This window comes from Lontra canadensis, unplaced genomic scaffold (genome assembly GCF_010015895.1).
Source record: "Lontra canadensis isolate GAN:19392208 unplaced genomic scaffold, GSC_riverotter_1.0 scaffold132, whole genome shotgun sequence".
Classification (NCBI taxonomy): domain Eukaryota; kingdom Metazoa; phylum Chordata; class Mammalia; order Carnivora; family Mustelidae; genus Lontra; species Lontra canadensis.
In genome coordinates, this window is record NW_022631126.1 from 2,014,471 (window position 1) to 2,156,336 (window position 141,866).

Consider the following 141,866-nt stretch of genomic DNA (forward strand, 5'->3'; position numbering starts at 1 on the left):
TTCTCATGAGACTGCAAAAAGCCCAATGGGGCACAGATTAAATAAACCATGGTACAGGCAAAAATGCAATATTTTGCTGCTATAAAAAAATGAAGAAAATTTCTATGTATTGTAATGGAAAGATTGCTGGGATATACCGTTAAGTGGGGGGAAAAGGCAATGGGAGGAAGTGTGTATTCGGCTTGCCATCTTTTGTGTAAGTCACGGGGAAAATAGGAATTATGACAATATTTCTGTATTTGCTTATATTTGCATAAAAAACACTGGGGAAAACAGTAAAATGTGGTCCCACCAGGGGTCGGGGCATGGGGAAGATAGGGAACAGTTTTTAGGTTTTTTTTATTAAAACTGGTAAATTATCTTTATTTTTATTTATTTTTTAAAATTAATTAATCAATTTATTTATTTAACAGAGAGAGAGAGAGAGAGATAACAAGAGAGGGAACACAAGCAGGGGGAGTGGGAGAGGGAGAATCAGGTTTCCCGCTGAGCGGGGAGCCTGATGCGGGGCTCGATCCCAGGACCCTGAGATCATGACCTGAGCTGAAGGCAGATGCTTAATGACTGAGCCTCCCAGGCGCTTCCATGAATTATCTTTAAAAAGTTAATGGGATGGGGCAGGGGGGACGGGAGAGGGTGGTGGGGATATGGACATTGGGGACGGTATGTGCTATGATGAGTGCTGTGAAATGTGTAAACCTGGTGATTCACAGACCTGTACCCCTGGGGATAAAAATACATTATATGTTTATTAAAAAAATAAATAAATTTAATTAAAAAAAAGTTAATGGGATGGGTCCAGTTGAAAGGGATTGAAAATATAAAAGAGGGAAGTTTTCAAGAAGGTGGGAGAGGGTGGGATTCGAGACCCTGGTATAAAGGTAGGGATTTGCTTCAGTTTCTCCATCTGTAAAATGAAGGTTTTCCAGCTAACCATGAAAGGCATCTAGAATGGATGTCAGATGTCAGATGGAACTCTTGTCTCTTCTCTGAAGCCTAGGGAGGGCTGACCGCAGGGACAGGCCTCGTCCTCAACTTCTTCAAGTGCATCATGGGAGGTCTGTCGGTGGTCAGTGGAGGGCCTGAGCCAGTCCTACCTAGCCTCCTGGCGGGAGAGGGAGGGAGGCCATGAGGGAGGCTGTGGGCTCACAGCCAGCACTGTGTCAGTCTGCCCACACTCTTCTCCAGCTACACCAAGCCCACAATGGGGACAGATTGGCCCTAAATTTAGCTGAAAAGCAGCCCTAGAGGGAGCTTTTGAGAAGCAACATGAACAACAGCCGCCATCGACCTGTTAAGCCCCTTGCTTCACAAGAGAGGAAACTGAGTCGCCACAAGGGCAGGAATGTGACTTACGCAGAGCTGCGTCACGAGGCAGGCCTGGCTCCTGAGAGCAAGTGTGTGTAGGAGCTGAGTGGTGTGGCCCTCCTACAGGGTGTGTGCTGAAGTCCTAACCGAAGCAGCTGCAAATGTGACCATGTTTGGAGATGGGGGCTTTAAAGAGGTGATGAAGGTAAGAATGAAGTCATTCAGGGGGGGCCCCGATCCGGTATGACTGGAAGAAGAGGAGATTGGGACACAGAGACACAAAGGGAAGACCATGTGAAGACAGGGATAAGATGGCTGCCTATGTGCCAAAGAGGGAGGCCTGCTGACACCTTGCTCTTGGGTTTCTAGCCTCCAGAATCGTGAGAAAATATGTTTCTGTTCTTTTAGCCCCTCGGCCTGTGGCACTTTGTTTGATGCAATGCATCTCCCATTCATGTCAAATATGTCCAGAGGCAGGCAGGCCACATCCCAGAGACTCAGGCTCCACTCCCTCCCCCTTCTGTTTTCAAGGTCACCTCTTGGACCAAGATGGCTCCTGGAGTGGCTTATGCCAGGTAGCAACAAGGAAGAAGGGGAAAAGAATGGGTGCCTCCTTTTGTTTGGTTTGTTTATTTGAGAGAGAGAGAATGAGTTGGGGGGGAGGGGCAGAGGAAGAGAGAGAGAAAGAGAATCTTAAGCAGACTCCATGTACAGTGTAGAGCCTGACTTGGGTTCGATCTCATGACCCTGAGACCAGGACCTGAGCCAAAATTAAGAGTCAAATGCTTAACTGACTGAGCCACCCAGGCTCCCAGGTCTCTCTCTCTCTCTCTCTTTTATTTAACAGAGAGAGGGAAAGAGAGATTATAAATAGTTAGAGAGGCAGCCAGAGAGAGAGGGAAGCAGGTTCCTTGCTGAGCAGAGAGCCCATGCGGGGCTCCATCCCAGGACCCTGAGATCACGACCCAAGCCAAAGGCAGAGGCTTAACCCACTGAGCCACCCAGGCTCCCAGGTCCCTCTCTTTGAAGGCAACTTCCTGTAAATCCCACAGGGCAGTTCTGTAATGACTTTTTGGCCACCACGTGGTCACACGATCACACCTGGATGCAAGGGAGTCTGGGAAATGTGTTCAGCTAAAAGTAGGGGTTCATTCCTGGGGGACAAGGGGAGAATGGATGCTGGGGGAGGCTACCAGCCATCTCTGTCATGGACTGTCCCTTCAGTCCTCATATTCAAGGATATGTTTTTCATAATTCACCGCCATTTCTGTTGCAAGCCAAGATGGCACCTGCACCTTTCTGTGTGAATGTGTCTAATTCCTGGGTAGCTTCTGAAATGCCTGGCTATGGTGGGCACTGTCGGTCCTGAAGTCCATGCCGGTGTGCCCAAGACATCCATCCCTGGCCATCAGCTTACACAGGCCACTCAGTTTCTGTCTGCGCAACTGCTTTGGCCTCTCCTGGACTGTCGCCAAGGCTCAGGGATCATTCTGCTGCTCTCATGCCCGCTGGGAACCAAGGTACTCTGGGAAGCATTTTTTCCATCCACTCTTGGACTTCTCAAACCTTTCTTTGGAGTCTTGCTGCCTCCCCCACAAGAAGGAGGGCTCAGGGTCTGGCCTTCAGAGACTTTCCAAACTCTCTCTTTTTTCATTACATCTCCTCTTTCTCTTTTCCCCTATATCCCAGGGAAATATTCCTGATCTGAAGGTGGAAAACCTTATTTTTGGCTTTTATGTTTCTCCGATAAGGACTTAAAGTATCGAGACACAAAAGCCAGACTCATGGCTTTTTTCTGTTTTTCACTTTTTCACATTCTTCTCATGAGGGGACAAGCACAACTTTAAGCTGGATGGTAGGGAAGAAAAAAAAAATCAGGAAATTGAAAAGAACAGAGGTTGATGTCCCCAAAACATTATGCCACCATATTTATAATAAACTTTCCTGTGGTTGACACTGTCTGGTATTCCTCACTCTTTCTACAGTCACTGTAGTCTAGTAAACTAGACTGTCTCCTTTCCTAGCTGCTCTTGCTGCTTAAGGAGGCTGTTTTTCTCTGTTCTGATCAGTAAGATGGGAGCAGAAGGCTGCTCAAGGTTTATAGGAAGGCTTTTCCTTTCTCCAAAAAAGGCAAGGGCCACTGTGGCTGGCACATTCTCTTTTCCTCTTCTTTTTACTTAGAATGTGGACACAATGTCTGGTGCTGCAGCAGCCATCTTGCCACCATGAGGGCAAGGCTAAGAGAATCATAGAGACGCCATAACACCATTGAACAGCTGAGTCTACATAGTGTCATATCGCTTATTTACTATTAGGCAAAAAAAAAAAAAAGTCCTCATTTTTAAGTCTTTGTTGCTTGTTGCTGAAGCGTTCCTGATGTATATACTGTCACTGTATTTAAATGAGCACAAATGGGTTTTTGCTTATTGTCACATATGCTGCCTAAACAGTGGCAGCCTCTTGAATTCTGGGCCACGTGGATGCAAGACCGTTCCTAACCACGCTCCAGCCTGCTCAGCCCAGGCTCAGCCACCAGTTCTGTCCCAGTGGTTCCCATGCCAGGCTCTGTTTGTCGAAGTGAGTCATGCGGATAAGAGAATGCTGCTCAGGGGTTCTGAACAGAACACCTTGCTCCTTCAAGCAGGCTGGAGGATGGGGATGGCTTACCAACTATTGTCAACCTTGGGACCTATCACATCTTTTTGGCTCCCTTTTGTCCATCAGAAGCCTTGATTCACTGAATGTTTAAAGAAAATCCAGACCTGTCTACTAAAGGTTTCTACAACTTGTGTCATGATATGTTGAATAGGTTCCTGTTCCAAGAGGAGGTGCCAGGCTAAGGTCTCCCTTTATGCAGGGAGAAGTCCCTTTGCTAGTCTCTCCCTTCTCCATCCTTCCTCACTGGAGGTTACCAAGATCTGGAAATAAAGGAGTGACAGAGTACAGATAAGTATCATCCAGGACTTCAAATTAAATTCCATCCTGCTCAAAAGTGATGGCTCAACTAAAGCTAATCTAGATTAAGTCGTAGAATCCTTTCCAGAACAATTCAGGAAAAAAGCTGTTCTTTCCTTTAGACTTATTTCTGAGAGGGTAAGTCTGGTACAGCCAAGATCCAACAGTAGGGGAGAGCTTGGCCAAGAGCAAAGAATCAACTAAAAGACAGCAAGATCAAGTTCCAAGGACCTGGTAAGAGTCCCTGGATAAAACTATGCCTGAAGGCCACCTATACCCAGACTTTCAATATATGTGAACCAGAATATATACCTGTTTTGTTAGAGCCAATTTGAATTGCTTTTCTCTCATACAAGCTAAAATAATTTTGAGAATTTTAGCCCATGACAAACAGTGTGGCAGGTGAGCATTTAGGCTGACACCAAAAGTCCAAATTGCTTGCTGTGGAATCCAGTGTGGCATGCTGTTTGACCAGAGTCTGAATCCAAAATGTCCCTGGGAGAATTTGTGTGCACATAGCTTCTCTTGATGTTTGAACTCTGCCTTTTCTTTGAAGATTTCCCAGACCACTGGGTTCAGCCCAGAGTGAATCTCTCTTGGCATGGAAGTATGTGCCATTTTATTCCATTGGTGTCCTGAGATGGTCTTTAAATCTTGGCAAACTTGGCTGTTCTTCAACTTTTCTCTTTTGATGTCAACTCCTCCAGGCCAAAGGCTGGCTCTGATCAATTTCATTTTCCCCACATAGCTCAGGGCTCAGCACACAGTTGGAGCAGAACAACGACTGGGGTGACCTCCAGATAAGGACACCAGCACACCCAGATAAGGGTAGAGAGGTTAAGGAGAGCTTCCCAGAGGAAGTGATATTTGATCTGGGGCTGGAAGTCTGATAGGAATCTATTACATCGGGGTTCCTGGGTTGCTCAGCCATTAAGCATCTACCTTTGGCTCAGGTCATGATATCGGTGTGTCCTGGGATCAAGCCCCACATTGGATTCCCTGCTCAGCAGGGAGCCTGTTTCTCCCTCTCCTTCTGTAGCTCTCTCTCTCTCTTGCTCTCTCTCTCTCTTGCTCATGCTCTCTAAAATAAATAAATAAAATCTTAAAAAGGAAGGAAGAAAGAAAGAAAGAAAGAAAGAGAAATTTACTACGTTAAAGGAGAGGGTGTGGAAAAGGAGTGAGCCTGCATAAAGGCTAGGAGGTACCACAGGAGATGTGAATTTCTCTTTTTATTCTCCTCACGGAACATTCAGGACTTGGAATCAGTGAAAACACCCTCCTTGATTTTCAGTCGTCTCTAAGAAATTGATGAAGGGAGTTTTCCTTCATACAGATTTTTTTAAAGATTTTATTTATTTATTTGACAGAGATCACAGGTAGGCAGAGAGGCAGGGAGAGAGAGAGAAAGGGAAGCAGGCTTCCTGCTGAGCAGAGAACCTGATGCGGGGCTCAACCCCAGGACCCTGGGATCATGACCTGAGGCGAAGGCAGAGGCTTAACCCACTGAGCCACCCAGGCGCCCCCAGAATTTTTTTTTAAGTAGCTCTACACCCAACATGGGGCTCGAACTCATGACCCCAAGATCAAGAGTTGTGTGCTCTACCAACTGAGCCAGACAGGCGCCCTTTAGATGATACAGTTTCATACCTGAAAAACCTAAGTGAATCTGTTGGGAAAATAAGGCAAAACAAAACAATAAAAATACTCAGTTGTCTGGATCCAAAATTTAACGAAGGAAATCAATAGCTTCTCTATTTTTACTAACAACAGCCACTTAGAAGAGATAATGGAAGTGGTGACCTCCCTCCACAATAGCAACACAAAAGGTAAAAGACTCAAAAATAAATTTAGTAAGAAATGCATAAAATCTATATGAAGGAGGGACACCCAGCTGGCTCAGTCGGAAGAGCATGCCACACTGGATCTCGGAGTCATGAGTTCAACCCCCACACTGGGTGTAGAGATTACTTAAAAATTTTTTTTTTGTATGAAGGAAACTTTAAAATGCTTTTGAATGATGCAGAAGAACAATGAATTTATTTATTTTTTTCTAGGCTGGAGAACGGAAGCCGCTACCCAGGTCCTTCTCCTGATCTCCTTGTATCCTCGTGCTGATGGGGACCCTGGGTTTGCTGTCTTCTTGCTGTCACCTTCCTGGAATGTGGTGCTGCCCTGGCTGTCCTGGCCAGTTGTGGACACTTCTTTCGTTTCATGCATCAGGTTCTGACAATAGGTCTGGTGTCTTTCTGGGAACTCAATCACCTTACTCTGTGCCTGGTTTGGGTTTGGCTTCTCCTAGCTCAAACAACAGATTGGATTCATACCTCATGCCATACACCTAAATAAATTCTATGTAGATCGTACTGGAAGAGAGTGTGGGTAAATTCCTTTAAACATTGGCATGGAATCATCCTTATTAAGTATGACTCAAAAATCAGAAGCCATTAAAGATTGATTCACTCAACTATTTAAAAAAATCAGAACTTCTTCATTGAAAAGCAAAACCATAAGCAAAGTCAAAAGACAAAAATCTGGGAAAAATATTTGCAAGTCAATACCACAAAGGGTTAATCTTCCTATTGCATAAAGAATTCCTAGAAATGTGGCCAAAGAACCCAACAACTCAAGAGCAAAGAGGGGCAAAGTACAAAAATGGACAGTTCACAAAAAAAAAATCATGATGTTGGGGCACTTGGGTGGCTCAGTTGCTTAAACATCTGTCTTTGGCTCAGGTCATAATCTCTGGGTCCTGGGATCAAACTCTGTGTTGGGTACCCCCTGCCCCAGTCAGTGGGGAATATGTTTGTCCCTCTCCCTTTTCCTCTGCCTCACCCCCTGCTTTTGCTCTCTCTCAAATAAATAAATAAATAAATAAATAAATAAATGAATGAAATTTTCAAAAAGAAAGAAAGAAAGAATGAAAATTGTGATGTCAATTCTCAGATGGGCAAAAATCCAGAAGATTGACAGTATATCCTATTGGCCAGTCTGTGTGGAAATAGATACAGTCCTTATACCTGGTAAGAGTAGACAACTCCTATAGAGGGCGACTCAGGAAAATCCATCAGATCACAAAGGCATTTACCCTTTGGCTTAGTAATTCTACTTTTGTGAATTTCTCCTATAGATACATCTGCACATTTATGTGTATGTATAAGATTGGCTTTTATGGCATTGGTTTTATTAATAGATGAACAGAAACCACATTATCTTGGGTCACATGCTTACCTCTGACACCAGGGAGTGGGGTCAGCCCCACCCAAAAACTTCGAAAACTGAGTATAAAGGAAAGGTGGTCCTTCGTAGCAAAACTGGAGTTATCAGAAGGGACATGAAAACAAAACCAAACCAGATATCCCCACATCATCTATACCCTTCTTGTTTCACACGATGGAGACAACTTTGTATATCGGAATGCTCCAGAGCAAACACAGTTGATACAGCACTTGGGTGTGGTCAAGTAACCAGCAATGGTGGGTCTACAACCTTCTATTAATGGTGGGTTCTATTAATGAGAGGGCCCTTTGCACTGCCTATGATGAGCGTGAATATACAAAGATGGGGTAGCATCACAAACAATGTTGAGGTGCCTCTCTGCATCATAGGAGAGAAACTTGAGATTTGGAATGAAATTCTGGAGGGAAGAAAGATAAAGGAGACAGCCAGGCATTATGAGGGGTAAGGAGCTAAGGCAAAAATAATCTAGGAGCAGTCTGGCGGATGAACAATTGCATAAAATGAGAATGAAGGGTTTAGATTGTTTGCTACGGAATGTGCGATGTAAGTCTTTTATTCTGCATCCTTATGAAATCTTCAGTAAATATCGGTCCCTATTGCTCTGGTGCAGGGTTTCTCTGTTGAGGGGAATACTGCCTCCAGGAACACTGGAAACATGTGGGCTTGGTTTTACTTGTAATGACTGCTGGGGGTTGGGGGCATGGTCATTACTGACTTGGCGACCAGGATCACGTTACCTGGTCAGATGTCTCTCGCATAAGGCCAGTTGCACCCCACTGGAAACACTGCTTTTCTATGAGTGGATTGTTATGGGAAACTTAAAGATGCTCAGAAGTTTGTATCTGGGTTGAAGTTGGACAAAACCAAAGCACACAGGAGCCAGAGGACAAAGGAACAGCTCACACTTGGGTCACACCTGTATTGAAGACTTTGACGATGCAGTCATCACGTAATGAGTCTTTCTCTATCTTCCTTCATTACAGCCTTGGTTTATTTCCTCATTTGTCATCTGTTTCGTAACAAGCTGTTCTTTTAATTTTCTGCCTTTTACATTTTTTATTCGTTCTAATCTGCATATAAAGTAGACGTATTTTGTACTCAATTTGTATGCATTGGTCCACAGACCAGGGCCCATCTTCTCTTTTGTCAGCACCATATTTTTGGATCCATTTGTGATCTTTTATTATCCTCCCCATTCTTGTGTGCCATTAAAAAAGTAATTATTGTTCCATAACACACTGGATTTCTTAAATTTAGATCTTGTTCGGGAAATAATTTAGATAAAAATAACTATTACACACATTGTTCAGAATTGAGGTTTTGCAACATCCACAGACTTTTCACTTTGTCATTTCTTCTAAAGTTTCCCAAGCCAACAGAAATCCATTTCAGCAACTAGCTCACAGTGAAGGTGATGAGTTGGTCTCAAGCTGGAAGGTCTCTATCCAGAAGGTCACCTCAGGCTCACTGAAGCTGGGAGACCTGGGTGTGTTTGGGGGTTGGAAGAGGGGTGACCTTGCATAATGTGAGCCTCCTGTCCTTTAAGGACCCAGTCAACAGAGATAGGCCAGGTCTTATGTTAGGGGGTTGCTCAGTGGTTTATTGGAGCTATAGGCAACTGATTTTTCACAGGGCTCCAAGAAATGAGCTGTGATGGCTCCTTATGAGTTGTTTTATCCCCCCAATGTAATGACTTAAAATAACCACTCATTGTTATCCCTTCTAGTCCTGCACACTGATGAGGCCTAGCTGGGTGGTTCTCATTTGGGCCTCCTATGTAGTTGTAGTCAGAGAAGTACCAGCAGCTGGAGTCTTCCCAAGTCACGACTGGGCTCAATAGTCCAAGACAGACTCTTCCCTCCCATGGCTGCTGCCTCAGCTGAGCCAACTGTAATGGATGGAGCTGGTCAGGCAATACTCTCTCTTTTCAGATAGTCTTTCCACATATCTGGTTAGAACTTTCTCACAGCTTGGGGTTCTCAGGTAATCAGACTTCTTAAATGCTAGCTGGCTTATCCCAAAGGAAATACCTAAGAAACCCAAGCAAAAACCATGCAGCTTTTTAAGACTTGACTTTGGAAGTCATGTTCAATTCCATTCCATTTTACTGGTCAGAAGTGAATTCACAGGGCCAACCCAGGGTCAAAGTCAAGGGACTGTACAAAGACGGGAATTCTGACAGATATGTTTCAACGGGGGCCCTTCTTTGTAGACTACCCACCACACATAGTCTCGTGTGCTAGTCAAGATAGGTCAGGTTGTGTTCCAGTAACCAAGCACCCCAAAGTCCCAGTCCCTCGAAACACAAAGTTTGTTTCTTGCTCTTTCTGCTGGCCTGGTATAGTTGAGGGCAGCATTCTGCCCCATGTAGTCACTCCATCCATCTCATGGTTCCCCCCCCCCCCAGTCTCAACATGATGCCTCAGAGCTCTCTGTGGCGGGGGAAAGCAGAATCAGAGGGACTTGGACAGGCAAGGAAACGCTCTGGCTCAGAAGTGACATGGTCACTTCCTCCCAGTTGCCATTGTCCTATTCAGCTGCAAGAAGTGGGGAAGTATAAACCTCCCTTGAAGTTGGAAGAGAGCCGAGGCCGATGTTGCTGAGCATTAAAAGTCTCTCTCCCATCATGCCTTGCCCATGGATAATTCCTGTTGGATACTTCTGGTGGATGTCCCAATTAGGTAAGTCTTTAGACAAGATTTCTCCTTTATTTGTACTAATGGATATTTGTAAATTGCTATATATTTATGGGAGGAGGTCACTCAGGAGGAGACATTTGAATTGTGTTTTTGGGGTAAGTAGGAATGTAAGGGGATAGATGAGGAAAAGGACATTCCAAAATGATGGAATGACATAAGCATAGGCTCAGAGACAGGGAAGAGCCTGCTGCTTTCCAGGAGCCATGAGAAGTCTAGCTCGGTGGGCTTGCAGAGGGAAAGGAGATGGGAAGGTGGGTTGCAACTCGGATGGAAACAATAATCAATAATTAATGTCTAAACCTTATGGAACGTCTTTTCCATGTGCCACAGTTCTAAACATCGTGTGCTTTGCCACAGTAACGGTAATGTTCTGCTGGATCTCTTCCATGTGCACCTCTGGAGTCCTCTTCCCCCTTCTCTGTGTCCAGGAAGTTGGCCCCAACAACCACATCACTAGACTCCCTTCCTCTCTGGCTTTTGGATGGATTTGTCCAATGGGGATCCCCAACAGGAGATAGAGGGTGGGAAGAGAGTGAGGTCGGGTTATTTATTCCATTGGCTTCCTCCCTGCAGGAACACCTTGGCTGGCTGCTTCCCCAAGCTCTGCTCACACCATTCTCTCTATAGAGGTTCTGGCAACTGTTCCTCCTCTTACCCCTTCAGGCCTAGTGGTACTCAGAGTCCTGTTGTTACTAGACTGGGGCTACTGTATGATCTTTGGTAGGGTTTCTTACACCTCTTTAAAAATAGTTCCCTTGTCAATTCTTTAAATTCTAACTAGAATTTCCTGATAGAAGCCAAATGATACAGGTATCTAAGGTGCATACTAATACCATTCCCATTTTGTGGATGAGGAAACTGAGGTCCAGAGAGCTTAGGTGACCTGCTCAAGGCCATCCAGATGCATAAGAAGAATAAAAACTCAACCAGAGAGTATGGCGGGAGGTTCAAAGGCCTTGAATGCCATGTTAAACAGAGACTGTTCCTGTCACCTACAGAGGGTGCCAGAAGCTCATTCTTTCTTTATTCATTAACTCCATATTGAGTGATAACACCTCTGCCTCTTGAGAAATCAATTCCTTGCAGGAAAAAGGAGAGAATTCCTCACGCTCTGATGGCTTCATAGAGCTATGGTGGGGCTCAGAGAGATTTTAGCCATAGGAAGAGCTATTCTGGAAATTGGGGTAGAGCATGTGACTGGGGTCCAGCCAATCAGCGCATCACATTCCCCTGGTCACAGTGATTGGCTCAGGAGTGATCCAATCAAAGCCAAGGGGATTATTTCCCTGGAATACTTGCAGGAGAAGCACACTTTCTTCTCTGCCAGGCTTCCGTCTGGGAGAAGATAAAGCCTAGATATGCCAGTGGCGACGGTGTGGATAAAGGACCCCTGGTCAAGGAATCAGAACCAAGAAATGGAGAGAGATGACATTTCAGATTCTGCATGCAGCCATGTCTGAAATCAATGTAAATCTTTGGATGATTCTCTTACATGAGACAATAAAGTCCCCTTTCCCCTCTGATAGGGTTCCAAATTCCAGAGCTACAATCTCATCACTTGCAATGGAAACAGTCTGGATGCCGTGGGAGACCTTGGAGTGGGAAGGGGAATGGGGTCTCTGTAGCAGTCAGGAGAACCTCTGTTCATCCAGCAAGACCCAACGAAAATGTTACCATCTTTGTTCAACCTTCCAATCATTCCTTTGTCCATAGCGAGTTGCTCCTTCCCCTCTTCCTTGCGCACTTAGGTTTGTACACACCTCTATTATAGTGCCTTCTTGTGCTGGAATTTTTTCTGCTATGAGGCACTGAACAATTTGCCTGAATCTTATTCATTTCGGAGTTTTCAGTCTTTAGGAAAAGGCCTGGCAAAACGTAGATACTCACCAGATGTTTGTTGAATGAATAACTGAACGAATGGGACCAAGGCGGGAGAGTAGGAACGGGCCAGAGGAGATGGATGGGAGCCATCTCTGGAGCACCAACAAAAAGTAATAGCAGCCTTAAATCTTTTTTTCCGAGTAGACAGGTTGAGATTAATATTAATAACAAAGTGTTATTTAGTTGACTTGGACAAAATCCCTGGAGAAAAATTAAAAATAGCTGTGATTTCCTGCATGCCTTATGTGCCAGGTGAAGAGTTGAAATCAGCTCCAGGAGAGGGTTCTCAAAGCCAATCATATTAATTCCATCCTCCTCCACAGTAGCTAGCTCAGGGATGGACAGGCATAGGGCCAACCAGGACCAGTAGGATAAAGTTTATTACCATGAGAAAGGATGTGAGATAAGGGGGTCTCTCTTGCTGGATGTGAAATTGGATGCTTGTGGTCTTGGCTGTTCCTAGCAGTCATCTTGAGGACAAGGCTGATCCGTTGAGGAGAGCAGAGCCAAGAAAATCCTAGAGGAATGGACCCAGGGCCTCCATTACTCCCAGCATGAACCTGACTTCTCTTCTCCTCTCTTCTCTGTCCCTACCTTCCTATCTTCCACCTTCCTTCCTGCCTTCCTAGCTCTCTGCCTAATATGGGACTTGAACTCACGAGCATGCATGTTCTATGGACTGAAACAGTCTAGTGGCCTGAAACTGACCTATTTCCAGATGTCCAGTTATGGGAATTATATGAGTCAAAGGCATACCTCTAATTGGGTCTGAATTGAATTTCTGTTATTTCATCCATTTACACAGTGAGGAAGCCAAGACTTTGATAGTCATGTGCTTAACATTTTTCAGCGAGTGCTAAGAGCTGGGATTCCACTCCAAATCCGTCTTATCCTACAGCCTTTGGTCATCCCACTAAGCTGAGCCAAGAAAGGTCAAGTTGCTTGATCTCGGTTCTGATTCATCCATTTATCTTCGGGTATGGATTCTCTAATACATGCCGTTTCTACTGCCTAGAATAGTCTATGCCTCCTCTCTCTGCCTAGCAAACTACAAGGCGTCTTTCAGGCCTCAGCTTAAATAAATGTCATTTCCTGACCTCCTCCCCATTCCTACCCTGGTGATTAACCTAGATCCCTTGGCCATTAATTCTCATGGTGGTTTGTATTTTTCTTTCACATCCTTATCACAATTATAACTTATGACTTATCATATAATACTTTTATAATAACGTGTCTATTTCTTAAGAGCACATGTGTATGTTTTCTCGGCACCGAATCCTCAGAACCGTGGATGTCACTTAGTGGGTTGCTATAAATATTTGATGAAGGAATAAATGAAAGCTGTTGCTCTTTGGGGGGTCTGGAGTTCCCCCGGCAGCTCTCCAAGGGCGCTCCCAGGACCCGCCAGTATTAGCATCATCTGGGAACTTAGAAATGTAAATTAGGCTCCACCCAGACCTACTGAGCGAGAATCTTCGAAACGCAGGGGTGGGATGGGTGATTCTGGTTCTCGCTGGTTTGAAAACCACCGGGTCGTACACATTTGCTCTCGTCTACGCGGTGGGAACACGCGAGGGCTCAACTTCTACGGGTCGGTGTTCTTTACTGCCTCTGTTCCTTAAAATCAGCACTTTCACAAGTAAAGCGTGTTGGAGGATAGGAACAGGAACGCCTCACATTCTACCCCCTCAGCACCTCTGCTGTTGTTGTTCTTTAGCTTTTTCTTTTCTTTTCTTTTCTTTTAAAGTAATCTCTACACCCAAGGCAGGGCTCAAACTCAGAACCCTGAGATCAGCACGCTCCACCGACTGAGCCGGCAACCGCCTCTTACTGCTCCTTCGGCTTTGATCATGCTTTCCATTAATGACTTTATTCTTCGGGTGTCAGTTTACATTTCCATGCCTCCCTTGCATTTTCTATCTCAGCCCGCTGCTAGTTTGTTGCGTTCACAACATTCACTCCTCCTTTCTTACGGTTAATTTATTCATTTGCCCTCGTTGCTTCTGGCCTCCTCGAGTGCAGGGTCTACAGCAGGCTTGCTGACTGCACCAGTCCTAGCGCCTGGGCCATAGCAGGGCTAAAGTATGCGTGAACTGAAGGACTGTAGGCTCCACGAGGGCAGAGGCTGTGGGCTACGGACTTCCCGGCCCGAAGCCTGGCGCGTAGAAGACGCTCCTTAAAGACCGGCGGAATGAATAGGCTACCGAAGCGAAAGGGAAACCGCCCCTTTACTAAGATGGGAGACCCGGGCCCTTTACCAACATGGCCGCCGGCCCGCGTGGATGGGTGGCGGGGCGGGGCGGGGTCGGGGGGGGCGGGGCCAGGAGGGAGCCGTCAGGTGCGGCCCCGCCCCGCACCCCCACCCCCGCTCCCCGCTCGATTCCGGATTGGTCCGGTTCCAGCGCCGCAGCCCGGCGGCCGCGCCGTGGGGCCGCGCCGGGCGCTCGCCACTTCCGGCGCGTTGGGGCTGTTGGTTGGGGGCGGCCGCGCGGCGCGAGCGGGTGGCTTCGGGGCGGGCGCGCGCAGGGATGCTCCGGGGGGGCGGTGGCGGCGGCCGTGTGGGCTGAGGCGGCGAGGACAGCGCGGGCCCCCGGGCCTCTTCCCTGAGCCGGCCGCCCGGGCTGCGCCGCCGAGGCCCCTTTAGCCTCCGCCCCTTCAGCCTCGGGGCCGGGCCCGCAGCCGCTTCTGAACGCGGAGGCCGGGAGCCCCTGCCTGGGCCCGGAGCCTCCCCTCGGGGGTCGGGCCCGGGCGGGGGGCCCCCCCGAGCCGCTGCCCTCTCACCGGCTTCCGAGCCCCATTTCCTCCTTTTTCAGTTTTCTTGGGGAGGGGCGGGTGGTTCTAGATGAATTGTTCAGGGGGTCCCCGATGAGGCGGGCCGGGGGGGCTGCGCTCTTTTTAGAGGGTCCCCGCGGGGCCCGGGTGGGGCAGCGGTTGTCTTTGCATGGGCGGGGGACTTCCCGAGCCTGCCGGGACCATGACCTGAACTGTGCGAGCGGGACGTGTCCGAAGCTCGAGAGCCAGCTCACCTGAGCCGCCCCTCCCCCGACCAGCATGGTAAGTGGGGTCCGAGCCCCTTTCCCTCCCCAGTGCCGGGTCTGAGGGGTGGAAGCGGGCCCCGGGACTGCTGAGCCATCGCTTCTCCGCGGGGCGGGGAGAGGCGCGTGCCGAGCCCAGCAGTGACACATGCGTGCAGGCTTTGCAGCCGGGGCTCGGCGCTCCCATCCCCCCAGGGATGTCTCAGGACTGGGAGGGACCTGGAAGCGCAGCTGGCACTACCCTGGCATCTGGGGTTTGCCTCCCTTACAATGTAGCCTATTTGACTGGAGCTATCCTGTATTTTGAGGGCTTACTATGTGCCTGGGCCTGTGCTGAGTGATTGACATGTGTTACTTAATGAGTTCAAGTAGCTCTCTCCTGAAATGGGGAGACTGAGGCTCTGAGCAACTAGTTACCTAGCTCAAGGTCACTCTTAAGTGACAGTGGTACGATTTGAACTTGGCCCTTTGACTTCAGAGCTTCTGTTAGCTGTAACACACAGGGTTGGATGGGGTCTTGCAGTGGTTTTATATAGAAGGAAACAGGGTTTGTGATTTGCCGAGGTTGCCTATCCGGGTAATAGCAAAGTCAGAATGGGGGTGTTCTTTTGACACCCAGCATGCTGTTGTTTCTGCTTCATGCCCTGGCCTTTTTCCCTGGTAGTGCCTGGAAAGCTCTTCATTCTTCAGATCCAGCTCAGAAGCCACCTCTTCTGAAGATCCTTTCCAGGTTTTTCAGACCCAGAGACACTCTCGGCACTCCCTTCGATTTGTGTACTCACATCTGTTTATTAAGCCTTTGTCTTGTGATAATCATTCCTGAGCCTTATCTCTCCACAGCAGTGGATTCAGTGCCCTCCAAGATGAAATTGTCTGAACCTTTATCTGCCCCAGCTCCTGGTACATAGTAAGCCAGTGGAGGAGCACTTGAGTGCTCAGGCTGTGTTTGAGCACCTCCAGTGAAGGAAGTGTAGTTAGGGCTGTCCATTTTACTCCTGTTAGGGACTTAGTAGAGAAAGGGACATAATGACATCTGTGATGTAGATATTCAGGCCAGTGGGACTTTTTAAAACATTCAAGGGGCCTGTGGGTGTTGTGTTAGGTTCTGGGCATAGAAAGAGGACCTCAGTCATGGCCCTTGTTTTCACGGGGCCTTAACAACCAGTGGGGTAAAATACACCATGAATGCTGAGCAGCCCTTTGTAGTAGATACTGTGTGTAGTGTAGTGGCAGATAGGTTAAGCTCTCTGAGGCCCAGTTTTCTCATCTGTAAAATACGGTTGTAGGAATTCCTTAATGAATAATCCGGAGGTATGAGATAGAACACTGAGTGAGCGATGAAGGTAGTACTCAGTATTCCTTTCTTCATTTATTCTTTCAGTGAATTTTCTGGTTTTTCTTTTTAAGTTGTAAAATACATAGAACATAAAAAGTACCATTTTAACCATTTTTAGGTGTTACAGTTCAGTAGCATTAAGTACAGCTGACCCTTGAACAATGTGGGGGTCATGAGCGCTGCCCCCCATGATGTGGAAAGTCATCTATAATTTTGACTCCCCCAAAACTTTACTGTTAGTCTCCTGTTGCCTTACTGATAATGTTACCTGTCGATTAATATTTATTTTGTATGTTACATGTATTCTCTACTGTATTCTTAACAAAGTAAGCTAGAGAAAATAGTATCACTAAGAAAATCATAAGAGAAAATGCATTTACAGTGCTGTGCTGTTTTTATTGGGGAAAAAAAAATCCTTGTGTAAGTGGCCCGTGTAGTTCAAAGCCATGTTGTTCCAGGGTCACATTGTACTTTTACATTGTGGTGAATGTACATCCCCACATCCCTAGAACTTTTTTCATCTTGTAAAACTGAAACTGTATCCACGGAGCAATAACTTCATTCCCTTCTTCCTCATCCCCTATGACCACGCTCTGTTTTCTGTCTCTGGAAATTTGACGACTCTATAGGTATCTCACAGAAGCGGAATCATACAGGTTTGGGTCTTTTGTGACTGGCTTCACTCAGCGCCATGGCCGGGAGGTTCACGCATGTTGTAGCATGTGTCAGATTTCCTTCATTTTGAACACTAAATAGTGTTCTGTTGTGAGTACATGCCACGTTTATCCATTCATCTGTTGATGGACACCTGGGTTCCTTCCACCTTTTGGCTGTTTTGAGTGATGCTGCCTAGAACAGGGGTGTAGAAATCTTTCCTTGAATTCTAAGTTGCCACTGGACACCAGGCTTTAGGGAATATCTGATGAACGGGGCAGACAAGCTCCTCCCCTCAGGGAGCTTGCCAGGAATGGTGGTTTAGGACCCCTCGGCAGAATCTTACCAGCTCTTGACTAAGCTAGCCAAGCATCCTTGCATTCGGAATTCATTTGGCAATCAGAACATTATGAAAATGGCCACTTCTGAGCAATTGTAAAGTAGTTGACTTCATGATTACAATGTACATTTTTTTCTGGGGCTAAGTTTCGAATCAAGGTTTTTGTAAGCTAGACCTCACATACTTAAGCAGGCAAGGGGTGGCCACAGTGGCTGTGACCAGATTAGGACCTTCTAATCACATCCTTTCTTCATCACTCACACTGGGGGTTCATATCCTGTAGGTATCCAAGGGTCAGGGGTGTGGGTGGGGCAGGCCTTGTCACCAGAATGCGAGGAAATCGTTCCCTGGTGTGTGTCTTAAAGGAGGAGGAGCTTTTCCCCCTGGGATCACATCTCTTGCTTTATTCCAGGAACTTTTTTGCCTTTTTATTTCTTACTCAACATTTTTACTTTTAGGAGTAATAGTTGACACATGTTTGAGCCTCTCCCCTCGCTTTTTTTTTTTTTAAAGATTTTATTTATTTACTTGACAGACAGATCACAAGTAGGCAGAGAGGCAGGCAGAGAGAGTGAGAGAGGACGAAGCAGGCTCCCCGGTGAGCAGAGAGCTCGATGTGGGACTTGATCCCAGGACCCTGGGATCATGACCTGAGCCAAAGGCAGAGGCTTTAACCCAACCCCCAACGAGGCGCCCCAACCCAACCCCCGCTTTTTTTTTTTTTTTTTTTTAAGAGATTTTATTCATTTATTTGAGAGACGATCGTGTAAGAGCGCCTGTACAAGCAGGGTGGAGGGGGTGGTGGGAGAGGGAGAAGCAGACTCCCCACTGAGCAGGGAGCCCGGTACAGGGCTTGATCCCATGACCCCCGAGAACCTGACCTGAGCCAAAGGCAGACGCTTAACCAACTGAGCCAGCCAGGCGCCCCTGTTTGAGCCTTTTTCATGTCTTTGTAAAACTTCAATCCTGATGAGATGAAAATAGTATAATACGATAAGAACACCATTTATTACGTATCTGCTGTAAGCTAGCTATCATTTTTCTTGTAGCCAGTCAGTCTGGTCTGGTTAACGAGACCACCCTGCTAGGTTACATTCTTGCCAGTTTTACCAGAGGGGCTGAGGACAGAGGAGCTGTAGGATACCTGGGTGGAGCCGGCATCTGGACCAAGGCACTCTACTGCAAAGCCTGCGCTTTTTGGCAGGACAGATCTTTCTCCATTTACAGTGGGCTTATGTCCCGATAAACCCCTTGTAAGCTGAAAATACTGTCAGTCGAAAATGCATTTATTACACCCGACTTGCCGAACATCAGAGCTTGGCCTAACCTCCTTTCGATGTGTTTAGAACGTGTAAGCATACAAGGGATTGCTTGTTGGGCAGAACTATCTAACACAAAGCCCGTTTTATATTAGAGTGTTGAATATCTCATGTCACTTACTGAATATTGTACTGAAGGCGAAGGAGAGAATGGTTGTGGCTGCATCGGTTGTTGACCCTGGTGATCGTGGGCTGACTGCGAGCCGCAGCCGGCTGCCACTGCCCAGCATCTCGAGAGAATTTTGTACTGCATGTCGCTGGCCCAGGAATAGATCCAAAGTCAAAATTCCAAGTATGGTTTCTACTGATTGTGAATTGCATTTGCAGCCTCCTAAAGTTGAATCATTTGTAAGTTGGGGCCTGTCGGTCCACACATGCGCGGGTCTCACACGGAAGATCATGGAAGATCATTGGAACACCATCTGGATATATTTTGTTTGGTTTTGAGGTAGATGGTGATGGGGGCTGGTTAAGTGTCTGACTTAGGCTAGAGTCCTGATCTTGGGGTCCTGGGACTGAGCGCTGTGTCTGGCTCCCTCCTCAGTGGGAGTCTGCTTGTCCCTTTCCCTCTGCTCCTCTCCGCTGCTCGTTCTCTCTCTCAACTAAATAAATAAAAATCGTAAGAACAAAAAAATTTGTAGTGTAGTCCAGAATTACTGTAACAACTATACTGTAAGTACATTTGATTAAATCATTGGGTTTTATTGAATTCCCATGAGTTCCTAAGTGATGTAATATCTTAGAGGTTCCCACTACTTCTCTGAAAAGTTGTTACCTAATACCGAGTGAGCTGTTGGTTATTATGGAAATTGTGTGCAAAACCGAGTTCTTGCTTAAATTAGTGTTTCTCTAGTTGCTTAGAAAATTGCTTTGGTTACAAAAACTTAAGTTTTAATGTCCCCTTCTGTGGCGTTCCATAACAAGTGGTGAGTGGTCCCTATAACGGAGGCAAAATCAGACCTTAGATTCGGCCACTGAGGTGGCATGTCATCCACTTGGTCATCAGTGTTGTTCCATGGTCCCCCCCATGCGTGGGAGGTATGAAGAAGCCGTGGTGGTGTGGGGAGATGCTAGGGAAAGGGTCCGTGGTCCTCAGAGGTGCTGTAGGCAGTCGTGTAATTAGAGCTGGGTTGGGAGGCAGGTTCGGTAATCAAGAAATGACTTTAACAGCTTTTGAGAAAATTAGACATGACCTGGTTCAGATGATGGAATTACTTTACTGGTAAAGTAAACGAAAACACAGACTGTAATGTACAGAGCTTTTTAATGCCTCAGTTTATTCATTCGTGAAATAATTGATTTCCTATGTCAAGCTTATAATCTTAGGTACACTGGATACAACATAATAATACAATAGTTAATAGTTACAGTGTTTAGAGTATGCCCTGTATTTTACATACGTTAACTTCTTGACTCTTCCAGACAATGCCAGGAGGTAGAGGCTATTTTTATTTCTCATTAAATGGATGAGAATATCCAGGGCCCTTCCACACTGCAGCCGAGTGATGAAGTTGGGGTTCAAACCCAGGCAGTCTGGCTCAAAAGTCAGAGCACAGTGAGAGCTTTTCATTGTTACACTTTGACCCCACGGGGGTTAGTAGCGCCTGGCCTCCAGGAGTCCTTTTCGTGAGGCAGATGGGACTGTATTCCAGCCATTGCAAGAGGCCGTGGTGACGGTGAGAGTGGAAGAATGCATGGGTGCAAAGGTAGCCCAGCTGAGGGGCACTCGCTGAGGAGAGGTGCCAGGGATGCTCTCCCAGGAGGCACATTTGAGTCTTGAAGGGTTAGGAAAATTTTGCAGGTAGTTGCACAGATCTGGTATGGGCCAGTAAGATAACAAAATTGCAGGTGTCAAGGGAAAGTGAAGGAATTAACGTTTGTGGAGTGCTGAGGACTTTCTCAGGGGCTGGGTACTTGCAGGACACAAACATGGCATGTCTTCTCATGGTAAATACCTTTTTTTACTGCTTCTACCCAGGTTGGCTGTTGCGCATTTCTTTGTTCCCCTTTGCAGTAGAACTCCAGGGAAGAGCGCTCCCTGACCGCTGGCCTTCCATTCTCTCTAGCTCACAGTCAAGGTCCCTCCCTCTGCGGGCTCTACAGCGGTGGTTGGTTCTCAAGTCCTCCCCGGAGCTTCTGCTCCCACTCCTTCACAGCCCGCTTAACTTCTGTTTGTAGCACTGACCTTCTTTCTTATTTATTTATTTCTAGTAAGTTTGATGTTCACCGTGGGGCTTGAACCCATGACCTTGAGATCTAGAATTGCGTGCTCTACTGAATGAGCCAGCCAGGCGCCCTGTGTAGCATTTACCATTTTATTTATTTTTTAAAAATATTTTATTTATTTATTTGACAGAGAGAAATAGTGAGAGAGGGAACACAAGGAGGGGGAGTGGGAGAGAGAGAAGCAGTCTTTCCACAGAGCAGGGAGCCCGATGCAGAGCTCGATCCCAGGACCCTGGGATCATGACCTGAGCTGAAGGCAGACACTTAACGGAGCCACCCAGGCGCCCCATCTATTTTTATTTTTAAAAATTTATTATTAAATTACTTTATTTTATTTTTAAAAAATATTTTGTTTATTAATTTAAGAAAGCACAGGCAGAAGGAGAAGCAGACTCCCCGCTGAGCTGTGAACCCAATGTGGGGCTCCATCCCAGGGATCATGACCTGAGCCATCCAGGCCCCCTCACAACAGACTCTGACTAGGCCAGACTAGGCCATTTGGTTAGAAAGAATTTCTCAAAACGCAATACCCCAGAACCAACTGTGAAACTTTAAAAACCCAGTCACAAATTAGTTACTGCAATTGGGGCCCTACAACCCGATTTTCACGTGATTTGTCTGGTGCTGGCAGTGTCGCTGGGGCTGCCTACGTCTCACTGGAGGAACGCTATGTGGTGTTCCTGCAGGCCTCTGCCGTTCTTCGAAGAGACAGCTTCACCCTACAGGACTTCTTTTTTGAGCACCCAAGTCATCACATCTTCACCCTGCACGCTGCCTTTCAGAACTGGTTGCCAGCCCTACAGGCCCGCAGGCTCCCGCCACCCTCCTAAAATTTATTATTATTTTTTAAAGACTTTTATTATTTATTTTTATTTACTTTTATTATTTATTTATTTGACAGAGAGATAGTGAGAGGGAACTCAAGCAGGGGGAGTGAGAGAGGGAGAAGTAGGCCTCCTGCCGAGCAGGGAGCCCGATGTGGGACTTGATCCCAGGACCCTGGGCTCATGGCTTGAGCCATAGGCAGCTGCCTAACAACTGAGCCACTCAGGTGCCCTGCATTTACCATTTTTAAACGTTTTAAAATCTTTTTTTTTTTAAGATTTTTTATTTATTCATTTGACAGACAGAGATCACAAGTAGGCAGAGAGGCAGGCAGAGAGAGGAGGAAGCAGGCTCCCTGCCGAGCAGAGAGCCCGATGCAGGGCTCGATCCCAGGACCCTGGGATCATGATCTGAGCCGAAGGCAGAGGCCTTAACCCACTGAGCCACCCAGGTGCCCCCATTTTTAAACATTTTATGTACATAACGTTATTTATGAGGTCTTTTTTTGTTACCTCCTCCTGCTAAAATATTGACTCCCTAGAGCTTGGGATCTTCACTTTGTTCATTGATGTGTCCCCAAGAGCCTGAAACGGTTTCTGGCATGGGAGACAGTTATACTGGGGTGGGAATGCCATGGAGGTCTTGGGTGCTTACAGGGTCTTTAGAGCATGGAAGTCAGTGAGGCTCCCTCTGATGAGCAGAACTTGCAGAGAGAGGGTATTTCAGAAGAGAGGACTGTAACTAACTGTAGTGTTCAAACCATTGGATAGACTGGTTTGGCTGTGGTGGTTTTTGTCAAGTAGTAGTTGGAGAGAAGGCCATAGAGGTGGTTTATGGCTAGATCATGGAGGTCTTTTTGATACTACTCTCAGGAGTTTGGCTTTGTGTTTTCCGTGAAGGAGAAGGAATCCATCTGCTGTGCAGGGTTAGATCAGTGTGGGAAACCGGATATGACACCTTGCATGTCTGGATGTGACAAAGGTCGGTTCTTGGGTGTGTAATTAGGGTGAGGAGGACTTGAACAATAGAGTTTTGAACAATAAGAGTTTTCACTGCTTAAAAAACTGATTCTAGAATCAGGGGATAAAGGAAAGGGAAAAGGTCAAGCTGAGTTTGGCAGCCTCTAACCTGGTGACTAGGGATAGTGGGGGTTTTACTTAATGGGTGATTTGGATTTGCTGGGAATGGAGATGACAGGTAAAGAAACTGACAGGAAGATGACAGGAGACTTTGCTCTGTGGGGAGATGGGCAGCTACTGCTGGGTTGAGATGCAGGTGGTTGGCATTGGGCAAGACTAGGGTCTCGACGATGTTACGAAAGTGGATTGTCGGTAAATGTGTCCAAGTCAAGGAAGATGTGACAGTACAGGCTGGGGTGAAGGGGGAGGGGGCTCCTGAGCTTGTAGCTGCTGCTCTCAGCCTGCACTTTTTACAGCCCATTGTATACTGACCTTCTCTCTTCACTTTTCCAGATCACCTCTAACTTCTGCGTGCTGAAGCCAATATAAAGGGCCTCTTTTCAGTCCTTATGCTGACTTTTCCTTTTGGCCCGTGGCAACCACTGGACTTTTCTTGGCTCCTATGATATTATTGCCTTGGTTCAGTCTCCCTTGGTCTTTCTCATGGTTTCAGTTTGGACCTGGTGTGTCCCAGAGAACTCGGCCTTACTCTCCTGCCATTGGTATCCACCTGTGTCCTGAAGACATCAGATTAAACATGTCTAAAACCAAATCCATCATCTTTCCCTCAGGTTAGTGACCCCTTCCCACCCCGTGCCCCGGTTCTGTTCATGACTTTATTCACGGACACTCAAGTGGTAAACCTGAGTCATCTTTAACTTCCTCTTCACTTTTAGTCCCCTTCTTGTAGACCTGTAGATGCTCTCCTGACTTGTGTTCTGGCCCCAGCCTTTCTTTCCATTCTGTCCACTTTGGTCAGGCCACGTCTCTTGCCTTTTCACTCGTAGTGTCTTGACCGCTTCCGGTTTCTCCCCCTAGCAGTTCATCGTCTGTATTCCTACCTCAGCCGCCTTGTAGAGCTCAGAAGGGAGTGTGCACTTTGACCCCAGGTCATTCAGAGCAGAGGGCCCGCTTTGTTAGAGACCAAGTTTGTTTTGTTGTTGTTGTTTTGAGAGAGAATTGAATGAGGGGAGGGAGGGAGGGTATGGAGGAGGGGCAGAGGGAGAAGGAGAGAGAGAATCCTAAACCCAGCAGGAAGATGGGCTTTATCTCCTAACCTGAGCAGAAATCAGGGGTCGGATGCTGATCCTACTGAGCTGCCCGGACTCCCCAAAGACCAAGTTGTTGTCACTGCAGAATGATGGAAAACACTTGGGCCTTGGATTTTTCAGTTTTCCTTTTCGTCCTCTCAGTACGGATTGAAGATGACTTATTAAATGCTTAAGGTGATTGATTTGGAATGTCTTTTAAAGACTTCCCAGGTTGTACCTGTTCTCCAGCCACAACAAACCACCTGTCATTCCCAGAACACGGAGTCCACTTCATACTTTTCTTTGCTCAGTGCTGTTCCCGCTGCCCTGCTGTCCTTTTCTTTCTTGCAGGTGAGACCTTCCCTCCCATTTCAAGGTCACCCTAAATACCACCTCTTTGAGGCCTTCCAGCATGTAGTTTATTTACCATCTTTTATTATAGTTAGGTTTTTTTCTTTTGGCTTTTATTATTTTGATGTATTTGTTATTGCTGTATAGAAATTATAAGACTACATTCTTCTAGTTTGAAGAGCACAGTTTAAGACTCTTCAAATCCTCTGGTCTCCGTTTAGTCCCACTCCAAGCCTGCCAGTGGGGAGGATTAGTTCTTTGTCTTTAGGAGTTCCCGTCACGGTGAGTCTTAGGCCTCTGCATTTCCAGTGTCTCTTAAGCATTCTGCACATAGTGAGACAGTCAGAAGAGGCAGGGTTGAAAAAAAAAAATCCGGGAAGGTCAAGGTGGGCCTTAGACCTTAGTAAATGACAATGGCAGTATTTGGAGAGTGTGGTAAGATTGAAATAGAGTATGAATATAGTAAGCACTGTCTTTTTTCCAAAACCCACGCAGCCAGCAATCTCTGATAAGGGCATTTTTCTTCTGGGCAAGTAGACGGGATGGGGACGGGCAGGGGGAGTGAGGATGGTGGTGGTGGTGGTTTATGGGGCTGGGGGGGCTGGACAGGCGAACAGGGGAAGTTGTTACAAGAAATGCTGTGTAGATGTGTACTTAGGGGGAAGCTCCAGACAGTAATTGCTTCTGGGAGAAGTGCTGGGGCACAATGGGGGTGGGTTGTGGTCAGGGAAGGGGTTGTGGATACTGAGGAAACTCCCAGTGTAGAGAGAAGTGAGGGAGGTGCAGGAGTCTGATGGGAAAGGAAGGAAGCTGGGGGTCAGAGGGAGCAGAAGGTCTGTGTGTTTCATAATTACATTCGGTGCTAGTCATTGTTGAGGGGCCCTCGTGTACACGGCGCATGGTACCTCATTCAGTTTAACGGCAGCCCGGCAAGGTAGGTCTTATCTGTCCCCGTTGTACATTTGGGAAGATGAGGACACTGAGGGTCAGGGAGGGCAAGGTAAGTAACTTGACCAAAATTACACAGCAAGTTGGTAGAGATGGGGTTCAGACTCAAGGTTCTAACTCCACAGCCCATGTTTTTTCTGTATGAGTAGGTTTCTCCTTAAGCCAGTGCACATTTATACAGGCATATTCACTTGAAATGTAGCCCTACTGGGTGTACTATCCTAGGAAAAATAGTACATCTAGTCCTCTAACCGTAAAACCTGTAAAACTGACTTCCTAACAGAAAGGGCAGGATGATAGAAGTTTGCTGATAACAGAGAAGCTAGGTGTCTGCATATCCTCTAATGCGATAGGACTAGGAAAAGCATGATGGTTGAGGGCACGGTGGTAGCTGGACCACATTACAGGACGTCAGTAGTGAGGAGGGTGGCTTGACTTTCTGCAGTTGAGTTTAGCGAAGCCCATTAGGTCTAGCAGGTGCAGTAGCTCAGGTACCTCACAGAGCCTGGGGCTGTTTTATACAAACGTCATCATGAAAAAGATCTCTGGTCTCAGACTCCCTGGAAAGGTAAAGGTATTTTATGAGCTGAATGCAGCTGGGGGGAAAAAAAAATCATTGGTTTCTAAATTGGCTTGTAAGCGGACCTGGGAAGATGTCTTTATTTATTTAGAAAAGAGTAATAACTGGATAATTTTTACAAAAACGACATGTGCTTATTAAAAACAAAGTAGTATTAAAAGGTGCCAAGAACGTTGGCAAAAAAAAGAAGTTACCCCAAATCCTACCAGCCTGAACTACGATTAACCTTACATAAACATCCATATGTTTTTGTATGTATCTATCTATCTGGATAAATGAGATGGAGTCCTAAAATACGTACTTTCATTTAAAAAGTGATCATTCTGATTTTTGGGATCGTGTTCGTTTTTAAGTGAACGAAAAATCAATTTACTATTACTTGTATTTTTTAACAAAGTGTATACTTTTTTTTTTTTTAAGATTTTTATTTATTCATGGACAGAGAGAGATCACAAGTAGGCAGAGCAGCAGGCAGAGAGAGGTGGAGGGGGAAGCAGGCTCCCCGCTGAGCAGAGCCCAACGTGGGACTCGATCCCAGGACCCTGAGATCATGACCTGAGCCGAAGGCAGAGGCCCAACGCTCTGAGCCACCCAGGCGTCCCACAAAGTGTATACTTTTTGAAATACTTAAATACAGAAAGTTGCAAAAGGATTATTATGAGTCCCCAGTGGTGACATCTTTAATAGCTATGTCCAGTGTCAAAACCAGGAAATTGATGTTGGTCCATGTCAGTTATTGACTCTAGACCCCATGTAGTTTTCACCTGTTTTAACCTACAGTCACTTGTATTATGATTCTGTGCAGTTCAGTCCATGTGTTGATTTGTGTAACTACCACCTTAGTTAAGGTACAGAGCGGTCCCATCAGCACAGAACTCCCTCAAGCCTAATGCTCTCTATATTCTAGCCCCGTACCCTCTCTCCTAGTATCCAGTTGTTTCTCTGTGTATAGTTTTGGCGTTTTAAGAATGGTGTATAACTGTAGTCAGTATGTAATCTTTTGAGATGGACTCTTTTCACTAAGCATAGTGCCTTTGAGGTCACTTGAATTTTATAGCAAAAAAAGAAAACAAGTGAAATAGAAAAAGGAATTGTCAAATTTCAAATGAATCTTTGCTTCAGTAATCATTAGCTCTTGATAAATCCCCGTAGGTTAAGGAAAAAGATTATGAAAGTTATTAAGAAGATGGCATCATTTTTATTTTATTTACTTATTTTTAAGTAAGCTTTATGCCCAGTGTGAAGCTTGAACTCATGACCCCAAGATCAAGAGTTGTGTTTTCTACTGACTGAATCAGCCCAGTGCTCCAAGAAGATGGCATCATTTTTAATAAATATATTCCATGTTTTAGTTCTAGGCAGTATCAGTGAACTTAATAATAGCAAAAATAAGAACATTTGGACTCCTTCTATTTCCCTCTTCTCATTCTTGGTTGTTATTTTACTTTGTCAGGGTCTTTAGAGCATTTATAGTATGTTCCATGACTATAACCAGTATTTAGTCTTCGTTTTATAATTTATTTTTTTTTAAGATTTTATTTATTTACTTGACAGATCACAAGTAGGCAGAGAGGTGGACAGAGAGAGAGGGGGAAGCAGGCTCCCTGCTGAGCAGAGAACCCGATGCGGGGCTCGATCCTAGGACCTTGGGATCATGACCTGAATTGAAGGCAGAGGCTATAACCCACTGAGCCACCCAGGTGCCCCTTTGTTTTATATTTTAAAGGATTCAGTGTTCCCCATTGGTTCTTTTAACTGTGGTTTGTATCTGAAGTCTTTAATTCATCTTCCTGCTGGCTAGATTTTATTATTACTTATTTGATGAATCAGGAATGCCTGCTTTTATGCTTGAAGGACATCTTGGCTAGGTATAAAATTCTGGGTTTGCATTCTTTCTTGCAGATCCTTGGACATTGTTCCACCATTTGGGATTGAGCGTTTTGTTGACCCTTTTAATCTATTCAGTGTTGATTAGCTGATAATTTTTTGGAAAGATTTTATTTATTTATTAATTTGTTTGTTTGTTTGTCAGAGAAAGGAGAGAGAGGGAGCACAAGCAGGGTGAATAGCAGTCAGAGGGAGAAATAGTTCTCCTGCTGAGCAAGGAGCCCATTGCAGGGCTTGATCCCAAAGGCAGATACTTAACTGACTGTGCCACCCAGGCATCCCTAATAATTTTTTTCAGAAGAGTTTATGGTTGCTATATTCCTTGAGTTATTTCATGTTTGAGTATGCCTGTCTGTTGTTCTCCATAAATGGGTTCGTGTATTCTTTTCGTAAGCATTTTGTTGATATTTCTCCATTGTTTTCTGCCATTGAATGGTGTTGTGTAGAAAAGCATTGTTGGGGTGCCTGGGTGGCTCAGTGGGTTAAGCGTCTGCCTTTGGCTCAGGTCATGATCTCAGGGTCCTGGGATTGAGCCCCGCATCGGGCTCCACGGGGAGCCTGCTTCCTCCTCTCTCTCTCTCTCTCTGCTTGCCTCTCTGCCTACTTGTGATCTCTGTCAAATAAATAAATAAAATCTTTAAAAAAAAAAAAAAAGAAAAGCATTGTTAGCCTAATTCATATAGCGCTGACCCTTCACCCCAGTTAGAGATAGCTTGCCTTTTATATATGGTTGTTAGAAGAAATCTATGTTGTTGAAGTTCAGTAACTCAGTTAAGATATCTTTTAGTGTGGATTTTTTTTTAAGATTTATTTATATTTTATTTTATTTTAAACTTTTTTTTTTTTAAGATTTTATTTATTTACTTGACAGGGAGAGAGATCACAAGTAGGTAGAAAGGCAGGCAGAGGGAGGGGGAAAGCAGGCTTCCTGCTGAGCAGGGAGACTGATGTGGGGCTCGATCCCAGGACCCTGGGATCCTGACCTGAGCTGAAGGCAGATGCTTTACCATCTGAGCCACCCAGGAGCCCCAAAAGATTTATTTATATTTTAGAGAGTGTGAGCAGGGACAGAGGGAGAGGGAGAGAATCTCAAGCAGACACCACACTGAGTGCGGAGCTTGACTTGGGGCTTAATCCCATGATCACGAGATCATGACCTGAACTGAAATCAAGAGTTGGATGCCTAACCAACTGAGTCACCTGGGCACCCCGAGTGTGGATTCTTTTTTTGTCATTTTGTCCTAGAACTTGGTATGCCTGCCTTAAGGTAGTTAGCTAATTCCCTGATGTTGGCTCTTTTAGATTTCTAGTGTTTGCTGCTAATACTGTAGAAAACATGTTGAATATATCTTTATCTACTTTGTGAAATTGTAGGATAAATTTCTAGAAGAATTGTGGGACGAACAGTAAGTGTATTTAAAAATTCTGATAGATAGTGCTAGTCCTGTGAAAAGATAACCAGTTTCTATTCTCATTGATGCAGTAACTTCCTGTTTCCCTGCCTTCTGGCCGACCATTACAACTTTTTTTAACGTGAAGAGTGAAAATGGCACATCAGGCACATCATATGCAAGCCTTTCTTTACTTGTCAGTGAAGTGGAACATCTTTTGATTTTTTTATTGCCATATGTATTTTTCCCATGTCTGCTGACCATTCCTGGTCTTCTGATCTTTGTATGTTTTTCTTTTGGGTCAGCCAGCAATTTTTTTTTTTTTTAATATAATTTGGCTGAATTTTAGAGTCCATAAAGTTATGTTTGGAATGGCTTGCACATTTGGTTGGTGAATCTTATGCTGCTGATTTTATTCAGAATAAGAATACTAACATTTCCTGTATACTAAAATTTGGACTTGACTAATGTGTTTGTTTTAGTGATGGGACTGTATAACCTTACCATTTTCTAAACTTTTTTTCTGATGATCCATGTGGTTAAGGCTTACATTCTTCCCCACTTGGCTTCGTGTTTGTCATAACATCCCATAAAAACAGGTTTAATTATAGGAAAGCGATTCCATTGCCAGAAAGCTGTGGAGCTCACCTTGGTGAAGTAATTTTTTGGTAATCGTCTGTTAACTGGGCTTATGAACCAGAATGTTATTTTAGAATGCTAAAGGATATATGAAGTAATTTCATAAGGGAGTTTACCAGTCATGCATAGTGTGTCTCTGATTTTATTTTCTCCTGAAACTCCCCTCATGGCAGAGAGCGCCTCCACCTGGTTAAAGGAAGGCACCTGTCCTGGGATATAGGTCAGAGCATCTCTGTAAATCTGACATTCCTTGAAACTCTTGGGTTGTACCTTAAACGTTTATTGTTTAAAAATCATTATACTTTCTTTCTCTCTTCCGTCCTCCCTACCTGCCCTCCCCAATCTTCACAAGTGAATTAAAGACCCAGGCACATATGTTATCTTTGAGGAACACAGGTGACCTTCATCTCATTTTACTGTGGGGGTGACCGGTCCATGTTTCCAGACATTTGTGGACAGACCTACTTGGCTGAGAAGTGCTGAAAAATCCCATCCTGGTGTAATCTTAAAGGAGAGTTCTTTTTTTTTTTTTTTTTTTTTTTTAAGATTTTATTTATTTATCTGACAGATCACAAGTAGGCAGAGAGGCAGGCAGAGAGAAAGGAGAAAGCAGGCTCCCCGCTGGGCAGAGAGCCTGATGTGGGGCTGGATCCCAGGACCCTGGGATCATGACCTGAGCTGAAAGCAGAGGCTTTAACCCACTGAGCCACACAGGTGCCCCATTAAAGGAGAGTTCTTATGAAGAGAAGATACTTGAAGGCTTTCAAAGACCTCAAACAAATATCAGAAAAGATTTTGAGAAAAAAAAATACCCCTTTATACCTTGATAATGAACAGCTCGAAAGTGAAAGGGCTTTGAGTGGACCACTTTTATCCACACATACTCCTTGACATTTACCCCTTGTGGTTTTGATGATTGCCAGTGACCTTCAAAGCCTTTGATAAATCATTTGTTATTTTAAAAAGGTATTTCTTGCAGTGTCTAGAACAAGTCACTTGGCTAGTGAGTGGGTCCAGCTGACCTCCTAGCTCAGTGCAACCTGGGTTGTTGTTTTTTTTTTTTTACCATTCTGGGTTGTGACTTGGGAGTTACAAGAGTCTTCATTACTTTATGGAAGATAATCCCCCAAAGAAATTGGAACTGGTGATACAAATGAAAAGATGAGGAAGTTAAAGTTCTTAGTGAGGAAGTAGAAGTCCTGGATAAATTCAAGAGTAGAATGTTAAGTTTGGTGTCTTGGATTCACCATGCCCTAGGTGTAGAAGGAAAGGAAAGCAGTTCCTAATACTGGAGGAATGCTGGTCTACTGCAAATATTGCTGATGATGGAGGGAAAGTTGAAAAGACTTTATAACTTGTGAGGCTCCTGGGTGGCTCACTCAGTAGAGCGTCGGAGCCTGGTTTTGGCTCAGGTCATGATCTTGTGGTTGTGGGATTAAGCCCTGCATTGGGCTCTGCGCTCATGTGTAGTCTGCTTCAGGTTCTTTTTCCCTCCCTCTGTCCCTTCCCACTCATGTGCACACTCTTTCTCTCAAATGAGTATCTTAAAAAAAAGAAAAAGGAAAGACTTGTGGTAGGAAGTCTGTGCATGGCTCTGTGTGTGTGTGTGTGTGTGTGTGTGTGTGTGTGTGTGTTTTAAGATTTTGTTTATTAGAGAAAGAGCAAGAACAGTAGGGGAGAGGGAAATGTAGGAGAGGGAGAAGCAGACTCCCCACTGAGCAGGCAGCCCAGTGTGGGCCTGGATCCCAGGACTCTGAGATCATGACTTGAGCTGAAGGCAGACACTTATCCCACTGAGCCACCCAGCTGTCCCTATGTGTGTGATTTCTAATTTGGTAATTTTTTTTTTACCAAAATGGAAAGTTAGGAGGTGGAGGAAGCACTGTCGGTGAATTTGAGGGCTTTCTTGTAATAGCATTGCAAATAATTGGGAAGAAATCTGCTTTACAGTTAATGTGAGGATGGAAAGGGTGAAGATAAGTTCTAGAATTTTTTTTTTTTAAGATTTTATTTATTTATTTGACAGACAGAGACCACAAGTGGGCAGAGAGGCAGGCAGAGAGAGAGGGAGAAGCAGGCTCCTTGCTGAGCAGAGAGCCCGATGTGGGGCTCGATCCCAGGACCCTGGGATCATGACCTGAGCTGAAGGCAGAGGCTTTAACCCACTGAGCCATCCAGGTGCCCCAAGTTCTAGAATTTTTTAACTTCTGGAATTTTGTAACTCTGGATGAGAAGGTACATGTCAGCAGATGATTACTGTGCTAGGGGAAAAGTGCAGAGATAGAGCCTTGTAAGGGGTACAAATATATTTAAAAAAAAAAAAAAAAAAGCCTGGCCAAATTAGAGCGCTGTATCAAGGAAGGCTTCCCAAAGGAGTTGACACCTGGATTGGGTTTCAGAGCAGAAATAGGAAGTCACGAGGCAAGAATTTGGGGCTTGAGGAGAAGCAGAAGGGCCACTTTAGGGCAGATGGAGCCACAGATGTGCATGGAAGAATGGTCAGTTCTTGAAGACGAAAGCTTTGAAGTGCTGCAGCGCGAGCTAGCAGGCAGCCCCGATGATTTCTGTGAAGGCATCCATTCCAGAAAAGTCTTTTATTGAATTCATGACAAAAGGAGCCCTGTGCTTTTATCCAGCCCTGGAAATTATTCATCTATATTCCACATTCTGTTTTGAGAGAAAGAGTAGTGATCTTCCAAGGATTGATTTCTTTAACTTAAACATCTTATTTTGAAGTACTTTTAGACCTGCAGAGGAGTTGCACAAATAGCACAGGGGGTTCCTGCATCCTCTTCTCCCATGGGAATTTAGTTTTAAAAAAAAAGTAGTCAAGCCTTCTGAGACTTGTGACTAGTGAGTTAGCTGAGTTTCTGTGGCTACTTCGTTCTCATACCGTTTAGTGACTGAAGTAGGTGCTGACGCTGTCACGGTCTTCTCCACCACCTCTTGATTTTGCATAGTTATTTTTTCCCCTTATGGGAAAAAGTATTTTGAACTCTGTAGGTTATTGTTAAAAGTACAAAACAGGAGCTCACTGTCCTCTGATTCAACTTCTTGCATTTTGTTTCCTTCTAGTCTTTTTTCCTGTTTACTTTTTAAATGTGGCTGAGATCACACTGTAAATGCACTTTTTTCCTTCTGCTTTTTCCATGTAACATTATAGTATAAGTGGTTTTCCAGATCATCAAATACTTCATAAATATTTACAGTGGCTGGGTAATACTGCATTGCATGGATTCTTGGGTAGTTGGGTTGTTCCTTTTTTTTTTGCCATTGTAAATAATAATGTGATTAATGTTTTCGCAAAGAGCTTTTTCTGTATTTCAGAAAATTGCCTTAGGCTAGGTTCCCAGAAGGACCCAAGGGTATGAAGATTTTTTAATAAACTTTTTATTTTAAAATAGTTTTAGATTTAGTATGAACATTTTTAAGGTATGTCATCAGACATTTTCTGGAAAGTTTATACCAGTTTATCCTTGCCACCAGCTGTAGATAATACACCCCTCAGCACCGGGTACTCTTAAGAAAATTGTTGCAAACTTAATAGGTTAAAAAAAAATGGCTTCATTGTTCCATAATATCTTTTTGGGGGTGGGGTAGGAAGAGTTATCACCAACTTAGATTTTATTTTTGTCCTTTTTTTTTGTTTTTTGTTTTTTTTTTTGCTAGCTGCGTCCTCCGTTTTTGTCTCTTTATAGGATTTATAGGTCACACTTGTAGGTTTATTTTATGTTTATTTAACTATTTACTTAAGCATCCTTTATACTTAACTTTAATGTATTAGAAATGGGGCCTTAACATATTTTTTCCCCCACAGTGAAGGGTTTTTTGTGTGTGTGTATGGTAAAATGAACATGAAATTTACCATTTTCAAATGTACAGCTCAGTAACAGTAGAGAGTGTACATTCACAGTGATGCGCCTGTGTCCTCATTGCTGGCTTGGCACACATTCGAGGCGTGGTCATCTGTACCCCGGGTGGGAGCAGTACTGGAGCGTCTTCTTCTGAGTGCTTTCTTCCCCTTCTCGTTCTTTCCTTCCCACAGGAAGGATGTAGCTCCTGATTTATTCATGAGGGTTGCATTGGGAAGAGCCCAAAACCACTGGCCGGTGTCTCCCAGGTGTGAGGTCTCTGTGTCAGAACTTTGCCTGGCTCTGTCCTTGGACTTCTCTCCCCTGCTTATCTTCAAAAGAAGCTGTCACCTGCCGTGTCCTGCCTTTTCTATTGTTGCTAGGCCTGACTGGGCAGTTCAGGATGGGAAGGAGGAGGCATTGCCGCTTGGCCAGTCGTGAAGAGGACATTGGACTTTGATCTGCACTTGGTTGCTTGTGACTATGTAGCAGCTGGCTAGAACCTGGAAGGGAGAAAGGAAGTGATTATCCTCCTTCAAAACCCAACAGTCTGAAACGGCCTGCCGTTTTTTGCCAAAGTGAAAGAAATGTTATTTTAACTGGTATGTAAAATGCCAGTGCTGTCTGGGAATAATTCAGGATGAAGGTGGCATGGGTTTTTACAAACTTGCCCTTAAACAGTTGCAGGTAGTAAGAGCAGCTGATGTGAAACCCTTTATGTATGAGCTGTAGCGTTGATCGGGGCTTTAGATCGGCAGCATGCATTTATCGTGCTCTGTCCGCTTCATACTCATTCATTCCCTGATTTCATGCTTTGCAAGGTAACGCCAGCTCACTCATCATCCTCATAGCCCTAGAACGCTGTGTCCTCCTTTAAGGGGTAGAGGAGCTGCTGCTGGGAGAGAGGGCTCTGGTGGCTGTGCTCGGGGCCTTCACTTCACCAGCAGTAGCTGGTCGACTTTGGGCAGGATACTCTCTCTGAGCTTCGTTTTCCTTCTCTGAAAATGAGGTTGGACTTGCTGTTCTCTGGGGTTTGTGTTTCTCTCTTAAAATTCAGTGGTTCTGTTTTAGGATTTCTTGATAGCATGCCTTGTGTTAACGTGCTCAGTATCTCTTGCGTTTAATTGACTAGGCGTGCAGATATAAATATTCATCCTCCTGGGAGAAGTACCTGGGAAAACGCAGCAGATGGAATTGTGAAGAGAGAGCCTATTTGGGGCTCGATTACTCAGTTATGTTAGACAGTTTCTTGCACAATAACTGTTCTTACCATTTGCTTTTTCGGCTGTGTAATTAAAGCCTTCCACTGTAATCTAAATAAATAAGCATGTAACTTACATGTATTTGAGCTCCTAGTGGGATATGCTTGTTGCACAGCCAGCAGATGCAAAATTTTTAATGCCCAGGCTATGTACTATCCTCTTTAGAAAACAGCGTGTGATAGTAAACCTGGCATCTGAGAGAACCGTCCGTCTCCTCTTGCCTGTTGGATCCTTGTTTCTCACTTTCCCTTTCCTCTTTACCCAGGCAGCTTGGAGCAGTGCGGAGCAAAGTCGGAGGTACCAATCTAACAGAAGTTTTTAAAAACTTTTTATTTTTTATTTTTACCTTTTTATTAACATGTACTGTATTATTTGTTTCAGGGGTACAGGTCTGTGATTCATCAGTCCTAATGCAATTCACGGCACTCACCATAGCACATACCCTCCCCAGTGTCCCACCCTATATCCTTCCTACCCCCCTCCCCTCCAGCAACCCTCAGTTTGTTTCCTGAGATTAAGAGTCTCTTATGATTTGTCTCTCTTCTCTGGTTTGTCTTGTTTCTTTTTTCCCCTCCCTTCCCCTGTGATCCTCTGCCTTGTTTCTCAAATTCCTTACATCAGTGAGATCATATGATTGTCTTTCTCTGATTGAGTTTTTTGCTTAGTGTAATACCCTCTAGTTCTATCCACGTCGTTGCAGATGGCAGGATTTCGTTTTTTTTTTTTGATGGCTACATTTAAAAAACTTTTTATTTGGAAATAATTTCAAGCTCACAGAGATTGCAAGGAATTAGTACCGAGAACACTCTCATGCCTTGACCCAGACTCCACTATATTGCTAACATTTTGCTCTGTTTGCCCTATTACTTATGCCTTTTCTATGTATGTATGTATGCACGTGTAGTGGTTTTTTTCTGAACTGTTGGAGAGGAAGTCACCTCCGTCCTTGCCATTGACCCCATGTAGTGTATTTTCTCACAGGGATGTTCTCTTACAAAGCCACAGTGCAGTTATCAACATCGGTTAATTCAGGACTTTGATCTTATCTACTGTCCATATCCAGTGTTGTCCTTTGGCCCAGTTCTGTCCTTCATAGCATGTTTTCCTCATAAGCACAGCATCTAGCCTTAGAGTGTAGCATTTACTTGTCATGATGCTGTAATCTTCTTTAGATTTGTTCTAAATTTTTGAAACTGGTGCTCCTGTCCAGCGGTAGCTAATTGGTTCTTCTTGTTTTTATGTATTGTCCCATATAGTACATGGATAGGTTTTCCTAGCATCAAACATACTGTCCACCGTGTACAAGATGTTTCCTCTAAATAGTCCCTTGGAGGGGGGCGAAAAAGTTGCTTCAATTTTATCACCACCACAGGGGGACCAGTTGGATCTTCTGGCCCAGATGCCTGGCAGTTATCCTGTTTCTACCTCCTAGTCCCCAGAAGTAGACCCCTTTTGTTCATGGAAGAGTCTGACCCAAACCCAAGAAATACTTGGAGGTTTTTTTTTTTTGCCATTGGTCAGCTTGATGCAGAAAAGTGCCTTTTAATGGTTAGAATTCTGTTCAGATGTGGCTAAAGTCCGTGTTTTAATCAGATACTGATCTGATCATCATGCATCAGTATCTGTGTGACGCTACTGTACAAAGTTATAGCCGTGGTTACTCCCAGAGGGTACATATTTTCAGGGTTACGCTGTAGGCAAGACAGTATGCAGCCCTTGTGAGGCAAATGCATAACTTCAGTAGTTAGTTCCAGCCATCCGTTCACGGACTCATGGTAAGTGCATCACCCCGGACTTGCTTTCCCAGAACATGGAGTGTCTCCCTTTCTTTCCTGCTGTAGAAAACATTTTTTTCCTGTAACTCCTGTACATAATTTTTGGAGTTAATTACTTCCCTGTACATCTGGAGCCCTAGATGACCCCTCTGTTTAGCCTTGCCTCTATTTCTTTATCACAGACTGACTAAGGGACACCTGGACTACGGGCGTGGCTTGACAGAGCCTTGTATAAGCAAGGCACTCTGCTCACCGGGTTTCAGGGCCTGCCCTTCTGAGCGCTGGACTTCCAAGGTCTAATTGGTTTCGACACAGTTTGTTTTTAGAGAGGTTAAATGAGATTTCTACTTAATCACGATGTGTGGTTCGTTTGTTTGTTTGTTTGTTTGTTTCTTTCTTTCTTTCTTTCTTTCTTTCTTTTTTAAAGTTAGTATCTGCCCTTTCAGACACACAGAGCAGAGACAGGAAAGTGGGAAAAGACCGGTGAACGTTGCCCTCCTGGCTGGGGCTTCCTCTTCAGGCTTTCCTGTCTTAGCATTCTGAGCCGGGTGACATCAGAGGGGCCAGATAGATGTCACACTGATTCCCATCATGCCTTCTTTTAAGCTTTGTATTTCATCTCATGTTCGTAGGCAGGCCGGAGGGCCGGAGGGACTTCTTTGCTCATCTGTTTTCTTTGCCGTGAAGAGAGTAGGGGAGAACGAGTGGAGAGTTTGAACACCCACGATAATCCTGTTAGGTTTCCAGAAGTTTATATGAGGTTGAATGTCTCTGCCAATGGCATCTGTCGTGACACATCAGGCATACTTCGCAGCCTTGCTCAGCGGCTAGTACAGAATCGCTTTTCTCAGATACCTTCTTTATACACAGGCAGGTGGAGTAGTAACATTGTTCTGGATATGCCGCGGGAATGTTGAATGGGGATCTGGGATGCTAGTCCTCATTTTTTTAGGTTTGGTGTCAAGGAGGCTGTGAACCTAAATATAGGAGGCTCATCTGATTCGCCTCTAGGATATGTGAGATGTGGCTCCTGGAAAAGGTGCCAAAAAGCTTGATAAAAGCTTCTTTGAAAAAGAGTCTTTTTTTCCCCCAGCATCGATTTTGTAAAAAGGTTATGCTTTATTACTTTTTACTTCTTTAAAGTAGGCTCCATGCCCAGCATAGAGCCCAGCAATGTGAGGCTTAAACACAGGACCCTGAGATCAAGACCTGAGCTGAAATCAAGAGTCAGATGCTTAACTGACTGAGCCCCCCAGGCGCCCCAAAGGTTATGCGTTAGAGGGGGTGTTATAGAGGCAATTAGATAAAACACAACAAATTTAAGCCAGGGTTTGAGAAACCTGTCACATAGGTGCCATAAGGGACCATTTAATCACCTTCAGTCTCAGTGTTTTTTAAGATATATTGTTAGCAGTCTCCTCTTTGTTTGTTTGTTTTTTAATCTTTATTGCGTGCTTGTGAGCAAAGGTCACTGTGTCAGAGGCCCTAAAGGGGGAAATTTTTAAATAGTCACATGTATCTTAAATCTGGAGGGATCACCAGTATTCCTGAGAAACTGAAAGTGATACTGTCTTCTTGTTCCGTTTTCTCTCCTGAATTCGGTCTAAAATGTCTGAGCAGCAGTCCATGCTGAATGTGGTAGAAAGTGCAGATGTGTTAGGCAGAGTCTCTTTCCAGGCACTTCATGTTCTGGTTAAGGAGAGAGGCCCAGTACTGATGATGTGTTAACTTACAGATGGGGCTTTTGGCCCTTTCTTTATTCCTGGCACTGTGTTCACTGTGTGCTTTATACAGTTTACTTAATCCCTAGAATGATCCCATGTGTTGGGTTCTCTTATCCCCACGTGGGCACAAAAGGAAAAAAAAGGAAAAAAAAAACCCTGACAGATTAAATAACTAGGCCGAGGTTGAGGTGCATTTGGAAAACCAAAACTGAGGAGCCCAAGCCCGGAGCCTGTGCTATTCCGTCGCAGCGTGTGGAACTGACCAGAGAGCAGGGCCACGGCAAAGCTGCAGTACCGGTTGCATGACAGAGACTCAGGGTACAGGGAAGGAAGCCGTGCTGTAAACTTCTGTTCTGTGAAAAATTCCATGAGTAGAACTGAATTGCAGACCCAGCAGCAAATGCAGGATGGGAATCAACATTTGCTTAGGAGACCATGAGTGTTCAGACTGGAGTGTTGGCTGCTTGTGGTGAGAGACGGTGAGTCAGGCATGCTTTCCTTCTCCATTCATCCTAGTAAACTTCTCTGCATTGTTTAAAACACAAGATACGTTATCTCCTCTGCCCCTCAGACAGAGTTAATTCCCTTTGGGCTCCTGAACCTAGCCATACCTCTGTCACTGCTAGATGATGTAAACCATTGTATTCTCCTTTTGTGTATAGGCTCTCCCCGTCTCTCCCCAGGCTTCCTCCAGTTCCTTGAAGTCAGTGACGGTCTTACCTTTATATCTCTGGGGCTTAACGCAGAGTCAGTTAGTGAGCATTGAGCTGATTTGTCGAATGAATGGCTGTCCAGATTCAAAGGCTCTTTAAAGGTAGATTTACAATAACTGGGGACAAAGAATCAGCGCTGAGAAGAATTTATCTGGTGTGAAGCACAGATTGGATTGGAATTGGGGAAGCTGACATCAAGGCGACCAAGCTTAGAGAAATTACAGTAACCTTGACAGGAGGGGATTAGGGCCTGGGAGAAGTTGTGGTGAGGGAAAAGGTGCAAATCTAAAAGACAGTGGAAAGCAGGAACCAGCCAGCCAGATGACCTTAGTTGTGGGCATAGATGATATAAGGAAGAGTCAAAAAATTTTTCAGATTACGTGATCCTTCCCCTTTCAAGTTTTCCTTATAATTTATTAGGTGATTAGTGGTGTTGGTTGACTTTGTTGCTCCTTAATAAATGAGTCTGTAGTAGATCCTGTCTCTGAGCTGCTGAACTGTGAGCAGTGGTATAAAAGGAGCAGATGCAGTCAGAGCAGGCCAGCTGAAAGCTCCTCCACTTCCCAGATTTTAACTTTCTGGAACAAAAAACTTTGGTTTATTTTAGATATTCACATAGCTCTCTGAGAGTATCTTCTGACCCAGGTTTATTTTCGATTCCTGCCCCAGGGTTTTAATTTGCTGCTGCGGTAAGCCAGGGAACTCTTGGGGAAGCACACACAGGTTTTCGGGATTGTAATCCTTTGTATTTCGCCCTCAACAGCTCTGAAAACAAATAGGTGAGGCCTCCCACTCACATGTGACCTGCAGGCCCCCAGTTGCTCTCAGTAGTTGTGTAAGTAGAAGAAAAAACACACCTTCTAAATTCGGCATCTGAAAATACCAACCTGAACGCTGAAAATAAGTATGACATTAGTTTTTTATTTTTATTTATTTATTTTTAAAGATTTTTATTTATTTATTTGACAGACAGAGATCACAAGTAGGCAGAGAGGCAGGCAGAGAGAGAGGGAGGAAGGAGGCTCCCCACTGAGCAGAGGGCCTGACGCGGGGCTCGATCCCAGGACCCTGAGATCATGACCTGAGCCAAGGACAGAGGCTTTAACCCACTGAGCCACCCAGGAGCCCCGACATTGATTTTTTAAATGGTGCGTGTGTATTTACAGGGAAGTAATGTAAAGATCATGCTTGTGTGCCTAACCCTGAGATCAAGGAGACAGAATGGTACTAGCATCTCAGAATCCCTTTTCCCCAAAGGTGACCACTATTGTGATTATAACGCACCACAGGTGCATCGTGCTTGCTTTTAAAATTAGCATGCAGTGGATAATGCCCTCAACGTTGTGTTTGTGGGGTTCGTCCATGTTGTAGCACGTAGCAATATTTATCCATTCTTGTTGTCCTAAATGTTCTTCTGGTGAATAAACTACTTATTTATCCATTCCACTGGTGATGGTCATTTGGGTTCTTTTGATTTTTTTGGATATTATGAGTAATGGTGCCGTGGACATTTGTGTACCTTGTTTTTGATGTATTTGTACAGATTTCTGCTGTGAGTTATCAAGGAGTAGAATTGTAGGATCATAAGGTATGCATGTGTTCAGCTGCCATTGGTTTTCTTTTTTAAAATTATTCTAAATTCCAGTGTACTTAGCATATGGTATTATATTGGTTTCAGGTTTACAATATAGTGATTCAACACTTCATACGTTACCCTGTGCTCATGACAGGTGCACTCCTTAATCCCCATCTCCTGTTTTACCCATCCCCTCATCCACCTCCCTTCTGGTAACCATGATTGTTCTCTGTAATTAAAGGTCTGTTTCTTGGTTTGTCTCTTTTTTCCCCTTTGCTCATTTTTGTTTCTTAATTCCACATATGAGTGAAATCATATGGTATTTGTCTTTCTCTCACCAAGTTATGTCACTTAGCATTCTACTCTCTAGCTCTATCCATGTCATTGCAAATGGCAAGATTCCATTCTTTTTTATGGATAAATAATACTCCATTGTGTATATCTACCACATCTTCTTTATTCATTCATCTTTCGATGGATGCTTGGGCTGTTTCCATAATTTGGCTATTGTAAATAATGCTGCTGTAAACATAGGGGTGCATGTATTCCTTTGAATTAGTGTTTTTATATGGGTTAATGCCCAGTAGTGTGATTACTGGAGATAGGGTAGCTCTATTTTTAACTTTTTGAGGAACCTCCATACTGTTTTCCAAAGTGACTGCACCAGTTTGCATTCTGACCCAGCAGTGAACGAGGGTTCCTTTTTCTCTACATCCTCACCAACACGTGTTGTTCTTGTGTTGTTGGTTTTAGCCATTCTGACAGGGGTGAGGTGATATCTCATTGTAGTTTTGATTTGCATTTCTCTGATGATGAGTGATGATGAGCATCTTTTCATGCGTCCTCTGGATGCCTTTGGAGAAATGACTGTTCATGTCTTCTGCCCATTTCTTAATTGCATTGTTTGCTTTTTGGGTGTCGAGTTGTATCAGTTCTTTATATGTTGTGGACACTAACCCTCTATCAGATATGTCATTTGCAAATATCTTCTGTTCAGCCAAATAGTTTTCTGAAGTGGTTATCCCAGTGCACACTCCTACCAGCTGCACTCTATGCATGTGCCCGCTGTTCAACATCCTTACCAACACTTGTTATTGTCCTTTAAGTTTAGCCATTTTGGTGAATGGGTAACACTGTTGTGTTTTTAATTTGCATTTTCCTGACAGCTGATGAGGTTCTGTATAGGCTTTTGAATACCTTCTTATGATGAACTATTTGCCTGTCCAAAAAAAATGAGTCATTTGTTTTTTGTCTAAGTCCTCTGTTAGTTATTTATGTTGGAAATCTCTTTCCCTGCTCTGTGGGTTTCTTTTGAACTCTCTTCATTGTGCCATTTGATGAATGTTCTGATTGATTAATCCTTTCCTTTCCTTTATGTTTAGTGCATTTATGTGTCTTATTTAAGAAGTTTTTCCCTACTCCAACGTCATGAAGATGTTCTATATTATTTTCTAGAAGCTTTATTATTTTATCTCTCACATTTTATACCTGTAATCCAACTGGAATTTTTTTCATGTGAATATATCTTACTTGGTTTTAATTTAATCTTCTCTTTCCTTTGTTCTTCAAGATGTGGATCTCCTATCCCAAGCACAAGCTGTGAAGCATTTGGGTGTATTTGAACCCTGAATGTGCTTCATAAATTAGTGCAGTGCTTGAGTAGTCTTTGGGAATTGGAACCTTCACTTCCTACCACATCATGGCACTTGGTTTTTGTTTTATGTTTTTGTCCCTTTATTGCTAGGAAGGGTAGTCTGCTGGAATATTACCACTTCCTTACTTTTAATTCTTAAACCCACAGCAATCTGGATTTTGGCTTCGCCACCTGTTTGAAACATCTGGCAAAGGTTCCAGTAGCTTTCTTGCCAGTTGGGGTGACTTTTCCAATACCCTGTGGCCATTTGCAGGTTTTGAGCTTATCTTTTATGTTTTATCATCTCTTTCTAATTGTATGACGTTGGCAAGGCTTCTTCGGCCTTCTTTTTGTCTCCTGTAAACTTACATAGTTTAATTTTTAAAATCCAGTTGGAAAAGCCTCACTAGATATGTTTGGACAAAGCCTGTAAAGCCCGAGGACATGAATCTCCAGTTTCAAAGTAGGCCTGACCTCTTCTCTCTCTCTCTTTCTCTTTTTGTTTTGTGTTTTGGTCTGTTTTCATTTGGTATTTAAGACCAAATACAAATGATAGCAGCCATAACTGAATTAGATCTTCAGAGTTTACATAGCAGCTTTACACGGGTTGCCGTGAGGTAGGTATTAGTACTTACTACAGTATAGGGGTGATTGAAAATGTGAGCAGCCTGCTGTTTGTTCTTGTTGGGAAATACCTGGTGATACTACTGGGTTAGGTTTTAGAGTTTCTGTTTTCATGTGACCATCGTTGGGTGGAGGGCATCCAGTCTGATCCTTCTGGATGTTTAAATCTTTCCTGCTTTTCTACTGGAATGCTTCTCGGGTTTGAGCTGGGGAGGGGTGGATGGGACTGGGAATGGAGTTAGAATTGCATTTTTTGGAGAGATTGTCCCGAATTTGCCCCAGTAGCATTTAATACGTGGCTGGGAGTTAGCGAGTTCACAAACCTCTGCCTCAAGAACCAGTACAGAATAGACCCTGATGGTTGAGTTCCTGAATGTGGTGAGCTCAGGTGTTTACTAGGCTTAGCTTTGAAATGTTTCACTACAAGAAAAAGTTGGGGAGCAGGTGGGATCTGAAAAGGTCTTGAGTCTTCAGGGACCCATTTTGGCTCCAGAAGACCAACTGATTTATTTTAACTAAATGACTGACTTAAGTTCAACAGATATCTCTTAATTTATGTTAATTTTAATTTTAATTTTTTGCCAGTAAGTTGCTTGTGAGATTTTCCTTTGATTCTTTCAGATCTTTCCAGAAACATTTTTTTTAAAATAGCAAATCCTTTTTTCAAATGAAATGGGTATCCCAAGTCGATTTATGAAACAGACCAAGGCACTCTTTTACTTACAGCAGTTCATTTTAGGAATTTGAGTTTTCAGCATTTACTGAGGAAAGCAGGGACAGTGAGGATGTTTTGATCAACACAAAAACTTGAAACAGGTGAAAAAGATTTCAGGCTTCTTTTAGCCTGACACTTCAGTTATTTCACCACTTGAAAAAAATGTGTAGGTTTTTTTTTGTATTTTCTTTTTTAAAGCAGGCTCCAAGCCCAACACGGGACTTGAACTCATGACCCCGAGATCAAGAAGTCATGCGCTGTACCGGCTGAACCAGCCAGGTGCCCCAAAATGTGTAATTCAGATTAACCTGTGATCCAAGGATATTATTCAGTTGAGCTGATACATTGGTTTAAAAAAAGAGTAAGATTCAAGGGCTAATCTTTTTTTTTTTTTTTAAAGATTTTATTTATTTATTTATTTATTTATTTTTTAAAAGATTTTTATTTATTCATGGACAGACAGAGATCACAGGTAGGCAGAGAGGCAGGCAGAGAGAGAGGAGGAAGCAGGCTCCCCGCTGAGCAGAGAGCCCGACGTGGGACTTGATCCCAGGACCCTGAGATCATGACCTGAGCCGAAGGCAGAGGCCCAACCCTCTGAGCCACCCAGGCGTCCCTAAGATTTTATTTATTTATTTGATAAAGATCACAAGTAGGCAAAGAGGCAGGAAGAGGGTGGGGGGAAGCAGGCTCCCCACTGAGCAGAAAGCCGGATGCGGGGCTCGATCCCAGGACCCTGAGATCATGACCTGAGCTGAAGGCAGAGGCTTTAACCCACTGAGCCACCCGGGTTCAAGGACTAATCTTGATCATAAATACAAAATTCAGATAACTTGGAAGAGCTAAAACTATTACAGTAATTCATCACTCAGCATGTCATTGCGAGTTGTCATGGCATAGCCGTTTGTATGTGACTGCAGCATGGGAGGGACAGCCATGCCTGGTACTGTTTGAATGTGGTCCCCTTGTGTTCTGTGGTGTGCGTGTTCTGTCCATTGATGTCTGGGCTAGTGCAAGCCTGACCCCACCTCTGTAATTAGTACCAGTCCTAAGAGCCTATTTACCCACAGAGGTGGCCCAGTTCCTCAGTGTCTTCAAAAGTCAGTTACCAGGGGCACCTGGGTGGCTCAGTGGGTTAAAGCCTCTGCCTTCAGCTCAGGTCATGATCTCAGAGTCCTGGGATCGAGCCCCACATCGGGCTCTCCACTCAGCAGGGAGCCTGCTTCCTCCTCTCTCTCTGCCGCCTCTCTGCCTACCTGTAATCTCTGTCTGTCAAATAAATAAATAAAATCTTTAAAAAAAAAAAAAGTCAGTTACCAAGTGGAGGCCTCCGGTAATATTATGGTTTGATACATACAAGTATGTATGTATCAAATGAGTGTGGACACGTTTTAAAATACAGTTTTCATAGTCTGCTCTCACTGCGGGGGTGGGGGGGGAGGGGGTGGGCAATGGAGACGGTGTGGAGAAGGGAGGAGGGGGGAAGGTGGGGAGACTGCAGTTAAGAGATAATTAAGAAATCAGAACCGCCCTTGGCTCTTGGTCATCTCTGGGTAGATAATGCCAGTGAGAATTCAGAAATGGTCTAGGAGCGCTCACCTTTCCTCAGATGGGTGAGTGGAGTGTTGACTCCAACTCTCTGCTTCAGAGGACGTCGCCTATGTGAGTGGGAGAAGAGTAAGTGGGTTGGGGGCTCCACGTGGAGGAGGGAGAGGATGGGCATCGGGGTCGAGAGCCCCTGCTCTCCTCCTCCGCCCGAGCGGCTCTGCTGAGAGCCCATGGTTGGGACACGCTCATTTTGAGTTCCTGCTCAGCTTGCCTCTTAGCTGTCCTACCCTTAGTCTCTGGTGGCTGCTCATTTGAAATTGAGACTTGTCAGAACATGTGACCCCGGAAGTGCCTTCAGACCCCCCACGGATCCATGCAGCAGCTTGACTGCAGTTCTTCTCAGTCCAAATATGGCCAGTTATTTAGACGTGGGGAAAATGCACCATCGACAGGCAGTCTCTAGGGAGCCCTAACCTCCTCCCCTAGTCTCTTCACTCCGCTGTTCAGTCAGGGCTGGGGGCTGTTAATTTGCTTTTAATATATTTCTGGAACGATATTTTGAATTATTTGTTCCCTTTTTCCTTAGCATAAATAATTGAAAATCGATTGTACAGTAGCATGAATTTATAGGGTATACTCAAAATTTGGGTTTTGAGCCAGCTGGGAAATTCCCTTCAGTTTTTCTGAATCCCATGCATTTGAAGAATGTTGAGCCAAGATGTTTGAGGAAGTAAATTTACGAATGTGACTTGGAGGGAAGCAAGGAGAGTAGGAGATACAGTTACTGATCTTTTTCTTTTCTTTTAAATTCCTTTGTTAGGCATCTGAAGAAGCCTCCCTCAGGGCATTGGAAAGTCTGATGACAGAATTTTTCCACGATTGTACAACCAATGAAAGAAAACGTGAGATAGGTAAGTGAAGTGTTGAGTGGATAAGAGTCACTTGGGAGGAAAAGGCCCTAGTGAGGAGGAAGGAGTTTGCGGCCTGCACTGGTCAAGCCTGTTTGTTTCCCCTGGAATTCTTGCTCTTTTTGCTCTCATTTTGCTGTTCGGTGGCATCTGCAAATCTAGCTGTGCAAGGGCTGTGGTCCACAGGGCCCACTGTGATCCACAGTGATGGCTTTTCTTCCCTTTGGCCAAGTGTGGAAAACCCCTCCCACTGCTTTGTTCTTAATATGAGCAATGTTGAACTTCTATAAAAGAAGCCTGTGACTATTAATTTAAGACAAACAAAAAACAACCTCAAGAAAGTTCAAAATGACATGATTTCAGTGTATGGAAGTCTCGTCCAGACCTTACCTAGTGCCCACAGATCCTTTAACTGGTATTTCCTTTGGGGGCTTCTTGCATCTTTTTCCTTATCTCTGCCATTGTCTCTTCCGTTCTGCAGGTTTTGATGAATAAAGGCTTCAAACAGCACAGAGATGTAGGTATAGTTATCTTAGGTCTTCTGGGAACCTTAGTGCTTTGTAGAATTTCCTTTTGAATTTCATATTCATTTACATGAACAATATTCATTAAAGCATATTGTAAACTACAGTGTGTATTCAAGAGTCCGATCTCTGCCTCAGAGACATGTTGCACTGTATTCCTGGAGTAATCTTTTTTTTCCCCTCTGAGTCCACACTTAACCCCTGAACTTCAAAACAAGAAATGTTTCTTCTCTATCCCATCCTAAAGGCTTTTCCCCTCAGATGTCTGACTGCTCTGTATGGACCTCATGTTCATTGCCTCTGGAGAGGGCTTTTTCTGTCTCTAGGACTCTTTGGTCCAGAGTTTGACTGGAGTCTGGGTTTCCAGGTGGCCCTACCTTGTCCTGTAGTCCATTTTCTCTTGCATTCTTCAAACACATCAGCTCCTGGTAGCTGTAAATTTCTTACTCTTTTTTCTTTTTTTTAACTTTTTTTTTAACTTTTAAACTTGGTCATCTCTTTTAGGCCTGCCTATACCTAGGCATGCCTTATGCATGCCTATCTTTTCTGAGGGAGTATACTGTAGAGAACTAGAATATTTGTAAACAGAGGGATGCTGACGGAAGCTGAACCCAGTAGATAATCAGGCATCTCTCAGTACTCAGCTGGGCTGACCCTACTGCCTCCCGAGTGATCTGTCTTCTCGCTAGTTTTATGCTACCAGAGTACCTTATACTTACAGTAAAAATACCACTGGTGATTTTTACCAAAGCGGGTGAAGGATCTGCCCGTTACATCAGTCTGCTATATCCCAACACTAATAGCTTTGAAGTCCTATTTTTAGCTTATTGAGATGCTTTTGGTTTTTCTCTTAATTTTTTGGTTTGTAAAGCAGCTATTGCTCACTTTCAGTGTTCCTGAATTAAAAGTGGAACCTCTGAACTAAAATCGTATTCTAATCTGATTTAAAATAGCATTAAAGGGGCGCTTGGGTGGCTCAGTGGGTTAAAGCCGCTGCCTTCGGCTCAGGTCATGATCTCAGGATTCTGGGATCGAGCCCCACATGGGGCTCTCTGCTCAGCGGGGAGCCTGCTTCCTCCTCTCTCTCTCTCTCTCTCTCTCTGCCTACCTCTCTGCCTACTTGTGATCTGTCAAATAAATAAATAAAATCTTTAAAAAAAATTAAAAAAAAAATAAAATAGCATTAAATAACCAGATAGTACAGATGTCTAATTTGAATGCAGGCTAACGGGGATCCCTGGGTGCTTGGCTCTATATGGTGGGTGTGTCTCAGTTCAGTTCTCTTTGTATCTAGTCTTTGGGGCTTTGTCTGAGTGTGTGGGCTGGAACCACTGGCTTCTTTTTTGATATCTTGGGTAAACTGAAGGCTTTCTCATGGCGAGGTGGGAGAAAGGAAGGAGGCCTTTTATTACAGGGGCTCTACCCACCCTCCACCAAAGGCATGTTGTCAGTGCTCTAGAGATACAGCTGTTTGCAGGGAAACTTGGAGGACAATCAGGTCGTTTTCACAGTGGAGGAAGCCAGAGCCTCAAAGAGGAACAGTGATCACCTGGAATGAGACCCTCAGAGTTCTGGCCAGAGTCATTCTCTCTGGTTCGACTCCTGCTCTGGGAGTCTTACAGACTTTTACTTAGTTGAAAGAGTAGGCCATCAGCTTTCCTCAGTGGGATTTTCAGTGAGGCTGTAGAGTACTAGCCGGGCAGTGATTTTAGGATTAGAATGGGCTGCTGTACTTCCTGCTTTTCCTAGAATCTGTTGGGGTTGTTGACGAGTTGTTGTTGTTGTTGTTGTTTTTTCGTAAGATTTTATTTATTTGACAGACAGAGATCACAAGTAGGCAGAGAAGCAGGCAGAGAGAGAGGAGGAAACAGGCTCCGCTCTGAGCAGAGAGCCCGATGTGGGGCTCGATCCCAGGACCCTGAGATCATGACCTGAGCTGAAGGCAGAGGCTTTAACCCACTGAGCCACCCAGGCACCCCGGGGTTGTTGATGTTTTATCTTTTTACTCTTTTACGAAGTTTTTTTTTTTTTAATTTTTAAATTAATTACTTTTTTATCCTCTTAAATTTATGTTTATTTTGATTTTTAAAATTTTTACCCCTTTTGTGTTGTATTCCATGACCAGAGCAGCAGGTCAAGGTGACTAAGCGGTAGTGTGTCTGGAGACGTGGTGATAGACTCTTAGCGCTTGCTATCTTGGGGTTCTGGCTGATGCTGCCAGCCGTCTAAGGAGGAGGAAATCATTTCTAACTGATTTGATGTGGACTGGGCTGCTCCTGGCAGCTTCCAAGCCCATGATTGCTACTGTGATTTACAGACTGTTTTTGGTGTGGTATTTTAAAATAAAACCAAATGAAGACCAAATAAAGAGAATTACCCATCTTTAATTCTCTTGCATTTTCCCTGCCCTATACTAATAAGGTTATCCTTAATATTTTCTTGTCCTGCTTCCCTAGCTATCATTTTATGTTTGTGTGAACAGTGTGAGTCCTAAAGAAATATATATGGCCGGTACTCCAGAGGAAACAAGTTAATAATTAGCCATCATTCATAAGGTGAAATGATTTTTTTTTTGAAGTGGTATTTTATAACTGACCATACTTAGGTTAAGTGAGAACTTTTTTTTTTTTGAGGAGGTAGGGCAGAGGGCAAGGGAGAGGCAGAACCTTAAACAGGCTCCACTCCGAGCGCAGAGCCTGACATGGAGTTCCATCTCACAACCCTGAGATCATGACCTGAGCCAGAATCAAGAGCTGGATGCTTAACTGCCTGAGCCACCCAGGTGCCCCAGGTTAAGTAAGAACTTTAACAGTGAAAGTTTCTCTGCCTAAACAAGTGCCCATAGGGTATTAGACCGTAGATGGCCAAACACACTATCCACGCTCGTGGTCACGTTAGAGTCAGAAAAATGTACAGTCTTTCCTTTCTACCTCGAATACATGGTTGGATTTTTCTAGTGTTTTGGGGTCAGTCACATGATATGGAGAAATATGTGTTTAAAAACTAATGAGACAGGGGCGCCTGGGTGGCTCAGTGGGTTAAAGCCTCTGCCTTTGGCTCAGGTCATGATCCCAGGGTCCTGGGATTGAGCCCCACATCGGGCTCTCTGCTCAGCAGGGAGCCTGTTTCCTCCTCTCTCTCTTCCTGTCTCTCTGCCTGCTTGTGATCTCTGTCTGTCAAATAAATAAATAAAATCTTAAAAAAAAAAAAAACCCTGATGAGACACCTTAGCCTTGTGTTGATTTCATGTCCCTCATAGCCTTCTTTTGTTGCTATTTAACTTTTCTAGAGGAGCTTCTCGATAACTTTGCCCAGCAAATAGGAGCCTGGAGACTCTGCCTTTATTTCCTCTCCAGCACCAGGAATGACTATGTCATGATGTATAGTTTAACGGTGTTTGAGGTAAGTTGTCAAACGACTTTCTGCTGTTTGGAAAAGTATTTTGTGGTCACAGTGCCAGGTTGTTGACATTGGACTTCAGCTTCAGTGTACAGATGGCTGGGAAAGAATGGTAGCTCAGCTCAGGGGCTTCCTCCCACACACGGTCTCTGTCAGGATATCCTGGGGCACCTTTCCATCTTCCAACCCAGAAAGGTGAGATGGGGCTGGGTTGGTAGGTAGGTTGTTTGTGTTAATATGCAACTTTTCCTTCCATGTTGTCATTTAAAAGAGAAAGATAATGAAAGAAAAACACTTTGGGAGGAGAGATGGTACCCATAATACCATTATCCCAACCACCAACATTTTCATTTATTTCAACTGTCTTCCAGATTTTGTCTTTCTGTGCACATTTTTAAAAACCTAGTTATAATCATATAGCTCATAACACTAAGTGGTTATACCATTATTTACCAAGCCATTCTCCTATTTTGAATATTAGACTTGTTTTTGTCATTTTTGGTGGCCATTAGAGACAATGTATAATAGAAAGTTTTGCATGTGGAGCCCTTTGTTTCTGTGAAATTATTTAGCACATCTTTCCAGGAATGAGAGTATTGTATTACAGGGTTTAAATGTTCCCGGTGCTCTTATTGCCAGTTTGCCCTAAACCTTTGTTTAAAAGCAGGGTTTTTTGTTTGAGATGATGTAGCTAACTATTGGATGAAAACCAGCTACTTTTGTTTAGAGATGGTTAACTTCAAAGATGTGTATTTGTGTTTCAGAATCTGATCAATAAAATGTGGCTTGGGGTCCCATCTCAAGATAAGATGGAAATCCGTAGCTGCCTGCCCAAACTCCTTTTGGCTCACCACAAAACCTTACCTTACTTTATCCGGAACAAGCTCTGCAAAGTTATTGTTGATATTGGCCGTCAAGATTGGCCCATGTTCTACCATGACTTTTTTACGAACATTTTACAGGTAAGGATATACCTAAGGAATACTCATCTCATAAACTGTTTGATTGTAGAAGTGGTTATTTCCTTCTCGTGAAGATGAGTTTTAAGATCAGCATTTTGGAACCATAGTAGAGAGTTCATTGTAGGATACATGAACTCATTCACTTAACTTTGCATTCTTGAGACATGTTGTACCTTTGTGCAGTGGCAAAAGAGGGGGGAGAACCCAATCCCTTTGTTAACTTCTTGTGAGATTTTATTCAGCAAAATTTGAAAACCTGTTAGGTACTGTTCCAGGTGTGGGGGTACAGGGGTGAGCAATAGTTTTAATTTGGTGGGGGGAGCAGCTGTGCAAACAGTAATTATCCAGCACTGTGGCTGATGACGGTGTGGAGGTGCGTGTGGAGTTCAGTGACGGCGGAGCATTCAGCCTTTAGGAACTGACGTGTTCTCAGCGTTGCTGGGTGAGGTGTGAGGCGGTGGGGTGCTGGAGTAAATGGCCAGGTTGATGGGCTGGGGCCCGGCCAGGAAGGGCCTTGATTCTGCAGGGGCCTTCAGTTTGTACTTCATAGTCCTTCCTTGGGAGCTCATGAAAGGTGTGTAGAGGGAAGAACACACAGCCACATTTTTGTGCTGAAAAGACAGCTCTGGAACAGTAGGGGTCTAGATTGCAGAGGGGTAAGGCTAGAGCCCTGAGTGTGAGTGAGATAGGGAGGACCTGGCCCTGAGGCCTTTCTGGAGGGTGGAGATGGGGCACTTAGGAGACCCAGCCAAGAGGCTTTGGTCAGTGCGGGGTGGTAGGGGTGAGGGAAGGGGGGTTTCTGGCTCTGGTAGCCGATTTTCCAGGCCAGGGGTGAAGGGAGAGGAAATGGAGTTGGGTAGAAGACGGGGAGTTCAGTTTGGCAGAAAACGCATTCATGGTTTGTGTGTTCTTTGGATATCTAGTGAGACTTTGAGAACTGTAGATCTGGGGCTCGGGAAAGAGGTCTGGCCACAGGTCAGGATTTGGAAGTCATCAGAGTAAGGGTGGGACCTAAAAGCCAGGCAGAAGATGCTGTTGTTGTTCATTTGAATCCTGACTGAAGTTGGAAACAGTTTCATGTTAATGAGATAGTTGTGGGTATGCAGGAAATGGGTATTATGTACAGTTTATAGGAATAAAATTCTCTGAAAATCAGTGTCTCAGTGACTATAGATAGGTTCAGGACATTTTCTAACATTCTGACTGCTCTCTCTGCAAGGCATCTGAATGATGGGACAGCTAAGAAAAAAAATAGTATCCTTATTCCTTCTCTCAGATTGCCTCAAAGTGGCACAAAAATTCTTAATTCAAAAAAATTTTTTTTTGGTTCTGTATAGTGATCCGTTTATCTGGAGATTTTTTGGGTTGATACTGCAAAGGAGATTCGTTGATTCAGTAAGGTATTTGTTGAATACCAGCCATGTGCTAGATATCTGGTGGGGATAAAGTAATGAAACAAAAACAGTGTCCCTGCCTTTGTGGAACTTACACCCAGTGGGCAGACATCCATAAACAATAAATAAGCTTATAGGTAGTTATAAGTAAGACGAAGAAAATTAAATCCAGAGTAAGGAGAAAGAGAGAATGCTAGGGGGTGTCATGTAGCTGGGATGATGATAGAAAGCTTTTTTGAGGAGCCGCCATTTGAGCAGAAGCCTAGGTGGAATCGATGGAGTGAGCCATGTGGGTATCTAGGGGAACAGCATTTGCGGCAGAGGGAATAGCAGTTGCAAACACCCTGAGGAATGGCAAGGAGGCTAACGAAGCTAGAGTGGTAGGACCTAAAGTGAGGGCTCGCTCTGATACACTTCCCTTCACTCTGGGATGAGGACAGTTGTGGTGACTCTCATCACCCTCCTAGAGTGGGAATGCATTCCTAGGTGGGCTAGTGGCATGTCCCCTGAGAAGAAGCAGTGGAATGTGAGCCTGAGACGAGTGGTCCTAGCAGCAGCAGGTGGGGAGGAGCTGCGTTTCCACCCACCTGGGGTCACTTCCTTTGATGGAGAATAGACATTTCCTGTCTGCCCTTGAAGTATAATTACTGGTAACAAATGACAATTTGGAAGAGCATTTTTAGGTGAAGTGCTCATGGAGTTTAAAAGGGCTAGTTTTCTTCCTCTGTTCACCACTTCCCTCTTTCCACCCTTCATGCTTACCTCATGTAGCCTTTGTGACTTTGAAACACTCCACAATGGAAAGAGCGCTGGAGAGAGCATGTGCGTTTGGGGTCTGTGTCCATTTTTGTCACAAATCATCTTTGATTTTAGCAACTCCTGGCCCTTTGGGAACCTCTGTTTCCTCCTTTGTGAAACAAGAGGATTGGACAAAGTGATCTCTAAAATCCTTTTGGTCATATTTTTTGTCCTATTATTCCCTCCTCATTTATCCATGAGATAAATAGCAACATAAAAAAAATGTCAAGAATAATGGTGTTCAGTTTCTGACATTAAAAAAAGAAAAAAAAGTATTTATTTATTTATGTATTTATTTGAGAGAGAGAGAGAGCGCGCAAGCAGGAGCAGGGGGGAGGGGCAAAGGGACTCCTGACTGAGCAGGAAGCCTGATGCAGGCCCTGTCCCAGGCCCCTGAGATCATGACCGGAGCTGAAGGCAGACACTTAACTGACTCAGCCACCCAGACATCTCCAGTTGATGATGTTTCTGATGATGATGATGATAAAGTAAACTTTACTTTAGTGGCAAACAAAAGCAAACCAGTTCTGGAGTCAATTTCACCATCCTATGTCTTTTTTTTTTTTTTTTTTTTAATTTATTTTTTATTTTTAAAAAATTAAAAAAAATTTTTTTTAAGATTTTATTTATTTATTTGACAGAGAGAGATCACAAGTAGGCAGAGAGGCAGGCAGAGAGAGAGAGGGGGAAGCAGACTCCATGCTGAGCGGAGAACCCGATGCAGGGCTCAATCCCAGGACCCTGAGATCATAACCCGAGCCCAAGACAGAGGCTTAACCCACTGAGCCACCCAGGCACCTTCGCCCTTCCCCCCCCCCCCTTTTTTTAAGTAGGCCCCATGGCCCTGTGAAGCTCATTGTGGGGCTTGAACTCACAGCCCTGAGATGAGCTGAGACCTGACCTGAGCTGAGACCAAGCGTCAGTCACTGAACTAGCTGAGCCTTCCAGGTGCCCCATATGACAGTCCTTTGAATAAACCATCTAGAAAGGTTTTTTCTGACTCAGTTCCATCATGTTCTGCTTGCTGTATGGGATGCAGAGTTGTTTGTTTTTGTTTTTAACTCTGTGTTGGTTGGCTGGGCATCTATGCAATTTATGCCATCATTGTGACCACATACCAGGCCAAGGGGAGTTGATTTTGGGCCCCAGAAGGACACTTGTAGTTCTGTGTATTGGTTATACCCTTTGTAGCCACTGGAGCAGGAAGTAGTTGAAGTCGAAACTGACCTTTGCTTCCCCTTCCCCCCCCAAAACAGAAGACCAAATATCATACCTTCCTAGAGTCTGTTCAGATTCCTGAAATCTGCTGAGCTGGACCTGTGGTCACATTGTGCTTGGGACCAGAAAATGAAAGGGCAAGCAGCATAGAAAGAATTGCCATTTCGTTTCTGATACGGTGGTGTAGTAAAAATCATTGAACCTTTTCAGAAGCTCACACTAAGAACCTGAACTTCAACCTAAAAGTGTTTATTCTCTGTTAAAATAAATTCCCAAGAATGATCTATGTTACGAGCATAAATTATATATGTGAAGATGGTAAAGAGAGACAGTATTTTACTAACAAGTCTTCTGGACACAAAGCTAAAATAAAATATTTGATCCAGTTGTTCTTTCAGGTAAAGAACAAGTTTCATTTTCAGTTGGTTTTTTGCCTGGTCATCTTCCTTTTTTCCAAATGAGAGAAAGGGCTTTCGGCTGCATTTTCCATAACACAGGAATTTTTTACTTCCTACGAGCACAGAACTTTTCCTATCTACAGGGAAATGTATTGTCAAATGGAATATATGGCATTCCCAGCCGAGAGAGTAAGAATGAGGGCTTTTGGGAAAGATAGAGATGAAAGAGGTAGAGGAGAAAAACAGAAGAAGGGGGTGGTGGGGGAGGGAAGTAATGGAACTCTTTTATTTATTTGTTTGTTTTATTATTTTTGTTTTGTTTTGTTTTTTCAGATTTTTATTTAAGTTCAAGTTAGTGAACATACCGTGCAGGATTGGTTTCAGGAATCGAAATCAGTGGTTTATTCCTTCCGTACAATGCCCAGTGCTCATCCCAGCAGGCGCCGTCACCCTAAAGTATGAGTTGGTAACCCACAGGCCTCTGGAAGGAAAGAGATGCATGTGAAGGGCCAGTTCTTTATTTGGTAAAGAAAAGTTGCTACAGGGATTTCTTGTTCTTTCCGTCCTGCATCTTCTCACGTTAGAAGCAGCCCAGACTTGTAGAGGAGGGCAAGAAAGCCTGTGGAGGCTGTGTCTACAGTTGTCGCCTTCAGGAGAGTTGATGCAGTAGACAGCAGTTTCAACACGCCGCCCGTGGCCCCTGTTTTCACGTCATGCTGCTCCTGAGGGCGGTTGAATTTATCCTGAGTTCCCGCCCGTGAAGGCATTTCCTGCTCTTGCGGATGAGCTTTCCCTCCATCCGCAGCAGGGAGAGCTGTGTGCAAAAGAAAGGCAAGTGCCCTGTGCTGCTTCAAGTGGAGGAGAGGTGTTCTGTCCCGCTGCAGTTCCCTGTGCCCTCCGCCTCCCTCATTTTGTAGATTGAATAAACAAAACAATTTATCGTTCTAGTTAAAGAAGTTGGTCAAGTGTTCCTTCAGTCGTGTGCCCTTTTTAAAAGATTTCGTTTATTTATTTGACAGAGATCACAAGCAGGCAGAGAGGCAGGCAGAGAGAGAGAGAGGAGGAAGCAGGCTCCTCTCTGAGCAGAGAGCCCGATGCGGGGATCCCAGACCCTGAGATCATGACCTGAGCCGAAGGCAGAGGCTTTAACCCACTGAGCCACCCAGGTGCCCCCGTGTGCCCTTTTTTAGAGTGTAGCCTGTAAGTCCACAGAATTTTAGTGGCAGCTTGCTTTTACCATTTCTGGAAACTGAAAAATGGTTGGTGAGTAATGCTTTCAATTTTGTGAAGTTGATTAGAAAGATCTAAGTAGTGTTATGCTGTTGAAGGGGTACCTTTTTCTGACTCTTGCTTAAGGCAGCTCTTAGAGCACAGTGGATAGTGCAGGTGATAGAGTAAAATGTGTGACATAGGTATTTGTAAAATCGTAACCGTTGTCGATGACGAAGTCATGGGTGAGTGATGTGTAGGCATGTTTCCGCTCTACCACATGCTTAATCTCAAACTTCCGTGAAGCAGGCAAAGCTTGGAAATGGAGGTATCGCAAATTGGTTTACACATTTCTCTGTCACTATTACATCAGTCTGGGCAGAGTCACCAAGGCTCTGTTGGGAAGGTAGACGTGTAAAAAAATTGTCATGTTAGGTGTAAAAGAGCATCATGTTCATGGTTAGAACCTTAGTCCTTTGAGATGAGAAGACACTTTGAATGGCTACAGAAGGAACTGAAATGGACTGCAGAGTCCTGAGTGATGTGGCCCGTGCCGGCGAGGCTGTACCATGGAGGGACTGCTAGGTTTACTGTTTCCCCTGTCCTCCTGTACCCTTGTCGGCTGGACAGCCTGCTCAGAACTTCCTTTTGCCTGCAGTTGATCCAGTCCCCCGTGACAACCCCCCTCGGGCTGATCATGTTGAAGACGACGTCAGAAGAGCTGGCTTGTCCCCGTGAGGACCTCAGCGTGGCTCGGAAGGAGGAGCTGCGGAAGCTGCTGCTGGACCAGGTGCAGGCTGTGCTCGGGCTGCTGACAGGTGAGCAGTGTGGCGCTAACGCTCTGCCATCTCGAGCAGTCACTCTCGTGACTGTGGCGGAGCCGAAAAACAGAACACGGTGTGGGCTGCCCGTGCCGGGCGCGGTGTCCGGCCTGTGGTAGGACCTCTGAACGTGCTGGTGACCTCCTTCCTTTACTGTCTTCATGGATTGGCCCGCCAGTCACATCAGGGATGTGATTGAAATGCCAAGCGCTGCCTTCTCAGGAAGGTGGGTGGCAAGCACCTTATTAAAAAGGATTTGAATTTAAGATCAGAAGAAGCCAGAGGAGAGGAGGATGGGAAAGTTACAAATTTTGTGCCGCGAAGGAAGACCAGGTGTAGCATCAGCACGAGGTGCGTTAGGCTGTAGTTTTAAGTAGTGTTTTCTTCATCATCTTGTCTGATTTTTTTTTTTAAAGATTTTATTTATTTATTTGACAGACAGAGACCACAAGTATGCAGAGAGGCAGGCAGAGAGAGAGAGGAGGAAGCAGGCTCCCTGCGGAGCAGAGAGCCCGATGCGGGGCTCGATCCCAGGACCCTGAGATCACGATCTGAGCCGAAGGCAGAGGCTTAACCCACTGAGCCACCCAGGCGCCCCTCATCTTGTCTGTTTTTATCAGAGCCTCGTGATGGCGTGTGGGGAGTAGGGTTAAACAGAAAGCAAAAGCAAACCGCAGAAGGGGGCGGAAGGTGGGGTGAGGGTGGAGTGCGGTGGCTCTGCCTGGCCGGGCTGCTCTTGAGGAGGTGCAGGTGCAGCCCAGGACCCGGGGCCCTTGAGTGTGGAAGAGGGCCTAGGCTTGCTGCTTGAAGGGGTGTTGTAGTGGAAAAAGCCTTTTTATCTCCACTTCCTCTGCCTGGCTTTCCTCTTGGATGTCTAGGAACTTTTTTCTTTTTTAGGGGTTACAGAAGCGCATGACATGCAGTGGGCACTTAAAATCGGTGAGGAATGCTTGATCAAAAGTAAACTTGTCATTTGCCCCCTGTCCTTCCCCACATTCCTAGGGGGAGCCCATACCTCAGAGCATTTATTCAGAGCACATTCTCTGATGCCCCAACTAGAGGTCATATTTCTGCACTCGAGGACCATGTCTGATACCTCTATGTCCTACTGTGCAGACATTCAAATGTTTAAAATTGGGATTAGTTCACATCGCACAAAATCCACCTGTTTACAGTGTTCCACTCGGTGGTCTTTAATATATTCATAAGGTTGCACAACAATGATACCATCTCATTCCAGAACATTTTCCTTACCACCTTCCCCCCCACCCAACCCCCAAGCCGTTGGCAGCCACTTATCTTTCTGTCTCTATGGATTTTCCTCTTGGGCCTTTTTATTTAAAAAAAAAAAAAAAATCATACAATATGTGGCCTTTTGTGTCTGGCTTTTTTTTTATAGTGTGATACTTCAAGGTTCACCTATATTATAATACTAAATATTTTGAAAACACATTATTTTCAAAAGCATTTGCGGTCCATCATCTTAGGTGGTAGGTTCTGTAAAAAGATACAGAGAGGAGTAAAACGTAGTCTCTGCCTCTAATATGGGGGACTAGAGGGGACTAGGGTACTGGGATGCTGGGGGGAAAGACAGACAGCTAAAACGGGTGTGTTAGGAGTTACAGTAGAGGGCAGGCAGAACTGAGCGGACAGAACTTTCTGGGAAAGATGACAGCTGGGTGTAACTCTGAGGGACAGATAGCAGCCGTCAGTCTGGGGGGGAAGGTCAGGTTTGGAGGGAAGGAGGAGAGCAGGGCAGAGGTTGGTGTGGAATGAGTAGCGCACAGTTGAGCGTGTGCAGCTTGTGTGGGGGCAAGGCCGGATGGGCCAGCAGAGGCCCGAGGCCGAGGTCCTGTGGGATGGAGCCGTTGGCTGGGTGAGGAGCGTAGCAGGAGTAGCGGCTCGTATTTGGGGCATGATAAATGGGATTTGGACCATCCCAGTGGTGGTGTCCAGGAATGTCCAGTTGGACATACAATGGAGAGAGGGATGTTTAAATACTGATGTTTGATCAGAGATACAAGATCGTTTTTCTCGGTCTGATTTTCATAGGTTAGGCTTCATTTCTGTCTTAAACTCCGTTTCTCCTTTCTTGATAGGTATCTTGGAGACCGTATGGGACAAACACAGCGTCACTGCTGCCACCCCCCCGCCGTCCCCGACCTCAGGAGAAAGTGGTATGGTCTGCCCACCACAGATGGTGTTCCTCTTTTTAAATCAGTTTGGGGTCTCGATGGGGTAGTGATTGCTACCTATGCCAGATACAGATGCTGACTCTTCCTTGATCTGTTTTTGGCCTTTCTGCCCGTGTGTTCTGAGGAGCTAGCTCTGCTTAGTTCTTCGTAAGTACCTGTGCTTTCTAATACACTTTGAACAACTCATGTTGTTTCTTCCTCACCTGTCAGAAAGAGGACACCCCTGATTGTCTTCATCCACCTCCATCCCCTTCAGTTTAGAGCTGGTGGCTGTCCCTTCTGGCTTGTTTTCTTTTTTTCAGATTTCATGGTGTATTGCTCATGCTGGGGTTGGCATGTGCCTGTGGGCTTGACAGGTCTGCTGTGCAGGAGCTGGTTGGCTTCCTGAAGGAGGAGCGGGGACGGGGAGGAAGAGAGGGTGTGGAGAGTCTTCTTCCCTACGGGACTCGGGGAAGATGAGATCAGCGTGCAGTAATCAGCATTGACTTTACATCAGTTCCGAATAATTTGGTCAAGCGTGGGCATATTTGCAGGGTCACTAAGTCGTTTACTGGTGGCTCATTATCCACAATTACAGTGATACCTTTTTCAAAAGTCAAAGTGCATTTTGCCTAAAAATGGCTACTTTCAAGGATAGATAGAAAGAGGAAATTGTGTCTGAGCAGACACTTTTAGTTTCTGAATGCTTGTGTATACACTGAATGATCACAGATGCTTTTCAAGTAGAGTATGTCCTGTGGGTTGCACATACTTCTTCCTCTCCTGTAAAGGTTGGTGGGGCTGATGAGAATGATTTCCCCATCTTCTTTACCCCAGGAAACGGGCTGTTGAAATCAGAAACCTCCAAGCCTGCGCTGTTTCATGTAGCCTGTTGTTGTTAACAAGCGGAAGTTCAGATTCTTGCAGAGCTGCTGTGGAGCTGAAAATACAGCGTGACGTTTTGAGGACAGCTCATAGTATACTAATTTATTCCGGGTTCCACTTATCGTACTTGGATTAAGAGCTGTTAGAGAGTCATTTGTTAGACTTGTTAGAGTCAACACTTTCAGTTTGAGAGTGTACTAAAAGCCGACAGGGATTTGAACTTTATTTGTACTTGGTAACAGACTTTCATTTTCAATGTGGATATTTGCGATGACTTAGCAGTTCTACATTTTGCAATACCTGATGATTAAAGAAAAAAATCACAAATGAGGCAGAGCTTTGATTTTTTTATGAGCTCAGGCTCTGGAATCTCCTGCAGTATGGCTGATCTTAAAATGTGTCATTTTGCTTAGACACTAGTTTGCAAAAGAGTAGTTCTGTTGGATTGGATTTGGTTTTAGGTGAGTGAACACTGGCTTAACGTCCATTGTGGAGTTACCGCAGTTTGAACTTGTTTCCCAGAGATCATTTTCTGGTGCCAAAGGCCGTGTGTTTTAGTTGGCTTCGTTCAGCTGCATGTGCTGAGCAAACTCCGTTTCTGCTTTGATGGAGGCCAGGTTGGGGAAGATCAGATAATACAAATCCAGAATAGGTGCCTGCCTCTCTTCTGCGCCGCTTAGGTTTTGTTGGTGAGGTGAGGTGAAACGCAGTGTGAACGGACTTGACATTTCCATACAAACAAAACCTGGAAGTGTGGTTCGTACTTCTTGAAAATTGCCTCTTAGGCACCATTAAAGCATTTTTCAAGTCTTGAGTTTTAGTATTTGAGAAAGGCAAAATAAATGGAGACTGTTGGGGGCCTGGGAAGTGAAGTAGGCTTTTAAGCTGGCGCACTTCTCCTTAAAAAACAATAGGCTTACATGTTCACGTGATACGCCTTTTCTCTCTTTCTGACAGTTGCAAGCAAAGCTGTCAGGTCCTGTTCCATTATTTGGACAGTGCTGATGATTTAATTAACATTTATTTTCATGGTTTTGCTCAACTGCCTCTGCGCACTGAAGTCGCAAAGTGAAGCAGGAGAGCTTGTAGGAGGTTGTTTAACTCTAGTGACCGTGAGCTCACTGTTGTGGACGAAGATCTTAGTGGGGACAGGAAACCCAGTGAGTAAACCAGATACTCGGTCCGCCCCGCTGCCCCGGCACTCTGCCCACCTCTCTCTGCCCTGCCCGAGACCCCATGCAGCTCTCTGGCAGCCCCGTGGCTTATGGCGTTTTTTTCCTCATATGCTTTCTGGTAACATCGTTTTTGGTCTGAGCTCTTTCAAAGAACAAAGCCCAGGAACTAGTCCCTGCAACGGCCACTCTAACATTCTGGATGTAGAAAAAGCTTTGAAGTGCGCTTGTGGTCTGCTTCTCAGAATACTTCCTCAAATTGTTGCTTTATCTTTTAAACTTGCCTCACTAGACCAGAATCCTGTGAAATAGATGATGGTTTTATCTTTTGTTTACAAACTAGGAAACTGGGGCTCATGGGGGGGCGGAGTCCCAGTGCTGGTGTCAGAGCAGGGACGGAAACCCTTCTGAGCCTAGGTGCCTGGCCTTCGCCCCAAGTTTGCTTTCTCCACCACTCTCCCGGCATCTGCCCGCTGCCTCCTGCCCCTGGTTTAGAGCCCTGTCTCTGCCACGTGTTCTCTGTGCCTTCCCTGACCGCTGGCCTCCTGGGCTGTGAAAGGAGAGGAGGGGTCCTCCGAGGACTGAATGGGGGAAGCCGTGGCCATGCCCTCTGCATGTTGGGGCTGTGGCTTCCTGCTGTACGGGGGCAGCTTCGGCTCTCTTCCTTCCTTAACCTCCTCTTGTCCTCACTTCTTTTTGCTTGGACAAGTGCGGGGGCAGGGAGGAATCAGTGAACAAAACGAAATGGTGTAAATAACTGAGATTCTGAGTTTGCTCTTGTTCTGTGATAGAACTCGAGAACTCCTGACTCCGTGGCACATTCTGTCGAGTTTGGGTCTGTACGAATCCTGGCACTGGCAGGTTTCCGGGGAGCTAATTGACGGAGAGTAGTTTATACCTTTCTGTTTTCTCCCGGACTTGGCGGATTGCAGATCTTTATGCTCTTGACAAATCTTTTCACATTTCCCCTTAGAAGCCATGTGTAGGAAAATGGGGCTGGGGAGGGCCACTCTGCTCCCGTGAGCTCATTGTTTCCCTCAGACTCCTTGAATGGAGTTTCTCCCCATTCTGCTGGACTGAGGCTACAGTGAGATCCCTGGTTGTCACTTGGGGCAATTTTTGCCCTGTAGGGGCTATTTGGCAACACGGAGAAATAATTTGGATAACGTAATGACAGAAGAGGGTACTACTGGCATCTCGTAAGTGGAAGCCATGGGTGCTGCTAAGTGTCCCTCGACACGCAGGACAACGAAGAAGTCATTATCCTGGCCAAATGTCAGTTTGTAAATGTAGAACTGAATAGAAAACATGAAATTTTAATACTTGAAAAAGTCAAAAGGCCAAAGGGATCTTTGCACAAATGCTTAACCCGTCTGGGTGGCTTCCAGTTGAGTAAATGCACCGGAGTTGTCCGCGACCTCTTGGCAGGGCTTGCGTACACCGCCGGAGCCTGGCCCAGTTCAGAGCAGCTGAAGTTGTCCTCGGGCTTTCTAATCCGGGGGGTGGCCTCCTGCAGAGGTAGCTTGTTCCAGCTTGCTCAGGTTTGCGCTGGAAAGCTGAAGCGTGGAGCAGAGTGGCTCTGTTCTGTGGGAATTCCTTCCCACTTTGATTAAAATAAAATTTGTGAAAAACTCTTTGTAACCTGCTAAAAGACTGGAACATTTAAAGTTGAGTAAAATCATTTTCTTCGAGAACAGTCTTCAGAGATTCTTGTTTTGAGGGGAGAAAAATAATAGGTCATCTTATCCACCTCAATAGTTTGTACGTTTGCGTCACCCTGGTCAGTATTTGTCCTTGTGCCCGTCTGTATCTTTGTGAAGTTGTGGTCATGGCCTACATGGCTGTTTTACTCAGGACTTCGGACCATGCATATTTTTCTGCATTTAAATATTAGCTCTCTTCCAGATCACTTTTCCTGGCTGCATGGTCTTTCTAGCTAACCTGCTTTCTGGAAAGAAGCATAGGCTTAGGGGACAGACCTCGGTTTCTGTTTCAGCTCTATTTACTAGCTGAGGAACATGGGGGAAATGCTTAATGTGTCTGTATCTTAGTTACTCTAACAATTTTTAAATGCGGGTAATAATACCTACCTTAGAGCGGTGAGCATGAAGTGAGAATATGTAAAGTGCTTAATGCAGCACGGAGCTGTTCGCCACATAATTATTATTGTTGTTTTGCTTCCCCCCTCCAGCCCCCTCTTAGCAATCCTACTCTGGAAAAATTCTTCTGAGCTAAAGAGTAGGAACACCTTTTTTGTTTTGTTTTCATTTTTAAAGCCACAATTTATTTCTACTTAAAAATGTTGAAGAGACTTTATAAATAGGTTTCGGGGCCCAGAAATGTCCAGGTTTAATAGAAGATCATACTGAGACGGTGTCTGGTCGTTTCTCCTTTGCTGAAGCCTCCATTTAATCCTGGTTAATTCTCTACCCCGATAATTCTTCTAGTTGGGTAGTGGTGAATTGTCTGACTCCGTCATCTTCTGTAAGTGGTCCCTGGTTCATGAATGATGAGAAGAGCAGTACCAGAAACCGTCACTTGTCGTTGAATGAGAGAAAGTTGCATATGACTCCATATGACTCAGGTGGACAGCCACCATAGCCATTTAAAGATAACCTTATTGGGGCGCCTGGGTGGCTCAGTGGGTTAAAGCCTCTGCCTTTGGCTCAGGTCATGATCCCAGGGTCCTGGGATTGAGCTCCGCATCGGCCTCTCTGCTCAGCGGGGAGCCTGCTTCCCTTCCTCTCTCTCTGCCTGCCTCTCTGCCTACTTGTGATCTCTCTGTCAAATAAATAAATAAATAAAATCTTTAAAAAAAATAAATCTTATTAATCTCATAACAAACTGGATAATTTATGTGCAGATTATACTTGAACATCCTTCTTGCGTTATTCTTTGAAACTAGGTTCTCTGATTATCAGCGTGGGTAGCTGAGATCATGATGAGTCTCATCCAGTATTAAATCAGCTCCTTCAGGGCACCTGGGGGCTCTGTCGGTTATGTGTCTGACTTGGCTCAGGTCATGATTTCATGGGGCTGTGGGATTGAGCCCATGTGGGCTCTTCTGTGCTCAGTGGGGAGTCTGCTTAAAGATTGACTCTGCTCTTCCTCTCAAATAAATAACTAACTAAATAAAATCTTTTTAAAAAAATGTAGCTCTTTCAGAACAGAAGCCAGGAAACACCTCATAAGATGCCAGGGGACAGCTTTCTAATTTACTTTTAACGGTGGAAATTAAACTGCTTATTAATAAATCGCAAATCCTCATTTTAATGGCCAAGGAGATGAAGCTGAGAAAGGTTAACTAATCTGTTCGTGTTCATCACGTAAGGCAGGAGTTCGCAATAGACCTGGGGGCCCTGGAGGTCCCGCAAGCCCTTTCAGTTGTCCCAAAGGTCAAATACATGTCCATAAAAATACTAGGACGTTGTTTGTCATTTTTGCTCCTTCTCTCATGAGTATACTGAATAAAACTCATTCAGATCCCACATTACAATTAACCTTTAAGAGATGACTACTAGTAGAATTTTTATATCATATTAAGGAACAGCCGCAGTCACCTAGGAAGGCCACAGAAGCGCTTCCGTCCTTGTCAGTTTCATATCTGCGTGAAGCTGTTGTCTTCGTTTACTTCAGCGAAAACAGCATATTGCAGCAGATTGAAGCAGATGAGAGAATCTGTCTTCTTTTAAGCTAGACAGACATTACAGAGATTTCCAAAAATGTACAAACAGTGCTACTCTTCCCACTTATTTTTTTGGCGGCAAAATGCATTTTCTTTATTTAAGAATATTTTATGCTACCATGTAATGTGTTTAAGTGAAAATTTAAAAATTTGAAGTATTCAGAAACTTCAGTTTTAATTTCTACGTGACGAATGTGAACAGAAATCACCTGTATAAAGAAGAGTTCTTTGGCAGCCTCAGTAAGTTTTAAGAGTATAAAGGGGGTTCTAGGGCCAAAATGTTTGAGAACTGCTGCTATAAAGCACAAAATACAGTGTATAAATGTAGCCAGTATTCCATCATCCAGAAATAACACCATTCCAGGTGCCTCTTTATATGTAGTGACAGAGAGAGTAAGCTAAATAAAAAGACAAAGTGGCATCATATCCATTTTTATTTTTTTATTTTTAGTTTTTTTAGAGATTTTATTTTGAAGTAATCTCTATACCCAACACGGGGCTTGAACTCATGACCCCAAGATCAAGAGTCCCATATTCTTCTGACTGAGCCAGCCAGATGCTCTCCGTTTTATTTTTAATAAAAACAAATTGTAGTTTCACTTGAATTTAATGGGAAGTTTTAAAATGAAAGGAATAGCTTTTTCCACAAGGAATATTAGTTTGTAAAAGGTATCTCTAGAATTAAGAAAAAGAAGATGAAAATCCCAGGTTCTTACTACATGTTTTAATTCTAGCCCATGTATTTTGAGACTTCTTGCTTGTGAAAGAAGAGTCAGCTAGCACACCCTCTGAGATTTCCTCCATATGTTTAGTCTTCATTCTATATTTAATTCCGTTCTTGCTCTAGTCCCCTTGCTACAGCTGCTCCATTCCTTAATTCTTCGTTTTTATTTATTGCTTTATTTGCATGGTTTCACTATTCACTCTCCTGCTTAAGAAGAGTTTGTGGGGTGGCGGTGGGGGTGGGGGGCCTGGGTGGCCCAATTGGTTAAGTGTCTGCCTTTGGCTCAAATCCTGATCCCTCTCCCTGCTCAGTGGGGATTCTGCTTCTTCCTCTGCCCCCGCCCCCCCCCCCCACCCCCCCCACACCCATGAGTAAATAAAATCTTTAAAAAAGGAAGAAGAGTTTGTGGGCAATATATTGTTTGAGTTTCTGTGTTTGAGAAGATTGTCCTCTTTCTTTGAACTCAAAGGAGAGCTTTGGGTTAAGTTATTCCTGCCCCAGCACTTGTGGACACAGTACCACTGTTGTCTGGCTTCTTGCGTGCTATGGGGAAGTCTGAATGTGGATTTTTCTCCTTTGTGTATGTGGGGTTTTTTGGCCTACATTTCTTCTTCATTCCTTAATTAATTAATTAATTAATTTGACAGGGAGAGACTCAGCAAGAGGGGGAACACAAGCAGGGGGAGTGGGAGGGGGAGATGCGGACTCCCCACTGATCAGGGAGCCTGGTGTTGGACTCAATCCCAGAACCCTGGGATCATGACCTGAGCTGAAGGCAGATGCTTAACTGACTGAGCCACTCAGGTGCCCTACACTGATAAATTAATAAAAAAGAACTGTGATGAATTCTGCTTATAAACAAATTATATGTTTTCATGAAAAATATATTCTCCAAAGGAAAAATTCACTGAGCCCTGGGAAGTAAGAGTAGCTTTATTTTACATTTTTATGGATCTCTTTAATATGGAGTTTAATGAAAGATGGCTTTTGCGTTCTCTCTGTTGTAGGTAAATTGGTTTGTAAGAAACTCGATAGTATGTTAAGAGCTCTTTGTATTTCCAGGTGACTTACTGAGTAACCTGTTGCAGAGTCCTAGTTCAGCCAAACTGTTGAATCAGCCAATCCCCATCCTTGATGCGGAGAGTGAGTATATCTGTTCCCTGGCCTTGGAGTGCCTGGCCCATCTCTTCAGTTGGATTCCTCTGTCTGCCAGCATCACCCCATCCCTCCTAACCACCATCTTCCACTTTGCGCGCTTTGGCTGTGACATCCGGGCCAGAAAGATGGCATCAGTTAACGGCAGCAGCCAGAACTGTGTGTTGGGTCAGGAACGCGGCCGGCTTGGGGTCCTGGCCATGTCCTGCATCAATGAACTCATGTCCAAGAACTGTGTGCCTATGGAATTCGAGGAGTATTTACTACGTATGTTCCAGCAGACTTTCTACCTCCTGCAGAAAATCACCAAGGATAACAATGCTCACACGGTGAAGAGCAGGCTGGAAGAACTCGATGAGAGGTAATGAAAACAAGTGTGGAGTCGGCCGTGTCCTCAGAAGGGCCGCGACTGTTTGTCACGCTGTGCTGCTTAGTGTCTGTAATCCTCTTTGGTTTCAGAGTGTGGGGCTCCTGACGAGGAACGGACAGGTAGGTGTCTGCCAGTAAGTCTGAGCTTAGCCAGAAGGGCTAGGGTGGCTAGGGGGATGAGACGAGCTGGGAAGGTGACTGTGAACTGTGTAGGTGTGTTGTCTTTTCCCCCCTCTGCCTCCTGTCCTCCCTTCCGCACCCCACACCCCGCCCCATCCTCACGATTCGCCTGCAGGTCTCAGGTGGCGCAGGAGCCAAGTCTGCTGCTCGTGCGTAGCCAGGATCGTGAGAGGAGGCCATGGAGGTACAGGAGCTCTAATCCCCCCCTTTTCACTTGATGTTGCCCATCAGTTTTTACTATTTGACTTCTCCCAAGTGAAATCGTGCGGTGCAGAGAGGAGAGGTGTTACTGGGAGCTTCCCGCAGGTGGCACACTTGCATCCACAGAGAGGGGTGTGAATAAGGGCACGTGTTAACATAGCACACACTTGGGTTTCTTCGTTCCCTCCCCTTGAGTAGAGCTGAAAACGACCTTGCTCTTCTTTCCGAAGTACTCCAAAAGATAACCCATCACGGTTCTCCGAGGCGTCATTCTCTGGATGATGTCATTTGTCTGTCCTACAGCTTTCAATGATGCGATGCTACCACTGTGTACCAGAAAGAGGGGAAATTGGAAACTTACATTAGAAGCATCATACTGACTATTCAGAGACTTCCAGGTGGATAAATCGTATTGAGTTAGGAAATATTCATAGGTTGCCGGGCAGCTAATGCTGCTCATGTTTTAATCCATCTTCCTGGGCTTGTTTTTTGTTGTTAAGCTACACAGAGTTAAGGCATTTTCCTTTTTCTTAGAGTAAATAGCAGAATATAAAGTGAAGTGCTTAAAGACCACCTTAGTGCTTTTTAAATTTAACAGTTTTATTAAGGGTTTTCTAAAGTTAAAAACGTGGATTCATAAGATTCTTTTGGTTTGGTTCCCTGTAAACAAGCTTTGTGTGAAATTTTCTTTGTATAATCACAAAAGAGCTCATGACCCTGTATGGTGATACATTGATTTTATTTCTCATTATTTCATAATTGCTTTCTCTATGAATGCAAAGGCATCAGTATGCAAACACACAATTTTATATCCTTTCTAGCTTTGGTTGAGAAAGGCTGTATTTTCATATGTTAACAAGAAGTCCGGCTGCCCACACCAGCCGTCAGGTATCCAATGCTTTGAGTTTTACTTGTAGCACAATGTTCTTGATGGCTTGCATCGGGCAGTAGAGAAATGTGGTGTCAGGTTGTCAATGTCACGCTTTTGTTACGTGTAACTTCTGTGCTTTTGGTTTTATGTTTTAATCCTGTGCTTCCTCTTAACCCTGAGAAAGCTGAGAGGTGCCCGGAAGCAGAAAGGTGACCTGAACAGTACTGTGTGCTTGCTCGCCAGCTCTTGGGCCCCTGAGCGCTAGTTCTAAACAGCCACGTCCATTCTCAGCTGTTTAGGAGCTTCCGACCCAAGGCCTCTGCTCCTCTTCTCCTCTGGCATCTGTTTCTAACTTTCCACTGCTCATTAGCACCTGTACCAGAAGGTGGGCAAGGGGAGGAAAACGAGGTGAAGTAAATCTAGAGTGTCGGCTTCTGAACGGCCCTTGTCTGTACGCATCAAAAATGGGACTGGAGGTTAAAATCAAGGCAGTGCGCCCTTTCCCCAAGACTTCCCTTTACTTGATGGGTAGCAGGGAATCAAGCATCTTCTGGTAACAGCTCTGGACAGCCACAGCAGAAGAGGGCCTGACAAGCAGAGCGAGGCAGGAGGCGCCGCCTCTGGAGAATGCATGGGCCAAGGCATGGAGAGAAGTCTCCTCGCACCTGACTCTCTGAAAACTGTTGATTTGGATGCCTGACTGTGCTTCAAGGCCTTGGTCCCATGATCCACAGAGACCGCCTTTATCCTTACGAGCAAATGAATGGTTTTCGTTTTTGTTTTTTTAAGCTGCAAAGAAGCTTACACATCACGTGTTAGCTCCTAGCGGAGGTCAGATAGGCGGGCGGGCCTCCTGCAGGGTGCTGGGTCCCAGGAACAGTACAGGAGGGGACGTTGGATTTATTGGCCGATTTGCTCTTCCAAGGAGTAGTCTTTTGCTCTCCCACCTTTATTATTGCATAATCCTTGCTTTAAAAAAAAAGAAAAAAAGCTTTTTGCAGTGGTGATTGTCAGAATTGCCTGTGGCCAATAATTAATCTTTGACTAAGGCCTGTAGTGAATCTTTATCTTTGTTTATTGGTCTCTGAAATATGATTTATGGAGGTATGTCCATCTCATTTTCTAATCACCTTTTGGTATCGAGGGGCTTACAATGACAGTTTCTGAAACGTGAGAGTGATGGTGTGCTGTGCGTTCAGTAACAGCAGTCTCTTATCCTTGCAGCTGCGACCCACACTCCTCTGGGCAAAGACACTGTGAATACACATGAATGGGGGAGTCCCTGTGCTGTGAAAGGAAAGAGCACTGGCGTGGGAGTGGATGGGGTCCCCCTCTGCCGTGAGCTGGCTCAGCAACCTCGGGCGGGTCACTGTATCTTCCTGGGCCTCATCTGCCCCATGAAGCACCAGACTCAGTTGTTCCCGAGGCCTGTCCAGCTCGGGCAGCCCGCCTCCCTTATTTTTGCTATCACTTTCAGAGTGGACTGGGATGGACTTGTGTTTAATTAGCCACTGGGAGCTGGAGGGTGGGGGGAAGAACAAGCATCAGGTTGTAAGCCTGAATATACATTAAGTGGGTGCCATGCCTTTGGTCTACTCTTATTTTTGCTTTTGTTCTTAGCTCATTCATTTTCATATTTTGGCCTCCTAGCAAAGCCAGCCAGCCTTCCAGACTTGCCACATTGAAACAATGCACACGCTCTGTCCATCGACTTTTTAGTACCGTTTCCTTTCACTTGAATTGGGTCATAACCTGAAGGGCTAGAAACTGTGAGAGCACTAGTTTATAGGATGCCTTAATGGATAGTGTCTGAGGATTAAAGTTGCTTTTCTGCTATGTTTCAGGTGGTAATGGAATGAAGGGTTGCCTGACCTGTAGGTAATTGTTGCAGGCCTTTATATTTTTAACTGAAAATATATTTTAAATCTGTATAGTTTTGTACTGAAAGAAATTTGGATTGAATTTGAATTTTCTTCTGAGGGGGTGGCTGGGGTTCCAATTGTCACCGTTCGCCTTCCTGTCTTACGTAGCTACGTAGAGAAGTTCACTGACTTCCTGAGGCTCTTTGTGAGTGTCCACCTGCGAAGAATCGAGTCCTACTCCCAGTTCCCCGTGGTGGAGTTCTTGACGCTTCTGTTCAAGTACACGTTTCATCAGGTAAAACACCAGAACGGCTCATCCTGCCCACCCCCCAAAGTCTGCTCTCGCTTTCAGGGGAAAGAGCTGCTTTATTTCTCACACATTTATATGATGCTTACCTTGTGAAGATTGACACAGCTATCCTTTCTAACAGTGCTTTGAGGTGGGTATTACTGTCTCCATTTTCCAGATAAACTGAGGCACAAAGAGTAACTTGCTCAGGGTCATACGATCAGTAAGTGGTGGGGTCAGGGTTTGAACTCAGAATCTGTATTCTTAACCATGTTTTGCTGGAGAAGCAAAAGATGCAAATAGTCTGAAATTAGGGCCTTTAGTTCTGTAACTGTCACTAAAACTTTCTACAAGGAGATTACGAGGAGCGAAGCTCTTAAGAGTGAAGTTTTGGTGGATCTGATTTTTGCCCCCATTCAACAGGTACTTTTTGAGCTTGTCTTGTGTATCAGGGGTTAGGTACATAACCCTCGCAAGCAAAGTCTGTGCCTTTATTGAGTTTACATTTTGTGACCCAGTGTCTTTTTATATATATGTGTGCGTGTGTGTGTATTTTAAAAGCTTTACTGAAGTAAAATTTACATCTTAACGAAATTCACCCATTGTAATCGTACAGTTCAGAGATGTTGAGTCAGTTCATAGACTTGTGCAGCCAGTTGGGCTGCAGACATTTCTGTCCTACCCTATCCTGCATGTGCACGTGCGTGCGTGTGTGTGTGTGTATGTGTGATTTATTTCTTAATTCCAGTAGACTTAGTGCACAGCATTAATTAGTTTGAAGTGTACAGTGTAGCTATTCAGTTGTTCTATACCTCACTCAGAGCTCATCCTTTTGTGAGTGTCTCTAGAATAAGGTTTTTTTCTTGAAGTGTCACACACACAGAAGTGCACAGATCATACATGGACAGCTTGATGAATTTTCCCCCACAAACAAGCCCACGTCACCACCACCTCAATCAAGAAATAGAACATTACTGCCAGTCAGTACCCCCACCCCCAGCGCCCATATCCCGTCCCAATCACTTCCCCTTCACTTCTCCCTATATGTTATCCAACTCTGCCTTCATGTCCCAGATTCGTTTTGCCTGTTCGAGCTCTTTTCTAAACAGAAGTATCCAGTATGTATTTGTTCTGTCTGGCCTTTACAGTCAGTGTCCGCTGGTGAGATCCGCCTGTGTTGTGTGGGGCCGTAGTTTGCCCTCATTGCTTTATAGTAAGTCATTATCTGCAAGTCCATTCCACAGCTAATTTGGGCTGCTTTTGGGTTTTTGGTGATCATGAGTGGTGTTGCTGTGGACGTTCTCATGCATGCTTTTGGGTGTCCTTCTCCATGAAGCTCTTTCTGTTGGTGTATCCTGGTGATGACATTACTGGGTCAGTGAGGGCATGTGATTTTGTAAGTAGATGGTTTGGGTAGTTTATTTTTTTATTTTATTTTTTAAGGTTTTGTTTATTTATTTGACAGAGAGAGACACGGCGAGAGAGAGAATATAAGCAGGGGGAGTGGGAAAGGGAGAAGCAGACTTCCCATTGAGCAGGGAGCCTGATGTGGGGCTTGATCCCAGGACCCTGGGATCGTGACCTGAGCCGAAGGCAGACCCTTAATGACTGAGCCACTCAGGCACCCCTGTTTTGGTAGTTGAAACCACTAATGTTGTAGCTTAAATGAGGCTGGAATAGAGACACGGGCCTAGGCTGGGAGGGATGTGTGTATGTGGTGGAGGGTACAGTGGTGAGCTAGGTTTCCTCGGGGCACGTAAAATTAAGCACCCCCAGTGGGTAAGGGTGACTTGTTCCTGGGAGCAGTGGGGAGGGTGCAGGTGGAGGAGGACCTGGGTTGAGGATGTGTCAAGATGTCTGGTAGAGGGGCTGGTGGGCGCAGAGCTAGAATGGCAGCACGCTGAGCTCACCAGGCCTGAGAAGGAATGGAGGAGCTGACGAGATGGGGGAAGGGTGAGGAGGTAGGCCAGAAGCACTCGAGGTGGGAACAATTTGAGAAGGATCCAGAGAGATGCATCCAGGGGGCCAGGAAGAAAGGATTTGGTAGACACCTTAGAGTAAGTGTAGCAGATGAAAGAGATGAGGCGCCAGTGCAGAGGTCAGGAAGAAGGGGTTTATTTGGGAAAATGGAATAAAATGTTTCGCTCTTTTGCTCTGTGTGTGAAGTTTTCTATCTGCCTTTTATACGCAGTATAGAAAAAAGCTAAATAAAAGTGTGGTTTGGGGTTTTTTTTTAAGATTTTATTTATTTATTGGCAGAAAGAGAGAGAAAGTGTGTGTGCATGAGCAGGGGGAGGGGCAGAGGGAGAAGAAGCAGGCTCCCCGCTGAGCCTGGAGCCCAACGTGGGGCTCGATTCCGGGACCTTGAGATCATGACCTGAGCCGAAGGCAGATGCCTAATCGACTGAGCCAGCCAGGCGCCCCTAATAGAAGTTTTAAAGTATGCAGCTCTTACACCTGCTTCTTTGGACCTGAACCCAACGAATAGTTCTGTGTTTGAGCTCTGGTTATTTCTATGAGGTCTGTGTCCTCGGACCAGTCTTCTTAATTTCCTTAGATTTAGTTTCCTCACCTAAGGAGACGGACTATGGTGGGCACCTTCACAGTCTGTCCCAGTGTTCATCACCTGTGGTCCCCTCTCTAGAATCCCATGTGTTCGTTTCCTGTTGAACTCCTAGTGGTATTATGTATTTATATGTGTTATATTTATATACTGGGAAAAGAAATGGCTATGGTCATGAAGCAAACAACAGGCTTTTTTCTTCCTCCATTGACTGAGGTCATTGTCAGGTGAGCTCCCTTGTTCTCTCTCGGCCTCCTGTATGAGGACCTTCCTTTCTGGGCGGAGGCTCCCAGGCTGTGGGAGTCAGTGTCCTTTGGGGTCCAGGCAGAAGCAGATTTGAGCATTGGGCAGAAGAGCAGGAAGCTGGAAGGTGATCTGTGCGGTTCACTGCAGGCTAGGCTGCCCTTGCCTGCAAAGGCAGAGTGAAAAAAGATGGCAGAGTGCACTCCAGGGTCAGGAGCTGGTGGGAGCAGGGGAGTTCTTTGGGATAAGATTTAAGAGTCAGAAGTGACGTGCTCTCAAGTTAGAGCTTTAAGTTCTCATCTGTTCATTAACAGTGTGATCTTAATTTATCATAATTTAATTATCTGTGGAGTGGGAACACATTCTTTCCTCTTGTCTAGAAGCTTATGAGTGTACTCAAGTGTTTCTGCCTTTTGTTTCTAAAATTCCTAAGGGGTGCCTGGCCGGCTCAGCGGTAGAGCCTCACCGGTAGAGCCTCACCGCTTCATCTCAGGGTTGTGAGTTCCGGGAGCCCCATGTTGGGTAAAGAATCCGTAAGAAATTTTAGTACTGGTTACCGTACACTGAAAGAATAATAATGAGACAAAGGTGGTATTTGTATCTTTCGTTAACTCTTTCCTCTCTCTTGTTTCTTTTCCTACATTTTTTTCACCAAAGTATCCTGCGTAGCGCCTCCAGCTGCGGCAGGCGTTGGCGTCCACCATTGCTCTCCTCGCTGAGGTGTCCCTAGAAGTGTCTGATTTCTGTCTTCCTGCTCCATCTCTTACCACATCGTCACCAGGTCCTTCTTGGTCTTGCATTTTCACCTGCCAGAGTACCTACCTGTCGTTCTTACAACAGTGCCTGGGGTAGTGTGGCACTGGGGAGAGGGCTCGGGACCATAAGGCTTAAGTTCCACATCCTAGTTCTCTTTCTCTTCCTTATCTTGTCACCTTGGGTAGGTGACTTTGCTTCTGAGTTTTTGTTTCTTCATCTGTAAAATGGGAAGAAGAAAAACACCGGTCCACTTTCTGGGGCTGTTGTGATCAGAAAGACCAATGCACTGTTACGTGCTTGGAGAAGGGAGGCATTGCTAAATTCTTGAAGAAACTTGTCAGGCTCTTTAGTGATCAGTCAGCCCTGGAGTGTGAAAAATAAATCTGAGTACAGATACTTTTTTTTTTTTTAAGATTTTATTTATTTATTTGACAGAGAGAGAGATCACAAGTAGGCAGAGAAGCAGGCAGAAATAGAGGGGGAAGCAGGCTCCCTGCTGAGCAGAGAGCCTGATGTGGGACTTGATCCCAGGAACCTTGGGGCCATGACCTGAGCCAAAGGCAGAGACTTAACCCTCTGAGCCACCCAGGCGCCCCTAGATAGATTTTTAAAATGGGTCTGTGAGGGTTCTGAAACGTTGGATGACTCCAAAAGTGCAGCCAGCTTGTCATCTTTATGAGCTTAACCATCTGTACCCACAGCAGTTGTCAAAGGTGAGATTATGCGCAGTGCGCAAGGGCCTCACAGTGGGGCCTGCAGGTGGGAACATGTTTCAGGTCCTACTGCGGGTGTACCTGCCCACCTTATTTTCTGGTCTTGAGCCACATGGTAAATTCTCAATTCAGAGGCATGGGGAGGACGTGTATAATTGTAGTATATAATATGTATATAATATATTTTATATATGTAATATATAATAATTGACATAACCATAAATCTTGGGTTTGTGTGGTGACTTTTCCCAAAAGCACTTCCATATGCATATGATCAGTTATGTTCTGTGGAGGGAGAGGTGGGTGTTTTCAGATCAAGGAGGGACAACTGCGTGCGACCTACAGGAAGCTCAGCGAGCCGCAGCTAGGAAAGATTCCATCTCCTGTCTACAAGCCGCCCATACTATTTCCACCTGGCTTATTGTTTTCTCCCCTTATTCTTCTGGCTCCTTTGGTGTTGTGGACATCCTGGCTTTTGCAGAGGATGAAGTGGAGACAGGAAATGGTCATTTTGTCTTCTGAGGACAGCCCTGTCAGTGGTCCTTATTAAGCTGTGCATTCCAGTTCCAGGGAGACGCTGTGGGTTGCGAGGTTGGACTCTGCCTGCATCTGCGCCCGAAAAAATTAAGTTTTTCTGTCTTGGACTCAGCCTGGGTACAGAACTTCCATCTCATGCTACCACCCAATGCGTAAATCCCACTTACGCCCTTTTAAGCCTCTGGATTTCCTTGTAGATCTGAAATGGAAGGAAACTGATCCTAGAAGATGATGGTATTATTTCTTTTCCTGTCTGATCCTGCCAGCAAACATGGGGCTCAGTGAAGTAATCACAAATAAAACAAAAGAGCTCTTGGAGGTAGCAAGAATTTGAGTGGATATAGAAGGGATTGGGGGTCACAAGTTGAAATCGAATATGTGTGAGGAGGACTAGGTTGTGGAGAACATAGTGGATTTTTGCATGAAGTAGAATCTCAAGGCTCTTAAGAAATTGGAGCACGAGGACCTTGCAAAGACTCACTCTTTTCTTCCCTCCTCACTTTGTCTTTATCAACACCTGGTTAGAGATTGCTATGAGCCTGTTGGACACCGCTCCTTCTGCAGAAGAGATAACGCCTGAGGGTCAGAATGAAGCTCCTTTTCAGTCTGTTCTATAGGAAGACTGCAAATGTTACTTTCCTAACCTTCGGATGTGTAAATTTGGCATCTTTGGAGCCACTGGGGTTTTGGTTTTTTTTTTTTTAATTACGTTAGTCATCATACAGTACTTCATTAGTTTTTGGTGTAGTGTTCCATGATTCCCTGTTGGCATAGAATACCCAGTGTTCCATGCAATACATGCCCTCCTTAATACCCATCACTGGGCTAACCCATTCCCCTACCCTCTTGCCCTCTGAAACCCTCAGTTTGTTTTCTGGAGTTCATAGTCTCATGGTTCGTCTCCCACTCCAGTTTCCCCCCCTTCATTTCCCCTTCCTTCTCCTAATGTCCTCCATGCTATTCTTTATGTTCTGCATATAAGTGAAGCCATATGATAATTGTCTTTCTCTGCTTGACTTGTTTGTTTTTGTAGGTGTATATAGTAGAAAGAGCATTGGCTAGTGGTAAAGGGACCTGATTCTACCCCTGACCTTGAATAAAATGACTCTGGATTTCAGTTTCTTTTTCTCTAAGACAGATTTGAATTGGATGGTCTGTGAGAGCCACCCCCACCCCAGTCAATCTCACATTTAAAGATTGGCATCTGCTCGGCTTATTTTGTAATTCAGTTTGTCCTGCATAGTCTCTCCCTAATGATGTGTTTATGACACCCTTGTCTTGTTAGGATCACTAGGTCTCAGTCTTGAAGACCATCTAAAATATGCCAGTTGTGGGGCACCTGGGTGGCTCAGTCATTAAGTGTCTGCCTTTGGCTCCGGTCACGATCCTAGGGTCCTGAGATTGAGCCTCACACTGCGTTCCCTGCTCAGTGGGAAGCCTGCTTCTCCCTCTCCCACTCCCCCTGCTTGTGTTCCCTCTCTTGCTGTGTCTCTCTCTGTCAAATAAATAAATAAAGTCTTTAAATAAAATAAAATATACCAGTTGTAGTTACAAGGAAGTGGAGGGAATCTAGGCTTATGGTTGCACCATTCTGGTGGGAATAAGCACCGGTGGGTGTGTTTCTAAGAAGCAGTTGCATTAAGTAATTTCATTGTCTGGATTTCTTTTGCATCATAGCCTACTCATGAAGGTTACTTCTCTTGCTTGGATATCTGGACGCTCTTTTTGGACTATCTGACAAGTAAAATTAAAAGCCGTCTGGGAGACAAGGAAGCGGTTCTCAACAGGTAAACCCCAGAAACGCTGGTAACTAGAAATAGACAGTTTTGCCAGTTTTTCTTGTGGCCTGCAGGGGCAGCCATGCAGCAAGACCTTTTCAGTGAGACTGGGTCACGTAAACTGGTTAGGTAGTTATGTCATTGTGCATTTTATATTTTTTTTTTCTCCTTTAAGTATCTTATTTTCTTAAAACATTTTTTTCTGATTAAAAAAGTAATTTGTATTATTAATGTTTTAGGTGTGACAGTGTTTTCATGGGTTTGTCTTTAAATGGCCCTTATTTTAGAGATGAAAAACTGAAATATTTATTGGATAAAATGATAAGACATCTGTGATTTGCTTTAAAGTAATCCACTGAGGATAGAGGGAAAAGTGGGTTGGCCATGTGTTGATAATTGATGTTGACCTTTATTAATGTTAACTTGAGGTTCATTATATTTGTGGTCATTTTGTATATGTTTGAAAATTTCCTAAATAAAGTAATAAAGGCTTGTGAAAAATAAGTATTTTTAAAAAGTAGGAAAAGATAGGAAAATATAAAGAAAAGTTACCCATAATCCCATAGTCCAGCAAAAATTACTTTTGTACTTTTTATTGTATTTTTTAAAAAGAGTAAATGGGGAAATGTTTTTCCCTTCAGGTGTTTCTCGAGATCATTTTTCTTTTTTTTTTTTTATTAATTATTTTTATTAGCATATAATGTATTATTTGCCCCAGAGGTACAGGTCTGTGAATCATTAGGCTTACACACTTCCCAGCACTCACCATTTCACATACCCTCCCCAATGTCCATAACCCAGCCATCCTATCCCTACCCCCTTCCCCCAGCAACCCTCAGTTTGTTTTGTGAGGTTAAAAATCTCTTATGGTTTGTCTCTCTCCCGATCCCATCTTGTTTCATTTTTTCCTTCCCTACCCCCCACAACCCTCCGCCCTGCCTCTCAAGGTCCTCATATCAGGGAGATCATATGATAATTGTCTTTCTCTGATTGACTTATTTTGGTTAGCATAGTACTCTCTAGTTCTATCCACATCATTGCAAATGGCAAGATTTCATCTTTTTGATGGCTGCATAGTATTCCATTGTATCTATATATCACATCTCATTGCTGCTATAAACATTCGGGTGCACGTGCCCCTTTGGATCACTACACATGTATCTTTAGGGTAAATACCTAGTAGTGCAATTGCAGGGTCATAGAGTAGCTCTATTTTTAGTTTCTTAAGGAATCTCCACACTGTTTTCCGGAGTGGCTGCACCAGCTTGCATTCCCTTCAGCAGTTTAGGAGGCTTGCCCTTTCTCCGCATCAAGATCATTTTTCTTACAGGCAGAAAGTATATTTCCTGGACACTATAGTTACTTATTTCAGAAATGAAATAATGAGCTAATGTATTGAGAACGCTTGGCGCATTATGAACACTTGCTCAGTCCGTGGCATCTGTGGTTGGTGGTGGGATAGTGAACAGCCTTTCCCCAGAAGTGTGCTCGACGGAGGTGGTAAGGCGAATCCCCACCTGAGAAGAGGTCAGACTGACCCTCTAAAACCCTTTGTATTGCTGAGGTTTTACGAGGTTTTAAAAATTCTGAACAAGTTTAAACGTTTGCACTTTTGTTCCCAAACCGTTATTTTTGTGATTGCACAACAGCTTCCATGTTGCTGTGGTGTCAGGTCAGATGTGCTTTATGGGTAGCACACTCATGTATCTGAGACTTCGTTACACAACAGTAGATCCTATTTTGGTGAATTTGCCAACTCTAAGTAATAGTGTTTTGGAATGAGATTCTCAAAGAAAAGGTACATCTGCCTTATTCTCTATTTTGTATGCTGAACGGTTGTACTCTGGTTCTGGGACTGTGCCTGATTTTGCTATATTTAGTGGTAGATAGTTCTCATCTCTCAGGCTTGTTGGAAGAATAAACTGAGGAAATGATTAATATGCAGGTGCTTTTTAAAGCACAGTACAAACGTGTTTTAGGTGTGGAGAATATGGTTTCATTGAGAAAATATGTGCTAGCAGATTATTAGCATTAAATATACACTTGTGCACATTTTTGTACCAACAGAAAGAGCGCTGGTTTAGAATTTAAATTCCTTTTCTGCTTCGTGGGAGCAGTGTTACTTTTGGTCCGGTTATATGCTGATCACATTTCCTGTTGCAAAATGCACGTACTGATGTCTCTTGCAGGATGGTTAGGATTCAAGGAAATCGTGTATATAAAGTCCCTAGGCCAGTAGTTAGCCTAATTTTGGCACTCAGTCATTGATCACAGTGATGACCACAACTGTGATAATAAGTAGCAGAAGACACTGCTGCCCTTTAGCCATGCTAGTGACCGTGGAGTTAAGTGATAGAGCCCTCCACCTGCATCTGTCTTCTGATGTCACAGTTGTCGCGGATGAAGCCTGACCGCTTTAAACATTAGGAATTTTTCTCATTGATCATTCAATTGTCATCCTAAGTGAGGCTTTCTAATTTTTAATGACTTTCTTTTTTAAAAGGTACGCTTAGAACATTTTTATGCCCTTGAAAAAACAAACAAAAAACCCCAACTCTTCAAAGCTACTCTGTAGTTTTCGAATAGTATATTGAATAGTAACCATCTCCTGGGGAACTGTTTGTTGATCAGACACTGCCTGGTGGTGTAGCTTGCGGCTCCAAAGACGGTGTATAAGGTAGTCCCCTGAGGGGCACAAAGAAAAGAGTTGAATTTTAATATCTGTATTTTTCCTGTCACCTCTTACACTATACATTTGTGCAGGTGTGTGCTCACATCCTTAGATGAAGGTTTTGAAATGTGGTAACCACTGTTGTAGGTTCTAAGAGACCGTGATATGTCAGACACGTGCAGTTCTGCAGAAGGGCTGATGAAGAGCCTTGGCTCATGGTAATGACCCACTCATTTTAAAAAAGCACATAAGTACAATCAGATGTTTTTCAGCTGATAAAACTCATCTGAAAGAAGGTGAGGTGCTTTTGGAATCACATTTGTGGCTTGAACTGGAATTTCAGAAGTAACTGATCTTGCAGGAACTAGTCAAGAATGTTTTCTTGGTGTCTTAAATGGGAAACGTGGGTGTGGTTAAGTTAGAGACAGCGCTCAGTTCCTGTCCCTTGTGGTCTCTTGGTTTTGCATCATTCATCACAGCAAAGTGTTGTAGGCTTTGTAGGCTCTCCGTTTAGAAGCACAAATGTACATGGGTTTATTTTTGGGCCTAGGAGCTTAGGGATTGGAGTGCTGCATGTTCCTCACTCAGTGAGAATGCTCCCTAGTTTCTTGATCAGAGCTGCTGGGGCTCATGTCCCACTGTCAGAGGAATGTGCTCGGTAACACAGCCCGCCCAGCAGAGCTGCTGCTGGAGTGCATGGTCCACACTGGCCATTTGCATGGGGTGGTTTGCAAAGGCCTGAGGTTCAGTCTCCTTTTCCTGTGCTGTACTCCGGGGAGCGTTGTGTCTGCTTATAAGCTGTTGAGAAAGGGAAGTGAGCTGAAGCGTGTTCAGTGCCCTGGCTGCCGGCAGCGGATAAGTGCTGGTTCTCTTCGTTCTCTCTCCCGCTCTCCCTTCTCTTTGTGCTTGTCACGGTGGGAGCAGCCACCTGTGTAGAAACTTATTTTTACAGGAAGATGAGGAAACCTGAAGGGAGTTAAGCAACCTAGAGTTACTGAGTCATGTCCTGTGATCCCCTTTGTCGTGAGAGTACTGGCAAGTCCCGGCCACAGATCAGCCAGGGCTTCTGAGTGACACTGGGCTGCACTGTAAACAAACATGGGCGAGCGTGAGAGAACCTGCTCCCCTCTTTTTCCGGGTGGGTTTTTCTGCTTAACGAAAAGGAAGTGCTTTTGTGGCACGTGGCATTTTGAGACAGTTAATAAAAGGTGATAACTAGGTTTGTGTCAGGGCTCCAGGAGTTTTCTAGGTCCTGTGAGGAGGAATTCATGCTGTTGCTCATGCTGTTGACGGCCACAGAGAGCAAGTGAATGGGGTCTCAGTTACTGCATTGAGTTAAGAAAAGCGGTCTAGCGTCCTGCCCCAGACTTTGTAGTCACCTGACTTGGACTTTTGTCCGTTACTTGCCTGTGCATTTACTCATTTTTTTGTTCATTTGTACTTATACTCGTCATTTACTAAACACCTGTGCAGTTCCTGCCGTTTTATTTAACTCAGATGTTGGGGTGCTCAGGAATCACATTTGTGGCTCCAGCCACACAGGTCCTGTAGGTTTATCTCCACTGCGTGTTCAAGCATGTCGTGCTGCAGATTGCCCTCTGACTACTGCTTTAGCCGTGCCCATCAGTTTGTCCTATGTTCCCTTTTCTTGTTTGCTAAAGAGATTTTCTGATTTCTCTTGGGGTTTTCTCGTTGTTGTTTAACTTCTAAATATCTGGAGGTTTCCCATCTATCTTCTTGTTACTATGTTCTGTTTACTATGATCTGTAGACATAGTTCCTATTATTTCAGTTCTTTTCAATTTGCTAAGGTTTGTTTTATGACAGTCTTCTTGGTGATTGTTCAGAGTGTGGTTGACGAGAGCATGTATTCTGCTGTTGTTGGATGGGGTGTTCGGTCGATGTCGGTTAGGTCAGGTTGGCAGTGGGGTTCTGTGTGTCCTCTGTCATGCTCTGTCCGTGACCAGGAGAGAGGCGAGCTCTCTGTGTATAATTGTGGGTTTATCCATGCCTCCTTTCAGCCCTATTATTTTTGCTTCATTTATTTTGGGGCTCTTGTTAGTTTCACACGAATTTAGTTTCCCTTTTCAGTGTATTTATTGTTTTACAATATTTCTTTGCGATTTCTAGAGCTTGCTCTCGTATTACAGTATATTTGCTTTTCACATTAGCATTTCACCACTGCAAATGTATGTAGGAACCTTGCTGCCACATACATCATTTGTCCTCCCTTCTTTGATGGAGGTTGCCACATTTTACATCTATATCCATGGAAAACCGCATAAGATGTTTTATTAATTGCTTTCATCCATCACTAACGTTTTAAAGATCTTAGGAGGAGAGGAGTAGTCTGGAAAATACTAGAGAAATGGTGTTTACCCAGACACTTGCCAGTTCTCTTTCTTTTGTCCTTCATTCTTTAAGTTCCAGGTTTCTTTCTCGTGATCATTTACCTACTCTGTTGATCAGCTCACATAACAGAATACCACTGGCTGTTTTACAGGCCTTACCTCCAAATATAGTTACATGGGTGTTAGGGCTTCAACATAATAATTGCCAGTGGACCCAATTCAGTCCCTAGCACCTTCTATCTGAAAAACCTTATGGAGGATGCTTATAATAGCTGCTTTAAAAGTCTTTGGTAATTCCAGTGTGCTGGCATCTCTAGGTTGGCTTCTGTTGATTGTCTTTCCCTTGATAAATGGTCAGTGCCTTCTCATTCTTTATATGTTTACGTGAATTCTGGATCCTTTTACCTGTTTATTCTACCAGCCTCGGGCATGGCTTCCATCTCCACAGTCACTTTGTGGTCAGAGATGGATGCTGCATTTACAGACATCACACCACGATTCAGATAGCAAAAATGAGAAGGGGAGATTTTGGACAAAAGATGCTCTTCCAGAGGCTCTGCCTACTGACTTCTCTTAATATGTCCTCAGCCACTGCCATCGGCAAGGGAGGCTGGGAAATGTAGTCTTCCAGTTGGCCTCAGTGCCCGGTTGTCTAACTGAGGGAGAAAAGAAGAATGGGTATTACGTAGACAACCAGAGTCTGCCACACCCATATGCTCTCCCTTCCCTCATCAGACACTTTGGGGGAGCAAGTACTACCTAAGTGTGCTTTAGCCAGGTTTCTAGTTGGGTTTAATTTTCTATGTGATAAGCTTTTTTTGCGCCAGTGTTGCTAACTGCCAGTAGGGTTTTAGGTCTAATTTAAGGTTATCCTATGCATACAAAGTCTTTACATTCTCTTTTAGCTCAGCAAGACAATTTGTAGATGACAGGTTTCATCTGCCCTCTGGTCTGAAGTGGATTTTCTTTCCTAGCAAAACTGTGAAAATGTTTTGGTTCAGTATAGCAATTTATAGCATAAAATTTCTATAATTAACTTTAGGAATTTTTTGTCTGAGCAAATGGTAGATATAAGCTCCAGGCTTAAGTGTTTGATCTTACCTTTTTCTCTGAAGTCTACTGAAATGGGATTTTGAGTCTATTGGCAATTTTTCCCACAGATGCTGCCTACGTTATTAGTGATTTTTGCCACCAGCATTCATTTCTGGGCCATGCTCAGTTGCCTGTCTAGCCTAGGTTAAGTCATTTGCAAACACTGTGGGGAGGGGTGGTCAGTGTTTTCGTCTTAATGAAAAAATGAGCTCTTGTGCCCACCAGACTCTGCAGTGTGACTTTGAGGAGTACTCTAGTGGAGTCTGCAGACCCTCTGTACAGAGTCTCAGTCCAGGGGTTGTGACTTAGATTGGATGGACTGTATTTGATCTTGGCACTGGATACCTTTTAGCTCTGGTTGGCTTGTGCTGGAACTCACCTGCATGGGCTTAGATGGTTTATTAGGTAGAGACCTGTTAAGAAGATGGAAACCAGACTCAATTATTTTAAGGATTCAGTGTAGGAAAGTGGTGAAACTGGTGTTGGAGGATTGGAAGAGCAAGAAGGAAACAGCAAGGTAAAGCAGATGAGAACTATAGGAAGCAACCCCACTGCTAGGGCTGAGAGTCCAAGGGAACAAGGCAGAGTTACTGAAATCTAGATCAGAGGGCTGGACCCCATGCAGCTGGAGCTCAGGTCTCTGAGGAGAGGGTAGCACCCAGCTGCCGCAGGAGCTCAGAGGAGGGGCCCCATGGAGCTGGAGCTCACTCTGCAGAGGAGGGGGTGCGGGCTGGCTGTGCATGAGGCTGGTTCCAGGAATGGGGAAGCTGAAAGTGGAACCATTTATTACCTCTGGGTGATTGTTGGCCGGGGCGACATAGCCAGGATGATGAGCCCACAGGAAGAATGGTGTCCCTGTGCCCCTTCTGCCGCTCGGTCTTCTTGCAGTGCCCATGCCACAGAGGCTCCCCGAGGTGGAGGACCAGGGTGCTTTATGTGCTCACAGCCCCACCAGTCTAGAGTGTGGGATAGAGTGGTGCTGAGTTCCTGGCCTGGATGCTCAGCTTTGTGAGGAGGGGGAGTCCCTAAACCTATCTTTGAAACATTCTGGGACAGACAGGGATTTAGCAGCTGGTTTGTCCTTGAAAATTAGTGGCTTATTGGCCCTTTTGGTGTACCTGCTACAGGTAACTTGGTGTCTTCTGAGGTAGGTTTTTACCACGTATGGGAGATATCTAGGCCTGGAGCTTTAAATGTTTCTTCGAGAAGTTCTTAGATATAGGTCAAAGGAGCAGGGTTCCCCCAGGCTTTTTCCAGTTCTTCCTTTAGGTATTAAGTGTTCTTAAAAACTGACTAAAGATCAGGTTTTGGGGAGTGGTTGGAGCAGGCCCAAAGACTGTTGGTGGTTTATGAGGGAGAGCATAGGATGTTGAGTTATGGAATCCCAGGTTCAAATCACCTAGCTTGGTGACCTTGGCTAGTTTATTTAACTTCTTTTAACTCTGGCTTCCTCATTAGAAATAGACCAGTAATACCAGCCATCTCTCTTAGATGTTAAAAGGATTGAATTATTGAATCCTATATTAAATCAGTATAACTTGATATTTATATATAATTACCTATAATCCCCAGGGCAGGCATGGAGAAAATGACTCCCAAATGCATGGTAAAAGGAGTGACAAGGGAATGAAAATGGCACACTAGATGTCTGTAACGTGAAAGAAGGTGGTCATGGAGGAGTTGAACGATAGCCATGACCTAGAGGGAAGAAGTAGCACAATGGCAGAAGTCCTTCCTTAGCAGTAATGACATTAAATGTGAAGAATTAACTTCTCTAGTTTAAGAGGCAGTGATTGGCAGAATGGATTAAAAAAACATGATCCGACTACATGTCTCTAAGAGACGCACTTCAGTTTCAGAGACACAAATAGGTTGAAAGTAAGAGTTTTTCGATGCAGACAGTAATCAAAAGAGATTTGGGGGGTAGCACGGCAAATATCAGGCAGGATAGACTTGAAGAGTGGTTGTCGGGGGGTACCTGGATGGCTCAGTCGGTTAAGCATCCGACTCTTGATCTCAGCTCGGAAATTCATTTCAGGGCCATGAGATGGAGCCCTGCGTTGAGCTCCATACTGGGCATGAGCTGACTTTAAAAAAAAAAAAAAAAAGATCCTTCAGTCCATCAGTGCAGATGGACCCATCAGTCCATCAGGAAGATGCCTGGCACATGGCGAAATGAGGAAATACCCCTGCTGCCATTCCACTCTGACACACACACTTGTCAACCCACAAACTAAATCTGATTCACATGCTACTTGTATGTGGTAATCCAGCAGGGACATCGTTCTTTCTCAGAGTGCAGGAGGCCGTTTCAAAATCCTAGGCTAAAAGCCCGCTGTCACCTGATGTTGAATTTCTCTCTGCCACGTAGGTACGAAGACGCACTAGTCCTTTTGCTCACGGAGGTGTTGAATCGAATCCAGTTCAGATACAACCAGGCCCAGCTGGAGGAGCTGGATGACGAGACTCTGGATGACGATGTAAGCAGCGTGTCCTCATCGACCTTAGTCGTTGTTGTTTCTGGTGTGAGTCCAGACAGAGACGGAACCTGTAAGCTCTCTGCTCTGGAGCCAGAGTAGTCTTACAGTTTGAGTTGTGCATTTGAACTTTACAGTTGACCTTGAACAGTGCGGGGCTTAGGGGCACTGACCACCCGCACAGTCAGAAATCTGAGTATAACTTAGGACTCCCCCCAGACTTCGCTGCTGATAACCTGACTGTTCAATGAAAGTCTTATAAACAAATGGTTGGTTAACACGTGTTTTGTATTTTACTGTATTCTTACAATAAAGTAAGCTAGACCAAAGAAAATGTTACTAAGAAAATCATAAGAGAGGGGCACCTGGGGGGGCTCAGTCATGAAGTGGCTGCCTTCAGCTCAGGTCAAGATCTCAGGGTCCTGGGATCGAGCCCCGCATCGGGCTCCCTGCTCGGGGGGAAGCCTGCTTCTCCCTCCCCCTGTTTGTATTTCCTCTCTTGTTGTCTCTCTCTCTGTCAAATAAATAAATAAAATCTTAAAAAAAAAAAGTCATAAGAGAAAATGAATTTCTAGTACCGTACTGTGTTTATTGAGAAAAAATCCCACATAAGTGGACCCGCGCAGTTCAGACCCCTGTTGTTCAAGGGTCAGCTGTATATTCTATTCGTTTTTTGTGGTTCCATAATTGTAAAAGGAAGTTGGCAGGCTGTATGGACTAGAGATATAAGCAGAGAAGCCATATGCACAGTGAGAAGAGGTTTAGTAAGGGCTCTGTATTCCTCTAGTTCCTTTGCCTCGCCTCCGCACCTCTGCCCCCAACTTTGGGCAACAAACAAAAGCCAGCTGGATGCAGGTGGAAATAAAGCACGACTTAAATGGTAAGCCTAGAACGAAAGGAAGTCTCTTCTGAGTGTATTTTGTAAATCCGTGTCTTAAAGTCAGTCTTGACTTCGTTGATGCTGGTGTGCCCATCCAAGAATATGTGTCGAAGGACACAATTCCCATGTTCCTTTTTCTTACCCACCGTCACTTCAGAATTTTCAGGTCACTGGTATGTCTTTCCAAATAACAATGACGGTGGCATGGTGAGACCTTGAGGGGTGACCATGTTTGGTTTAGAAAGAGCCTTGTACTTGGAGCCCAAAGGCCTTGGACCCCAAGGAGGTAGACGTCTAGGCCTTTAATTTCTCTGAGCCTTAATTTCCTCCTCTCCCGAGAGGGGAGCAGTGTGTCTGACAGGTGCATGAAGGTAGCTTGTGGAGGGACTGGCTACATGCCTGGCACATTGTGTGTGTGTGGTAAATGTGAGCTTCACTTCTTGTTAACCGTATGATTTCATACAGTGCTTCTCGTGGTTGAGCATGGGTGAGAATCACTGGGACAGCTTGGTAAGCAGACTTTGATTTGGGGGTGGGCCACAGAATTTGCATTCTCTACGAGCCTGCAAGAGATGCTGCCTTGCCTGTGGGCGATACTTTGAGTGGCACTGATGTGGTCCGTTGTACTGACAGGAAGGTAGTCAGGGACTGTCTCAGAAGGTGACGAATGCGTGAACACTTCTATAGCTGGGATGTCCTAAGGGGGCTCAAGCACTTCACAAATGGCTTTTTGAAATCTGTATTCTTTTTACCATAGGGGAAAAATTAGGCCATTCTCTGTGGGTCATGTGCTTTCTGAGGAAATAACTTTTTATGAAGTTAATTCATTGGATTAAAAAAAATACTCTAGGTTGATCTTTTTATTTTTTTAATTTTGTTAAAAGATTATTTATTTATTTATTTATTTATCTGACAGAGAGATAGATTACAGGTAGGCAGAGAGGCAGGCAGAGAGAGAGGGAGAAGTAGACTCCCCACCCAGCAGAGAGCCTGATGCGGGGTTCCATCCCAGGACCCTGAGATCATGACCTGAGCTGAAGGGAGAGGCTTAATCCACTGAGCCACCAGGCACCCCTCTAGGTTGATCTTTTTAAAGTACTGAGTAACCCAGTTCCATCATTTGCCATTTCTTCAAGATTTTCTGTGTGAGAGTGGACTTGAGGTTGCAGATGAAGGGGCAGGGGAAATGTCAAGACTCTGCTTTCCCAGGAGAGCTAATCCTTCTCTGTGTCCCCCGCAGCAGCAGACAGAGTGGCAGCGCTACCTGCGTCAGAGCTTGGAGGTGGTGGCCAAGGTGATGGAGCTCCTTCCCACGCACGCCTTCTCAACACTGGTAACTCACCTCTTGGAGGGGGATGAGGAGCCTAAGGTTTTTCCCTGCACATGTAGCATGAGTAGTAAGCTTTTTTGCTCACTGATACTTTTGTGTGTGTGTGTATATAATGCGTGTATATATATATATACACATATATATATGCATGTATATATATATATTTTTTTTTTAATTTTACTTATTTATTTTTAAAGAACATAGTAATTACCATAACCAACCCTTGGTTTAACAAATGTTAACATTTCCCCCAAATATTTTAAATCAACTTTTGGAAGTGCTGTTTTTCTTTCCTGAACTCTTGGATGTAATAGGAATTTTCCTAATGCCTGCCTTCATGCCTGCATCAGTAACTCAGAAATGGCCAGGCCCCGTAGAGGACTTACAAAGATTACATTGCTGGAAAGTGAGCCTTTGTAAAGCTCACTCTAGCACTCTGCCTGTATTTATGTGCTAGACTCTTGGGCGTAAGGACTGCTTTCATTCACTAAGTGGTGCTTGTTATTTGGGGAGATTTCCCTAAGCCTTCAAAGGGTGAGGTGATCTGGGGGGCTTGTGTTCTCTTGTAGAAAGTGCTGTTGTGTTTTCCATCTGCCTTTCATAGGGACCTGTCACATTAAAGTCTGATCTTTATCTTAATGGTTAGTTAGCAGCTTTAGAAAGAAAAGATAGAGCTTTGGCTATGAAGGTCCTGTGTACTAAATGACTAAGGGAATCTGACTTCCAGAAAATTTGGCCTGTCTTCACTTTGTTATGCACTTTAAAAGGCATATCTGGTAGTTCTTTCCAGAACAGTTTCCCTTGGAATTGAAGGGAGATAGGCCCTGTCTCTGAGCTCTAGAAGGTCTAGACCATTTGGGGTTTGACGTCCTCTTTTAGGAACATGACAGTTCTGATAGTCCTACCCAGCATCCACTGCTTTGTTTAGAAAAAGAGTATCAAACTGATAATGTTGTTTGCTTTCTTATTCCAACCGTTAGTAGGCGGTGTGAATTGTAGAAATTGTTGAGGGCAGGGCACTGAATGGAGACACTTCTGCTTAGCTGCCTGTAAAAGTTCTCAGAGAAGTTTCTTTTATCTGATGCCCACCCCCCCATAGATACTTAAAATGTTTTAATGTTAAAAATGCTGTTAAAATTTGCGTTTATGTTTTTTTTTTAATCTTTGTTTCTTTGTTTTCAGTTCCCAGTTCTTCAGGACAATTTAGAAGTTTATCTGGGGTTACAGCAGTTTATAGTTACTTCAGGGTCAGGTAAACTGGTTTTTATTTTCTCACTTTAACCAACATTAAAAAAGTATCGGGCTGATATTTCATTATTGCTGTCTTTGCTGTTGGAACATGATTTCTCCACTACCACCTCCCTGTGGCTCTATCTCTCCCCACTTCTGCACAGGGAAAACTTTTCTCAAGAATATGATAAAAAGGACCTGTGGGGAGGCAAAAGATGAGACTCTGACAGTGCGTTCTGGAGAGCGGTTTCAGAGAGAGAGAGAGAGGCAGCTAATTGGAGCAAAGAGGGAGAACTTTGAAGAGAAAAAAACACAAAAACACAAAAAGCCCAGCACTTAGGATATTTCCTGAGGTCTTGTCAGCCAGCAAGTATGCTGGGGAAGATGACCTTGGGCTTCCCTGCCACGTGCTCTTTGTTCCTGGGTGTTTGGAAGCAGGACACGGGAGCGGCTCCGGAGCAGGCGGACTCATGTGGAACACGCCGACAGCTAGCGATCCGCAGCTCTCCTCTTGTCGATGGCCTGTGGGAGGCCTGGCCATAGCTGGGCCGAAAGACTTGGGGTGGCCCTTTGTTGGCTGTGCCTGCTTGGGGTTTCTTCTTGGCATTTTGGGGTTATTTTGTTGATGATAATAATAGCTTCCATTTGTTAAATGCGCATTACCTGCCTGGCCCTTTAGTATTTGCCTACACTCCTTAACTCTCTCACCTGTCCTGTAGCTGGGAGGATTAGTACCAGTTGCTTCTTTTTCACGGAACGGGAAATTAATGTCCGGAGATGTTTATTTGTCCCAAGATGGTGTCACAGGGAATGATTAAAAAGTTGAATTAAGTCCAACCTGACTTCTATTTTGCTGGCCAAAAACACCAGAAACCCCAGCAACTTACCATTGTGCTTGCAGATGCACCTGTGCTCACCCCAGCCCCACAGCCCCCCAGCCCCCCAGCCCCTCAGCCCCTCCCGTCTCTGGTGGTGGTTTCACACTGCTCTTCTTTAGTGTTTCCCCTCTGGGAGTTGTGCCCAGCCCTGGCCTCCAGTCCCTCTGTTGTGTAACTGTTGTCTCAGCCTGGCACAGAGCTGCCCAGGGTAGAGACCATCCCCTGGACGAGCTTGTTATTCATGGCAGGACCTCCACGAGAGGCTCTTTTTGAGGCTGCCCTTCTTGGTGGCCTGTGACGGTTTGTTTCCATGACTGTATTAGCTTCTAAATAATCCACTGGGCCCCAGGAGGTCGATGGGACTTGGCATGCCCCAAAGTTTGTAGATAGGCTAAGAACAACTTAGAACTTTAAAAAGACCACTTTTCAAAGCAGACATGCCTGTAGAATATGCTGTCAACATTAACAAAAATCCTTTTGACCGTGTCCCAATGCTACCGATGTTTCTAGCATCCATTCTTGGGGAGAAATTGTGCCCCGGAGGTCTCTTCCTCAGGGCCACTCACCAAATTAGAATGTACTCGGCATCCTTGAGACATTATTCTTGATCATTAAAAAGGTTGAGCAGGCACTCCCTCCCCTCCTTCCCTGCATTGACCCCGTGTTCCTTTCCGAGGGTGTCTCTGCCTTCTTTACATTGCATTGAGTCTGCCTTTGGACAAAAGTCTGAGTGATTTTTAAGTCCTTTTTCTGAGACCTACTGATAACTTCTCATCCGAGAAGGATAATCTGTTTTATTTTTCCCTACGTGCAATATCACATACCTGTTCTCATCGAAAGCCCTTTGCTGGCAGTTTCACAGTGTGCTTGGCTTTTCTAGATTGTTTGTAAATCTCACCCCTAGCACTGATCCTTGGTGCACACTCCAGGGGTAAAAACCTCTCAGGCCAAAAAAATAACTTACTTCCCATTTTAAAACAAGTTCTCTTATCCACGACGAAGCATTCCCCACCCCTTGGTGGCTCCAAAGCCAAGTTTCCAATGCAAGGCCTGTTAAAAAAATGGAAACTCTGAATACATTTTGTTCCCTGGTCCCATGGCCATTCACCCTCTGACATAACCCCCGTGCCGTGTCAGCAGCCTTACCGCCTCTTCCCAGAGACCGTGGTGTCTTCTCTGACAGGGTGGGCCCGCTGTTCCTGTGTGCTGTTTCCCACTAGCCTTTCATTCTTTGGTCTCTGGAGTCTATATCGATGGGAGTCTTCCTGTTGACTCTTGCTGGTCTTCTGCCTCCACATCTGTGATCAGGTCCAAGGCAAGACATGTTGCTGCTGTGGCATCTCAGTGGCTGTGCTCCCCTGTAGCCCCCGGGAGCTCCCCCTTTGCTCCTGTTGGTCGTTCCCACCGTTCGTGGGTTGAGAGGTCCTGTCTTTGGTGGTTGTGTCTCTAAACATTCTTTGCTCTGCTCGGGTTTATTTACGACCTACTTGCTCTCTCAGAGTGGAATTCCTCAAATGATTTTCACACCCCTACCTCCCCAGCCCCCCAACAAAGAGCAGACGGAGTTCTAGTTAACATTAAGATGTGATTTGCCAGGAAGCTGTCCTTTGGACGTGGTAAAGAGTGCATCTCGACAGCTTCAGGGTAACTTGCTTTAGGGGAGAGGATTTTCTCTTTTGAAAACCTCTGTGTAGCAGAGGGTCCCCCTTTGTGGATGTTCTTTGCTGTCAAGAGGACATGTAAGCCTTAGCCAAACAGAAGATGTGGGTAGTTGGGAACAGCTTTCTTGGTGGACCCTCAGGCCTGCCCCTCGAGTTGAGGTTGGCTCCTTGCCACATTTTGTGCTTCCGGTGGTATGAGAGTTCTGGGTTTGGAGGTGGGGGCGACGGCTTTGCTTTGGGGTACTTCCTGCCTATGCACGTGTCTGCCTTGGCAGGCAGCAGGAAGGAAGCAGCTACAGTTTGCATTAATGTGAACCTTACATGGCACATGTGTATTCAGTTGAATTGTATGGAATTGCAGTGTTGGTCGGTCAGAAATGGTCAAATATCAGCAATTTCTTATGGTTCAGACTAATCGTTTAAAATCACAGCAGTCCCAATCTGTTTGCTACTCTAAGTACTGCTCTTTGACAGATTCGGGGTGGGTTAGAGGGGACCGGTCAGGATGGCAAGGATTCTCAGCAGGAGGGTGACACAGGAAATGAAGGGACCCAGGGCTGCATTTCAGCTGAGGGGAGAATCCTCACCTCTCCCCAAGACTGGCGTGGGTCAGCAGGCTTAGGCTGTTTTTGTGTTCTCCCCTCGGCAGGGGGGCACCGCTGATGATCATAAGGAACTGGGGAGACTACTTCTTCCCTCAGTGTTTCTGACCAAGCTGACTGAAGAGGCAAAACTCCCTGGAGGGGTGTCGGGGAAGAGGCCCTGCCTCAGGTGTATTCATGTGGGTGCGGGGGGTGGGGGCGGTGGGGACGGCAGGGGGCAGGCCCCATAGGATGACTGCTGAGAACCCACTCCAGTGGAAACCCGATTTAGGGGGTGGTATTTTGGTTTGGTTTTTAAAAGGGAAACATTTTGTGTAACTGCTCTTCAAGCACCTAGTTCTTCGGGAAGCTTAAGGGTATATAGCTGTAGGGTCAGGTGTGGGTAAGTTGAGAATTGGTGGGCAGGGTGGAGCCTGCTGGGCCCGGGCGAGGGGAGGACCAAAAATACCTCTTGTTCTGACCTTCTGACCGGGGCGGGGGGGGGGGGTGGGGGGTGTGGGGAGCTGGCTCGCTTGTCCCTGGGGCCTGGGGAAGGCCGCCTGTGGGCTGGGAATCCCGCTTGATATTTATTCCCGAGGCACTGTTCCCTGTGCAGGGTGGAGGAGCAGGCGACTGGGGGGGCAGGCAAAAGCTGGCCTTTGTCACTGGCTCTGTCCCTGTAAAGGTCCTTCCCTGCATCGCCCCTTCCTTTTGTCCTCTTGCTCCCTGGAATGTAACCCACACCCTTTTCCAGACTCCTGTCCATGCTCGGGCGCTCTCCCAGGCTCTGTTCCAAGCCTCAGCACTTGGAAGTCTGTGTAGGGTCTGAGGCCTCAGACTTGCCGCTTCCTGGCACCTTCTGAGGTGTTCGGGCTTGTTGTTTGCGGCTTCACAGTGCCTGTCCACAGTGGCCTTTGAATAACAAGGGAACATTCCTGAGGGCCAAGGGTTGTATGAGGAACTCAAGCACCTGACACACCTGGTCCTACTCGGTTTGCTCTGTGTTCTATAGCATCTCATTCAGTCATTTGTTGTGGTTGCCTGTTCTCTACCTGGCGCTGTGCCAGGTCCTGGCCACCGCCCTTCCCCTTGTGGATGTTCATGGTCTGTGAGGAGACGTGTGGCTCCTTAGTGTATCTCCCTGTGTGCGCCGAGGTGCCCTGGCGGGGAATGCAGGACGGGAGGGAAGCCTGTTCCTTCTGCTGGGCAGTGCAGAGGGCAGGCCTCCCAGAAGGGACTTGGGTGAGTCTGGAGAGTGGGGAGAGCACGCAAGGCAGGAGGGACTAGGGATGCCGGGGGCAGTCCAGGCAGGGACCTCAGGCACCGGGGGTTCCCGGGGGGTCCAGGTGGGAAATGGGAATGGCAGGAGGCAGTGAGAGCCCTGGAGTGGATGCTGGGGGTTCAGGTTCTCCCACGGAGCCGGGAGGGAGCCCCAGGAGGTTTGGCACCATGCTTACGAGGAGCTGTGTGCTTAGGCCTGGGTTCTGGGAAGGTGTTTGGGGAATGTCTTAGGAGGGGGTGGGCTTTAGCCAGTTCTTTCTCCTCACAGAGAGGAAACTCCTGACATGGCAGTGGGAGGGGGCTGGTATTTTGGGAGCGCTGGCATTGCAGGTGCTCGCCCTCCCTCCCACAGCGTGAGGGTGCAGGACTTGATCCAGTGCAGAGTGAGTTCTCCCCGCCCAGCGATGCTATCTTTTGTGGACCTTTGTGAGGAGGGGTCTGCAGGGCAAGGAGGTGTCTGAATTGCAAGTATTTTTGTCCCTCACTTTTGTGCCTTTATCACTCAGTGTGAAGAAATTATATTGAAAAGAAAGTTTCAGGTCTTAGAAAACCACATGCTCTTTGTTATATATAGTGACACAAACACTGAGTGATGCTTTATACCTTACAGTTCACAGGGTTTCCTGTGCAAGCCATCTGACTTTGCCCGTACACTAGTGAATTCCATAGGAGCATTATTTTCCTTTTTAAAGACAGGGAACTGAGACTCAGAAGGGCTGGCTGAGGCCCAGAGCCAGCAGGTGTTCGGGCCCCTGTGTCTTCGGACTCCAGGCCCTGTGCCTTTATCCCAGACCGTGCTTCTTCGGACCTTCTGGGGTGTGGAGTGCTGACTCCACCCTGTTCTTTGCGGAGCAGTGGATCCTGCCTGTCTGCCCACTGAGGCTGCATTCTATGGTCAGCCCGGGTGTGGAAAGTGGGCAGCTTTGCAGGTGTAGTGGCCAGTCTAGGACACCAGTTCCACCCCAGAAGTATGACCCGTATCGGCAAGCGACTGCTCCGCCCCGCCTGTTTCCTTGGGCGAAGGATTGGTGGTGTCGCTACCTCTGGCCCAAGAGGAATCACATCAGGTCCATGTTTGCACACCGTGGGCTGTGTGCCCCTCTTGTTCGCTCTCTCTGGGCCTACAATGCTTGTGCGTGCGGGTTTGGGTGGAGGCAGGGCCCGCTGTTCTGGCTTGTTACTGGGAAGCAGCCTACGAGTTGCTGTGTTTCACACAGCAAATAAATAAGATTTATTTATTTTAGAAGGAGAAAGAAAGCGTACGAGTTTACACACATTTGGTCGGGGGAGGAACAGAGGGAGAGGGAGAGTCTCAAGCAGACTCCCTGCTGACTGCAGACCCTGCTGTGGGGCTCGATCTCATGATCCCGAGATCATGACCTGAGCTGAAATCAGGAGTCCGACGCTTAACTGACCGTGCTCCCCAGGCGCCCCTCGGCAGTTGGTTTTGCTCCCTCTAGTTGCCCAGACGAGCTGTTGCTGTAGCGGTAACTGCAGCGCCACCTTCCCGCGGGAACCCATTGGCGGTGTTGTGTTGCAGGACACAGGTTGAACATCACAGCGGAGAACGACTGCCGGCGCCTGCACTGCTCCCTGAGAGACCTGAGCTCCCTCCTGCAGGCTGTGGGCCGGCTGGCCGAGTACTTCATCGGAGACGTGTTCGCCGCGCGGTTCAGCGATGCCCTCACGGTCGTGGAGAGGTAGGCGGCGGCTCCGTCGTGGTGCCCTCCCTTCCTCAGAGCCCGGTCGTTCCTTCTTGTGTGAGGGCAGCGTGTGGCCAGGTGTATGGTGCACACAGAGCAGCACGTAGCCTCTGAGAACTCCAGGCCCTTCGTCTGTAACGTGGAAGGGACCTGCTGTCTTGCAGCTGACTGTGAGAATTAGTGAGAGGAAGCACTTAGCACAGTGCCCAGCACATAGCAGACGGGTCTGTAGGTAAAAAGACAGGATTGGTCTCAGAAGAAACCAGGTGACATCAATCGTACGTCTCTGCCCACACGGTAAAGAGACAGTAGGAAAGGCCCGGTAGGCGAAGGACAGACAAGTGGTCACTCAGCCTCTTCCAGCTAGGTAGCCAGATGCCAGAGGTGGGACTTCTCCCAGCCCTGTTAAGTCCTGAGGAGTCAAAGCTGACCCGAGAGGTGGTTCCCTACCTCTCTACCAGCCTTCTCCATTACCCTCCCCTCGGGACCCTCCCAGGTGTACAGCTGCATTTGCTCAGCACCACTTCCCACTGCCCGGGCCTCCCGCTCCCCTCTCACAAACCCATGTGCTTAAATATTAAGTCAGATGCTTGGCAGATGAATGGATAACGATGTGGTATACGTGTACATGCATGAGCGCACGCGTGCGCGCACACACATACACACACACAGAGGAATATGACTCAGACATCAAAAAGAATAAATCTTGCCATTTACAATGGCGTAGATAGAACTAAAGAGTATTATGCTAAGTGAAATAAGTCAGAGAAAGACAAATAATGTACAATTTCGTGTGGAATTTAAGAAACAAAACCGATGAACATGGTGGAAGTGAAGGAAAAATAAGATGAAAACAGAAGCGGGGAGGCAAACCATAAGAGACTCTTAACTCTAGGAAACAAACTGCGGGTTGCGGGAGGGGAGGGTGGTGGGGAGAACAGTAACTGGGTGACGGGCGTTAAGGAGGCACGTGGTGGAGTGAGAGTGGGTGTCATACAGCTGTTCTGCCCAGAAACTAATGATAATACTATATGTTCACGGAATTGAATTTAAATAAATAACTTTAAAAAGGTGCTTCCGGTGTGATAGGAGGCTCAGATTGTTTCAAGGTAGCTGGTGGACTGATTAGATCAAAACTGGGTGGATGTGGGTCCAGCCGAAGTCAGGTCACCGGACTCTGTCATTGGCCCAGTAGCTGGATCATTGGTAACTCACTGAGCAAAACCAAGTCCCAAGCCTAGTGACTTGCACACCTGAGTTTTCTTTAACTGTTACTCTTCGCCTAAAAGCACAGATAACTAAGAGTTTTAAGTAAATCTTTAAAAGGCAGATTAATAATAGTAAAAGCACACAGTAATAGGAAATTTTCAAAAAGTGGTCTTGCACGTTTTATTTTGTTCTGTACTTTGAGGGATGGGGGTGTTCGTGTGATCTGTGAGCCAGCTGTGGCCCGAGATGGGGAGTGCCTTGTTGCTTCAGGTCACACGGTTCACAAGACGGAACCCTGGATTGTGACCAGCTTCCTGAGTCCATATGCTGTGCTCCTTCCGGACCACGGGGCTTCCACCTCCAGCGCCTGTCCTCTCCTTCCTGGGCAAGGCTTGGGATGCGTCTTTCTTCCTGTCTGATACCACATTTTTTCAGACTTTGGAGTCCCTGCCTTGGTGTACCTCTTTGTGTACCTGCTTGGGTTTGCAGGCCCAGTACTCAGAGATACTTGGCTGTTCTGTCCTTGTTTAGAATAGAGTATGAGAGAAGGCTCCTCGTTAGGGCTGCTTGACCTTCGTGGCCAGTGGGATGAGCTGGCTTCTTGCCTGCAGGCTGCACGCGACAGACCTACTGGCGAAGCTGCCAAGTGCCGCAGTGGTGGAAGACACGTTCAGCAGTCGTTTTAGTGCGGAATGGCACTCAGGATGCTGTAGACGTGAAGCTGAACACGGTGTGATTCCACTCACGGGAGATACAGACACTAGTCGGAACCAGAGAGCAAGGGCAGTGATAGGCCAGGCTTGGGGTAGGGGGGATGGAGTTGTTCTTCAGCAGGTGGATGTGGAGGTTTATAGGATGGAAAGGTAGAGGGGACGTGTGGCGGTGCTTGCCCTCTGTGTGCATATTTAGCACTGCTGAGATGCACTCTGGGCACAGAACGGAGAGCGGTTTGCAGAATGACACGCTGGGTGCACGTGGGTGTGTCGTGTTACCATGCCGGCCCCTTCCCAGAATTTCGATTGAGAGCCCTTGGCTCTTTGACCCCCATTGCTCCCCAGCCCTGCATGCTTTGGGACTCAAGCTTGGGGTTTTCTGGGCAGGTCCTGCTTTCCATTCCCTTCTGAGAGGAGTGGTTTTCAGAATGTGGTCCCCAGGCATGGAGTGCCAGATGCAGACTTGCTGGCTGCTCCTCACTGCCCAGAGTCCGTCTGTGGGGCTGGACCCGGGAGCTGCACAGTAACAAGCTCCCCAGTGGGTTCTTTGGGTCGTTTAAGCTTGAGAAGCTGTGCCCTGGGGCACCGCAGGCGGAGAACGCCCTCTGTCTTCCCTGGTGTCTGCCTCAGAGAGCTTCGTTACAGAGCAGGCACAGACGGAGCTGCCCCGGGCCTCCGGCTTCTTCCCTTTGCCCAGAAGGGAATGTCGGTCTCCAGTGAAAGAGGCGTTTCCATTTCCCTGAAAGCTGGCTCTCGGTTACTGGACTGAAGGCTCGTTTGTATGCAGTGAGCCTGTGGGCAGCCAGTAGGCTCAGCAACTTGCTTCTGAACTTCTGCTTGAAGTCAAAAACCCTTCAATTTGTTCTAAAAGGTTTTGCTTCATACCCTGCCCCCCCCCCAATATTTTAACAGGAACATTTTTTTAATCTTCAGAAAAATTGGAAAAATTGTGCGGCGAACACCCATATATACCCATCACTTAGATGCTACAGTGAACATTTTGCTCTATTTTCTTTATCATATGTCTATTCATGTGAAACATTTACTTTTTTCTTATTTTTTGTTGTAAAATACACAACATAAAATACTTGGATTTTAACTGCTTTTATGGTGTATATTATACTGTATTTCCCTGTTAGATATTTATTTTGTGTTCAGAATTTCTTGGCTCTGTAAATCATGCCTTAGTATTTTATATAAATCTTTATGCACATCTCAGATTAGATCTTTGGGATAAAATTGAAGGTCTGGTCTTGATCCTTATTTGGATGGAAAAATGTCTGTCCTTGGGACCTTTGTTGGTACCTTGTCCATTTTGTCTGTTATAGTCCGTAAGCTGAGTGTCTCTTCCTGCCGATTTCTTTGCCAACAGGTTGGTCAAAGTCACTCTCTATGGATCTCAGATAAAATTGTACAACATTGAGACTGCTGTGCCATCGGTCCTGAAACCTGATCTCATCGATGTGTAAGTACAGAGTGGGCTGCTGGTGCATTCTTGGGAAAGACCGAGTCTTCTAGTCCCAGTCCGTTTATAGATAAAAAGGAACAGTGGTGGTTGCTGTGAAGAAGAGAAAGACTCCCTCCTCCAAACCTAGGAAGAGAGGGTTGTCTGGGGGCAGGGGTGGTTGGAGTAAGTGGAATGCAGCAAGCAGGTGACAGCCGAGAGCAGAGCGTGCATGGAGTGGGCATTTCAGGAGGGAAGAGCGGCAGGAGCCCAGACACAGATGTGTTGCGGGGTTCCACAGTCAGGGAGGCGGTGAGCAGTTTGTGTGGTGGGAGAGGAGGCCGGATAGGCATGGGAGGACCACAGTGGAAACAACTTGAGTGCCTCAAGTCTTATTCTGTAGGCCAGTGGCTGAAACTGTAGCCTGTGGAGAGTGACTCGGAGAGTCTGACTACAGCAGGGTGGCCTGAGGCCCCTCGGGTTTTGTGTTACACGGGAACTTGAGTGATTTTGAAGGACGTTCAGGGACCACACTCAGAGGAGCCTTTTGGACAGTGAGAGCCATTAAGAAAGTGGGAGGGTTAGAGGAATGGGCACTGGAGGTGGGCCTATGTCCCTGAGATCACAGTGCCCAGTCTTGCCCTAGAACAGAGCAAAGGTTGGCAGACTATGACCTGTACCAAATCGGGCCCACTGCCAGCTTTTTGTAAATCAAGTTTTACTGGAACACAGCCACACCCATTCATTTACACATCGTCTGTGACTGCTTTTGTGCCACAGCGGCAGAGTGTGACAGAGAGAGTATGTATGGTCTGCAAAGCCCAAAATATTTATACTCTGGTGTTGGCAGAAAAAGTCTGCTAACCCCTGTTCTGGATAGTTCTTGAGCTGCAAATTAGGTAAATGATAGAGTCTTATTTACTAGAGTGGTTTAGGATTTTTTTTTTTAAAGAGTGTGTGTATATGCGTGTATATATATAGCTTTCCTTTTTGAGAATTTAGAGAAAGCTGTGAAGCTTCTGCAGAGAAAAATGCTAATTTGCTCATAAACACAACATCTTGCACACAGTTTCAGGAAGTTTCAGAGCCCCCTCTCTCCAGCCTTACAGAGGTCTGTGAATTGGTTAGATTGACTGAAATTCCTAGACCCCAAAGGCACACTGATGTCCTTTTTCTTAATTTTGGTACTCAAAGCTTGAAGGGTAAAACAACCAATGCATTTGAAACATAAAATACAAAGTAACTACTTGATCACTATGAATTACCTGTATTTTCGTACTTTAAGGTACTTAATACCTTTTCTTACCTAACTTCTCATCTTGAAAAAGTTACTTCCTGTAGTAAAGGGGAAAAATAGAATGAACACCCTTACATACTCAAACTAGATTCATCAGTTATGAGTATTTTGCCCCATTGGCTTTTGTTTCTTACGCTTTCTTTTTGTATTCACATGTGAACACATACTTTTTTATTTTTTCAGGTGAACTGTTGGAAAGTAAATTGCAGACAACATGTCACTTCACCTATAAATCCTTTAGCATGTTTCTCTAGGAACAAAGTCATCCGATTTTATTTATTTGAGGCAGAGAGCGAGCACACATGAGTGGAGGGAGAGGGAGAGAATCTTTTTTTAAAATTTTTTGAATAATTTTTTATTATGTTAGTCACCATACAGTACATCATTAGTTTTTTTTGATACGATGTTCTAAGATTCATTGTTTGCATATAACACCCAGTGCTCCATGCAATACATGCCCTCCTTAATACCCATCACTTGGCTTATCCATTCCCCCCTCCCCCTCCCCTCAGAGGGAGAGAATCTTAAGCAGACTCTGCACTGTGCTGGGATGGATCTTACGACCTTGAGATCGTGACCTGAACCAAAACCAAGATTTGGGACGTTCAACTAACTGAGCCACCCAGGTGCCCCAATATGTAGCATTTTTAAGAGTGTGTGTGTGTGTTTATCTATATTATTTTTCCCTACTCAGATTGTCCCAGTCACCTCAGAAATGTCCTTTATATCTTTTTTTTTTTTTTTTTTTGACCCAAGGTCTAACTAATCACGAATCACGTTAACGTTTATCTTCTGTCATCTAGACCAGCTCTCCAGATTGTGCATGTTGGTAGGGGACAGGGGAGAGAGAGAGAGAGGAAGAGAGGGAAAGAGAAACTGAATTTTTGGACATTTAGACCTTTATTTATTTATTTTAGAAAATCGTAAAAATCTGAATTTGTCTAGTTGTTTTTGTACTGTATGAGATGAGATTGGTGTTTAACATTTATGTGGCCCTGTGTTCTTCCTGCCTCAAGGTCAGCTTGCCCTCCTGAGTTGATGCTCAGTTTGATTTCCATGTGGTTTGCCTGAGTCCTAGCTCTGTTCCCCAAAAATTCCTGGGAGCAGTGAGACCCCAGAAAGAACACTCCCCTGAGGACCCCGGCTCTTGGTTTCTAAAGTGCATTCTCCACTAGAGGAGCCACAGCTACTTAGAGGGCTGACTGCCTTCTGTGTTAGAGGCAGTGGTGGCAAGGTTTAGATGGTACTTTAGATGGTACTTCATTTTTAGGTCCTACCCGAATAAGTAAATGATTTCTGTGCCATCACACGTATCTTCAAACAGTAAATGCACTGGGCGGGATTCTTCCTTTAATGGGAACATATTTTGACCTGACCTTTAACATCGCATCTTCTCTCCCCTTCGCAGGCACGCTCAGTCGCTGGCCGCTCTGCAGGCTTACTCGCACTGGCTAGCGCAGTACTGCAGCGAAGCCCATCGACAGAACACACAACAGTTTGTTACACTCATCTCCACCACCATGGATGCCGTCACACCTCTGATCAGCACCAAGGTCCTGAAACCTCGGGTGCTGCTCTTTGTAGCAGACCCCTTGCCCTTCTGTCCAAATACGCACTTACTAGAGAACCCAGATCTTGCTTGGTATTAGACCCTTAATTCTCACCACTGTGGTAGAGCAGTGTGTCATATCATGTTCATTTTGAACTGTGGCCCACATAAATTCAAATATAACTTTATTATTTTTAGCTAAGTCCCACATAAATACATGCTCATTGTGAGAATGTAAAATACCATTCAGATTTATAGACCAGAAAGTCGTGATACTCTTTGGTTCCCTCCTCCGAAACCCTGCCGTTCTGGAGTGAGATGTTTTATAATTTTCATGTTGATGGAAGTTAGTTCTTGGTGTGTACATCCCTGTAGGATGGATTCCAGGAAGTGGATTTGCTGTCAAAGGTGGATCTACGTAAATTTGATAGATTCTACTCAGTTGTCCTTCGAGAAGACACCGATTTATATTGTATAACATATAGATGTTTGTTTGTCTTTTTGTAGTTTTAACCACGGGTAGCATTCTGCCCTGCTCTTCACAGTGTATTGTTTTCCATAAATTTTTGTTGAGTTTGTAATTGTAATTTGTAAATGAGTTACAGTGTCCCATGAGGGGAGTTTTATATAATTTATAATTTACCTAGCCATTGCTGGACTTTAAAGTTGCCTCCATTTGAAAAAAAGTTACCCTCGATAATTCTGAAATGTATATACTCCCGAGCTTAGCTTTATCCTTTTGGGTGATTTTTTAAGAGTAAGTGGGATTAAAGGCTAGAGATCGTTTATGGTTCTAGGAAATTCTAATATTTCTTTCCAAAATAATTCTGCATGCCCATGACTCTTTGGTGTGCCTTTTTTCACCAGTCTTGCCAGCATTAGGTCCTATCTGTAGTTTTCTCTTTTGCTAATTTGGAAAGGACAGATGGTCCTGAGCCAAGGTTTTGATTGGCACACCGAGGGGAGGAAGCAGGAGAGCCTGGCATGACTGGTGGGGTACAGGAAGGCAAGTGGAGAGAGAGGTTGGCTTGGTTGGAGTGAGGCAAACAATCCCGAGTAGTTTGAATGGTATGCCAGGGGATTTGCCATGGGATTGTGGAGCTGACAAGTGACTGAGCCCAGAGGTTTCAGTGACTAAAGCCAAGAGGAACCAGAAGGGGTTGTTTCCATCTTGACATCGGGAGCCGCGATGTGGCACAGAGGAGGGGGCCTCATTGCTGGCCATCATCCCTAGAAGCTTTGATACAGAGCCTAGGTGGTATAATGGCTCCCAGCTCTGTGTCTGGCTTGCGGCTACCTCATTAAAGTTCTTCTAATAGCGGCCCCCCGGGAGAGCGAGTGAGCCGGTATGTCCTCTTCTGTCTCCAGGTCCAGGACAAGTTGCTGCTGTCTGCGTGCCACTTACTGGTGTCCCTGGCCACCACCGTGCGGCCTGTCTTTCTGATCAGCATCCCCGCGGTGCAGAAGGTGTTCAACAGAATCACCGATGCCTCTGCTCAGCGACTCGTCGATAAGGTGAGACCCCGGGGCCAACCCGCAGCGGCCCTGGAGCTGTGTGGCTCAGACTCGGGGAGGCCGAGGAGGAGGAGGCTGGCTCTTCTTTTGCACTCGGAGTTTACAGGCCACGCCGACAGGGGTGGTTTCTTCCACAGGTGGCACTTGGGGCAGCCTCCGTGCTTTCCCGATGGGCCCTTACCACGCGGCCGCGCGGTATGCAGAACACATGAACAGTTCCTCCTGGGAGGCAGCCAGGGGTGCTGCCTTGAGAGCCGGCCATGTGGTTGGTGTTGTCAAAGGCCCCTTGCACTCCTTTTGGTTTACGAACAGTCTGTTTCTGTTGTATTTTCTTGAGGTAGAGATACTCCATCCAGTCAACAATTTTCATAAAATCCTTCAGGAGGCTCAGGCTAGAAGTTTAAAAACAAACAAAACAGAGGTGGTATCAGAGGGCAGTCAGAGCAGTTCCTTGAGCGCACCTGGCTGTCAGCGCGCTGCTTCCGACCCAGCGCCAAGGGCACAGGGACTGTGAGCGCTGCTCTTGCGGCCTCGCGCTCTCAGCCGTGTTCTGAGCAGCGTCTCAGAGGGTGTCGAAGGCCAGTGTCTGCAGTGTCCGTGACTTCTCCCTCTGTAGTAATGCTTCTGGTGCCGAGGGGAAGGGATGGCACCAGGAAAGATTATTGGGGCTGGCCAAGGAGTGTGCTGGACCCAGACTAGGTGTCACTGCTTCATCTCCCGCCATTACCTTAGACTGGGACCAAAGCCCCAGGCCGGCCTGTGAGAGAGGAGCCGGGAGGTGAGAACTGTGTGTGTGTGTGGCAGGTGCCTAGGTCGTGTCATGTGCACTTGCATGTTGCTCTTCGCCCTTTGACGTGTGGGTCTCCTCCAGGCTCAGGTGTTGGTGTGCCGAGCCCTCTCCAATATCCTGCTGCTTCCGTGGCCAAACCTCCCCGAGAACGAGCAGCAGTGGCCTGTGCGCTCCATCAACCACGCCAGCCTCATCTCCGCACTCTCGCGGGACTACCGCAACCTGAAGCCCAATGCTGTCGCCCCGCAGAGGAAGATGCCACTGGATGACAGTAAGTGTCCCCAAGGCAGGGATGGCCAGGGAGATAGGGCAGGTGCTGTCTTCCTTTGTGGCCGATGAAGTATTCACCTGTCCGTTGTCGCACGGCTGCTGGCTGGGGAGAGCCAGCATTAGGTGGTAGAGTCCTGGTTGTCTGTGGAGTTCTGTGCTCGTGTCAGCTGCACCTGTTTCCTGTATAGGACACCCCTTCGCTTAGTGAAAATGTCAAAAATAAGCAAACCATCGGTGATGCCTTCCGTGGATAAACAATCTTCAGTGACTGATTGATCCATTTCAGATACTTGTATAAGCAATCAAAGCACTTCACCTCTGCATGTTGGGAAAAATGGATTTAAGTACTGTCTTTTGAAATTATTTTTAACCTTTCTCTAAAAACATATGTTTCAGAGGCTTTGAAAAAACTTGGTATCTTCACAAATGACACTTCAAGTCTGATTGTTTATATTCAAAAGAGAGGAAAAAGATAAGAAAACTCAGTTCAAGTAGAAGGCATCAGATTTCTAGGAATCTTATAGAAATACTATAAAAATACAGTATTTTCACACTAAGACAGTACCGAAACATTGGGAGACACTGTTTATAGAATGTCAACAAAAACACTTTGTGAAATGTTAGAAATAGTGATAAGTACTCAGCATTCTTGTTAAGAACATTATTTTTATAATCGGGAACATTAATAAGTGCTCACTGTACAAAAATATTAGAATACTATGAAGACGGGAGAAACTAAATCTCTCGTTTCAGTATTTTAGGCAGTAACCATTTTAGCATCTTGTTGTCTTCCTTTTTCTCTGTTTCAGTGTCTTCTGTAGCTCTGTGGGTGCGTGAGAGCGGCAGAGTGAGCGAGGGCGCCCTGTGCGGGCCCCTGCCTGGGCCATCTTCTCTCCATCTCTGCATCTTGCTGTGCCGGCACCGCCCTTCACGGTCCGGTGTTTGTCTGGTCCTGGGTCTCAGTGTTGAGCGTTCTGTCATTCATTTAATTCTCACAGGAGCCTATGAGTCCGTTGCTGTTACCTGATTTAGACCGGGAGGAAACTAGTGTAAGACAACGTGATTTGCCCAGGGGTTACATATGGCTAGTGTGGAATCACACTTTAGAAAGTTCGATGGTCTTTTCTCCCTTTATCTTACACGTACTTATTATCAGTCAGCATAGGCTATGTGGTAACAGACAGTCCCCAAATCTTAGTGGCTTAATCCAGGAAAGATGTATTTCTTGCTGCTATTACATGTTCACCTGGGGCTAAGGGGTTGGCAACATCCTGCTTGTTATTCTGGTCACTCGAGGCCTTGGGCTGCTGAGGGCCACTCCACAGTCTGTGCTTACACTGGGACAGGGATGCAGGGGATGGTGCAGTGGTGCTCCCAGCGGCTCTAAGCACCAGCCTGCAGGTGACACGCGGCCTTTGTATGTTTGCTCACATTTCAGTGGCCAGAGCATCGGGGTATGTGGCCGCGGCTTCCCTGCAGAGCGGATGCCACCCCCTTGCCCCGTGCCATGCTGGGGCCATCTGCTGAATAGGAGGAGCCATTTCCACAGGGAACAGACTTAATGGCAGAGCTCACATCTGTGGCATGTTCCCTGGGCCCCGCACTGGGCCGAGAACTTTCTGTACAGATGTTCGTTCAGTCTTCCCTGTGGCCCGGTGAGGTTTGTTTTCTCCTTTCTCCAAGTGATAACGTGAAGGCCTGGAAAGTTTTTCCCATTGCAGCTTACTACTTTGATACATTTTGAAACCTACACCATAGTTGAAAGACTGAGCAAAGGAACAGCTGTGTATCTTAAGTGAGGATTTACCGCTTGTTAGTATTTCGCCACACTTGTGTTCTTGCCCCCCCAACTTTGTCATTTTAACAGCCGTTTAAATAATTAAATAACATAAGTTGCTGAAATTGACACTTTATCCCTGAATTCTTAACCTTTATCTCAGAGAACAAGATGCTGTCTTATAACTCAGACACCATGAAGACAGCCAAGCTGTGCGGCCTGATAACAGTGACATCGTGTAACACACAGACTGCAGGCAGGTGCGCCCCAGGCGCTACCAGAGTGGCCTTTTTTGCTTCTTAAAAATCCAAGATACAGTCCAGGGTCATGTGTTCTCTTTGCTGGTTACATTTTTCCAATCTTTTAATAGAGAAAAGTATTCCTGGTTCTTGTTTTACCTGACATTGACGTTTTTGCAGAGTCCAAAACCATATTCTCGTAAAACGTCCCAGAAGCTCTTCTGATTGTTTCCAGCCGTTGGGGCAGGAATACTGTCCGGGCAGTGTTGGGTACTCTCTGTCGCATCGCTTCTGTGCGTCCCCTGTGGCAGGCTCGGGGTGATTGTCTGCTCCGGCAGCACTGCTGGTCTCTCCACTGTCAAGTCCCCGCCCACTTCTCGCCCCCTGCTTGGCAGGTGGAGGTTGCTCAGAATCAGAGAGAAGGTGGTGCGGTCAGGGGTCAGAGCCGGGTCTGAGTGGCCCCGGATCCTGATTCTTCACCGCATCGCCCCTTTGCTCCTGAAAGCGCTGTTTCTAATGGTCTGGCAACGTCCTGTCCAGTGGGGGCACACGTGATAGACCTGTTCTCCTATTCCGTATTTAATGGTGCTTTCAGTTTCCTCTTGTACATTTCTGTGAATGCATTTTGGTTCTTGTTTCAATTTCCTTATACATCAGAGGTCAGATTTTGGTCTCTTTACCCTTTTAGCTTTCCCCCTAAACTGATTTCCCTGCGCCTTGTGTATTAGGGAAACCTCTGACCCAAGTGTGGTGTCCTGGCTTAGTTAAAGTCCCTGTGCTTGCAGTAGTGGGCGTGAGTGGCTCCTTCAGTGGGACGCCGTGTCTTTGACTCACGTGCCAATATCCGTGTGACCAGCTGTTAGAAGACCAGCCTGTTGTGAGCCATTATTTTATTTTTAAAGATTTTATTTATTTATTTGACAGAGATCACAAGTAGGCAGAGAGGCAGGCAGAGAGAGAGGGGGAAGGAGGCCCCACGCCGAGCAGAGACCCCCAATGTGGGGCTTGATCCCAGGCCCCTGAGACCATGACCTGAGCTGAAGGCAGAGGCTTTAACCCACTCAGCCACCCAGGCGCCTCTGTGAGCCATTATTTTCAAATCCTTTGAGTGAGGTGGGGTCATCGCTCTGTTCACATTTTCAGAAGAGGAACTGCAACTTAGAATGCAGTGGAGTCAGGAGTCAAACCTGATCGCATCTACCTCCAGAGCATCGATTCTTTCTGCTGTACCTTCCCTGGAAGCTGCTTCAGCCCCCTAGAGGCTGAGGAGCGTGGGGGGCCAGGGCGGCCCCAGAAGCATGGCCAGCTGGAGGCCAGCTCTCAGCCCAGCTCTGGTTCAGCCTCTGGTTCTACCTGTGGAGCTCTGCCAGAGTTGAGTGGCAAGCTCAGGCTGAGCCACGGGGGCCTGCTAGGGGCAGCTGGGGGCAAGCCCTGTGTCTGAGGGTGAGAGGCAGCTCCACCAGTGCCGGAGAAGGACGGCAACTTCCCTGTGTGGAACTTTCTGATATCCCAGGCACTTTGCTGGAAACATTCTCAAACTTGTCTGTCCTCCTCTCAGCAGCCCTGCAGCGCTGGGGCTGTTGGCTGTCCCCAGTGCCCTGCCAGGGGTTCTGCCCCACTTGTAAGGCCATCTAGTGCTCACTTGTCCTTCCTCTGCGGCTCATCTGGGCTGGGCCCTTGCAGCGTCGTCTTGAGCTCCTGCCGTTGGCCGACCACTGCCCCTGCTCTCTTGGGGTGCTACATGGCGCATCATTGGGGTCTCGTTAGGAGTAGATGCGGTTAATAACACAAAGTCATACGATAATCATCGTACGCGTTTCATCAGGCCCCGGGTGCAGATGGCGTCTTCCCAAGCGCAACCACAGCCACAGCTGTGCTGCTGGGTGCCGGTGCGGACTGCCCCGCTAGCCGTAAACCTGGAACTGATGGCGAGTCTGATGTGCACATGTCCACTCTCGCCCGGGGTAGTCCCCTTGTGAGGCTTACTTTCTTACCCATCATCTAACCGGAGGCTGCACTGTACCTTCCTCTCTCTCTGGACTTTTTCTGGTGGACAGAAGCAGAAGAGAGGCAAAAAAACCTGAGTAGGCAGGCCAGCGGAGTCCTGGCGGTAAAAGGGGGAAAAAGAGGAGAGAAAAGGATGTAGGAAAAGAGAGAGAGAGGACACTCCATCAAGAGAGACCATGTTCTTTTAGCAAGACTTCTGCAGCTGTCCCCTAAACACTTGTGCAAATGTCTCCTTCCCGTATGTTTCCCGTTATCCTGCTTTATCCTCAGACAAGTCCTAACACACACTGAATCTTGATTTGCAGCCAAAGTGATTATCCACCAGACACTTAGTGTCTTGGAAGACATTGTGGAGAATATCTCTGGGGAGTCCACCAAGTCCCGGCAGATCTGCTACCAGTCGCTGCAGGAATCCGTGCAGGTCTCCTTGGCCCTCTTTCCAGCTTTTATCCATCAGTCAGGTAGGAGCTGGTGGCAGGCCCCATGGTGGCGGGTGCCCGCAAGTCCCAGAGTGACTGCTGGGCTCTGTAGAGCCCACCCAAGTGGGTATCGAGGGCCTTGACACTGAAGGCAGAGTGGGGGTTGGTTATGGAGAGTCTGGGGCCAAGCCCCCACCCCCACCCCCCACCCCGGGAGCCCTCACCTGGGTCTTGCGCCTGTGTTGTGTGGCCCAGAATCACTTGGGGCATCTTGCCTCGTGCACTTCTAAGTCTTTGCCTTCTCCCAGTGCAAAATATGAGAGGATGAGGCGATGGGGTCATGGTACAGGAGAGGAAAGAAAGCTTTTTCCCATGAGTGCTGCTTATTTCCTTAGAGGGCAGGGTGGCTTTTGCTGATACAGTTCCCGCCCTCCGTCAGTGTCACCTACAGAGGCTCTCCTGGTGCACGTGGGCTGGTTCTCCTGAGAGCCCTTGCACAAGTCTTGTCAATCAGCACGCGCTCCCTGATGGCCTCTTGTGAGCAGAGTGTGTGTGGTTAGGGCCAAAACACACTGCACAAGGTGATGGTTTAGATCTGTAGCCAGTATTTTCTGCGATTAATCCCTTTCATGGCCGGGGCCATTCAGCCTGAATACACCTCCTTATCCACCTTATCCACTTTCAGCCACTTAACCCCTGACCCAAGTGCCCGGATTAGTGGTCGGAGGGAGAAAAGTGACGCTGGGTGCCGGCGGTAAGGACGGCTGCCTGGTGACCTTCGCTTCCTCTAGTGAGCTGTGGTCAGCCAGAGGTTCACAACTCCAGAGCTATTTTCCCGGCATGTCCCTGATGCTTTCCCACTTTCCATCATGGGCTCTGGGGGCTTTGGGGAAACTTCTTCAAGCAGGAAACCTTCAGTCGAGATGGTAGTGCGGCTTGTCAGAGGACGGCCATAGGCCGTGGGCTTCTGCTTACCCTGTGCGCCGGCTTCTGACCTTCGGCTTTGCGCCTTCATTTAGATGTGACCGACGAGATGCTGAGCTTCTTCCTCACTCTGTTTCGAGGCCTCAGAGTACAGATGGGCGTGCCTTTCACAGAGCAGATCATACAGACTTTCCTCAACATGTTTACCAGGTAACCGCACACCTGCTCTCTGTGGCTTCCAGACTCCCAAGCGAGAAGTAGGGGGGCCCCGGCTGCAGAGCCTGGGGCTTTCTGCTCCTCTTCACTTGCCACAAGCACTGGTGTTCGTGCTGGCCCGCAGAGAAACGCTTCCTTGGCTACCACGCGTTTCCCCTTGTCTGCAGAGAACAGTTGGCCGACAGCATCCTCAACGAAGGCAGCACCGGCTGCCGGGTGGTGGAGAAGTTCCTGAAGATCCTGCAGGTGGTGGTCCAGGAGCCTGGCCAGGTGTTCAAGCCTTTCCTCCCCAGCATCATCTCCCTCTGCATGGAGCAGGTGTATCCCATCATTGCTGAGGTATGGGGGGTCCGGTCCCCGGTGCTGCCTCCGGTCTGCACCTGGGGAGGAAATGAAGTAGGGAAGAAAATGCATTGTGTTTTAAAGCTAATTTGTTATTTTTCTTGTAAAAATGATTTTTTCTAAGAAAGAATGCCTTCAGTCCAGTCTTTCTGTATTGGTTGGATTAATCCGAGCTGGTCTAGTGAAAGCACAGCAAGGCTGGTTGGTGAGGGAGATCAGTCTGCTCTGGCAAACACTCACTTTAGGTGAATACGTGGTTTTCTCCAGCGAACACTGTAACACATGTACTTTCCAGTAACAACGTCCATTGAGCTCAAGACTCTAAGGCTGGTTCTTGGATCCGTGCAAAGGTTTTATTGTTAAAGGGACGTTCTTCCTCCGTAGAAAACAGGCATTCAGAATGACACGATCCAGAATAGGTGTGGATTTAACTACGTTTTATGTGATAGTTAAATAAGAGCTAATCATTGTAATTGCCCCAACGAAGGCTTAAATAAGTCAGTTGCTTTGCATCATTAAACACACTTGGGTCCTGTAAGGATTCCTGCCATGGGAGCTCGTGCCCTCTGGTCCCAATATAATTTTAATCAAGAGTGAATTAAATATTATCTGGGTCTTACAGTTTTAATTCTACAGAGACATCTAGAATATTGTGACCTGGCCTGCCCTCCAATGACTTGGAGGTTTTCGGTTCAGTTAGAAAATACTGCTGAGCCTGCCTCCCTCCATCCTCTCCTCCCTGAATCCTGCTACTGGTGACAGCGGAGACAGGCCCAGGGAGCAGCCAGTCCCACCCGCTGCCTCCCACTGGAGTCCTCTGCCGCTGCTTTCCATGGCTCTAGGTGCACTTTAAACTCCTGTTCCACAGAGGGCAGAACTGCTTTTAAGGCTTCTTACTTGTTTTGCATAAGATCAACAGGTTAGCTGGGAACAGCATTCTTTGTTCTGGGAAAAGGAACTATATGACGAAGATGTGACAGGTCATACCAGCTGCTTTCTAAATAGGAAAGCCATATTTCTGATCGTTCTGCCAGTAGGTAGCCTTTTTTTCCTGGCTGGCTTAGCCGGTAAAACATGTGACTCGCGATCTCGGGGTTGTGAGTTTGAGCACCATGTTGGGGTAGAGATTACATAAAAATAAAATCCTTAAGAAAAAAAATTGTTAGAAAAAAGTAAAAGAACACAGGGTCCCTTGGCCCCGACCTGGGCCTCGTGTCTTTGTGAGAGGATGCCTGGATTGAGCTGCCCGCGAGAGGGCCACCTGACCGGTTGAGCATGTGGGCGGACACTGATCTGCGTGCCGTGCCGTGCCGTGCCGCGCCGCGCCGCGCCGTGCCATGCCGTGCCGTGCCGGTGCCGCGCCGGTCGCAGGCTCGTTTGGTCTGTGTTGCTCTAGAGCTGCAGGAAGGGCCGTTGTGAAGGTCTGTGTGTCCCCGCAGCGCCCCTCCCCTGACGTGAAGGCGGAGCTGTTCGAGCTGCTCTTCCGCACGCTCCATCACAACTGGAGGCACTTCTTTAAGTCCAGCATCCTGGCCAGCGTCCAGCGGGGTGTCACCGAGGAGCCGATGGAGAACGAGCCTCAGTTCAGCGCCATCATGCAGGTGACGCGCGGGAAGGGCCCGTGAGGGTGCCACCTGCTCCCTCGGCTGGCTGTCCCTTGGTTTGGTGCCCTGGTGTACAGGGAAGCTCCATAGTCTCCCGTCTGAGCGTGGTGCTGCCGCTTAGCTGCTGGGCGGGTAGTTAAGTTCTTGGAGCTTTGGTCTCCGTCTGTAGAGAGAAGCTGCCTGTTTTGCGAGACCGAGTTCGCTTCTGCCCAGCAGCTGGCCTGGGGGGTGCTGGATGTGTGCCTGTCTCTCTGCCCTGTCCGGTGCTGCCAAGGGTGGGGGCTGCCTGCAGCACACTGAGGCGCCCTTGCCCAGAAGCTGAGTGGAGTCTCTTGAGGGAAGGGCCCAGGGGTCTGCTAACAGAGGTTGGCTCTAGGGAAGGCAGGAGGCAGGCTTCAGAGTCTGCTGGGATTGCTGAAGATTTGACTAGTCACTCGAGTAGCTTCTAGCTTCAAAGGTGGAATCCATAATGGGTTCCAGATGTTTATTACAAAAGGTCAAGGTGAGACTGATGTGTGAAGTAAGGCCCAGTGGAGGAGGGCTTTAGAGCTGAGATGACTCAGGAACACTCCAAGGTCTGATCGGAGGCATTAAGGCCGTGGGTACCCTTGTTCTGCCACTGGGCCCAAGGAACCAGCGGAGTGCCATTTCTTTGGGTGTGGGGTGGGGGCCCCAGAAGGGCCAGGTCTGAGGTGCTTTGAATGCTGCCCCTAACACAGTGGTCTTACTCCCTAGGCGTTCGGACAGTCCTTTCTCCAGCCGGATATCCACCTGTTTAAACAAAATCTCTTCTACTTGGAAACTCTCAACACCAAGCAGAAGCTATACCACAAGGTCAGTGCCCTCTCTCAGAAGGAGGGGGCAGTGGGGCGGGCAGAGTCCCAGCCTTCTGGGACAGCCTCAGGGGCTCAGGGTGGGCCACGGGATGGCATGTGGACGGGCTCGGGGGCGGAGTGAGCCCTTGGGCCATCACTTAGCCCACCCTCTCTGTCTGCAGAAGATCTTCCGGACCACCATGCTGTTCCAGTTTGTGAACGTGCTGCTGCAGGTCCTGGTGCACAAGTCCCATGACCTGCTGCAGGAGGAGATCGGCATTGCCGTTTACAATATGGCCTCCGTGGACTTTGATGGCTTCTTTGCAGCCTTCCTCCCAGAGTTTCTGACCAGCTGTGACGGCGTGGATGCCAATCAGAAAAACGTGCTGGGGCGGAATTTCAAGATGGATCGGGTGAGGAGAGAGAGGCGAGGCTAAAGGGCGGGCAGGCGTGGGTTCTCATCCTGGCGCCCGCTCAGGGAGGAAGGGGCAGGCCACTTCCGGGTGTGGTCCGTGCCCACGGGTGGCTCCTGAATGACTCGGTGCTGTGGCTGGACGCTGGGCCGCACCTACCCACAGTGTGGGCTTCTGCAGCAAGTGCATTCTTCGTCCCAGCCATCAGTCCCCAGCCCCGGCCCCAGCAGTCCATCTGATTGCCTCTGCTTCTTTGGGCTCACTGCCCCGCATCATGCACACAGCCCCCCGGCCACAGTCATTTCCTCCTGGGTCCTGAGCTGCTCTAGCCCAGACTTGTAGTCTGGGAAGACTGGTGCTTAGGAGCCACATGTCTGAGTCCCGCCAGGGTTAGGAATATGACCCTGGGCTCTGCCCTGGCCTCCTGGTTCAGCGGGGCCTGACCTGGGAGGACCCTTGTCGCCCCCTGCTGTCTGCCCAGGGAACGTGGCAGGGAAGGGGTGGGGGCTAGGGAGGTGGAGGCCCAGGATATACACGGAGCCATGGTTGCCGGTGCGTCTGAGTCCCACGGCGCCCAGCTTCTCCTGTCCCAGGGTGTTGTGTCCGGGCACTCACCTGCCCTCCTCAGCCATTAGGTCTCTGCACTTGCCTACTGGACTCTTCCTGGAACTCTTCCCTAGGACGAGTCTGTTTCATCCTTCACCGCCTGATGTGTGGCAAAATGAAACCTTTCTCCCCCATCCTTGTGGCGTCCCTGCCTTGCCTTCTGTGCTGCAGTGGCCGGGCCGCAGCCCCACTTCGTGTGCAGACGGACACGCTGCTCCTGCTGGAACAGACTCTGCTCGCTCCTTATCTCGTCTGTGATAATGTGTCAGCAGCGCTATGTTCTCTTAGACTCAGCAGCTCCTGTTTTCCTTTGTCTTGTAATCTTTCTTTCCCCGGGATCTGTCTTGTCTTCTCCTGAGCTTCTGGAAGCTCACTGTAGCTGCTTGGGTAATTTTCCTTCCTGCTCCTTGAGGCCAAGTCCTGATACCTAACTCTCACTTTCTAACGATGTCCTTATCAGTCAACTTCTTGATTTAAAGCAGTGGCTTCCAAGTCTAGTTCTGCATCAGCGCACCTGGGGGCCTATTAAATGTACAGAGACATACTCTGTGTTCCCCCCAGGACATTTGGAATTTGGCATTTGGGAGCCACTGATCTAAGAGACACCCCTTTGATTTGTTTTCTGGAGGACAAAATAAGTAAAAGAACCCGCACCTTCATTCATCTGTTTACGGGTACCTGAAACTGGCTGGTCTCCGGCCCTGTGGGGGCATTGGGGCTCCAGCCCCTCCCCGCCTTCAGAGGAGCCTTGCTGGGAAGACAGGCAACATTGCCTCCCTGTGGATGACACTGGGCTAAGCACTTCATGTGCCCTGGCTCTGGAAGCCTCTAGCAGCCTTCTGAGGGGAGGTCCTATTACTAATCCCATTTCACAGATGAGCGGAGGTTCAGCAAGCTCAGCTGTAGTTGGCGGTTAGAGAACCTGGGAATGCTCGAGCCAGGAAGCGGGACTCCTGGCTGGGGGTTCCCGCTGCGGAGCCGATGAGCATTGCCCACATGCAGGTGACCCGGGCCCTTGGGGAACGAGGAGCAGAGGGGCCGGCCTCAGCCGTCGGGGGCCTCTTTGACAGAGGCTGGCTTTGAGATGAGTTTGAAGAAGAAAGGAGGTTTGCCAGGGGAAAGATGCTGAGGGGCCCCGCCAGCGAGCTTCCAGAAGGTACTCCCGTGGCACCGCCAGCCACATGGTGTCCCACAGGCCCCGTGGCAGTGGCAGGCACCGTTGATGTTTCTCCGCATTTGGACCTGCAGTCTGGGCCCCAGTGATCCCGGCCTAAGCATGAGGAGGCGGACCTGGGGTGGTCTTGCTGGATTGGGGGAGACTTGGGGGTTCCAGCTGCAAGGGACCTTCTCCACTGGTGTCTGAGGCCTGTGGGCTCCTGCGGGGGTGTCCCTTCTGTTCGGGAGCCCTGGGCGGGGAGGAGTCTGTGGACACGGCTTGGCCGGCTGTGGTGATGGAAAATTGTGCGTTGGTGGACATACCCGTGTTCACGGGCGAGTCCAGTCTGGGTTCCCTTCCCTTCTTACCGTGGAAACTGGGGCAGGTTTTGGAAGCTTTCTGTGTTTCACTTTCTTCACCCTTCACACGGGGACACTAATGAAACCTGCGTTGCAGGCTCATGGGGAAGCTGAGTGGCTTAGCACCCGGATGGCCTGGGGCAGGGCCTGGCCTGTGGTGGGCACCCGGGGAGTGTTAGCTTCTGTTCTTTTGCCCCCGTAGGGCCGTTGCTGACACAGGGTGAGTGGATGAGTAGCAGTTCTGACTTCTATAAGGCATTTGCAGACCTCTGCGGCCCACCCCGGGATCGAAGTAGCTGGGGTGGGATTGCTGGGTGATTTGGGGTGTTGGGTGGGGCTGGGCTGCAGCTGTGCCCCTACCTTCCAGGACCTGCCCTCGTTCACCCAGAACGTGCACAGGCTGGTCAACGACCTGCGTTACTACAGACTCTGCAATGACAGCCTGCCCCCCGGCACCGTGAAGCTCTAGGCACGGCCTGCTTGTCGCCAAGGGACACGAGCTCCCACTGCTGCCACCCGCCTCCCCTCCGCCTCTGCCACACATGGCTCCCGGACAGGCCTCGGCTACTCCTTGGATTCTCGCACCCCGAACAGCGCTGCCTGCCCCCGTCCCTCTCCACGCTCCTGTCCTGCTGCCCACCCAGCCCAGCTGGCTTCAGGGTGCATCTTAGCACTGGTTGGAGTGCCCAGGGCATCGGGAGCGGGCAGAGGCTCGTGCAGCCAGGTGCCAGGGAGACCCCCCCCGGGAATCCTGTGGGCTGGTCTGTGCCATGCCCGCGGACGTCAGCCATGAGGCCGAAACGCCAAGGACTGCTCATGACCGTGCCACCTTCTCACCATTCCACCCCCACCTCCGGCCCGGCCGGCCCCGGAGAGACTTGATGCTGGAACTGTTGGGGCGCTTCTGTCAAGCCTCTCCCGCCCTCCCCTCCGATTGCCTTGAAGTCTCTGCTCTTCGTCAGAGATTTGCAGACTTGTGGGGTTTTTGTTCTTGTTTTCTCATCATTCCATTGTGATACTAAGAAACTAAGAAGCTTAATGAAAAAATAAAATGCTTATGTTGTTGTTATATAAACGCTGGTCAGGGAGCATCTTTCCACTCAGCTCGCCGGGGCCAGTGTGCAGTGGAGGGGCTGTCCTGGTGGGGAGCAGGGCTGTGAGCCACAAGGCCTGTGGCGGGGCCGCGGGAGAGCCCAGCAGAGGAGGGCTGGCTCGCGCAGGGACCCCTAGGCCGCCTCTCCATTAAGCTTCAGGAAGACATAGGGCCCCGTTTCTTAGAGTCAGAGGGTAGGGACTTGTCCATACGGTTCCCCTTGAGGTGCGGGTGGGCTTGGAGCCAGGTAGGGTCCGCCACCCCTACTCCTCAGGCCTGGGCTCACGCTCATCATCCTAGAGAATGGACATTGCCCGAGACACCCAGCCGGGCATTGGCCGTCGGTGGACCAAAGTCTTGCCGGAGGTCAGCGGCAGCGGGGAGGGCTGGGTGACTGGTGTGCTCAGGAGAGGTCAGGGGCTGGGGAGCACTCAGGGCTCACGGGTGTGTCTGAGAGCCGGGCCTTGTCAGCCGTGTTCGTGTGTGGCAGCGGTGCTTGTCCTGAAGTGCTGGGATGGCGCGTCAGCAGCTCCTCCTGCCTTAAAGTCCCCGTGACCGGACCGACAGGACTAGGCTAGATTCTTTTTTTTTTTTTTTTTTTAAGATTTTATTAAGTGAGCTCTACACCCAGCATGGAGCTCTAAGCTACAACACTGAGATCAAGAGTTGCACGCGCCACCAACTGAGCCTGCCGGGCGCCCCTGGACGAGGCTGGGTTGTCATGTGGACCCAGCCCTGGCGGGAAGAGGCTCGCTCACCTGCAGTGAGGGTGCTCACCTGCTGCTGGCTTGGTGGTAGAACTGGGGAGGAAGGGAGTTGGGGTCTGATGGCTTGTGCTTCTGAGGCCTTTATTAGCGTCAGTGGGGGGAGGGCGTTGGGGGTGGGCAGGGGTACCTGGGCGGTGTGTGCGTGCGCGTCAGTCACAGCCTCCCAGCTGCAGCTAGCCCCACTTCAGAGTTCGGAGAGGAGGAAATTGAAACTCCAGTCGCTCTTTTGCAGAAAGGAATTAGCATCCAATTATTCCTGGGCTATAAATACCGCCTCACCTGCCTGTGCGGAAAGGCCCGGGTGTGGTCTACGGCTGAGCTGGTGAAAGGGCTTTTTGAATGCCAGCAGATGGAAGAGGCAAAGAGAGCTGCACCCTTGGATGGAACTCGAGGCAGGACTCGGGGTATAGGGGGAAGGCTGCGGGGAATAAGGTGGGCCCAGTGGTTCTGTTCCAAGACTGCTGGGCATGGCCCCAGCTGGTTGGGTTGTAGTGAGCTCCCAGTCCTTGGAGGTGTGCAAGCAGAGGCTGGGTGAGCTGCTCCCCTGGTGTTCCCCTGACTCATCCCTCTTGTCTGCAGTGCCCCCCGCCCCCCACCCTGCAGGTTTTAAGGAGTGTGGCTGGAATGGGGTATGTTCTCAGCCCTTTGATAAACCCAGAGACTGCATTTGAGGCAGGGGACAGGGAGGCCAGAGATGGATAGCAGGCAGGCTTTAGGTCAGTCCTGACAACACCGAAGTTTTCACTGAAGAGGACACTTGCTCTGCCATCTTTGCGTGCGGGCAGGCCGCCATGATGTCTGTCCCCATCAGTGGCATCCACTGGAGGCACAGCCGCTGGCTCTGGGAAGGGGTCTGATGAAACACTTCCAACTTCCAGCATTTTCCTCCACTTGCCTGCCATCGGCCTCACACCATGGAGGGTCAACTTTCTTTTCTGTTGCCTTTTTTTCCCCTCCTAATATATTGTTGTGAAGAATGCAGAAAGCTCAAAAAGTCATCTAATTCTACTGCTCAGAGAAAACCACTGTTAATATTTTGGTGAATTTTCTTTCCCAAATACGTACAAATACATAACAGTTTTGCTCTTCCTTTTCCTTTTTTCCTCTGCGAACTCAAGCTCATGTTGTCTTGCAACCTTTTTTATTCATTATCGCGTTGTGACCATTTTTCTAAAACTTGCTTTTTAATGGCGGGGGCCGCTCCAGGCACTCGCTTTGTGTACAGTTTTCTGGATCCCCAGCGGTGCTGCAGTGAGCATCTGTGCCCGTGAACGTCCGTGCTTATGTCGTGGGTTTCCACAGGTTCTCCTCCTCTGTGCAAAGGTGACAGCGCAAGTGTTCTCAAGGCTTCTGATGGATCCCGCTGGGCCTGATTCCTATTCTGAAGAAGCTAAGTCACAGACTTGAGAGTTGCAAAATGTCTGAGCTGATAAGGTCCACTGAGATCATTTGACCATATCAGCCCCTGCTTTTTGTGGATCTTGGGGACTCTCCTGCCCATTTCCGAGAGTCACCATTTATTCCAGAGTGATGTCTCTGCAGGGAGGATGGGACCAGGGTGAGGAAAGGTGCGGCTGGTTCTAGCTGACTCCTGGGCCCTTGACAGGAACCCTGATTGACAGCCCTGAATTTAACAAACGTTATTTACGGCATCCCTGCCTAAGCCAGGTGCTGGGTTGCAAGTGAAGGACTTGGAGGCTAATCAGGCAGCTGGTGCCCGCCAGGACTTTGCAGGCCATGAGGAGTTAGACAAGTTGTTGCCGAGAGAGATGTGCTAAGTACAGTGATGGGGGTTAGGGGCTGGAAAACAGATGGAGGACCGAGGATCAGGGGGCTTCACCGAGGATGGTGACCACCAAACTCGTCCCTGGAGGGTGTGGAGGAGCTCCCCGGTGGGCAAGCCGGTGAGGACACGGGGTGACGGCCTCTGAAGGCAGGCCAGCAGGCAGGAGCTGCCTGGAGACTTCACAGATTGCCAAATTGCTGTGAAGCTTTGATGGAGAAATGGTTGGGGAGACCAACAGTTTTGCTTTTCTTTGCATACAAGGATGTCTGGAGTGACAGCAGACACTATCAGCAGCCATCCTGGGCCAGCAGGGCAAACTGGGACTTCTGCTCTCCCTCGTCCCGGAAGAGAAGGCATCTGGCTCTGTGGGGCTTGGCGCGCCAGCACAGGTGGCCGGAGACGAAGGCCCGCCGCCGTGACCAGCCCAGGGACACACAGCTGACGGGCAGCGTCCCATTCTGTGCCACGAGCACGCAGGAGGATGTGGTCTGGCGGCGCTGGGGCGTCTCCGGGATCCGCTCTGGGGGAAAGCAGAGGTCTTCCCTGACCGCCACCTCGGGAGCTCTCCTGAGCCCACATTAACAGCCCCTGTGGTAGCCCCCACCTGAATGAAGGCAGGGGGTGGGGCTCAGCCCCCAGTGGGCGCCCCAAAATGTCGAGCACATGAGGGTTTTCCAGATTTACTGTCTTTGGGGTATTTGCTGTCTTCTGGGTGTCTGCTGCGAACACGCGGCCTTACTTTTCAGGGCTCCTCAGGGAAAAGCACTCGAGTGAACAGCTCTTAAGTGAAGGATTTCTTTAGTTCAAGGGCTCCCTTTTCCTCTCATCCCTGCGTGCATCATTGGAAACATCTTTAGAAATCCGTGTTAATTCATTGGTTCCAGCCTTGGAGTTGGTGGGGGTGGCGTGGTTCAGGGCACACAGGTCATGCGGCCTCCTGGGTTAGGCCCAAAGCTGGCTCAGAGCCCCAGGGGCCCTGAAAAGCACCGGAAGCGCCTGCTGAGTCCAAGCCGGGTACCTGCCCGGGGTGGGCTGAGGGTGAGCTGAAAAATTACTTAAGTGAAACACAGGCCAGACATAGGTGAGCGTTTTGGCAATGGGTAGATTTTCTTTTTAAAAATAAGGCTGCATGGCTCAGTGGGTTGAGTGTCCAACTCTTGATTTCAGCGCAGGTCATGATCTCATGGGTTGTGGAATCAAACCCCGCCTCGGGTCCAAGCTCAGCACAGAGTCTGCTTGGGGTTCCCGTTCTCCTCTCCCTCTGCCCCTCCCCAGCTCACACACAAGCACACTCTCTCTCAAATAAATAAATCTTTATAAAAATAAAAATAAGCTTCGTTCACCCCCCTTTATTACAGAAATAATACATATTCCTTGTAGATAAACAACATGAAGATCTACAAAGCCATTTAATAATGTCTCAGTGGGTGACCTTCCAGAACTTTCCTTGCATTTACATACATATGCCCGTACATAACACCTTTTTCTCCCAGTGGGAATAAGATCATGTTACGTGTGTGGCAGCCTCTTTGCACAAAAACACACACCCCTCTGGGCGAATCATGTGGGGAGACCCCAGGTCTCCGTGGTTATTTCAGTCTAAGCCATGCCAGGGCGGTTAGGTGGAGGTGGCCGCTGGGACACTGCGGGAGGTTCATCTGGGACCTCATCTCTCAGACTCACAGTGGTGTCTGGAGCCAGTGGGGGCCTGAAGCCAGAGACTCATCCAGACGTGAGTCTTCTCCCGGACGTCAAGAGAGAGGACCCCTGTCATTCTTGGAGCCGCTGAGGAAGGCACAACCCCCATTTTACAGAGGTGGAGCCCGAGGCCCAGGGGCTCCAGGAGGTCCTTGTACTGCCTCCTCCCCATCCCTACCCGCGTTCCCATGCTGGAGCAGATGACTCCCGAGTTCCCCAGGAGTGGCAGCGACCTTGGTTCCAGCCTCTGAAGGGCACTCAAGAAGGACGAATTCAGACTCCAGAGAAAGATGTGCGGAGCATTTCAATCTTCCCTGCCGAGCCTGCCTGGGGAGCTGCCAGGAGCCCAGAGGAAGCTCTGGGGGCTTTTATTACGTTAATGATCTGTATTGTGGCATTTCCAAAAATGGTTCCCACCTCCTCCATGCTGGAAGAGACAGGAGGAGACAGGCCATCACCGCCTCCCAGACACAGCCAGCTTTGCCCTTTTGCAGGTGCTCCCCCCAACCTAGGATTCCCTGCCTTCAGACCAAAAGCTTAGAAATGGGAATATCGAGGTTCAGAGAGGGCGGTGACTTGCCTAAGGCCACACAGCAAGTCACTGGCAAAGCTGGGGTCCGCGTTCAGGTCCATAGGGCTCCAGAGTCTAGAGAATTCCAAATCTTGCTCTGTTCCCTGCCAGAGACACTGTGACTGCTTTGCTCTGTTTTCCTCCTCGTGACAGACCTGAGTGGAGGCACTTTGTAGGTGGTGCCTGAGCTGTGGGAAGAACAGGGAGCTGAGAGCTCAGAGTCGGGGTCCCCGTGCGTCCTGGATTCATGGTGCCTGCCCGTCCCATCCCCGTCCCTTTCTGGGCCCTGTTTGTCTGGAGATGTGGTGGGGAGTCAAGCCAGCGGGTGTGAGGAGGGGACCTGCTTCCTGGCGCACAGTGCAGCAGGTCTCCATAGCCAGGGGTCCTGCTCCTCTGTCCTCCATGTCCTGGGGGCTTTGAGAGCTGTTTGCAGAATTAGGTTTGCCCGTGATCCAGATGGGGCTGCACATCCGGGAGGCCCTGGGCACTCTGGCCCCAGGAGGGCAAGGGTCCTTGGGGTTTCTACATGGCTGGGGATTGTGGACTCCAGGGCCGGCTGTGTAGGTTCCCCTTGCTGTGACCGTGCACCTCGACCCACCCTCAGTTCAAGGACGCGTGTCATTTATGGTCCGGTCCTGCTGATCACCGGACATTTGCTGATGGTCTTCACTGTGACAGGTGCCAGGTCAAGGGTTAGACGTGAAGCATGGATAACACAGGAGTCCCGTCCTTCAGAAAGGGGGGGGGGTCCTATTGTGTGCTCCCTGGCTTTACTTGGATATGCGTGTGTGAGTGCACACACACACATGCTAGGCGGTGGACAGAATGTACTGTGTGTGCTCTGATCGGAGTCAGAGGGGCACAGAATGTACCTCCTTCTATAACTGATCTCCTCGTGCTCTGGAAAACGGGTGGCAGGAAAAATGTGTTTTGAAAAAATGTGCGGATTTAACAGAACCTGTTCTTTCCAGATTTAAAACAGGCTCTTCCGGATAAAATGTTCAGTTAAAGTTCAAACTCTAGACAGGCTTGGTGCGAATTCCAAAAGGCTCTCTTCCTCCGAGCAGGTGCAGCGCTGTACAAGGAGAGTGGAGGGTGGGCACAATTTCAGCTGGTACCTCTCCCCTCAGCCAGGCCTTCTTGGACAGTGAACAACTTGCACGGCTGTCCATGGCGAATTTGTCAAACTTCCATCAAAACTGTCTTGTCTCAAAAGGTATCCCTTCCCCTTCATCCCTCCTCTTTCCAAGGTGGCTTTAAGGGGGCTGGTGCAGCTCATGTGTCTATGGGGTTGCAGGAGGGACCTCTGGCCCTTATTTTAGACTTTAGACCCTCAGTAGATAGGGCTGCTTGAATATCCAGAATGGACTCGATTCCGGATCCAAGGCTCTGTGAGGCTATAGGCCATGCTCCCATCTGTAATATCTGGCCTTTCCCAGTCTCCCGCAGGATGCAGCAGGTGGATATTAGTGAAAGCTGTTGCTGGCCCCTGCAGACCCCACTGTCCCTGTCAGCAGACCAGAGGTTCAGAGCCAGTGGCCTTGAGGCCTCAGTGTTGTTTGTAGTGGGTGTGAGCAGCCCCCCTGCCTTCCCAGCCCCCCAGTCTGGGCGTGGGTGCTGCAGCCGTTCCCCTCTGCCCAGGTGGCCTGTTGCTCTGGGCAGCACAGGGGTCCCCCTACTCATGAGCCTCGGCTCTCCTCTCCCATCATGGGAACTGGCCCCCTCCCCCACCCCTGCTCTGGCTTGGGTGACTCAGCGCCTCCCTCTGGTCCTCCTGGGCCCCAGGAGTTTAGGGTTTTCCCTCCTGTCAACCACCCCATCCTCTGTGGTCAGTCCTTGCTCTGGCAGCTTGGATGTGACAACAGGTGAAGGTCATGGGGGTGGTGGCCGCGGGTCCTCTCTCCATGTGGTCTGTCTGCCCTTCCTCTCTCCCATCCCCCAGTTTCCTTCAGCCTCCCAGGGGCTGAGTTTGGGGGTCAGTCTTGGACTCATGCGCTTGAGGGGACAGGAGCTTCCTGGCCGGCCACTCACACTGGCGAGAACCAAGGGAATCCATTTCCGTAGGGAAAGGTGCTTTGATGCCTTATGTCTGCGCTCACCCAGGCGACTTGATGAGGACATCGGGCTGCCCGGGGAGTCCTTAATCAGGCCTGGAGCTCTTCCACTAGGGGCCACACTCCAACCGCCAGTCAGCCCTACCGCCTGTCTCTGAAGTCTTGATGTGCTTCCCCGCACACGCTCGGCCTCCTGCTCTGAGAAGCGGCTTGCCTCGCTCCCAGCTTGCACATCTGATAAAAGGGGGGCTGGGACGCAAGTATCGCCATCTACACTGGAGGTAGGGGGTGGGGATGGACTCCCGACTTGAGAATTTCCCCCAGACACAAAGCCCATTTCAAAGGCGGTGGGCACCTGCAAGGTGACTTGTGCCCACTAGGGGGCCACACAGGTATTTCTGGATCCCGGGGCCTCTTCCAGCCAGACCCGCCTCCCAGATCCTCCCCTCCGTGAGGGGGGCCAGCGGGGCAAGCCTTCAGGCCTGGGCCTTCCAGGGGTGTGTGGGTGTGGGGGGGTGGCCCCCTCCCTCTGTCTTCCTCTCCCAGTCCCGACCTCTCTGGAAGCAGCTGGAGAGGTAGGTGTCTGAGGGCTTGGCTGTGGGAGTCAGGGTCTCTCTGACCTCACCGAGGAGGCAAGAGTCAGATGCGGGCAGATCTGGGTTCAAGTTCCCATGTTTCTGCGTCCTCCCTGCAGGGTCATACCCTAAATGTTGGAAAAAGCGTACTGCCACTCCCACCCCTAAGTAATTCCAAATGGAAGCAGTTCTAAGTCAGTTAGACCAGTCAGCTAGTAAAACTGAGGTTGGGGTGGGGGGAGGGAAACAAAACCAATACTAAAGTCCGAGAGTTAGATTTGCTATTTCTCAAGTGGAACTATTTCCCTTGTAGGCAGGCTGATCTCTTGGGCAGCTAAGCGCACGTCCGTCAGCCCAGCTGTGTGACCTCGGGCAAATCACTTAGGCTCTCTGGTGCTGGGCCCTCATCCACAGAGCAGCCTTAGGACGCGTTCCTCCCAGGGATCTTGAAGGGCCACGGGCGATGACAGAAGCATTCCACTTCGAACTCGGGGCACAGTCGTTGCTCAATAAACAGGGGTCCTCTGGGCTGTCGGGGGCCTCGTGATGGCTGGTCAGCAGCAGATGGGGCAAAAGCCAGGGGTTAACATTTCTTGAGCACGTACTATGTGCTGTGTTGGGGCATTTAACTCACTGGAGTTTAATGAAATGGTTTCATTTCTTTAAAACAGGAGACAGCATAGCTATAGACTCAGAATTCCAGGCTTCTTGATTCCTGTTGCATGGCCTCAGGCATGTTCCTGAGACAACTTCTGCTATCCTCTGAGGACCATGGACAAAGAAAGGGGATTTCCCCTTGGTCCCTCCAGGTCAGTGCAAAGGTCCTGAGGCCTTCAGATTGAGATCAACTAGGGTCCTGGACCCCCGCAATGGACCTCCCACCTTCAAAAGTCACTGGGCCAGAAATGTCACTGATGTCCAGTTTCCGAAGGGCTCCCCCAAATCCAGCAACCAAGCCCTGAGCAGTTGATCACCATTGCTCTGGTTCTTCTCCCCCTTTGTCTTGTGGTTTGCCACTCTTCCACTAAAGAGGAGGAATTTCTTTCCCACCCCTTGACTCTGGGTTTGGCCCTGTGACTTGCGCTTAGAGGGTAAGTGAAAGTGACGGCGGTCATTTCTGAGCCTGGACCTTCAGAGACTCCGTGTTTGTGTCCCCGTCTGCCATTGTCAGGAAGAGTCAGCAGGGACAGCCCCACTGGTCCCAGGAAGGGGTGGAGGACATGTGGGGAAGAGCCGAGGTCAGCCTAGCTCCCCAACACCAACCAGCCGCACAGCCCTGAGCTGGGCGGCCGAACCCAGCCTGGATCCACCCCAGACAGGCAAGCAGGTAGAGCTGAGAGCAGGATGCCAGCCGCAACCCCGCCGCCCCGCACCCCCCCATCTCCGCCCCTCCCCCCACACACGAGCGGGCCCAGGGGAGATAGGCAGAGCTCTCCAGCCAGCTCATTCTAGATCAAACAGCCCTAGTGAGCTGCTTTTCCTGAACTAAATAAACACGTGTTGTTGTGGGCACTTCAACAAGTGGGGCTCTTCGTTATACAGGATTATCCTGGCCCCAGGGAACCAAGACACACCTCCATCTTCCGCCCCACACTGGGGGAGAGGGACTGAAAATAAAGATGCATTACTCACCTCCCCAGGCTCAGAGCAGGCTCCTGCCTGGGCTTCTCTCTAGCAGGGGCACTGGCGGGGGTCCACCCTCCAGCCTGCAAGCACGAGGCCAGAGTCCCCTCCCCAGCAGGCATCCCCGGGCTGTCTGTGCAATTCTCAGAGAGCTTCCTTCTCTGTAAGAGTGTATGTGTGTGTGTGTGTGGGGGGGTACTTGACGGGACAGCTTTGGTCCTTGGCTTCGGCCCTTAGCTGCCAAGCAGGGACAAAACCCTCCTTGGGGGGCCAGCAAGCTATTATCTTAATGAGTCTCCACGTCCCCCGGGAGACCACCCCGACTCTGCTGGTGAGGAAACTGAGTCAGCGGTGGTTAAGTGTCCTGCCCAAGGGCACAAGTGATGGGTCCGGGATCTCAACACATGATGAGCCTGACACGGGAGCCTGTGTTCACGGTCACCGGGTCCTGCCGCGTCCTGAGGCAAAGCTCATCTCAGGCTGACAAGGGCTTGGGGCGTCTGAAAGTGGCTCTTCATGGTTCCTCTTCTGTTTGTCTCCCCCTTGGGTCCTGCTCTTGGGTAGCTGAGGTTCCAGGGGAGGAGACAGAATAGCCGGGATATGAAACGACTGAGGAACTACACATGGGCCATTTCAATCAGCGCCAAGCGAAGACTGTGTTGGTGATGGGACGTACACAGTCACGGGAGAGGCCACCTTTGGATGGGTGGTCAGCGGTGGGGGAGAGGCTCTCTGAGGTGGGGACAAATGGAGAGCTTGTCAGGCAGGAGGAACAGCCATGCAAAGGTCCTGAGGCAAGAATCGGCTGGGCATGGTTCAGAACTGAAGGAAGACCAGTGTGGCTAGAATTTAGAGGGCAAGGGAGGAGTATTATGAGGTATTATTTGTTGGTATTATTTTGACATGAATTTTAAACAGTATTGGAAAGTCCGAAGTGTTTAACACAGTGTTCCCCGGCCCCCCAACACTGCCCAGGCAGGGGCTGACATCTTGCCACAGCTGCCTTGCTTGGCAGGAGCCTCAGCCCTTCCTCGGCAACCCTTGCTGAGGCCTCCGTGCCTCCACCCCAAACTCAGGCAGCTGAAAAGCAGCCTAGACACTTGGGCCCCTTAATTAAATGAAGGATCTTGAGATGAGACTATCCTGGTTTGTCCGGTGAGCCCTATTTTCAATGACAAGTGTCCTTATAAGAGACCCATAGAGGAGCCCCCAGGAATGTCGCAGGCACAGAAGCTGGGAGAGTCAGGGAAGGATCCTCCCCAGGAGCGGGAGGCAGTGACCCCCTGCCACCCCCTGATCTCAGACTTCTGGCTTCCAGAACAGGGAGAGCCCATCTTTGTCGTTTGAAGTGGCCTGGTTTGTAGTGATGGGTTGTGGCAGCCCTTGGGAATCAGACCAGCTCTGTGTCACCTGTACCCAGATCAGGGCCTGAAAGGCTGCAGAAACGCCGCAGAGCAGGGAGCTTTTTCTGGAAAGGGCCAGAGAGCAAACACTGGAGGCTCAGTGGGCCGTTTGCCTCTGTCGCCGCAGCCCAACTCTGCCAACAGAGCATGAAGGCAGCCATAGACGATACAGAATCCACAGGGCCGTGTTCCAATAAAACTTTATTTATGGAGGCCAAAATTTGAATTTCATAGAATTTTCCGGTGTCACAAAATATTATTTTGACTGTTTTCCCCAACTATTTAAGAATGTAGGAATCACCTTCTTAGCAGGTGGGTCGACCAGGTGGTGGGCTGGATTTGGTGCGGGGGTGCCACAGTTGGCTGCTTCCTGTACATGTGCTCGTTGAGTGTTTGCTGACCAACTGAAGATACCTCCAGGGTGGTGGCTGGAGGCTCCCGTCAGATGGTAGCCCAGGGACTGTGATGAAGCTGCATGCACACTCCTCGAGGAGTTAAACCTCTCCGAGGCTTAAAACAGATTTGGATTCTGGAGGCTGGCAAACGGGGATGACCATCCGGGTACAGCTCTGAGAACAGTGGAGCTGAACCTCTAACCCAGGGATGGGCAAGTCTGGTCAGGGGCTGCCAAGATTAAGTCAGGGTGTAAATGAGCAAAGTAGGTCTGATGTAAGACAATGGGGAGTGGCGGGGAGTGTGGCAAAGTGGGGAGACCATCTCCTGGCTTCCAGCGATTACTCAGCTTCATCTAATTCTGCTAGCTGGGAATGCAGGCCCAGTGCTGGCAGAGTTCTAGAATGTTCCTGAGAAGGTGGAGAATCCAATTGTTTGTGTGAAATCTCCTGATTTAAAAACTTGGCTCAAGAGAAAAAAGAAAATCTCGGCTCAAATTAGAAAAAAAAGTCATGCCAGGAATTTTCCATATGTCCAACGGATATGTAGCCATCTAACGACGGCTCAGGGGGCCCTGACCAAGAGCACACAGCTCTAAGATGGCCAGTCTGTGTGTGAACATAGCAGTTTTCTGAGCGAGGGCTCCCTGGGCCCCATTCACTGGGTGGAGGGTGAAGAGCTCAGAGGGTCTCTCTCCAGCTGGGACAGCGGGTCCCTCTCCAGTCAGAGTGGGCCAGAGACTGAAGTCCAGGTTCCTGGATGGACAAGGTCACATGTGACTCTCTTCAGTTGATGGCGAGGTGGCCAGGCACACCCCCTGTATTTGATGGAAGCAGCTGTCGCTCCCGTTCGTTAAGGAGCCAACCTTTTGTTAAAGAAACTTTGGGAAAGCTGATGTCCCTCTGTGCCTGCCTCTTCCGGGCCCGGGGAAGCACTGCCCATGAGCCTTGCGGGGGAGCCAGGCCTTCCGCAAACCCCTCGTGCCTGTGCCGTCTCATTTCACAATCCCATCAGACTCGGCACCTGCTCTGGTGGAGAAGGATTTGCTCTTAATGAGTCTGCCCAGAATTGTCTTGTTTTCTTGGCATTGACAAACTATATCCCTTAATAAAAGTTTCATGACTCCATTTAGTGAGGGAGACATGTAATCCCAGCCCTTCCTGCTCTGATCTTGGAGATTATCTCCGGGTGTTGGTCCCAGGAACATTCCTGTGTTTGACACCAACACTGTCTTCAGGGCATCTGTGGGCAGAGGGGGAGCCACCCACTCCCGCCTCTGCCCTAATCACTCATCGCTGAGTGTCTGCACACCTACCAGTTAACATGCCCCTCCCAGCAAGAGATTGGGTCTCTTTGCCCTCCCTCCAGGTCCAGGCTGAGGTGCTTTGACCAATGGAATGCACGGAAGGGACTCCTATGAGTGAGTGCCTAGGACGGACGGAGCTCCAGAAGTCTGGCAACTTTCACCGTAGGGGAAGGGCTCCCGAGGAGGAGAGTTAAGATAGCCCAACCAGCACAGTGACAACTGCCAGATGGGCCAGTGAGGTCATCATTGACACCCCCCCACCCCTCAGCCCCAGTCAAGCCATCAGAAAACTGCAGGCCATGAATGACAGCAGTAGAGAGGAGCAGGGCTGCCCAGATTCCAACCCATAGCATCATGAGAAGTAATTGCTGCTTTATGCTGCTGAGTTTTACAATTTTGTTAAATGGCACTAGATCACATCTGTAGCCACCTCTCAGTCTCAGCCCTGATGTTTGGGTGGGGGCTGAACCGCCCACAGCTCCAGGGGTGCATCCTGACTGGCTTAAGCCAATCGGAACATCCCATTCTCCCCATCCATGATGAGGCATCAAGAATCATGGGCTGGGGATTCCTAGAGAGAGAAAACCTCCCCACTGTCCGAGAAAGAGCTGGCATGATGTGAAAATGTAAGGTCAGGAATCGCGTCCGTTCTGGGGACTTCCTTATGGAGCCAAGGGCAGAAGGATGAAGCTAATGCCAAAGAAAGAAACCAGAGGCTGAAGAGGACCCAAGTCCTTGACATCTTTGAGCTGCTTGATCAAGCCACACCTGAAGCAAGATCTCCCCCTGGGCTTTTCAACTGCATGAGCCAATGAGTGACTATAAATAACCTAACTGTCAAACAACAGAAGATTATTCTTGTAGTGGTGGGACATCCACACAGTGAGACACTCTGCAGCCATTAGAGTGCAGTTGGGGCCATCAGATCTGAACGGAAGTCTTGATGGTGCCATTTATCTCCTGTGTGACCCCAGGCTAGTCATGTAACCCTTCTGAGCCTCAATTTCTTCCTCTGTGAAATTGGCACAGTAATAATGCCCACCCGGAGGATTTTTGTGCTAATTAAGTGAATCATGTGAAGAGCTCAGTATAGTGTCTGGAACATTCCTAAATACTTAACTAATGGCTATTACTATTGACAACATCTAATGACATTGAACAGTGATTGTGATATGATTTCAAATGTAAAAAGCTTGATACAAAACTGAGTGTGTGGTGTTATTAAGATTTTATAAAATGTACATAAAATTTTGCATGAAAACACCAAATTATCCACCAAAACGAGTACCCAATCATTGTGAAATTATAGGCAACATGAACACTTTTTTGTATTCTCTGAAGTTTTTGCAACATGCTATCTTTATAATCAGAAGAAAAGCTATTATAAGGGAAGGAGGGGGGCACGTGGATGGCTCAGTCCACTAAGCGCCTGCCTTTGGCTCAGGTCATGATCATGGGGTCCTGGGATGGAGCCCCCCATCGGGCTATCTGTGCAGCAGGGCGTCTGTTTTCCTTCTCCCTCTGCCCCTCTTTCTGGCTAGTGCTTTCTTTCAAATAAATAATAAAATCTTAGAAAAATGAAAGGAAGAGAAGAAGGGAGAAAAGAAGAAAGGAAAGAATGGAGAAAGCAAGGAAGATGGCTCTCAAATGGTAAAACAATTCTGGGAAGATAAAGAACATCTTCTGTGGGGTAGTGTTGGATGTTGAGCTGGTGGTCCACAGCCTCCAAGCTGGTCCCTAACTGATCCCCACTTTCCATTCACATCTCTGAGGAGTCCTCTCTCACACTGGCTGGTATTGATCTTTGTAACATCTTGAATATTATGGAAATTACACAGTGTGTCATCCGAAGCTAGATTATAAAGGACATTGCAGCTTTGCCTCATTTTCTCCAAGATCACTGGCTCTGAGGAAGCCAGCTGCCATCTTGTGAATGAGCTCAAGCCACACTGTAGACAGGTCAGCATGGCAGGGTGGTCTGTGCTTTCTGCCAACAGCCAGCATGAACTTTGGGGGCAGCCATCTTGGAAATCAAGCCTTCAGGGACTGTAGCCCCGTCTGACATCTTGGCAGTGGCCCTGTGAGAGAACCTGAGCCAGAAACCCCCCTGACAAGCCAATCCCAAATTCCTGACTCAGAGATACTGAGAGCTAATAAAAGCTTCTTGCTGTTTTAAGTGACTGTGTTTGGTGTCGTTTGTTACACAGCAATGGCTGACTGGTACACCAAGAGGGAGGAGCCCATACCTATGAAACCCTCGCATTGTTCCAGGAACCCACAAATATTCTTATGGTGAACCCCTCAACAGACTCTCAGGTAGAGTCAGTATGGCTTGAAGCATTTCCTGTATTACTCAGGCAATTCTCACAAGAAGTCTGAGGCAGAGGCTACTACTATTCTCACTTTACAGACAAAGAAACTAAGACACGGAAAGACTTAATGGCCAAGGTGACATAGTGATTGGTGGGAGAGCTGGGATTCAAACTCACATGGCCTGGCTCCAAAGGTGCTACACTTCTGCCCATGATGCCATGTCATGAGAAGACACCAAGGGTCAACAGAGCAGCCGATGTCCTTGTGAGTCCCCTTTCTTTCTTCCCTCTTGTCCACCGCAAAGGAATGTTTTTATAAAGGCATGTTTTACAAGCATCTCTGGGACATATGTTGGCCATTTCTGCTCTCCACTTTCTTTTCCAGTTCTGTTGATCCTATATACTTTGATTCTGGAGAAGCTTTGAGAGTTCTAATTGGGAGAAGTCTCCATTTGACCTCTTCCCATCTTCCTGGTGACCCAGACCTGCTGCCTGGATGCCTGGGGCCACCAGTGATTCCATCTGTGTCCTTCCTCTTTGAGGACATGCCTCACACAGGTCATCAGGGACAAGGATGGGCACTGGAAATGTGAAAGAATGAGAACACAAATGTCCACTGTATTGGTTAGCTTTTGCTCCCAAAATGCTATGTAACAAACGACCCCCCCAAGTCAGTGCCTTGAAGCAATACTTGCTTGTTCGTGTGGACCTGTGGGTTGGTTGGTTGACTGATCTAGGCTGCACCCAGCGAGGGAGCTTTGCTGGTCTTTGTTGGGCTCAGTCACCTATCTGGAAGTCAGCTGGGGGGCTGTCAGTCAAGGTCCTCCTCCTGGGGCTAGCTAGCCTAGCTCAGGTGTATTCTTATCCTGGCAATGACAGAGGGCATCTGGAAACATGCAAGGTACCTTGAGGGCTAGCCTGGCACTGGCCCAACAATATTTCTACCTTATACTATTGGCGAAGCAAGTCACATGGCCAAATCCAAAGCCAAGAGCCAGGGCAGTGCGCCCACAGTGGAAGGCTACTCCATAGTTACATGGCAAAAGGTATGACACAGAAATACATAGAATATGGTACAGACATAAGTATCAGAGCCAGAACAACAGCCCAGGAAGAAAGGCCACAGTAGCTTCCAGACTCCACTGTATTTCTCCCAAACCACCAAGAAGGCAGGCTCCGCCTTCTCCCAGGGTCCAGGCCCCCCTGTTGTGCAGCCACACGACAGGTGTACACAGGAGGGGCCACACTAAGCCACAAACACCTGGTCTACTTCCTCCTCCCATTGATTATGACCCCTTGAGACCAGTAATATCCACATTCCTGAGCGTGAAGACTTACTACAACCCCTTTGATTTATAGCCCCAAGCCACCTACTTCTTGTGCCATCCTTGGTTCACTGTTCATGCTGGAGGGTGCTGGCCAGGGTTAGATTTTCTCTCAATAATATCCTTAACCCAAGCGGGGGCTCCATTCTTCCCTCCATGCTTCACTGACTCCATAATTTCTTTTCTTTTTTTTTTTTAAGATTTAATTTATTTATTTAACAGACAGAGATGACAAGTAGGCAGAGAGGCAGGCAGAGGGGGCGTTGGGGGGTGGGACATGCTCCCTGCAGAGCAGAGAGCCCGATGTGGGGCTCGATCCCATGACCCTGGGATCATGACCTGAGCTGAAGGCAGAGGCTTAACCCACTGAGCCACCCAGGCGCCCTGACTCCACAATTTCAATGAAACCCTCTTCTAATACAACAGATTGTTTTTCTGGTCCAAAACTTCCAACAAGCAGAATGGAGTCGACCTCTCAGAGGGCTCCCGAGGAGGCCCTTTCCAAGTCAAGACATCCTGGGCCACCGGAGTCGGGAGTCACACGCCTGGGGTTGAACCTTAGCTCTGCCATTGACCTTGGGGAGGACACTCCTCTTCCAGTCTCAGTTTTCTTATCTATAAAATGCGGATATAAGGGCACCATCAAGGTCATGTGTGTAAAGCTCTGGGGACTCTGTGTGGCGTTTAGTGGATGTCCTTTTACTTTTACTTGGGAGACTGAACCAATGAATGGAAGGTTAGACAGGTGTGTGTGTGTGTGTGTGTGTGTGTGCGCACACACTGGTTAGCAGATTGTGTGGTAAAGACAAAAGGCTCCAAAAGATGTGTCTCGGTTATAAAGCTGAGGAAGATAAGGCAGCACTCAGCAACACAGGCAAGGTGCACTCTTTTCCAGCAAGTTCTCTGCCCCTCACCTTCCATGGGAGTGTGGGACTCGGGCATCCCTCACACAGTCCTGGACTTCAGCTTGCTAGAAACCCACAGTGTCTCCTGAGTGGTGGGGAAAGCTCTGGTCCCCAAGTTCAAGGGTCCCCATATTCTCAGCCTGGGGACTTCCCCCTTGCCCTCCTAACAGTCTCCCTTTTGACAGTATCGTCTATCACAACCACAGCTGTCATGTCCTAAGAAAGCTTTCTGGTCAACCCCTCCGAGTTCTGCCCAGTTCTGTGCCTCAGTTTCCCTCACTGTCAGAGAGGACTAGACCCGTGCCTGCCTCATCGTGTGGCTTGTGGGTATAATGAATTCATAGATGGGAGCCTGCTTAGCTCCTGGCACAGAATCAATATTTTCTATTGTTGTATTCATCGTGTATATTATTACTGCTAAGAACAAGACCTTTCCACAGACGACATCTCCGTGATCCTTTGTTATGAGATGAGGAGCAACCCTGAGGAGAACTATCCACAGCTGCTGAGGCTGAATGTGAGGCTCTTGTTTTTCTCTCACGGAAAAGACAAGTGCCCACATTAGCTGGCCTCTTTTGGGGTGACACGTGACTGTCAGCTATTTGTCCCCCAAAAGACAATGCACCTAATCTGCTCCTTCAAGAAGAAGGTGACTTTTAAACAATGCACGAGACTCATTGCTTTTTGAGAGGAACTCAGGTGTTGGGAAGAACATTCTGGAAGCAGATGTTTGGAAATCCTTCCATTTTAATGAACATTTGTTGCTGAAAAGCAATGAAAGTATGTTTCCTTCAAAAACTCTACAAGTCGGCATGCTTTAAGGACTTGAAAACAGAAAATTTCCACCAATTCCAAAATCTTTCAAAAGAAAACTTTGAGGGGGATTTGAATCCGTTTGCTAAAAACATGCAAATACCAATCAGCTGATTTGTCTGCAAGACTAAGTGATGGACATCAGGAACTTGTGCTTAGCCAAATTTCATTCAAAATGATTCCCTATTTTGTGAATGGGACTCGAATGTGAGTATCGATACCCAGGAAGTGTAGCCCGCAAGACTCTTCTTCCATTTGGATTGATCAATCTTTGTGTAAATCAAAATTTCAACATCGCTTTCAGCTGTAAGAGCTGCTCAAATCATGTATGGAAAGAACCTTCCATAAAACCAGACCTTGACCCACCACAACGCGGTGTTAACCCATGCTTTTCCAAAATCAACAAACAAAACACACCCAGGTTCATCGTAAGCGGTTCAAAACCCATTAAGAATGTCCAAGTGAAAACTGAAAGGTCTGTTAAGCTGTTATCAAATAAAATAGAAACATTTAAAAGTCGTGTTTATCTAGTCCTTATGCCCTTTAAATTCTTCTGGTTTTTGTATATATGCTTTATACTGTTCGTGATATATTTGTGCATCACTATGGAATTTATAAATATTGATTCTCAGCTTCAGACTTCTGCTCTTAATCATTTATGGAGTCCCAGGTCCCCCCGCCCTGCCCAGATCTCTCCCCAGGCAGTGTTAGCTTCTTGGTGGTGCGTGGGGAAGTGGGGGGGGGGGGTCTTCCCCAGTCCCGGAAAGCAAGGTCAGCTGTGCTCCTCTTGGTCCCTAGAGGGCAGCAGAGGGAAGCAAACAAGTGCTTCCAAAGGTCTGCTCACAGAGAAACAGCCCAAGAAGGGGCTGGTCCAGGAGACGCCTGAAAACATCTTTTTTCTCCCCAATTCTCCTGGCATCTCTCTCAAGACTGGAATAAAACAGACCATCTTCAGACCTTTGAGACTGAGGAAAATCCCACTGAGCGCTGAGAACAAGGAGGGGGGTCAGGGAGTGAGGAAGGAGGGTTCACTTTGGGTCGTGGGTCTGACCATGGATTCACCCGAAGATGCCAGGGAGACAAGCCCTGGATTATTCTGACCCCTGCCCTGCTCCTTCCTGAGCTTCAGTTTCTCCGTAAGGGTCCCATAAGGGTTCAATGATATCTCTTTGACCAAAGTGCCTGGCATGCAGTTGGTGCCAAATAATGTTCACAGACTCTGACTCGAGGATCCTCAGAGCAGCCTTCAGTGTGTGGCGTGAGCCTGACATACCTTCAAGACACTCACCTCCCATCCACCACTCCTTATCCCCTGCGGGCCACCTGGGCCACCTTCTGGAAACACTCCCAGTCCACCTCATTCTTTTGCTCCACAGCCATCACTGGCTCCCCATGCTCAGCACATGCTGGCGTTCTCATCCCTCTCCCCTATTCCCAGATGAGAAAATCGGCTGAGAGATGGGTGTAGCCCAGATGTGGCAGAGCCTGGATGAAAATTCAGACGTACCACCCTTAACCTAACACCTGACACTCTCCAGCTCCAACTCCCCTCCTTAGCGAGGCCCTGGTCTCTCTCTCTCTCCCCGACCCTCTTTCATTCACTCCACTGCGTTGACGACCATGTACAATTATCGAGTTTATTAGCGGCGTCCTTGTTTATCATTGCCTCTCTCTCAAGAACACGAGCCCCGTGGAGTCACGGACCTGGCTTGTCATGTTCGCTGCATGCCTGGCCCAGAGCAGGGACCCGATAAATTCTTCTTGAACAGTTGTCGGAAGAGCCAAGACAGTTTCAAAGAACAGGCTGATCTAATGAAGTTGGCTCCTTTCTCTTTGGCAGAACCCAGCCCCTGGGACTTCTTTGATTGCTCGGAGCTCTAGGGTCCCTTCCTCTCCTGGGAGCACTCGCCCCAAGCACCAAACAGCCTCTAAATACAGCGGCACCGGGATTGGGGGGGGGTGTTGCTTTCAAAGAAAGCCTGGAATGGCATCTTCACCAGGAGAATAAAGAGGATATTATGCTTAGATACCTTGAGAGTGAATGTTTTTAAAAAAACCTCCAATAATGGCTAATCGACTAATCCTTGTTATAATTAGGAGGGCCCAGAGGATAAGGGGTGCTCTGGTTTCCCAAGCTCTGTTTTGAAGGGTTAGGAAACAGGAAGGGACTTAGGAGGCCCAGAAACTACCCAGTGCCTTTATATCAGCCGATTCCAAAGAAAAGTCAGAAGCAAAAGGTCTGTGGGCCATGCCCCTTCAGTGCATATACATATTTCCTGAAAAGTAGGAATTTCGTTACAAATAGCAACATTTTTTTCTGGTCAAATTTGTGGAATATAAAAAAAGTGTGCAGTTCCCAACTGTATGGCTTGATGAGTTTTCATAAACTGAAGCCACCTTTGTGAGCGGCCCCCAGAGCCCCCCCACCCCCCCACTGGGGCTCTCCCGGCCACCAGGCCACCTCCCAGCCATAACCCTCATGGACTGGTTTTATCAAAAAATGTTTTGGGCTTTGATTCCAAGCTCTCAGCTTCAAATGCGTGTCCCTGCCTCTCCCCGCTCCCCCACCAGTCCCAGGGCCCCAACAGGTGTCTATGGCCTGGACGGACTGTGGCTCCTCGTGTCCCCCACACAGGGACTTCTGCCGATGGTTACCAGGCAAAGATACAGGCCTGGTGTGGGCACAGAATCTGATATTATGAAAGAATCTAGAAATCTAGATTTTTGTATGAAATCTCCTGATTATGGAATGTTGGTAACTCACGACAATGTAACACACAATGGAAGCAAGCCCAAGCAGACCAAACAAGGCACACTCATGGGCCAAACTTGGCCTTCAGACTGTCAGTGGGGGGGACCTCGAGGGGCCCCCAGGCCTGCCGGGGAGACAGGCGTGGACATAGGCCTCGCAGCTCTGAGAAGGGCTGGGCAAGGCCAGGGAAGCCTCTGCAATGGAGTGATGTTGAAACAGCCCTTGGAAGGACAGCTGAGAGAAGGAGAGCAAGGGTGCTCCGGCAGAGGGAGGCAGGGATCCAAGGTCATGGTCTGAGGACCGGATGGTTAGACCAGCCAAGTGGTTTGGTGTCTGTGGCAGTGGGAGGAGCAAGCTAAGGGGCAGGCCGGAGCCCATCTCGAAGGATCTGGAACAGCGTTTAGGCTTTGTCCGGGGGCAGGCTATGGGGAAAGGAGGTTAAGGCGAGGGGCTGTGCTCATCGCTGTAGGAGCAAGTACAGGGGAGGGAGCTAGACGGGGCTGGCTGGGGGGCAGCAGGGAAACGGGAGGTCTTGACCTATGGCGGTGGCTCAAGAGAGAGGAACCAGGGGCTTGGGCCCACATTTCAGGCCCCCTAAACAAATCCCACCCCCACTCACTCCTGACAAAGAGTCTCCTTGACCAGAGCAGGGTCAGGACACTCCGAGCCCTCTTCCTAACCTAACCCTGAACTTGGGCTCCGTCCTTGGCAGCTTAGTCTCATTTTAGCCAGAATCCCACTGGGTGGGTTCAGCAAGAATCCTTCACCCTTGAAACCCACTCAGTTTCCTCATCCCCACCCTGGACATCTTCTCCCCCGGAGCTGCCAGTGAGAGTCCTGCCAATGCCGTTCAGCGGGACTCCTTCCAGCTGCGATGTTTTCTCTCTCTCTCTCTCTCTTTTTTTTTTTTTTTTTTTAAGATTTTACTTATTTATTTGACAGACAGAGATCACAAGCAGGCAGAGAGGCAGGCAGAGAGAGGGGGAAGGGAAGCAGGTTCCCTGCTGAGCAGAGAGCCCGATGCAGGGCTCAAACCCAGGACCCTGGGATCATGAGCTGAGCAGAAGGCAGAGGCTTTAACCCACTGAGCCACCCAGGCGCCCCACGATGTTTTCTCTTAATGATGTCCCACCATCGCCCCCTGCCCTGCCCCTCCGCTATAGCTCCCCTCTTTTCCTTGTGTTCAGAGTTGAGCCCCATCTCTCTCCCCTCAGGGCAACACCCCATTGCTATTTTCCTTACCCCTGGCCACCCCCGAGGTGATTTCACCTGCTAGTGATGATTTGAAAACACCCATCCTCTCCAAGGGGCAGCCTAAGGAGTTTGTCTTTGTTTCAAACTTCCCCACAGCTTGAGTCCGAGGTCTGGTGTGGAATCAGCCAGAATTTCTGATCTTCCCTGTGTGGTCCTGGATCGACTTCTCCCAAGGCCTTCTGTCTCAGCCAATGGCAACTCTGTCCTTGGAGAAGCTCTAGCAAAATGCCCCAGGGTTGTCTTCACACCCTCTGTTCCATCCTGAAGCAACTCTTGCTGGACCTGCTTTTGAAACAGACCCAGAACCTCCACTGCTTTTGTCATCACCCTGGGCTGAGCTCCTACCTAGCCTTACCTTGCCTGGAGTTACTCACTGGTCACTGGCTGGTACCCTTCTTCACCCAGCAGCCAGAGAGGTCCTGTTATACCCTAAGTCAAATCATGTCTCCCCTCTGCTCAGAGCTGCTTGAAGTTTTCACCTTACTTCGGGTAAATGCCACTGTCTTCGTAAGGGTCTACGCGGGCCTTGATCTCTCACCTTCACCTCCTCACCTCTGTACCCTTGTTTTCTGCTATTCTCCTCGCTGCCCGCTTAGCTCCAGCCACACTGCTCTCAGAGTTATTGCTCTACCTCAGGGCCTTTACACTGGGTACTCCCTCTTCCTGGAACTTCCTTTCTCCAGGATGTCCCTATGGCTTGCTTCCACCCTCCTTCAAGCCTTTGCTCCAATGTCATCTTCTCAGTGAGCTCTCCTTGAAATCCTGCTTTAAAATTCCAACCCGCTCTCCTCACTTCTATCCCTGCCCCCTGCTTTATTTCTGCCCTTGGCCTTTAACACTTGCACACCTTACATCATAGGTATTAACGTTTGTGTTCTCTTTTCTCCCCGGTTCTGAGCATCTAGTGGGAGCTCAATGAGTGGAAGGATATATCAACCCCCCTCTGTGCTTCCTCAGGGTATTTCTGAAGACGGTGTGATCCCTGAGTCATATTTTGGTTGGGATCTGCTGGCTTCGAATGCCCAGGGCAGAGTTCCCAGCCTGAAGGTCACCAGGTCCTGCCCACATGTCCATTGTCGCAAGTCTCCATCTGAGGGATTGATTTTCAGAAGTGTACAGACACTCTGTGATGAATATTACACAGCTATTTAAAAGTGACACTGAAGTCCTTGCAAGTTTTTGTCCATGATGTATTTTCTCTGTCCAGCCATCCCCTCAACTCCATGATTATCCCATGGAGGTCCTCCTTCTCAAAATAGTTGGGAAGGCCTTGCATAGGGCCAGAAAAGGGATCTAATGAACGAATCTGGAGACCCCGGCCATCCTTCATCAGAGATCCTGCCAGGGACACTGCCCACAATTGTTGCCACCCGCCAGCTGACCATGAGCACAGGTTCACCCACCAGAATAAGGCAATTCATACTCTGTTAACCTTGAATTCTGCCAGCCCTGCCATCCCATAAGCTGGGGGTTGTTGGAGCAGCTCTCAGCTTGGGCAGAATTCAAATGAGCGCTTGTAATCAACATAAAATTAATTGTCATAAGCCCTGGGCATCTCGGCCCCATGCACTGCTGGTGAGAAGGGAGTTCAGGTCATCTCAGTACAAGGTGGGGCTGGGAGTGCTCCCTGTTGGGCAATACCGCTTTGCACTAGAGATCCCGAAAAGGTCTGTGCAGATTTGGTCCACTGATCTTGGTTCAGATGTTAATCATAGTGGCTGGCATTTTACTGATCACCTACTATGTGCCAAATGCTTTTACAAGCAGGATCTCATTACAATACCTCCTGATTACACCTCCCCCCCCCCGCCTTTTTTTATAGATAGACACTTGCGGCTCCCAGAGGTTAAGTGACACGTTCAAAGCCTCCACCTGGTCAAACCCCAGAACTGCCTGACCCCAAAGTCGGTATTCTTGACCATTCTGTCCCCAGCCCAATATGGAAGCATCCGGGCAGATGGTGTCTACAGGACACCCCTACCTAGCAGCTACAACGTTGTGTCCAGACCTCATTGGGTGGTGTTGCCCTGGATCTCAAGCGGGGATGGCCCGCAGGAGAAAACTTATTTTGTCATACACAACATCCTGTGTGGGGCACTTCTTGCCACCTTTGCTGCTGTTCCATGCTGGAATAGAGACCACACGTGACCGTAGCTTTCACCTGCCAGACAAGCCCTTCCTTTTGGTTTACACAGTCTAAGTCCCCCTGGGTGACTCCCAGAGAAAGCACAAACCCCAAAGATTCTACAACCCTGCATTCCTGGCGGGGGGACACCCCATCGGATGGGTCCTGCGAGTCCAGGTCCCGCAGAAGGCAACCCTTTCAGCTGAGCCTGAAGCTCCCTGGCTACGGGAAGCCCAGGAAACTTTGCAGTCCTGACCCTTTGGGACTCCTTCCTAGTGCTTCCTCCCGCCGGTCCTTGTCCCTCTTGGGGAGCCCAGTACTCTCTACTGAGTAGGATGCCCCCTCCTGGCCAGGTCTGTGGCCTCTCCCGCGCCCTCCCGCCCCCCGCAGGGATCCTCTTTCTCTGAGACGGCGCCTTGTCCGGCGTTTTCCACGCTTCTTAGCCCCTCCAATCCGGTGCGTGGCTCCTCAGAGGCGTCCCTTCTCTCCGGGTCCCCCGCCCGCGCCCGGCGTGGGGCGCCCCCTCTCCCTGCTTAGGGCGGGCGCCGGAACAGTGTCGCCGGCCGCCTGCAGGTGTCTCCCCACGGAGGGGCGCGCGTCCCTGCGCCTTGGCCGCTGCCAGGCGCCAGCGGCTCCTCGCCGAGGTGCACTCGCGCTCCGGGCTCCGGGCGCGCCGGAGCCGCTCCGCCGCTGCCTCCCGCCCCCCGCGCCCCCCGCTCTCCCCGCGCCGCGCCCTCACCCCCGGGGGGGGGGGGCATGGGCCCGCGTCGCGTCCGCCGCCGCCGAACGCAGGCGCCCGAGCCCCGGGGCGCGGCGGACAGCGGCCGCTGACGCGGGGCGCCGGCTGCCAACTTCGCGCGCGGAGCTCCCCCGGCGGCGCGGTCCCGGCGGCGCGGGCGGCATGAAGACGAGCCGCCGCGGCCGAGCGCTCCTGGCCGTGGCCCTGAACCTGCTGGCGCTGCTCTTCGCCACCACCGCCTTCCTCACCACGCACTGGTGCCAGGGCACGCAGCGGGTCCCCAAGCCCGGCTGCGGCCAGGGCGGGCGCGCCAACTGCCCCAACTCGGGCGCCAACGCCACGACCAACGGCACCGCCGCCCCCGCCACGGCCGCCGCCGCCGCCGCGGGGAACGGCCCCCCTGGCGGCGCGCTCTACAGCTGGGAGACGGGCGACGACCGCTTCCTCTTCAGGAATTTCCACACCGGCATCTGGTACTCGTGCGAGGAGGAGCTCGGCGGGCTCGGTGAGTGAGCGGCGGCGCCGGCGGCTCGGCGCCCCGCTAACCTCCCCCCACCCCGCACCAAGCTCCCGGCGGCGCGGCCCCCGCGGCCCGAGCCCCGGCCCCGCGCTACCTCCCCGCACCCGGCCGAGGAGCCCCGCGCTCCGCAGGGCTCGGCCGCACGCCCGGGGGCGGGGAGCGCGCGGGAGCCGGCCGGGGGAGAGTCGGGGGCGGCCGGGACGCGCCGCTGTGCCGGGGCTCCGGGCAGAGCTGCTTCCTTTCCCGAGCTCCCGGCGCCTTTGGGGACGTCGCCGCGCCCCGGGGAGGCGCGTCTCCCGGGCATCCAGCCCAGCGGCCGGTCGGCGGGGCGCGCGCTCCTTTCCGCGCCAGAACTCGTCTCTGGGCTCGCCCCCTCCCCCGCCTTCGTTCGCGGGGCACCGGCTCCCCCTTCCCGGCCCGTCCCGCCTGGGGGCGGTCGCACCGACTGCTGCTTCGGGTACCCCCCACCCCCCACCCCACAGGTCCGCGGAGCCTGGGGTGGTTGTCGTTCTCCTAGTCGGGGCTGGGGCCGCACGAGAGTCGGGGTGGGGGGAGGTCGGTGGGTTCCCAGAGGGGAGCCCTTCGTGTCCTGGTCCCCGCCCGGGAGAGGATGCAGCGGGCGGTGGGCGAGGCGGCGGGAAAGCGGGATGGCTCGGCTCAGCTCGGCTCAAAATTGGTGGTGGTGATGGTGGTGGCGGTGGGAGGGTGACTTTTCAGAAGGCAGATGAGACTGTTCCCATGGCCTCGCTCCTCTTCCCTGCCCGCCCCGGGGCAGGCAGTGAGGCCCTGGGGTGGGTGCTGGGCCACACCATCTCCCAGACCTTGTGGTGTTCTAGGTCGGGGCGTGGGGACCCTCTTGAGTGAACTGACCTCTCTCACCAAGGTTAAGAGTCTGTGCTTGCCCAGCTCTCCCATGCGCTCCAGCGGGGTTTATGTGTGTACTCCGATGTGGATGGGGGTGGGTGAAAATGGAGTTTGTTTAGAATAAGCCATTGACCTGACTTGTTTGTCTAAAGGATAGAGAG

General features: G+C 47.7%; 2 protein-coding genes across 6 annotated transcripts in view; both read left to right on the forward strand.

Moving 5' to 3' along the window:
• Positions 1-14,606: 14,606 nt before the first annotated feature.
• Positions 14,607-115,902, forward strand: XPO6 (exportin 6). 3 transcript variants are annotated; one of them, XM_032842671.1, is made up of 24 exons: positions 14,607-15,134; positions 46,062-46,152; positions 49,963-50,075; positions 50,837-51,034; positions 56,710-56,869; positions 58,972-59,049; positions 66,575-67,028; positions 70,319-70,445; positions 76,929-77,038; positions 85,514-85,622; positions 87,743-87,832; positions 89,012-89,081; positions 95,001-95,160; positions 98,458-98,550; positions 101,235-101,379; positions 102,744-102,890; positions 103,762-103,951; positions 108,279-108,434; positions 109,412-109,526; positions 109,700-109,871; positions 111,314-111,475; positions 112,214-112,312; positions 112,476-112,706; positions 115,195-115,902. In XM_032842671.1, exons 1-24 carry the CDS (start codon positions 15,132-15,134, stop codon positions 115,294-115,296), a joined length of 3,375 nt encoding a protein of 1,124 aa, XP_032698562.1. In that variant the 5' UTR covers positions 14,607-15,131; the 3' UTR covers positions 115,297-115,902. The 3 variants fall into 3 exon arrangements, with proteins under 3 accessions (XP_032698562.1, XP_032698561.1, XP_032698564.1); XM_032842670.1 differs by having other exon boundaries at positions 14,608-15,134; positions 87,740-87,832; XM_032842673.1 differs by lacking the exon at positions 108,279-108,434 and having other exon boundaries at positions 14,609-15,134; positions 87,740-87,832.
• Positions 115,903-140,448: 24,546 nt separating this feature from the next.
• The window catches only part of GSG1L (GSG1 like), a 197,569-nt gene continuing 196,151 nt past the window's right edge, over positions 140,449-141,866 (forward strand). For all 3 annotated transcript variants that reach the window (XM_032842683.1, XM_032842684.1, XM_032842685.1), the window contains exon 1: positions 140,449-140,826. In XM_032842683.1, the coding sequence (XP_032698574.1) occupies positions 140,484-140,826 (343 nt within the window). In that variant the 5' untranslated portion in view covers positions 140,449-140,483. The remainder of the gene's footprint in view (positions 140,827-141,866) is intronic.

Bases quoted from the DNA above. Each gene is read 5' to 3' on its own strand.
- XPO6 (XM_032842670.1), top strand. The intron at 51,035-56,709 runs GTAAGGATATAC...TTTTGCCTGCAG, and splicing joins TTTTTACGAACATTTTACAG to TTGATCCAGTCCCCCGTGAC. The intron at 101,380-102,743 runs GTCCTGAAACCT...TTCTGTCTCCAG, and splicing joins CACCTCTGATCAGCACCAAG to GTCCAGGACAAGTTGCTGCT.